The 134703-nt window shown below is 42.0% G+C and overlaps 12 protein-coding genes across 16 annotated transcripts in view; 7 read left to right on the top strand and 5 right to left on the bottom strand.

Annotated features, from left to right (window-relative positions):
- Positions 1-1191, top strand: part of elp5 (elongator acetyltransferase complex subunit 5) — a 2977-nt gene extending 1786 nt beyond the window's left edge. The window contains exons 5-8 of the mRNA XM_030075614.1: positions 1-92; positions 183-278; positions 385-485; positions 582-1191. The exon at positions 1-92 is cut by the window's left edge and continues 84 nt beyond it. Coding sequence (XP_029931474.1) covers positions 1-92; positions 183-278; positions 385-485; positions 582-690 — 398 coding nt within the window. The 3' untranslated portion in view covers positions 691-1191. The remainder of the gene's footprint in view (positions 93-182; positions 279-384; positions 486-581) is intronic.
- A 1816-nt stretch (positions 1192-3007) lies between these two features.
- ctdnep1a (CTD nuclear envelope phosphatase 1a) lies at positions 3008-14102 on the top strand. The gene is made up of 8 exons (XM_030076679.1): positions 3008-3776; positions 6357-6423; positions 9464-9582; positions 9698-9769; positions 9989-10105; positions 10274-10385; positions 12202-12286; positions 12787-14102. The coding sequence occupies exons 1-8, from the start codon at positions 3672-3674 to the stop codon at positions 12845-12847; spliced, it is 738 nt and encodes a 245-aa protein (XP_029932539.1). The 5' UTR covers positions 3008-3671; the 3' UTR covers positions 12848-14102.
- A 3688-nt stretch (positions 14103-17790) lies between these two features.
- Positions 17791-20981, top strand: gabarapa (GABA(A) receptor-associated protein a). Its single transcript, XM_030076291.1, has 4 exons — positions 17791-18029; positions 19430-19508; positions 19631-19749; positions 19904-20981. Exons 1-4 carry the CDS (start codon positions 17940-17942, stop codon positions 19982-19984), a joined length of 369 nt encoding a protein of 122 aa, XP_029932151.1. The 5' UTR covers positions 17791-17939; the 3' UTR covers positions 19985-20981.
- A 753-nt stretch (positions 20982-21734) lies between these two features.
- Positions 21735-28712, top strand: gps2 (G protein pathway suppressor 2). Its single transcript, XM_030075833.1, has 11 exons — positions 21735-21932; positions 23049-23166; positions 23311-23420; positions 24387-24499; positions 24643-24722; positions 25357-25436; positions 25612-25786; positions 26559-26642; positions 26854-26930; positions 27426-27521; positions 27929-28712. The coding sequence occupies exons 2-11, from the start codon at positions 23073-23075 to the stop codon at positions 28019-28021; spliced, it is 1002 nt and encodes a 333-aa protein (XP_029931693.1). The 5' UTR covers positions 21735-21932; positions 23049-23072; the 3' UTR covers positions 28022-28712.
- Positions 28713-28751: 39 nt separating this feature from the next.
- Positions 28752-38368, bottom strand: LOC115376334 (eukaryotic translation initiation factor 5A-1). 3 transcript variants are annotated; one of them, XM_030075837.1, is made up of 6 exons: positions 37936-38368; positions 36098-36270; positions 35420-35524; positions 32725-32856; positions 30856-30928; positions 28752-29728 (listed from the first exon to the last, which is right to left on the bottom strand). In XM_030075837.1, exons 2-5 carry the CDS (start codon positions 36263-36265, stop codon positions 30866-30868), a joined length of 468 nt encoding a protein of 155 aa, XP_029931697.1. In that variant the 5' UTR covers positions 36266-36270; positions 37936-38368; the 3' UTR covers positions 28752-29728; positions 30856-30865. The 3 variants fall into 3 exon arrangements, with proteins under 3 accessions (XP_029931697.1, XP_029931695.1, XP_029931696.1); XM_030075835.1 differs by having other exon boundaries at positions 29084-30928; XM_030075836.1 differs by lacking the exon at positions 37936-38368 and adding an exon at positions 37204-37320 and having other exon boundaries at positions 29084-30928.
- A 4459-nt stretch (positions 38369-42827) lies between these two features.
- LOC115376575 (Y-box-binding protein 2-A) lies at positions 42828-48691 on the top strand. Of its 2 annotated transcripts, none has more exons than XM_030076249.1 (10): positions 42828-43007; positions 44061-44124; positions 44290-44323; positions 44432-44521; positions 44647-44880; positions 45380-45465; positions 45615-45825; positions 47257-47388; positions 47579-47654; positions 48106-48691. In XM_030076249.1, exons 1-9 carry the CDS (start codon positions 42929-42931, stop codon positions 47612-47614), a joined length of 966 nt encoding a protein of 321 aa, XP_029932109.1. In that variant the 5' UTR covers positions 42828-42928; the 3' UTR covers positions 47615-47654; positions 48106-48691. The 2 variants fall into 2 exon arrangements, with proteins under 2 accessions (XP_029932109.1, XP_029932108.1); XM_030076248.1 differs by having other exon boundaries at positions 42830-43007; positions 47576-47654.
- Positions 48692-48871: 180 nt separating this feature from the next.
- On the bottom strand, positions 48872-64213 carry LOC115376573 (solute carrier family 2, facilitated glucose transporter member 4). Its single transcript, XM_030076247.1, has 11 exons — positions 64181-64213; positions 61317-61412; positions 57766-57926; positions 55724-55848; positions 54705-54820; positions 53572-53734; positions 52242-52429; positions 51917-52021; positions 51226-51327; positions 50910-51113; positions 48872-50228 (listed from the first exon to the last, which is right to left on the bottom strand). The coding sequence occupies exons 1-11, from the start codon at positions 64211-64213 to the stop codon at positions 50004-50006; spliced, it is 1518 nt and encodes a 505-aa protein (XP_029932107.1). The 3' UTR covers positions 48872-50003.
- Positions 64214-70007: 5794 nt separating this feature from the next.
- On the top strand, positions 70008-78591 carry tp53 (tumor protein p53). The gene is made up of 11 exons (XM_030076548.1): positions 70008-70165; positions 71079-71234; positions 71346-71415; positions 71527-71712; positions 73438-73612; positions 73762-73874; positions 74358-74467; positions 75042-75166; positions 75252-75343; positions 75460-75536; positions 78130-78591. Exons 2-11 carry the CDS (start codon positions 71134-71136, stop codon positions 78212-78214), a joined length of 1134 nt encoding a protein of 377 aa, XP_029932408.1. The 5' UTR covers positions 70008-70165; positions 71079-71133; the 3' UTR covers positions 78215-78591.
- Positions 78592-79003: 412 nt separating this feature from the next.
- On the top strand, positions 79004-90921 carry LOC115376783 (receptor-type tyrosine-protein phosphatase eta). 2 transcript variants are annotated; one of them, XM_030076547.1, is made up of 12 exons: positions 79004-79137; positions 79236-79333; positions 79866-79954; positions 80588-81137; positions 82008-82253; positions 83688-83942; positions 87176-87299; positions 87450-87589; positions 88892-89146; positions 89270-89533; positions 90260-90357; positions 90584-90921. In XM_030076547.1, exons 2-12 carry the CDS (start codon positions 79288-79290, stop codon positions 90650-90652), a joined length of 2136 nt encoding a protein of 711 aa, XP_029932407.1. In that variant the 5' UTR covers positions 79004-79137; positions 79236-79287; the 3' UTR covers positions 90653-90921. The 2 variants fall into 2 exon arrangements, with proteins under 2 accessions (XP_029932407.1, XP_029932406.1); XM_030076546.1 differs by having other exon boundaries at positions 79233-79333.
- A 2176-nt stretch (positions 90922-93097) lies between these two features.
- Positions 93098-98410, bottom strand: LOC115376243 (E3 ubiquitin-protein ligase TRIM58). Its single transcript, XM_030075735.1, has 9 exons — positions 98368-98410; positions 97800-97942; positions 97614-97712; positions 96182-96301; positions 95902-96027; positions 95152-95280; positions 93989-94067; positions 93835-93861; positions 93098-93653 (listed from the first exon to the last, which is right to left on the bottom strand). The coding sequence occupies exons 1-9, from the start codon at positions 98408-98410 to the stop codon at positions 93121-93123; spliced, it is 1299 nt and encodes a 432-aa protein (XP_029931595.1). The 3' UTR covers positions 93098-93120.
- A 3822-nt stretch (positions 98411-102232) lies between these two features.
- On the bottom strand, positions 102233-114094 carry capgb (capping protein (actin filament), gelsolin-like b). Its single transcript, XM_030075578.1, has 9 exons — positions 113998-114094; positions 108367-108560; positions 106404-106558; positions 105738-105896; positions 105125-105274; positions 104877-104963; positions 104197-104329; positions 103354-103445; positions 102233-103041 (listed from the first exon to the last, which is right to left on the bottom strand). The coding sequence occupies exons 2-9, from the start codon at positions 108557-108559 to the stop codon at positions 102976-102978; spliced, it is 1035 nt and encodes a 344-aa protein (XP_029931438.1). The 5' UTR covers position 108560; positions 113998-114094; the 3' UTR covers positions 102233-102975.
- Positions 114095-118708: 4614 nt separating this feature from the next.
- Positions 118709-134275, bottom strand: polr2a (RNA polymerase II subunit A). Its single transcript, XM_030075558.1, has 29 exons — positions 134189-134275; positions 133286-133418; positions 133042-133178; positions 132727-132900; positions 132275-132556; positions 131976-132137; positions 131517-131737; positions 131264-131396; positions 131040-131164; positions 130339-130549; positions 129941-130150; positions 129029-129197; positions 128582-128676; positions 128241-128444; positions 127879-128101; positions 127565-127748; positions 126944-127115; positions 126711-126816; positions 125923-126128; positions 125510-125773; positions 125211-125418; positions 125024-125124; positions 124803-124907; positions 124267-124449; positions 123865-124068; positions 123367-123553; positions 123122-123235; positions 122896-123045; positions 118709-122788 (listed from the first exon to the last, which is right to left on the bottom strand). The coding sequence occupies exons 1-29, from the start codon at positions 134273-134275 to the stop codon at positions 121638-121640; spliced, it is 5901 nt and encodes a 1966-aa protein (XP_029931418.1). The 3' UTR covers positions 118709-121637.
- Between the last annotated feature and the right edge of the window lie 428 nt (positions 134276-134703).

Below are 134703 nucleotides of genomic sequence, written 5' to 3'. Positions count from 1 at the left end.
CTTCAGTCATCACTGTGAGACCGGGGCTGCGGGGAGACGGAGCAGTGGCAAAGACAACAAAGCGCTCAAAAACGGGGAAGGTTACACAAGATGTAAGAGGTGTTTTGGGTTTGGGATGACTATTCTTTGTTCCTATTTTGGTGTCATACATTATTAACAACTTAATTTGTTTGTGTGCTCAGGAGGAGATTTTCAGTATCAAAGAAGATCTTACAGTCACAGTCCAGGGCAAGCCTAGTCAACCTGGAACCACACAGACTGAGCTTGAAGAACCTGAGGTGCAAGAGCTCACTCAATATCAGCACCACATGCTCAGATTAATAGAAGAAAGGACGGCTTAGACATGGAGGGACTGACCAGTTTGTGTTCATCTTGTTTTCTTAGGCGGACCCAACAGCCAACTTGACCTTCAACCTCCGTTTATCCGACAAAGAGCGTGAAGCCAAAGAAAAACTAGCACTTCCCTTTGTCTTTAGTAAAGAGAAGTGAGCAATATTTTTTTTTAGTCTTTCCTCAGAGATTGGATTTCATATGTCTTAATATTTCTGTCTTTAAAAACTTCTGTCTTTTCTGTCTCACAGGAAAACGGCTCTCCTTCACACAGGCCCAGGTTCAGGCCGGATTTTGTATGAGCCTGATGCCAATGACGATTATGACCAGGAGGATCCTGATGACGACCTCGATGTCTAGACCCAGCGGTGCAGAATCATGGACTTAATGCTGTTTTATTGGACTTTTAGACTCTGAACAAATGCACTACTACGCACTCTGGAAAAGTTTATGAAAGTATGGAGTTTGATTTTGATGATTTCCAGGTTTGGAAAAAGTATGGAAATTTGAGAGAAAAGTGTGGGGAAACAAATGTAATTTTCAGACTATTGTTTCAGTGTACACTTTTTTTAAAAAAAAATACCTAGTTCATAAAATTTCAACAAATAAATCATAATGCATTTTCATTTACAAGAAGCTATGTTTGACATGGAGAGTGCGTGGGAGAGAACAATTCAAATGCCTCCTCTCCACTGTTTCGGGCTCCTGCGCTGCAGCTGGACAGCCTAAACAACCAGAGCAGCGGCTGCTGCAGCCCACCCCCTGTAAATTTATTAACATTGTGAAAATGTATGTGTGTGTGTGTGTGTGTGTGTGTGTGTGTATCATTAACAGCAATGAATTATCAGAAGGTTTTTTGTACTTTATTTTTTTTTATTTTGATTATATTTATTGTAGCAAATGGTCTATCTTAATCTTAACTTACCCAAAAATGACTGACAAATCATTTGGTAGAGCATATTCTTAGAAAGTTATTTGACCCTGATTAGACTTTATTGTTATGTGAAGTTACATAATTCAATTCAGTCTTATTTTAATATTAGATATTTTTTGGTCATTAAATGTAATTATGCAAAATATCAACCACCCCCTCTTATAATATTACACAATGACATCTTTGGGTTTCAGTGACCACCAGTGATTTATCGTAAGTATTTATTTTCACTCCAAAATATTTTTTGTACTTTTTTACAGCATAGCTGGAGATATACAACAGACATGCATGAGTTCAGGTGTTTAATTTTGCCAGTTGTATATTTTCTTTTTTTTTTAATGATTTTTATGATGTTGAGAATTTGAATTCCATAGAGGATCTAAGGAATTGGGATTTGCTCACCTCATTTTTGTAGTCCAAGTCTCGTCAGTTCTACCAAGTGAAACTAAACATCAGCCCAGTATAAACAGCATCACTAAGTTTAACACCAAATATTCATGTGGTGCTAATAGTTCCTTAGTAGACATTTATTGAATTTGTGTGTCAACCTGCCTTCTTGTGGGGACATTAAAATTACCTCCTATCAGAGCCACAAAGCAGGATTAGAGAATTAACCAGGTAACTGGGCCTTTGGAAAAAAATATATTTAATGACTTTTCCTATTTTAATGGGGACAACTGGAAATGGGTAAACATGACATTAACATGATGATATGTGTTCAGTGTCCTGGTCACATTTGGTACACATCAGTTTTTCATTGGGGTCTATTTGACTGCAGGCTTGCTTTTTTAGCTGTATAAAACATAAGTAATATCAACATTTTATACACATTTGCTTTAGTTGTTTTGAATGACACTGAGGAACTATAACCATTTATGATTCTGATGATTCATTTATGATTATGATGATAACCATTTATGATTCATACACATCAAATATCTTTCCTTTGCCTTAGGGCACTTACAGAACATAACCACATCTGTAATAACATAACCACACATGTAGCAGCACAAGAACCACTGATCAGAACTCATATGACATTTGGGAGGGAATAATATGATTCCCACAAAAACTTTGATGTGGTGTGGTGGTGGTGGTGGTGGTGGTGGGGTTACCTGACACATACATGGGTAACAATTTTTGCTGTAGTCATTTTCTGGAGGTTTAAAATGCTTGGGTCAGGGTCATGACAGAATTATTTATGTTTTTATTTATTGGGCAGGAAACAAATAAGTCTGTTATGTGTTAGTCACACCAAGAAATACTAAACATCAGCATATTATAAACAGCATCACTAAGTTTAACACCAAATATTCATGTGGTGCTATTTGTACCTTAGTAGACATTTGTTAAATTGTGTCAGTTTGTGGTGAGGGAGTAGATCCAGTCATTTTCAAGAAATGAACTAGTTACACCCTTCCCTTGAAGACATTAAAAATACTAGATATTTAAATTACTGTCAGCCTATCCACAAAGCAGGATTATGCCTGGTTAAAGTGATTGGAAGACAAAACTTGAATCTTAGGTTCAGAAATATACATATATATATTTTTTAGAGTTTTTTGCTAATCCCGCAGGAATTAATCATATAAACTTGCACTGAAATCATAATCTGGATAGTTTTATTAGTTACCCCACTAAATTCAGCTCTTATTCTCATCCAGCAGCTCTTGCTCCGGATGCTCGTCCACGTCTGTTTATTTTCTTTCCACGTGGACGTGCTGCGCGCAACCATTTGAGCTCCTCACGGAAGTGACGGCAGGGCGGCGATGGCGGCTCGCAGTTTCATTCCGGATTTGCCGTGAACTACAAACTGATTTTACCCCGACCGGTCTGACTTTTGGGAACTTTTCAACCATTTTCTCTGTTCGGACGCCGCGTGGAGTGACGGCGCATTGAAGCGGTGCTGAACAGCGAGCGGCCCGAAAGTTTCTGGGGCATTTTTCTCCAAGGTTCAAGGTGGTCACCCTACCGAGCTAGCGATAGCTTGTGCTGGCTACTAGCTAGTTGCTACACCGCCACTGAGCTAGCTTGTCAACGAGCTGCGTGGTGAGAGCCACACAGCAGCAGCCGTGCACACACACACACACACACACGCTCAGAAAAAAAAACTGTTGACCACGTCCACATTTTTACAAACTGTTTTCTATCCTAGTTGTACCGCGGATGTTTTTTTGCCCGGTGATAAGTTGTGCCACAAGTGTGCAGAGCGAGGTACTCACACGTTTGCTTGGCCTCTACTTTAATTTCCACTGCTTGTTTGGCTGCCGTGGCTAAAGACGGGTTTTAATAGCACCGCCAGACAAGTTTCTTTTTTTGTAAATATCGCTAAATAACTCCGGACGAGCGTGCCATCGAGTACCAATTCAAAGTTTGGCTCCTGTTGGGTCTTTGCGTGCTCATCAACATGCTGAAGACCCGACAGTGTTTACTCGGCATTCGCACTTTCCTCGGAGTTACGTCCAGAATATGGGGCTTCATCTTATACATTCTCAGGAAGCATCTACGAACGGTGAGCATGGGTTGTTGTTGTTATTTTTTAAAGCTACTTACTTTTTCATCCTGTTATATTGTGTATGGTGACAACTAAAAAAAAGTCTCCGATTATTACATCCACCAACATGCAATTTCAGGTGGCCCCCATTCACCTTGTACTCTAGATACTCATTTTCTGGTTATTTGTGCATTAATGTGCAGCTATCCACGTCTTGCATGGTTTTTCCTCATAACGTGAATGGATGTTTGAAAGCCTCTCCCTCCTACTTACAGTCACCAGTGTGATAGTGTTAATGAATGACCCATCCAGCTACAGTGCATCCAAATGTGTCTTGGTGTATGGAGTGTCCAACACAAGCCTGCTGCGGTCACCTTCAGTCGCTCCACCAATGCCTCCACAATAAACATGGCATTTAAGGTGACAGAGGCTGCCTGCTTGTAACTTGGGATAGAAACAGGTGCTTCACAAGCAGCAGGGTTGTTGTTATGGATATGCATATGTAGTGTAATATGAGTGGACTTTGGCTCCAACTCTGTTTCAAGGCTACAAAAGCTGGAGGAGTGCCCTCTGTGTTGTAATAGTCTTTCTGTTGGAGGTTTGTCTGCAGTTTATTGTGCGGCGCACGCACTCACGTGTTGTCAACAGGCCCTGAGAGTGGGTAGTCCAGTCCAGGTTATGGGTAAAGTGAGAGGGATTATGTCAGCACAGAGAGAGCACTGTTCTCTCTCTCTCTCTCTCTCTCTCTCTCTCTAACTCCCTCTCTCGCTCTCTCTCATTCTCACTCACTTTAGCTCAATTGTTTGTTGTTTGCGATGCACTGGCACAATGTCACTGTCAAGTAAGTGCTAATATAGTTGGCAGTGGTAATCAGAGTGTCTTCTGTCAGACTTTTCTAACAGAAAATTATTCCCTCTGGCTATTTTTATTGGCTTGCAAATCAAATAAAATTGAAAACAACTAGTTACAGTGTGCAGAGTGGACAAACTCTCAGAAGTTCGTATCATTAAAAGGTCATTTTGATTATGAATAATATGACCACATGCAACAAGGACGTCGTCTTTTGCATGCTACTGTATGTAAACACCCAACAAGCTGGTTGTTTATTGATCTTATAGACAATAATGCAGCATAATGCCTCTGCATGTAATTTCCTGCATAGCGAGGATGACCAGATCACTGCTGAGTCTGGAGGCGGAGGGTTTAGCCAGTGTCTGCAGGGCTGGAGGCCAGATGGACTCTCTTGGAGGTACAGGGAGCTGAGCCGAGGGTCAGGTCCCCCCATGGTGCCTAGCAGCTGCTGCCACCAATAGGCTTCCCCTGAGCTCGCTGTGCCAGCCAGCAGTGGGAGGGGACACGGAGAGGGGGGAGGCCCTGTCCAAGGGTTAGGTACCAAGCAGTCAAAGTCACCCTGCAAGTCTCCCTTTCTGCCTGTGCCCCATGCTCCACTGACACCCACTGACAGCTGGGGGGGATAAAAATAGCCCTAGTGGAGAAAAGTACAGAGTCCTGGGGCTGGAGCGACACAGGAAAGGATCCTCGCTGCATCTTCCCTCATTTCCTCTACAGGAAGCAAGGAGGCTGCAGAGGTGCAGCCAGGGGATGGACACAACTGGATGCATTTCAGTACTCCAGTGTGGCATCCTCCTCTGCCATGCTACATTTGTAACAGAACAGAGCACCAGTGCTGAAAATTTGTCACCTTAAATATACGTTTTAGGATTTATGCAAAGCCTAAGACTCTTTCAAAATATCAGCATTACTTTTGGTGTACATGCTCTCGCCCTTAAGTCTCAACTGTGATGCTTTAATGGATTATAGATCTGAGAGATAAAGATCAAAACAGAAAGCTACTTCTGAAATGCTCCCAGGTAGGGCTTCTCAGCTGTGGTAAAAATCAAATATTTTGGTCAATATTGAGATCACAGTTATTTAACACGAGTAGTCTTTGACTTTGGAAACATCATGCATTTACTGAACTTTTTTCAGAACAGTGCATTTCCTTGACGTTTCAATATAAGCATGCCACAAATCTGGCTGAGAATGAATTTGGGCTTTAGGGACGGGCAAAATTGCACAGCTGCAAAAGAATTGCAGGATTTACAACACCAGACAAAACGAGAGCATCGTTGAGAAACTGAACGCAGTACAGTTATTGTTTTATCTCGATTATCTTGTTTTTATAACCACCGCAAGACAAAATTGTAATTAAAAAAAAAAAAACTCAGTGAATCACCCAGCCCTACTCCCAAGGGGTGCCAAAACATGATCGAACTCTGTCCTTCTCTGCGAAGTCACACAAAATGCTGTTGCCTTGGAAATGGATACAGACACATTTTACACATTAAACCTATTGGAGAGTCTAAGAATAGGAAATGAGACGATTGGAGACTTCATTGCACTCAGGGTTGACACTGTAGTTTAGTTTAGCATCTTGACATTGAGTTTTTATTAACAATATTTGAAATGTGTCCATGATGGGATTAACGTTGCCTCCTCCAGGCTGTGGGTTATTGTTTCACCAGTGTTCTGTGTCACATGGTCTGCTGAAATGAAGCACCGTCCTGACTGTCACTGTCATTTGCCTTTCATTTGCAGATAATCCAGTATCAGACGGTGCGATATGACACTTTGCCTCTGTCACCCATCTCCAGAAACAGACTGAGTGAGTACATTCCATCATTTGTTAATCCAAATCGTAATGTTGTTGTTGTTTTGTTTTTTTTATGGTATAACCCTTTTGCTTGATAGTCAAGACTCCCGCATAAGTCTGGAGAAGATTAAGAATTGAACAAGTAGTTATTGTTTGTTCTTGTGATGGGTGCTAAAACAATATTGATAAAAAATTTACTTGATTTGAAAACAAGCTTGATTATTGTCAGTAATCCAGAGTAGAGTTCTTCTCATCTGTAAAGCATAATTCCACCTATTCCAGACATATCGTCCTAGTTTTTGCCATTCATGGTGATTAATTTTGTCAAGATTTCACTTATGTCACTGTAGAGCTTGACATGGCTGAACGTAGCTGGAAACACTGCTGTCTATTACACACACAGCAAACACACTCCTCATTCGTTGAACCCAAAAATCAATTAAACCATGACCTCTCATCAAAATAATACGCGCACTGCAATTAAACTTGTTTTTAAATAGTTTGACTCAACAGTCATCACTTCCTTTAAATTTTAAGACCATTTTAGACCTTTTTAGTGTGGCACTCTTCCTCTTTGTTACCCCCTTTGTTTGCTGCATTCAGGTCCTGTTGGAAGAGCTGGAAGAACAGGCTTTTGTTGCTTTGTTTTGTTATTTAAAGATGGCTCGTGTTGAGAAATAAGACTGAAAAATAATTTCCTCCTTGTTGACGGTTGTTTTATTTAGGTTCTACAACTTTACCCTGGGAATAAAGGAACTGTTTTAAATGAAAGTTAATTGTGCAGGATATGCATTGTTTACAAGAGCAAAATTAACACGTTAAAATCATTAAATCCAAATATGAACATTTTAATTTAGCTAACGATTTGCACCATTTTGCCCAGCCGTAGTTTGGTCCCATTATATGCATTAATACACATTGTACGTTAAGACGCTTGCTGCTGTACTTTGCAATATTGCACAGTGAGCAGTGAAGATGAGATGAGAGACACAGGATGTGACACATACTCATGTGATATACATGTGTGATGACGGTTCAACAGAAATGAAGCTGAAAAAAGTCACATACTAGCCACAGTGAGGCTAGTATGTGATTTGTGCCTTAGCCCACTGATCCATAATGCAGAACCAGCTCAGAAAAAGATGCACGTTTCGCAATGACATGTATGTAATGTAGAAATTTAAGGTGAGATTAAATGCCGCAACCAAGGAAGAAATAATTAGGCAGACAGGAAGAGCTGTCTGCAGCGTAACAATGCTGCACACTTCCTCTGACCCTCTGCCGTGACCCCGCTCACCTCGCAGCAAATGAACACCGGCGCAGGTCGATTTGTAGAGACCGTGACAGGAACACTCAGATCTTACACTCACACGGTGCCGTCTCCTTGTGCGTTAACGCGGACAAGCTGTCAGCTGTAACTCTGCTGTCAGGTCTTTTGGTTGTACTTTTAAGTTTTGAGATGTGTTCGATTTCAAGAGCCAAAGCTGTACACCTGTTATGCTATGTTGGCAAGTTTGATAAGTTTCAACACCTCCACCCGTTAGTTTGAATGGCATTTGGCCAAAGCTCTTTTCTCTGTGGAATTATAATGAGTGCCACACCACATCACTGCAGTTACAAGACAAACCAGCAGTAAGAAGTACAAGGGTGAATTTGTTGTCTTGCCAAGTGAAATAAATCAGTTTGTGTGGGTTTTACAAGTTCAGAACCAAATCAATCAACAGCAAATGCAGGAAATGAGTGTTTTCATATGATAATCGAGTGAGAAAACACTTGAGGTCATGGTGTGAACAATGTAAAATGCAAATGTTTGACTTTGAGAGTTACGCTGCTCATCATTTCTGCTTACAAGGAGGTCAGCATACAATGTGCCTCTCAAGACCTACAGCCAGGGTGCTAAATAAAAATGCTGCTATATTTTGCCTGTGTTTGGTTGCCCACTGTGCAAGTTAAACAGCCAGCATCCAGATGTAATGTGCTATTCTAGAAATCATATTCGGCTGGAAAAATTGTGCAGTTAGCTGATAGATGTCTGAATCTGTGTACCATTGTGGTTTATGGACAAAACTGTTAGATTCCTGCCCTGCTTGCAATGGTGACAAGATGTACTTTTGTGAAAAGGAAATGTGATTATTAAAGGCGGCATTCATGCTCGCATGAGCCGCTGTGTATGAGCTGCCTTCTGGTTTGAGGAGAGCTAATTCAAAAGCACATGCTGGAATTAGACAAAGGATTGTATTTCCTCCAATCGAGTGAGTGTAAGAGATCGCTTCATCTCTGATCTGCTCAACCCTCTGAACTCACTCTGCACACCTCAACAGTGACCCCACCTGGAGAGCCGGGTCACCATGTAACCCAGGGCCCGTCTCCCGTGACTGTAGCTGCAGTGGCTCCCGGCAGCTGAAGAATGTAGATCGATGAGACTTTATCATGTAGTCTAATAGCCCGGCGAGACTCAAAAAATGTACGGTACATTTGAAATTACAACACAATTGTCCAAAGATTCAATATGTCGTATTCGAAGGTCAACTCAGGGTCATTTCTAGAAATTGTGAGCTGCGTACAGCCAGACATCTGTACTGTCAGTCCAGCCTGGTTAAAAAGCCAATCATAATTTCATGATAAAAAATAGTTTTATGTGTTCGGTTCAGTCCAGTCATTTATTATCCCACAAGGGGAAATTCAGTCTCCATTAAAGATACTGTAAAAGCAATAGAGGACACAATGACAATAAAACCAGTAGAATAAGCACAGTGGCACATAAAACACTATAATTAAAATTAATACAAATGTATAAAATAGATGTATGATGCAATAAATGTCTACACAATAAGCAGAAATAAATGGTGGCCTAGTTGTTATCAGCCTCGTCGAGATCATCTTTCAGCCAGATTTCTCATGTTGAAGTTCCGTGTAAGCGAGTATCCGCCATGCAGCGAGACACTGATCTCCACCGGCTGTTGGGGCGCTGCGCTGCAGTCGAATCTCCCAACATGCATCTGTCCTGGTATCTCACCTTGTTTCACCTCTGTGTGTGTGTGTGTGTCTCCAGATGCAGTGAAGAGGAAGATCCTGGTCCTGGACCTCGACGAGACTCTGATCCACTCTCACCATGACGGGGTCCTCAGACCCACAGTGAGACCTGGCACGCCGCCAGACTTCATCCTCAAGGTGCGCGCATTTCTTTGTACCAGTGCATGCGCACACACAGACGTGTACATGTCCAAACACCTCCAAGCATTCTGTCTAAACAAAACGGGGCCCTTCTGCTTTCTCTCTCCTCCAGGTCGTCATTGATAAACACCCAGTCAGATTCTTCGTACATAAAAGGCCACATGTCGACTTCTTTTTAGAAGTGGTGAGTGTCATTGGAACAACATGCCGTGATCAGAATTACACACCTGTGCACTTAAAACATGATTGGTTTGAGTCTTCAGGGCTCTCTCAGACCATTTGATACCATAAAAGAATAAATACTTCTTTACCATTACCCTTACTAATTACTAACTGACGTGTTCCTTAAATGACTGTGCCCTGTACTCTGTGTGTGTGCACGTGTGTGTGCGTGCATGTACAGGTGAGCCAGTGGTACGAGCTGGTGGTGTTCACGGCCAGTATGGAGATCTACGGTTCGGCAGTGGCAGACAAGTTGGACAACAACAGGAACATCCTGAAACGCAGATACTACAGACAGGTACCGCTCACAAAACTGATTACATCTGTTGTTGTGTGATTATTGATGAGACTTATTGAGCTCTTTGGTCCTGCTGGGCCTTCAAAGTGCCTTCAGAAACTATTTTTCCTTCTCTACAATCACATTATGATTGTTTTTTTTGGTGTGTGTTTTCTTTTCTCTGTGCAGCACTGTACATTGGATCTAGGTAGTTATATTAAAGACCTGTCCGTAGTACACGATGACCTGTCCAGTATTGTCATTCTGGACAACTCACCTGGCGCTTATCGCAGCCATCCAGGTAAAACTTCACCCTCTCACACTCACACTCACACACACACACACTATGTGTTTTTGTCTTTTACTGTCTAAACCCTCAAGACCTCGGAAAGTAGTACCTCAGTAATCGCTGAATATGTGAAATGCAATATTTCCGTGAATCTCTGTGTCTTACAAATTTATGTATCCTGCAAATTTTTGCACTCAAGTGTATCTGTACAGTTTCTAAAGTTTCAGCAAGATCAGTCTTGTGCACCTTAATCATCTGAAATCTGCAAAATGATGAAGGTCTAAATGGTGGGAAACATTTGGGAGAACAGTTACAGATGGCATCATAGCAGCAGTACACAAATCCAAGGGTTTATTTTTGTTTGTTTGTTTGATGGTTTGTTTTGTTGTTTGCCTTTTCTGTAGTTTCTTTTACTTATCTGTGTTTTTTTTTTTATTAACATTCATGTACATTTATGAATACATCACAATCAAATTAGGTTGTACATGAAGGACACATTCATTGTCATCTGTGTGGTTTTTACCCAGAAATACTAATGCCAAACGACATCACAGAAGCATACAGAAACATAAACATCTTATCCAAATTAACTTTTGTCCCAGTGCTCCTCTACTTGCTTCAGATTTGTCTCTACGTCATATCTCTTTCTCTCACAACGAGCACTAAAAACATCCAGGCACATTACACTCTACACTAACGTTTTTCACAGAACAATTGTAACCTTCCCAAAGTCAGTGTAAACCATCCCAAATTATCAATGTTGTCTATTTACCCAGCTATTCTTATCTATAGTGGTTATTTGCATAAAAACACACTATTTAGATAACTACGAAATATGCCGTTGTGTTTTATTTAAATATTTGCTTGATTAAAAACACGTCTGACGTTAGACATTTTAATTGTGCATCATAAGCTGCTTAGAATTAGTGTTAGGAAATTCAACAGCTGTATTTATTCAAATTTATTGCCAGAAACACATTTTTTACAAGATTACATTTGAACACATTATGATAACATAATAATTTACCTTCACCCAATGCTCATTTTTACTGAATAGAGCTTGAATGCATCATAATGTAACTCGTTGAAACCTCTAACAATAACAAGGAGCGTACAGCAGCTTAGTGAGGCCCGGGTCTCTGTTCCAACTCGCAGCCAATTATGACCTTCAGCCCTGTCCTGGCCTGACTTGCAGGTTGACTCTGGTCACATTGGGCAAAATTTGCAACAATACCACTTACAGTTGATCGCGGAATACCTAGGAGGGACGAAATTTCACAAACTGACTTGTTGCATTGGCGGTATCCTATTACATTACTATTACATTCTTTCACAAATTGTAAGGGCAGACTGTATGGCTACCTGCTTGATTTTATACACCTGTGGCAATGGGACTGAATGAAACACCTGAATTCAGTGACTGAGAGGTGTGTCCCAATACTTTTGTCCATATCGTGTATCAGGACATGAGAACCCACAAGGAAAATTTCTGAAAGCTTTCCGGGTGAAGCTGCATGTGTGAAAGATGGTTTAGTGATGCTGGCAGAGCGAGTCGGCCTCCTCCTCAGCTTGGTAACGGGTGTCTCCCTCTGTGTGTGTATTCAAACGCAGCACACAAACTTAAAACAAGGCCGTGTGTCTGTAGACGGCCGCCTTGTGATGGGACAGGCACAGGGCATCTACGTCAGCTGTTTATTTGCAGCACAAGGCGTGTATTGTAATTGTCGTAACAGCACATTAAATTCTGCAAGTGTTACAACATTCAGTGTCCTTGTTAACAGATCAGCACATAACCATGTCCTATTCTCCCCCTGGTTTTGCCCTCCAGACAATGCAATACCCATCAAGTCCTGGTTCAGCGACCCTAGTGACACAGCACTTCTTAACTTGCTGCCTATGCTGGATGCACTAAGGTAAGAGGCATGATGAAATAATCATAAAAATAGATAATATGAGCACTTTCAGTTCCCCAATGTGGCTTACCCCGTCTGCCATCTCAACAGTGTTTCCTCTGTATTCAGTCAGCAAGGTGATTATCACCACTGTGAGAGAAAATGTGACATTGTAATTTAACCTTACTTTTCTCTGAAATTAAAATACGTTTGGGCCAGATGTCGTAGAGGTAATTATATTATTATTAAAAAGAAACATTAGCATTTGAACCTCATCTTGAACCATTACTTGGAAACAAAAACAGTGACACATACTGGATAAAACTATTATTGCCTGAAGCGTCACAGTTCCATAAAGCTGCAGAGTAAACACCAGTTTTCTATGCCTTTGCCTGTATTCAAATGATTTGTGATATCAGTTAAAATGTTTTAAAATTTTGGTTTTATGTTCACGGCCACGCAGCCCTCTCATCTTCTCCACACAACGTTGATTTTGTCCGTCTCTCCTCCCGTCCTCACAGGTTCACCGCTGATGTCCGCTCCGTCCTCAGTCGAAACCTCCACCAGCACCGGCTCTGGTGATTGGCTGAACCGAGAGGGGCGGGGCTTGTCGACCGGTCCTTCCCTCTCTGCCGGCTTCCGTCCTGCCCTCCGTTCCCACACAGACGACCCGCCAGCCCTCAAGGAGCCTCTCTCAGAAGGGCACTGAGGAGACGAGGGTTGGGGCGACCGCCTAACATGGGATGAACAGTATGGGATCATCAGAGCCCGCAAACTACTGGGGAGGGATGGGGGAGCCAGCTTGTTTTCCTTTTTCTTTTTTTTTTTTTTTCTTCTTGATTGTTTATTTGTATTTTTTTTTTTTCCAAAACAAATGGAGCCTCTCTGCCTTATAGCTCCTGATACTGACTGTGTGCATATGGAGGTGAGTTTGTGTACTTGAGTCGGAGTATGCTTGCTGCGTTCGATAGTCTTTTTAAACTTTTTTGACGACTGGGACTGGGGAAAGAGAAGGATCAGCAAGGCAACAAAGACAGTTCTCCATTATTTCTTCTTCTTCATCACCTCGGACTTTGCACTTCAATAGATGACAGCCCATCATTTTACTGTCTTTACCTCAGAGAGGGACTAGGCAGGGGAAAATACGAAACCGCCCCTTTTAGATCAACCTCGTATCCCAAAAGTGAATTGTTGGGTCTGGTACTTTTTTTTTTTTTTTCTCAGAAGAATGGATAAATGTAACTGGTGTGATGAAGTTTTTTCTTGCAATCTACCATCCACAAAAGTTTTTTTTTTCTGGATAAATAGCCAGACAGCCTGAGATTTTTTTTTTTTAATAATATTATTTTTTTTTTCCAACCACAACCATCACTCATTCCCCAACGCTCCTTATGGGACTCAGTGATAATAGACTGGACTGAAAAGTTGTGAGAAAAAAAGAATGGCTTGTAAAGATATGTGGACTGCTGTGCCGCCTTTCAATATCTGATTGTTTCTCTATTACCATAATGTATGATAAAAATGACTTCTGGATACCATGACATTTCGCTCTCCCCTTTTCGCCATTTGATGCCATCCTAATTTCAAATAATAGGACTTGCACTTATTTTTCTCTCCCTTCTGTTTTTGTTGCAGTTGGTTTTGTATTTGATTCAGAATTTGCAACCTGCCCCATTCGATTTTTACCTGCTCCCCTTAATGTATGGGTTCAACTATTAGACCCTCCGTCTTAAAATGCCTTCTGAACACTGTCGGTCTTGTCAAGGCTCACAACAGCTTCTTATTGGCTCTGTCTCCAGGTCTGTGTTACTAATAAAACACCTGTCAGTATCGACCAGTTCCTATCCAGCTTATTTTTTATGCTCTCTATTCTTTTGCCGTATTTTTCTGATAGACTTCAGGAGTGAAAATTATTACAGCTTGTCACCGGTGGCTTTTTCCTGGAGTGCCCAAGAACTGAGATTGACTTATGACGTTTTTCTGTGGCAAGGTGTCACTTTTCCTTACGATCTGCTGCCATCATGTGGTGTGACAGGAAACTGCACCTGTCCTCTCGCTGACTTGCAGCTGATTTTGGTTCAGTCTTTACCAAAGTCCCCTTTGGACCCAAAACTAGAGATGGAGAATATTCTAACTCTTATGTTTTGTTGTGTCCTTTCTCTTATCGAAGGAAACTGCACAGGTATCAGGAGCTTCTGCTAGCCCCTAAATGTTCAAAAGCAATCGACAACAGCCTATCCTACTTATGATCAGTATATCATCTCATATGGTGTTTTATATAATACCATTTTAAACATAATTTGTCTTGCTCTGTTGAATGGTGTCAGTTCTACTGTAAATTGTAGGCCGGTTACACCTTTCAAGGATGCTGGTACAAATTTAGTAGTTCCTCATATTTGTTATTTCATCATTTATCAGTCACCTTTCTGTTTTTTTTTTTTTTTTCCTCAAATATTCAGCAGTGCAGGTTTAATTAAAGTGTTTGAGTTGGGCAATGTATAGAGAAGAAACAGAAATACCTCTGAGGATGATTCATTTATTTATTTTTAAACTGGTATCCCACAGGATTTTGGTTGTGGCGTCCATAACAAAATTATTGTTAAGATAGTCAGCTTGAGTCTTGTCTATCTGTGATGATGCACTGACCAATCAGCTCTCAGACTGTATCCTTGTTCATGCTTCTCTGTCCTGAACGCTGCTCAGGCCGTGTATGTTTGTGCACTTCCATTTTGCATTTAGAAAAACGCATCATTTACATAAATTTACCCAAGGAAAAAACAGAATCATAGCAGATAATTACACAGTGATGGTTCTGTGTTGAGCTTTTACAAAACCATCAGTGGCTGTATATGAAGTCACGGTACAAATTATCCCTGGTTCTAAATGGCACATTGTTAAAACTTAATACCAAACAAAACAGAGCCACTTCAGAGTGACCTGCATAAAAGTGGAATCCAAGACCGTCCTGCACAAAGTGATCAGACACTTGAACGTCGAGCGTCTTTGTTGAATTGTAATTTAATAGCAGGACTGTGCAGCCATGTGGCATGGAGGGGCGGGCCGAGAGTCTGCAGGTTTTCATTCCAACCAAAGACACCAGCTGATTTCACTGATAAGGAAGAACTATCCCAAAATGTTTTTCTTTTGTTTTTGTTTTTTAACTTTCTTTCCTCTACTCCTCTTCCTCATACCACACCTCTGCCTACAGGAAGTAACGTGGAGGAGAGGAGGCCATCCAGGACAGTTCATGTGGCATGTGCATTATTTTGTTCCACAGGTGAAGATAATCTGCTTGATTATCTTGCACACCAACCAAATGCAAGACGCATCAAAACATTTTCAATCTCCGACTCTTTCTGTATCATAACCCAGAAAAGATCGAAAGACGAAATTCAGTGTGAAAAATGTTCAGAGATTCAAACTGGATCTGCACTTGTCACAGCACCATATATCATATATAACTCAAACAATCCAAAGGCAAGTCTTAAAGGACACCAAACATGCTTTCTTCTGGCCTCAGTTACTTCAAGCTTTCCACTCCTCGGCTGTATCTTTCTGTCAAGATAAAACCGCCGAATCAATGAAACTAAGGCTAACAATAAGGGAACTATATAGTCATGTAAAACTTTTTAGTTGACTGACATATAAAAAGGAAATGTTTGCTGGAGGAAAAACTTGATCTAAACTAGTGCTGAAGGTACTCGGACTAAAAAATAAAACGTGTCATTCAATAAATTTCAGATAGGCCTAAACCAACTAGCAATTCAATGGCACACATTATTCCTAACACTCATGTTAAAACTGACCATTACAAATTTAAATACAAGGTTGGAGCACCATTATAATAGCTGGTTGGTGGAGACAGTGAAATAATACAGCATGGGGACCAAAAACGAAAAGCATCATCTGTCATCATCAGCCAGTACTCTAATTTGAATTTTTAGTTTTCCGAGGTCTGAAGTTTCATTCACAGAAAGCCTCTCTGCCTGTTGGTTTTATGAAAGAGAGGGGAGTGTGCTGTGGAACGAGTGCGGTAGGGACTTTTTCAGATTTATGCGCTCTGGCTGATTGCCTGTGGTTCAGCAGAGTGAACTGTCATGAGAGTATTATGCATACAGAACAGTTGACGTGGGGACATCACATGAGCCGAGCACAGTGTGACTCATCGAACCATGGGCCCTTACGCAAGAGCCAGCTTGCACCTTTTTCTCAGGAGAAAACAAGCATTTGTGGATTTATATTTTATAATGAATCTTTTCCTAAGTTACTGAATAAGGTTTAGACACATGATATTTTTTTTTTTTTTTTTTTTTTTTTTTTTTGCCAGTAACTAATACAGTTGTTGATCACTACTGTAGATGTAATAGAAGTAGCTTTCACTTTCAGTTCTAATAATCACTGAATAGATAGTAGTTTCTATTTATTGTGCTGCATTATGTGAAAACTTTTGTAGGGTACTAATGATATTAACGTGATACTTAACTGTTTTTTTTTTTTTAAACCCCATGAAAGGAGGTCAGAGGTCAGGCTCAGGGGACTCGGCTGAGGCCAGTAGGGATCCAGTGGTTTCAGCAGGGCAGGTGTCTACCAAGATGGGGCTTTTTAACAGGTTATCTGGTTGAAAAGAAAGAGAGCATGGCCTCACCAACCACTAGCTGTTATTGCTTAACAGTCCATACTGTATGTGGGGAGGGTAAAACCTAAATATAGATTAAAAGAGTGCATAAGCGAACACTATTAAACTGGTACTTTAACTATTTAACTGGGCAAAAATATATACCTGTGGGACATGACAACAGCTCAACAGAGCAATATCCCTGTGTATATAGGTTTACGCTTTTACATATGTTTAATTTCTTATTTCTGTATTTTTGTGTTGTACCATATTGTAAGGTTAATGCACACATTTAGGCATAATGCACATACTTTTGTTTTTTACAATTTTTTTCTTACAAATTTCTGGGGCACATTTTTATATTTCTTATTTTTTCTGTTCTTATAATTTAATTCTGCTCTTGAGAATTTGAGCAGCAGGGGCAATTTCTCCCTGGGGATCAATAAAGGCATATCTGATGCTGATTTTGATTAGTCATCGTTGTGCATTCTCATGTTACAGCGACTTCTATGGTTGGAAACGACAGTGAGATGAATGATTTTTTTTTTCCTTCTTTTTTTCTGGGGATCCACTGTTTTGCACAAACAATCTTACAACACCCTTTCGTCTCCTCTCCAGCAGGGATTTTTCGCTGGCAGCTGAAGGCCCTCGGTCATATGACAAGGACGGAGGCCTCTTCACCGCCTCACACAGCCCAGCGCAATGGGTTGATCAAAATAAAATAGTCCCCGTAACAAAATAAAATACTAGAATTTAATCAGCTTCACACGATGACTGTTTCAAAAGACGCGATTTTTCAAATAAACGTTGGTTATCTATTCACGGCTAATGTCGATATAGCCCAAACTGCGTATATTTCATTCTGCGGGGCTGGACTCGCAACGTCATGTTGTTATTGTATCCCTCCGCTGCAGTCGCACTAGGAAAACAGCTGTGGCAAGCTAACGCTAGCTAGCATCGTTTGTTTTTGTCGTGTGGCAACGATTTTGGTCCGTTCCCTGAGCAGACACAATCATACACTTCGGAGTGACCGACTAGCTGTCTGTCATTTCTTCGACGATGAAGTTTCAGTACAAGGAGGAGCACCCCTTTGAGAAGAGACGGTCCGAAGGCGAGAAAATAAGGAAGAAGTATCCGGATAGGGTACCAGTAAGTAGCCAGGGGTTAGCCTGTTAGCATTTTAGCTTGTTCACTGTTGTTAGCAGTGTGGTAGCTAACGAGATAGCCGCCTGGCTAGCCATTGTAGCTAATAGTGTCGTCTTGTCTAATGTAACGTTAGCCGTGTTATGACCACCGCTTACTAGCTAACTGTGACATTCATTACACATTTAAGCTTAAACAATAATAGACGTCGTTGAGTTTCAATATTACCCACATTCACTATCTAAATTTCTCGTCGCTTTATATGCTGCCACGCCGAAGAACAATAATTTAATGTTCACAAACAACCGCAGTTATGGCTCCGCAGAAATGTCACACAGGCCAGCTAACGTTAATGATAACTTGTCTTGGTAATTTAAGCGAGTGTTTGTTTAATTATTCAGCGCCTCAATGACAAAGTGTCAACATAATTCAAATGTTACTGATACGACTAGGGGTGGAAAAAACAGTTGATAAGCCGAATAAGGGTTCGCTATCATCAGCCATAAATGGGAAAGACATAGCAAGGGTATACTGGCTGATAATGGCTTTTAAAGTGTTGATGGCCAGGTGCTTTGGTGTACGCTAAAAACCTTGTTGTAAAACCTGCTTGTTGAAATGGCAACAGCAGTGTACCCTAAAATAGGTGGTGTCAACAAATAGGACACTTGTTTACGTCGCAGTCCCTCTTGTAGATGGATTGTTTACGGTCTTACACCATGCTCTCTAGTCTTATACACCCCGATGGCAACTCAACAACAATGTCCAGCTCAAAACTACCACTGAATGAAGCTGTGTTGTGTGTTAGGCGATGTATGACAGCCTTGTGAAATAGCCTGAGTCTGCCGGAATTGGTTTCATTAGTAATGTCAATATTTGTAGCTGGAAGCACCCATATTTTGTAATAGATCTTGTGTTGATATAGTAATGATTATTGCAGGTTGTATACCCCTTATGTCTAATGAATTTGCTTGTATTTTTAATATCTATTTCTTGGAAAGAACAGAAGAATGCAAATGGTGGTGTTCTTTAAAAGACTTGGTTACACTTTGGCCCTTCCCCCACTCACCTGCTCTGCTTCCTTGGTCTGTTGCCTAATAACATTACAGAAAATCAACCAGTGGATTTCCAAACCACTGATGTAACATTAAGGGGGATCTTTTGAAGCTCTACGCCCAGGTCACTATTTGAATAAAAACCTACCTTGTGTCAAATCTTGTTTTATTTTTGTAATCGCTTGACTGAAAATGTCGTGTTTTCAGATCCCTTTTCTGAGAAAGGTGAAGCAGACCAGAAGTGTTCAGCAGCTATTTATTCCCTCAGTGCGCACTAATGTTTGCTCAGGGGAAAAGATAACTTTGCAGTTCCTTTCTTCAATCGTTTTAGTGTACTTTATTTCTCCCTTTCAGGTAATTGTGGAGAAAGCCCCTAAAGCCAGAATAGGAGATCTGGACAAGAAAAAATACCTTGTCCCATCCGACCTGACAGGTAACTGGAACAGATCAGTATTACAATTAAATGTCAAATGCCTGTGGACGGTATTACAGCAACACTGCTGTCTCATAGTTGCATTTAACATTTCCCACACACTCTCATACTCTCTTTAATAGTGGGCCAGTTTTACTTCCTCATCCGAAAAAGAATCCACTTGCGAGCTGAGGATGCTCTCTTCTTCTTTGTAAACAACGTCATTCCACCCACCTCAGCCACCATGGGCCTGTTGTACCAGGTAGGAGGCTGAACTAATTTTCCCAATCAATGGCATGCTCGCAGACTAAGATGCTGTCAGATTATCATGTTAATTTTGTTTGTATTGGTGGTGAAGTCATATGCATTGATATATTCACGTCATAACACTGTGTCTTCCTAACTTGCTTTCCCAGGAGCATCATGAAGAGGACTTTTTCCTCTACATTGCCTACAGTGATGAGAGCGTGTATGGGGATAGCCAAAGGGAAATCTGATCCCACTACCATCTCCCCCACTCCCCCACCCCCCACCTATACAACTCTCCAAGACCTCCACTATTCATTAAAATATTAAATCCAGCTCAGCAGCCTAGAGTTCCCAGAGTAAATATGTCAAATGCACTTTCATCACCCCCCCTCCCATCCATTATGTTTTTATTATTCCTCTGCAGTCTGAATTGTATTTTCCTCCAGTTTATTTCTCTTTTCAATAGTGACTTATGTTATTAAGCGGTCTTATGGCCAGTTTTTTTTTTTTTTTTCTTTTCCCTAAGTGTACTGATCACGCTTTACTTACAAAACTGAGAACGAATAGGTGCCACTTTGAAATTGGTGTTAAAACTATGCCGTGATTATAGTTATTTCAGAGGTAAGGGAAGAAAGGCGTAGTATGTGAATAAGTTAAAATCAGCTATTATAGTCATTGGTGCTCCAGTCTTGATAAGTTGTCTGAGGATGTAATGAATTTGAGCAGGGTGGGAAATTTGCATGGCAGGTTTATCTGGCAGGTAAATGTGTCTGTTCTATCAGGTATTTTGACAGCTAACCAATAGTTATACTGCATTTAAAATAAGATAAGATATTCCTTTATTAGTCCCACAGTGGGGAAATTTCTTTTCCCTAAAACTAAAGTGGCCAGTTCATTTTTTTTTTTTTTAAATGAGGATCTTAGTTTCTTATCCTGCGTCTGACCTTTGCAAGGAGTACAATAGAATTCAGACTAAACAATCATCCTCCCTCTGTCTCTGCTTTCAGTGGTAAGGTCATTACTTTGATTGCTATTATAATTATCGTTGTTATTATTGTTCTTAATTTTAGATGGCTTAATTTCTAAAGGTATTGTAAAGCTGAGTGCAATTTTTTTTTCTTTTTTAAGTTTTGTTTCCTTTTTTTAAAAAACAACAAAAAAAATATTGAACTCTGTATACAGCTGCATTACTGGCTCTTTCTGTCCACTCATGACCATACATGATAAAATGTGATAAAAACCTAACTGGCTTTCTTGTCTTTATTAAATGAAGGGGGTGAACACATGCAAACTTGTATTTTTATGTTACACCATATTTTTCCCTCGGTCATTAAATTCTGCCAACTACAGCATCGGGAACTGCTTTACTTGTGAGCAATCGCTTTGACCACGTCACTTGTGTGAAGTGTAAATCACAAAGAAAATGAGCCATCTTGAGCCAAGATGGAGGTGTGCTGAGAAAGTGTTTTGCTTAATAACATGATAAGATACTCTCTGAATATGTAGTACCGCACAGGCTAACATCTTAAAAAAGTGTATACATATGTAGACAGACACATAACAGTGACACTGTTCTGAAGTAAAACTCAAGGCATATAATTCAACATTTCTTTGTGAGACACTTGACTAACAATGTGAGGTTGTGGAAGGGTGGAGTTCAGTGCATGATTTCATTTCTCTGTCCACTGGATTTTCATGATGATTTAGTTCACACACTTCATAGCTTTGCTTTTCTGCGGCTGTGCCTTATCGTATCAGAGAGTGTGTGCACAGTGTGTGTTTGTACTAGTTGTGCAAGGCCATGGCTGCTGTTCACACCCGGTGTCAAAGAGGCTTTTTAACCTCACTTTCAGTCCCGGCCTCGATCCGCAACATTTCATTCATTTCCATGCCTTCATGTCGCTATGTCTGCTTGTGGCTTTGGGGATTGCGTGGCCGAAATACAAGAGAACTACAACTCCCGGAATGCATTTCGATCGCAAAGCGGACGTCGTCTTTGACACCGGAAGCACAATAATAAAACATTAACTCAGGCCAAAAAAAAAAAAAAAAATTCTAGCTAGCCTCCGTCGTTATGTTTATGTTTTCGGGGAAAGTTTGACCCATATTTCGTTGAGTTTCCGCAGCACTTCGGCAGCACAGGTCCGAGCCGTGAGCCGGTCAGGTTCTCACTGAGCGGCGAACCAAGCAACGAAAGTAAGAGCTCCGCTTTCCGCTTCAGCTCTGCGGCTCGGCTGGCGTTAGCCGCGGAGCTGGCTAATGCTAGCTCATGTGTAGAGAGTAAAACTGTCTGTTTTTAACCCTAACCCTCTATAGACCCGGGTTTCATACACATTCTTATGTGTGTATGTACGTATACCGTGTATATAAATCACCAACAACTAACAACTTGTCTCCAATACACAGTAGCTACATTGGATTAGCACTGTTAGCCCAATGGTAAAGTAGGCCAACTCCCGTTACCAACGAGGCCAACGTAAGCTAACGTTACTGCATGAAATACTATTTCGTTGTTGGCTATTCCTCCTGTTGAATTTTCTACAGAGTTATCCTACGGCTTTGACCTCTTGTTAACTTCATATCTAAGCGCTGTTGCCCACATTCAAGATACTGTTAATACTTCTGTTTAAATTGTTCATATTTCTATCTTTTTATAATCCTTGTTTATAGTGTTTATATTGCTTACTGCTATTTATCATGTGTATACTGTATATTTCTTCTAAATTTGCACATTGACCTACCTCTATGCACATTTTATACACCCATGCACACGTTTTTTTCTGTTTTTTTTTTTTTTTTTTTTTTTTTTTTTTTTTGCACATTGCTTTTTGCACACTGGGTTGTACTTAGGTTATTCTGTTGTACTTAGATCTTATTCTTTATTTTTATTTTTTTTATTTACTTAATCTGTAATCTGTGGATACTGCTGAAAAAATGTGAATTTCCTGCGGGATGAATAAAGTATCTATCTATCTATCTATCTATCTATCTATCTATCTATCTATCTATCTAGCTTTACGATATGTAAGATACACCCTAAACTATTTAAAAGGTGAAGAGGATGCACATCCTAAATTTTCAAGCCAGTTAGGACAATAAACTCATGTTTCACCTGTTGAGTTGGCTCAAATCACATCAGTAATGTGAGTATTTTGTCCTCCTTGACGTGAAAATTTGGGATGTGCTACCTTTTCACATGTGTTGCACATGCCCTTTTGGTGTTTTGGTTTAGCTCTCCACTGAGAAAAACATTGTTGAGGTGCAGTCTTCCCTCCCAGCACAGTGTTGTAAAGTATATTTTCACCCACCCAGCTGGCACCTCCACTGCCTGTCACCATGCCCGCTCTGCTGGAGAGACCCAAGCTGTCCAACGCGATGGCCAGAGCCCTCCATAAACACATCATGAGGGAGAGGGAGCGCAAGAGGCAAGGTGAGCTGCTCCAGTCTGTGTGTTTGTGTGTGTGTGTGTGTGTGTGTGTGTGTGTGTGTGTGTGTGTGTTTGCTTGCATATATAACATACAGTGAAATATCTCTGTTCCAAGTGTGTAATGCTGTAACGACTGTCAATTGTCAGAGGAGGAAGAAGTTGACAAAATGATGGAGCAGAAGATGAAGGAGGAGGAGGAGAGGAAGAGAACAAAAGAAATCGAGGAGAGGATGTCTTTGGAGGAAACCAAAGAACAGGTTGGGAAGTGATAAGACAAATATTCTCACCACAGAAGACTGTAGCATCATATGAAAGGGTTTTTGGGAAATATGCTCTCTGTTATTCTCTGCAGCATATAAGACAGAAACATGTTGCAAACATGTCCAAAGTGTGGCGAGCCATCTCACCACACTCTTAGCTGAAGAATTAATGAACATACTGAAAATATTTGTAAGTTTGATTTAAATAGCCTAAGTAGACTTTTGCCTTTGAAAGAATATTTGTTGATTCCATATGGTATCCCAGATCTCTGAATGAAAAAAGTTATTTTAGCAAATAAGACAACATATGGAAAATATTGGAAATTGTAGTGTTTTGTTTTGTTTTTTCCGCCCTGATGTACAAAACAAACCGAACCAAAACCGTGACCCAGAAACCGCAAAATAAACCGAAACGTGCGTTTATTGAACCATCACGCCCCTAGTCTGCAGTAGCTCATCATATTTAAAACACAGGTGGAAATTCCAGTCTAGGCTAGTATTTCATCTAGATACTAGATTGTTGGGGCTGATGAGGATGATTGGATTAGTATTGGATTGGATTAGTTATGTTAATGTCAGCTGACATGTTTTTACATAATACACATTTGTAAGAAGGAAGCATCCAATTTGATAATGGATTAGTTGTGATAAAGATGTGTGTTAGGCTTGATATGGCTGCTATATGAAGTATTGTAAACAGTGGAGTCTGCTGGACAGACTATTTAATGATAACACTGTTTGTAAATTATAAATGTTATTTATTGTGGTGTGCTTTTTTTTTCATATTTGCCAACTACTACTCCTGTATCAAAATATCTGTGATGAGCCAGAATCGACCAGCCAATATATAGGTCGGGCTCTGAAATTGCTGCTTAATCCTCTTGTGTCTGCAGATTAGTGCTTATTTAGCTCGTTTAGCGTTAATATTTCCAACTCAGTGTGGCTTTGTCATCCCAACTTCAGGTAATGAAGATGGGAGAGAAACTTCAGGGGCTCCAAGAGGAGAAACACCAGTTGTTCTTACAGCTCAAGAAAGTTCTCCATGAAGAGGAGAAGAGGCGCAGAAAGGAGCAGAGGTAGTTCAGTCTTCACTGATTTTGTTTTTAAACTAGTATGTGAAGTTTTTTGACCATATTTGGAGGGTGCTGCTGTTAACAATGCTTATTTAGCCCCCATCATTTAATTGAAGTCAACCTGGTGTCCACTTGTTCTTCTCCAGTGATATCACAACACTGACGTCGGCCAGCTACCAGCCCAGTCTGCCCATGCACGCTGGACAGCACCTGCTGAGCATTCCAGGTAAAGCACTTATCGCACTTACCGCACGCGTATCACCTCAACTATAAGTGAATGTTTTGTTTATAAAGGCTGGTATTTTGTTATTTCAGAACAAACCCATGACAGATTATCCCTCAACATGCACATATTCTTTATATTCCCATTGCATAGTCATGGCCTTTCAACCAGCTAATTAAAACTATTTCAAAACACGCTATAAAAGTGTAAACATTACTCATAATGTATGTCAGACAGGGCTCTAAATTGTGACCAAACAGTCCCATCTGCTGGTATCAGAACAGTATACACCCAAAAAACTATGTGGGAGATTTTTCCTCAGATGTTGATATAACTAGTACAAGACACAGCAGACACAACTTCTTTCTGAACATGTGTAGAGGATTTGCCTGGGGTTTATTTGGAAATTGATGGCTAAGATGTGAATTTTGCTCTGAAGGTTACATTTTGCTCACTTTTAAGCAGATTGTGGTCAGTAAAGAAGATTATTTGTGCAAAATTAGTGAGGAGTGAAGTGTCTCACCCTTACTGACCAGAATTTGGCTCTTAATGCCTGCTGCAGAGAAAGCAGAGAAAAATGTCATTGTCTTTATTATATTATTACCAGTCTGCTGATCCTCTTCTTTTCCTCTCTTAGGCAGTCCGGTCAGCCACAGTCGACCCGGTGCGCTGCTAGGAGAACGCAGCAAACAGTTATTCCCAACTCCTGTGATACCAGTAAGTGAAAGAGCAAATTAACCCTCTCTCTCTCTCTCCACCAAACGTCACAGTTGTGCTCTACATCGCTGCACATTTTCCCCCAATAATTTAACTTGTTCATTGTGTCTCAAAAGAGAGAATACAGATATTAGGACTTAAGTAATTTGGATCAAGCCGTCTCCCTCTTCCGCAGGGCCGTCACTATCAGACGCAGCCGGGCTTCAGTGCAGGCTCGGCAGAACATGGCCAGTTCAGTGGAGGCCAGGGGGTCCATGAGCCCTATGGGGTGGCCCAGGCTCAGCACCCCTCCACCTACGCCCCAGGACCCTCTGTACCTGTCAGCTTTGCCAGCAGTTCTCAGATCAGAGGTACAGGATCACATTTAAAACTCTTAATTGTGTTGTTGTTGCAAACTGAGGGCTCAACTACACAAGGATCCCATCGCTCAGATGTCCTGGCTGATTCACTGAATGTGTTTATCATGAAAACATCACAGAGAGCCTGAAAAAATAGGGCACATTGCAGTATGCCAATGTGTCTGTAATATATTGTTTTACAGTTTGTTTGTTTTTTTAAAGATCAGTAGGTATGGTCACAATTTAAAGCCCTGATTCAAATGAATAATGTTTACAGTTTTACAGTGCATTTTGAAATGGTTTTAACTAGCTGAATGCAAAACCAGTGGAACAGTACAGAATCTGTGCATATTGAAGATAAAGATTTGACAGGTTTGTTTTGTTGTTGTAAGCAAATCATTCACTTGTACTTTATATGATGACATGTTTACACATGAACTATCAACATGTAAGTGTAAAGTTCAACTTGTAAGTAGGATAACGTTAACACATGCGACATCAGCGTCTCAACCCACTGAACTTGCAACAGAAAAAAATGCGGCGGTGTCTGATTCTCCACAGCTGAAGTTCTGTTGGAAAGTAAGTGTCATGTCAGCCTACGAGAGAAAAAAAAATCAGTTTCCGAATATCAGACTCAGTTTTTTGTCATTTACCTCAGTATTACTAAGCCTTTTGCACTTGTTGTGGCTTCAGACCGACTTAGAGAGTTTACGTATTTGACTTGCCATGTCACAGTGGGATTTAGTGATTGTAATGAAAGCCTTGTGCTTCCTCCCTGCCTCAGGTGCATCCGCATTTCAGGCCATGCAGTACCTCCCCCACCAGCAGCCTGGCTACCCCGTCCACAGCCACTTCACCTCCCAGCCTGGTCAGCTCCTCCGCCTGCTTCCCGAGCCCCTTCACTCCCTCTGCAGATTCAGTTCTCTTGCTAGACACCTCTCATAACCGGTGGTGATAGTGAACCACCAGCTAAGATAAATGGCAGAGTCACTGTAACATTAACCTCACTGGCACTCCTGTAGATGCTGTACATAATAGTTTGGTTTTTGTTTGGTGTCTGTTTGCTGTCTCTTCTGCAGGATTTATCCCTGGGGCAGGAATCCCCCTCCAGAAGCAGCTGGAACACGCCAACCAGCAGTCAGGCTTCACTGATGCGGTAAGGAAGATGAAGTCTAGTCTCGCTGACACCCCATAAAAATACACTGAAACACAAAAGAGCACCTGGAAAACAGAATATTTATCTTTAAGTCACGTCTGCTACAAAATTTCCTGATTTTTCCATAGTTTTCCATGACTAAAATGTTGGATTTCCATGACTTTTTTTTAAAACTTACTTCAGATTCAGAGGTTGTATTTAAATTTTTTAAACTGAGGCTGACACAGTATTCCATGACTTCTCCCAAGAATGTATTAAATTCCCTGACTTTTCCATCTTTAATACACTTTTCCAGAGAATCTATGATTTGAGGAGACCCTTTTATGATTTGCAGACACTTACAAGCACATTCAGACTTTTGATTGAGTCAAGTCAAGTCCTGCCATCCAAATACTTTGGAAGCTCACTGTTCATGAACCTCACCGCTGGGTTAGTTTGAGAGCGCTCTGACTTTACCTGCCTTGCACTTCATGTTGTCAAAAAACCTTGTTCCAGGGCGCTTTGAGGCCCATGCACCCCCAGGCCCTACACCCCTCAGCTGCAGGCCTGCTGCCCACACCTTCAATGCAGGTCCAGATTCCTACGGCAAAGGTAAGACGCCAAAGCACAAATCCCAGACACTCCCACTCTATTGTTCACAACAGCTAAATTATACCACTGCATAAAGGACTGTTCATAAAGGACTGTTGGAGATTTTCCAGGGAAGGTGGGTAGTCAAACCAGACACCGTGTGTCTATTGGGCCCACGGCCAAAGTGTGCATTTGGTTTTCAATTAATTGAAGAAATTATTTGCCATTTAACAGAGTTGTCTGAGAACTTTTCCTTTGGCCTATAAGCTCTAGATAACCCCATGACACAGTTCGCTTCTGTGTTCTTACTCTTTTTGTATCCCAAAACTGTAAAACCGAGAAGATTTTTGTTTCAAAAGGTCCACATGTACACTCTGTATTTTGTTTTTATCACCATACCAATGTTGCGTGATGCCTCCGTTTCCCAGGCTCCGTTCCAGAGCTCTCCCCAAGCCGCTCCCCGCCACGCCTTCCTGCCTCATGCCCAGAGTGGACAGAGGTTCTATCACCATGGCAAGTAAACACAGCCGCGCCCTGGCACCGCCGCCCAACCTCGCTAAGGCTGTCACTGTCACCGAGATTTCATGGCTTCACCAGAGGTCCTGCAGAATCTGTCAAACGGACAACGGAGCAGCTTCTTCAGAGCTTGCTTGATGATGGCTGATTGTAAACGCCTCCCTGGATTAGGCCATAATGCATTGTGTGTCATTTGTTGTATAGTATTTTATTTTGCCATCAGGCTTTGTTTTTGCTCTTTTCATTTCTTTGATCAATGTTTAGCAACCCACAGGCATAATGTCCTCTTTAGTGTTTGTTGACATCCAGCTTTGATTTACACAACTTCAAATAGTTTAGCACTTAAACTACACAGTAAAGGCATTGTGTTTAGTGCTACCGAGCACAGCAGTATTCACAATATCTTCTATAGACTGTTCGAAGAAAAGCCTCTTCTTTGAGTACTAGCAGTCATAATCACGAAGTGTCATAGGTGAGTTAAAGCTAAAGCCAGATTCTCTTAGGCCCCATAAATGTCTGCAGAACCAGGGTTTCTTACCATTAATGTAGACATGATCATTACTCCTCCAAAACATGAATATTGGAGGATTTTCTGTTTTCCCCCAGTCCTCTTAAGTAGACTTTACAACATCAGTTTTATGCTGTTTTGAAGCTTTATGCTGTTGAAATAAAAGAAAAAGCACACACCACATCTAACAATTTGTGTCATCTTTAATTTTAGGGAGACATTCTGCAGTTCAGACTTGCTGTATGAACACAAAAATGTAAGGATAGCAAAATGCCACAACTTGTCTGCCTACTGAGTCCTAGCACAGTCATATATACCAGATTATACTTGGTGCCTGTGTGTGTGTGTGTGTAATCCAGTCATTTCTCCAACCTGCTCTGTCTGCAGGGTCTTTGCAAAGGGATTTAAGGGCTGAATGAAGTTAAGAGAAGTTTCTCACAAGGATGTGGAGATATCAGTGTGTTCGCCAGATACCCAAGCAAGGCTCGAAGCTGAGTTTAGTTTCTCCTTGACACTTAAAAAAAATCTCTCGAGGAAAAAAAGAAACTGAACCTTGGTGTGCCATCTTGATAACTTTTGTTTAATAGACAGGTTTCAGGTGATATATGTTCCATGAAATATTAAACAACAGAAGGAGGGGCTTGTCCAGAGAATCACAATTAGAAAAGTGCCACACATTATTGGCAAACACTCTTGCCAACCCTGTGTGGTACACTTCTATGCCAACATTTTGAACATGGCACACCCACTGAACAAGCCAGAACAGAATAAACAATGTCAATCTAGAGTTGAAGCCCTTGATAAATCAGGGGAACACGTTTATTTAAAAAAACACAGTTGTGACATCATCACCACCTCTCCCCTGACAGCAGGTAGCTACTGAGTGTGTGCTGACCTACTCAATCACTGGCAACCGTTTGTGAGAGAAGACCTTTCTCTATTCTACCCTTCTCTCCTTTTATTCAGCCTCTTGAATCAGATGTGGTATTATGTGTGCATGTACATAGAGAATGTTTTTACAGTTTGCCATTTCCAATTATTTATTAAATTTCTTCTCTAACTGAACCCAAAGGATGGTCAGAAAGTATAGAGTGAGAGAGAGAGTATGAAAAACAAAGACAAAAGAAAAGAAAAAGAGGGAGAATAGCATTGGCGAGGCAATATCCCCTTCCTTTTCCCCAGGTCCAGTGCATCTTGTTTGCCCCTGAAACACAATTACAAGGGGATGGAGAGAGGAGACAGAGGAAAGAGGAGTCAGAAACCAGAGAGAGAAGAGGAAAGGCATTTTCAGGAAAGAAAAGACGCGTGGGTAATATGTTTTAATGTGTCATTACTACACAGATTCATTAGTATTAAAACTAACTAATCAACCTCTCCAGAATAAACACGGCACAACAACTTGAACACATTTTGTGAGCACTTGATTCTACAGCCTGCAGTTTGCAAGTAATAAAGTGCACAATAATGTCTGATCCAATGGTTTGATCAACTACCATAATGCAGAAATCACTTTCTCTGAGTTTATCAACTAAAAAAATCAGCAACTGTGTTGCCAGGCAGGTACTGTATATTGTTGCTATATGGATCAGGCTGTAAAATGAAGTGCTACCCACAACTTCTCTGCACAGAAAAATACAACATTGCTCAGCAATACAATAGGAATCATAAGCTTTCATTTATATTTGAGGCCTCTAAGTAAATACGGTACACATGCTCATAATGTTAACATTAAACAAAAAGTGCAGAAGGGGTAGGCAAATCCATGGTGGCATACTGCTCAGAGACCATCGATACAAATGTGACATTTTCAATACATTACCAATTTCCTCTCAAGTTTTCTTTTATTTTTACAAACATAAAACTTAACATCTCGGGTGACAACAAATATGTCCAGTTCAAACAAATACACACATGGCAAAAAAAAAAGCTTAAAGACTTGTATGCAACAACGTGGAAAATCATTACGACTTCTTCTATAGTGAATATGCACTGTTGAAATGTGCAGAACATTTAATAAGGGCAATATTTTTGTAACAGTAAATCCAAAAACTAAATATTGGTAACACTCTTGTTGACTGGAGTTGCCTTCCCCTTGGTCCACTGATGAACAATACACTGTACATGTACATGACATCACACACGCTGCACTGGGCATGGCACATGCTTTTTGTCTTGTGGTGTAACACACACACACACATACACATACACATACACACACACACACGCACACACGCACATACGCTCATACACACACACTCCTCTTCAGGCAGGCTTGAGTCAGGCGGTAGTTGTGGTGAGAGGACAGCTGGGTGTCGGTACAGCTGTATTTACCTGCAGTGCCTTATTTAGCCATGGCTTTGATGGCAATTGCAGCCTCCTCCTCCATTGCATGTAGAACAGTAATCTGGAAAAACACAAGGGAGTCAAAGTCACAGTGGGTCTGTTAATCTGAGTGTGTCTGCCAAATGTATGACCTGCTGTTTCTATTAGACTGCCATATGTTTTATAGTGGCACTGACGTGAAAATCTTGGGATGCTAGTTTTGGTGCCATTTCTTTTTTTTCTTTCTTTTTTGCTTTAAGTGAGTTCAAACAGCGTTTGATGTCGCTCCATCACAACTTAAAATATAACGTACAGTGGTAAAATAAGCATTCATCATGAATGTGGGGACAAAAATAAAAGATTCCTATTTGGCTCAACATGATTTCTATTCAACAGCAACTCTGATAAAATGCATCATGTAGCTCACAGGGATCACATTTGGTTATGTTTCATCCAAAAATCATTTGCAAGTAGTCACAATCAAATCCAAATGAAGAAACAAACAATGTTGCTGTCTTAACATTAATCTCATCAACAGGCACTTGAGCTGCCTGATGTCTCTTCATAATCACCATGATACAGTGAACACAGGCCGAAACATGGTAATGAGGTCATTAATTAAGAAAATTAATCCATTAATTAGCAAGCATTTCTGTCATCATACTTGTCTTCACTGAACACATGGGTGGTATTAATGTGGACTCCTATTTTTCTACCTTTGGGAGCCCAAATGACCAATAGGGACACATTCTTTTCTAAACTGTTCCATTACTGAGCAAGAACGCTTCAGCCAGCAGCCAAGAAAACAGGCTGTAGTGTAATCGAATGGGGCAAGTTCGCCAGTCAAATTACGTCCACATTTTGCCACTGACAACGTCAGATTGTTATTATCAGTGTCTGATAACATTATGGAAAGGATCCCTATAGAGCTGCAGACATTCTTCTTTGCGCCTAATAACACTGCAGGTCTCTTGCTATTGGAACAGAATTTTTCTTTAGGTAGAAGTGCTTTGGTGTAGGATTTCTTCTCTTTGGCTGGATATTGTAATCTCAGTCAGGGTGGTACCTGCAGACAAGGTGCAGTATATGGACAGAAGTGTCCATACACTCCTGACGCATACCTAGCCACATACCTAGCCACAACTTCTGTGTGTCACTATACTCTGCTGAATGAAGTGTGGCGCATCACTTTGTTGCCAGAGTTCAAATTTTTTAAGGTAACAAAAACTCCAACACAACTCACTCTTCTGGTGACTTCTCTCTCAAGCTCTCATGTTCCACTGTTGTCTTCCTACAACAACTCCCCTCACGCAAGGTTTCTGAGCGAGACTTCTCCTTGAGTGAGACCTCTGTTAAGGTGATACATGTCTAGCTCTGCATGATCCTTTCCATAAAGTTATCAGACAATTATGATAACAATCTGAGCCTGTCAATGGCAAAAACAAACACTTTAAGTGGATGTAATTTGACAGGCATACTCGCTCTGTGAGATAAAATTGCAGACCGTTTCACGGTTGCTGGCTGAAGCTCAATACTGCCACAATTCCAAAAATATATTTTATTTTTAAATACCACTCATTTGGATGCCAAATGTGGAGGAAATAGGACCCAAATTGAAAAATACTGTAATTATCCTTTAACATGTAAATGTATCCATAAAGTTGCAGCAAAATCTAACAAGATCATCTGTTCTATAGGGGGAACTTGTGTTTTATATATAAAGTTTCTAGCATATGTTGTTCTAAAGTTACTGCGCTGCCAATTGTACACACAAACACACACACACCCACACACACCCAGTACGGTAAGGGCATGTACCAAGCTGTCGGGACACAAAAATGCAGCTGAACAAGTGCACGATGGGGTAATACTACTTACCAGAATCTCCTCCCCAGCTTCATACTTGCTCGTGATCTCTTTGCCCAGATCTCCCTCAGGCACCCTCAGGTCCTCTCTCACCTCCCCGCTGTCCTGGAGCAGGGACAGGTAGCCATCTTGGATGCCAATCAGCTGCAACCACACGGAGTGGGGGGGACGGGGGACAGAGGAGGGAGGAAGAGGAGGATTAAGCAAACAGCTTCGCTAATTAATTAGTCAGGATGTGATGTGTGGAAACTTTAGCATTTTCCACTTTCTGTTCCCTTGATTTGTTTTTTTCCCCTCTTTCCCTCCGCTTGTATCACGGTTCTGGTTTCAGCTCACATGCTGGGCAGAAAGGCAGAACCTCACTGATCCAGACAGTGGTTAAGGCAGTGGTTCTCAATATTTTTGATGTCAAGGATCCCCAAATTGATACACATCAGGCTGCAGACCCATATTTGATGAGAAGTAGTCTCAGGGGTCTGCACATCTGGTAAGATTTAGTTATTCCATGCCTCATATTTTGAAAACACTTTTATGGAGCATGCAATGTATAAATTTGAGTTTAAATTATTTCCATTCTACAGATTATTTAAGTGAATGTGCTATTAAGACCAAGAGCTATTTCCACCATTATTCCTGACAAATGTTTGGCTACAGTATATTGTTAGCTCCTTATTATATGGCACTGATGTAAAATAAATACCATTTTGTCATATATTAACACAGATGGGCAAAAATACATCAAATATATTTTACATATTATAAACACACTAAAAATCATAAGTTACATGCCAACTTATAAGAATATGACAGGAAAGAGGAGTGAGATCAGTGTTATTACTCCATATGTTTTCATCTGACAGGCTCCAGATATGAGCACGGTGACGTAAGGCTATGTGAGCAGTGGGACTGCATGTACAGTAGAGAGTAGATGATTTCACTTCAACAGGATATCCTGCACCATCTGCCTTTTCAGTTTGGCAAGCAGTACACATTCCACTGCACTTAACAGGGATCTTATTCTTACCAGTTTGATTAGCTGCCTGGTTTTTACCACTAAACAGTCTCTGCTGCCTACTAGCAAAGTGTCAATTTCTTTAAGCCACGCTACAAGGACAAATGCTGCCTCATCAAGAATCAGTATTTTTACAAGTGCCTTGCTACAAACTACAAACAGCAGATTTCTGTGTTTCCACTACAGCCATACTTGTAAAACCATCCATAACAATGACCACAACTACATTTAGGTCTCAGAGAGTTTTGTGGATGCAGAGACAATGATCAAACAACTTCAACCAATCTGATTTAAGTATTATGACAGAATGAAGAGGGAGAGTTCAGTAAATCACTGAAGTAATGCTTATGTTCTTGACGAACTTATGGCATTAGGAACGCTTGAGCAACCATGTTTTGTTATAGTTCATATTTGTTGTTGACAATGTGAATGTGCCTTTAAGTTGCATTTTCTAAATAAACTGAGCTGGCTTTGTTGCAGTGGTAAATGTACTGAAAAGCTGGTGAGGCCTCGAGGATGATGGACACAATGTCTGGCATTGAACCGCTGACTTTTTGGTTTTTAGGATGAGCCACTCTTCCTCCATGAGAAACAGTAAACAACTCTCACCTAAAACTAGAGACCAGATGACCAAAATTCTCAACAGCATTGACTGAATTTGAAAGCCACAAGGAAATGTTATTTTAATGGTGCCTTCTTTCCAAATTTCTACTGGTGTAATGATTTAGTCATTTCATCAATACATTGATTATAATTTCTACTGATTAAATCAAGTCCATGTTTAATTAGGGCACCAAATCATTGTTTGCAGGGCCAATGGGCTTTACAGGCCCAGTTAGTTTAAAACAAAAAAAATAGGGTGAGACCCCCTGAGTTGAACCCTCATAATGGACAACTCCCCCAAAAAACCCATGGGTAATTGGGAAAAAGGAAGGGAAAATTCAAGGAGCAGCCCCATCCTGGCCAGGAGATGATTTGCTGAAATAAAACTGAATAGAATGAATCGTTCTCACTGTGAGAGATCATCAGTGTGAGAGCTTTGAATCGAACCAGTCAAGTTATAAAATGTTGGCTAAATCAACTGAATTGGTTGAATCAAACCAGTGACTTGAAACGTGATTTACATACTCAAAAGCAAACTGAATTGCTGCAAAACAGAAAAGTCAAACTGCCAAATAATGAAATCACCAGTCAAACTGAAGCTCTGTTAAGGCAAAGATACACACCATTCAAATCTCAGTTTGCAACAGAGGTGTGTTGTGTGTGTGTGTGTATGTGTGAGTAAGAGCATGAGAGAGAGAGAGAGAGAGAGAGAGAGAGAGAGAGAGAGAGAGAGAGAGAGAGACAGAGAGACAGAGAGAGAGAGAGAGAGGCAGCTGAACCCTATTGCACCTTCAGTGTAGCAAACCACTATAAAAAGCTATGAAAAGAGGGACTGTTCAAAAATCTGACTGTATTATTGACAGTAATTACTATATACATCTACTGGTATGCCATAAACTCACCACTAAAATGCCAATTCTGTTACATTTATTGTTAAATAGGGGCAAGATCTGATGTGCATAATTAACTAACGAGGTGAAAAAGTGATTTTTCATTTCATTGTGACTTTAAATTTTAATTTCCCCTTTTTAATTACACCTCTCTCTGTCCTCCAGCTCTCTCTGCCGCACTCCTCCTGCCCCCCCAATTCACCTGGTAATCATTTCTCCTGATGTTGGGGACGTCCATGTTGTGGGTGGAGGGACAGATATCTTCATACTTCTTACCAGAGAAGATGTCGATACCAACCAAGTGGACCTACACAAGGACACGGCATGTACAGGACAAGATGAGTAATCAGTTTTCCCATCCAAAATGCTAGAGCCAAATCTTAAGCTGCTTGTCAGTCAATATCTCTAAAATATTGATGAACCAGAGTAAAGTGTAAAGGTTTCTAAAGCGTGTTTGGTTTCATTTTTTATCAATCATTTTGCAAGTGTGGGTATAACATTTTCAATTGGTAAATATCTCAACATTCAATCGGCCCTATGGTACATTAATGCTCATTTATATACTGAAAAACTGAGTAATGTGCATTGCATTAATATTAACAAGGGTGTTTGTTTTTGTTGCTCAGATAAATGGATTGATAGAGCATAGTGATGCTTCAGTGGCATTCCCTCTTGACCCATATTCCCCCTGAAGGGTGAAATAGAGGCAAGAGAGGGTCCAATGAAGCCAGAATTAGACCTGCCTGGATGATTTGCAGTGTTTCCAGAGCAAAGGCCATGCTATAATACTGGCAAACGAAAGCCTATACTGAAAAATAACCAAAATTTTTTTAAAAAGTTGTGACAACCTGGTTGTGCTCTAGGTTTTTGAACTGCTGACCTTAGCGTGGCCATGCTTGCCAGTCTTGGAGGTGGACATCTCGACAATCTTGCAGGGTCGGCCTTTCAGCAGGACAAAGCCATTTTTGCGCAGGGCCGAGCACTGCATGGGGAAGGTGGAGGATGCCCCAGCATCGCCTGTCTGGAAGTCCAGCTCTGCATCTGCCATGCCTGCTGTGGAGGCCAAAACACACAGTAAGGATGCATCACTACAGGTTAATGACAGGTTAATGACACAGCTGCAGGTGTCTGGGTCAGGTCAGGTGTAGCCTCACTAACTTTACTATGGCACTTAATGCACATACACTAAACACTTGGCACTCAGTTTGAAGAGGACTGATTAGCAGTCAGTGTTAACTAGCGGATATCAGTGTCACTCACAGCTATCACCCTCACAGAAGGAGACACGAATCTGAGAGTTTGCTGATGGGAAGAACAAAAACTGTGTGTGACAGGGAAACCGGCAAATTTAATCGTTTATTACATGCTGTCGAGCAAATTCACAGACAGGGGAGAGGACAGGACTACACCGGGCTAAATTAAGCAACAGAAATACGGCACCTGTTAACTAAACGAAGCCCAGACAGAGCGTTACACACCGAATGTAGGAAGAAACAAAACACAAAATGGGTCACAAATTACTCGCCATGTCAACAGAAGAATAACTGTTATGTTTTCAATGAAAAAGCCGCAGCGGTTTGACGAAATGTGCGGCGAGGCTCTGGATAACGTTAACTGACATTTGCTAACTTTTAAATAGCGGCGGAGTCCGTGTTGTAACTGCCACGCGTACATTTGACGTTCTGTACGTTTAACACCCAACGGACACATTATAAACACACACATACATATACATACATATATAAACATATATCTACAGAGACGACACGGCAATTGCAAAAGTTATAAACTATGCTTCTACAAGCTAGCTAAATGTATAGGCTATTTCCACTGATGTACATTTTCGACTGGCAGGCCGACGGTAAAACAGGCCGTTAGTTGCGGCTAATCCGCGCTAATGACATAAATCAAAATTCAAGCAGCTGCTAGTATGGCTGGGACATTCACACGGCAGCAGCGGTGTGAAAACTTCACACAAAACCTTACCTAAGCTGAATTGCTACGGTACAGCCAGGCGTTGTGGGTGATATCCGCAGTGTTGGACAGGGGCAGACTGCGGCCTAGTGCGTACAAAACGTGCCCGGCCCGCCGGTAACGTTAACGGTGTGTCCCCGCATCCATGCGCACTGCACCCGGCCCGCTTATAAGGCCCTTTCTGACAGCAAGCACGGGCCAAAGGGCACAAAACTGCCTTTAGCCTTTTAGACAAGTTGTATTTTTTAATGTAAACCTCCATAACAATGGCCAAGCCCAACGGCGCCCGTTGATAAATCCACATTTATAGCGATTTAATGCCTGTTGGCCCGCTGCTTGAACAGTAATGACTAAGGCTAATACACGTGATGGCTACGGCGTGCACCAGCGCGATGAGACACTTAAAACTTATGCTGTAGATAACAACTACAGCTGGTGCGTTCACAGTAACCACCTCGTTGTGAACTGAATACTAATAATAAAGTCGCATATGATGCAAAAAAAACTTCCAAACAACGAGAGAGAGGTTTCATTTTCATGTCTGAATCAAAGCCAAGGGTGCTAGGATAGAATATCACGCCTTTGGTGGTTTTCTGTTAAAGCAGCAGGCCGTAATTATTATTTAACTGGATGCTTAGAGGGAATATTACACATTAGCAAACACAGAGCGACGTGCATAAGGATAACCTATCTGCTCAGGCGCAAACACGCCCCGTCTGGTGGATGTTTTGATAAGGAACTTACCCCTGGTGATAATGCGTTTCCTCTTTTGTGCTACTTCGAGCGCTTTTTATCAGCCGTTCTCCCTTTAATTCCTCCTCCTTTTTTCCTCCCTCCCTGGCTGTGTCCGTGCTCCTGGTCGTCTGCTCTCCTCCGCGGTGCCTCCTCTCTGGCTGGTGATGTCGTGGCTTTTTTTTCCTTTCCTCCTTTATCCGCGAGCGCTCTCTCCTTTTTTATTCCTCTTTCATTCCAGTCGTTTCCCCTCTTTCTCTCTCTCTCTCACACACTCTCTCTCTCCTCTCTCTCCCCTGTTTTGTCCGATTGCAGTAGGTCTCGTACTGAGGCTCAAGCTTTTAGGTCAGCTGTCAGCCCGAAAAGAATCAGATCCCTAAACCCCACACTGTATGTACTGTTGCCTACACTCCACCTCTCTCTCTCTCCCTCATCCAGCCGCTCGCCTCGGTCAAGTCAGGCGCAATGGAGAGCAGAAATTCCGGTCGAAAGTTTCAAAACAAGTCCCTTTAAACTTCACACTCCATTTGGAACCATGTTCTATAGCATACATATTGTGTTTGGCAGATATCATGTATGTCCACCTTATGTATATGCTGGCATACACAATATAGGCCAATGTTCAGTGTTTGGACATCGTCATAGGTCTTTTTAATATTTATATTATAGCCTTGGTTGAAAATGCAGTGATCATCAGGAAGCAAACTGAACACGAATACTTCAGATTAGTGAAACCGTCAGGTAGACTGGGTTGGTATAGAATAAGAAAACTCACTTACACTACATTAAAGGCAGACTTGTCTTTACCTAGTTGTGATGTGGTAAAGAATTGACACCCAATTCTCAAAATAACATAACTTAAAAATGCTTCTGCGGTTCAGGACAACTCAATAAGTGTTACATTAACTCTGTGGGTTTATACCTATATAGTATTCCAACCCAAATCTTGTTTGGGACATTTTTATAAGTAATGTTCTGGCAATTAAAAGACATCCTGGTGCTTAAGGATAGGAAGATCTACACTCTGGCCTTCAGTTGTTATTATCATAAAGTAAAAACACAATGTTTGCTGAGTGTTAAGTATATTTTCAGAAAGAAAGTATTTATATATTTTTATGTATTTTTAATTACCCCATTCACCAGTAATGTACTTCAGTCTGAATAACATCTTATGATGAATTCTATAAATGTACCCTGTAAAAATGTATATCAGCCTGTAAAGGTGTGTAAACTGAGTTCAAGTGAGTTTATGCTCCACTGTATCTGTGATCTCTGACCTGCCTGTCTTTCACATGTTGCGTTTCCCCTCTCAGTTGCAATGTTCAGCCAACAAGACTCTGGGACAGGCCACTGACATCATAGACTTGAGGCTGATGAACATGTTGCAGTATATTTTTCAAGTAATGCAGTGCTAAAGTCTTCAAATAGGGTACTGAATGGGCTGTCTTTGGAGAGAAACATAGCATAAATTAAATATAATTGCTATTTATCTACTCATAATATCCTTTTCATGCATGCATAGGTATTCAAGCTCATGCATGTTGTTGTACATGGCTGCCAAAATTACAAAAATTACCAAACAAAGTTGATGTCACTGCACAGAGAAGGTAATTGGAGGGATTGTTACCAGCTTTAAAAAGTTACTTTTAACTTCTGGCGGTAGCACAATTGCTCTTGAAGGCTATATAATATTGTTTCCAGCTCCTAATGTCTAGCTGGCCAGACTACACATTAGGCTTGAGCTTTGTATTTTATAGACTACTATTTGTGTTGTTGTGTACATCCAAATGCTTGCTTTCTTTTTATTTTTCAAAAGCGACACAATTGAAACTTTTATTTTTTAAGGCAAAATCAACTGTTTCCGGTATTCTCCTTGCAAACTCTTGCTGTCTTGACGATGGATGTATACAGAGAGCGGTCTTGATGCGTCTTTCATCCCCATGAAACGAACCCCGTCGGTCCCCGCACTGCGCATGCGCCATCACCCTTCATTCTGGAGCCGTGTGGACCTGGGACGCGCCGAGAGGAGGAGAGCGGCTCACATCTTCCTCTGCCCCCATTTGTATGTCCTGCCACTCTACAGGCTGCCCTTTGTAAACAGGAACACCACGGTAAACATGACTGAGGCCTGTCACTCGCCTGACACATTTATCCGCGCATCTTCAGACATTTTTCCAGATGTAACTATTTCCAATTTTTAAAAAATGCAGCGATGACCGTTTAATTCAATGGCAGATAGGCTGGGAGAGAGAGAGAGAGAGAGAGAGAGAGAGAGAGAGAGAGAGAAAAAGACAGGTAAACTCTGATTTGTGGGTGGGGATCACCATGGGGCATTATAATTACCAATATTAATCAAAAACACAATTATGGTCTATGTTGCGGCTTTACTAGAAAACAAGTATAATTTTGCTATTAAAAGACGCACCGCTCATTCGTGTATTTACATTCATTCTCATAGCACTTACAATAGTGCAGTATTCAGTGATTCTACATCAAGATTTATCACAGGCAAAGGGTAGCCAGACTCAGAGTAAGGTGCGTTGAGCTGGGTTTACCCTCCACTACATCCCTAAATATGGTGTTTGTGTATGGCCAATGCTGCTCGGATCACTTCACTTGTCGTTTCTTATCCTACTTATCATGTAAAAAAAAAAAAAAAAAAAAAAAAAAGTTAACCCTCATCAGGATGCAATGGCCTGAGAGACGGGTGGCATGCCAAACAGGATCCAAGTTGTCTGATTCTGCTCGGGATTCTTAGAAAACTTTCTTAATCCACAGAGAAAGGGAGGGCTGTCATCCCGGGCGGGTGCCCTTCTGTTACTGATGGTCACACTCGTAATTAGTGTCTTCTCTGCGCAGAGAACCGGGGCTTCTGTTCTGTTCACAGCGAATGGATTCGTTGAACTTGGCAGCTCCCGGAGCGACTGGGTTAAATTTAGCTCTGTGAAACTGGAGTCCTATGACCTATGTGCTAAGGGCTACAGTGGGCGAGTTAAAGGAGTAGTTCACTCCAAAATTAAAATCCAGTCACTCCCTACATGAAGCCGAGCGTGAGCAGACACTCAGCTGAGGTGGACTGGAGCACCAAACACCTGTAAAGGTGTAATGTTTCAGAGACTCAGGTGCAGAGAAACACTCAGGGCACAAATATGGGGCTCTCTCTCTCTCTCTCTCTCTCTCTCTCTCTCTCTCTCTCTCTCTCTCTCTCTCTCTGTGTGTGTGTGTGTGTGTGTGTGTGTGTAATTGGAAACAGGTGTGGGTGATCAATACAGCAGGAGACACACGAGGGCAGGAACTGAAAGGACAACACAGGTGAGTTCTTCAAAATAAAACAGGAAACACAACAGGCAATTATTAACGTGATGTTGCAAAAAGCTCCCATCATTATTGCCATTTTTATAGCTCCAAATACAAGGTCCATCCTCATGCATCATAACAATCTCGAGAGTTTTCCGGCAATATTATACTGTAGATGTAAACGTCCAATGTCTAGTTTTTGTTTTGGGGTGAACTATTCCTTTAATGATGGGTAGAGGTGTGTGGCAATGGGGGCAGCAGAGTCAGAGCAGGCTCGGGGCGATCACTGATCAATTAAGTCTGGTGCTGATAATATGTCACAGTAATCTGATTACTTTTAAGTAATGACTTTCTATTTTCCCGCTATTTCCTCATTTATTTATTTATTTATTTATTTTAATCTCCAATTTAAAACGACCCAATCCCAGATTAGCTCTTATCAAAATTAGTCATCGTCTTTATGAGACAAACTAGAAAAAAAATCCAGCGGTGTGTCTAAGTAATATGACTAATTGTATCTAGTAGGAGAAGTAAGAGCTAGCCTACATCAACACGATCATTCATAGAGAGGGAGGGATAAAACGGAGGTATCGCGATGTTTGAATGTGTGAGCGGCTGTTTGAGCTCATGCAGGTAACTGAGCTGTCTGCTCCCAGCAGGGAATATCAGATTGTAGTGTAAAATCCCTATGTGCAAAAGATGCATGAGGTTTGCATGAAACACTAAAAATAAAGTCCGTTCTACATAGAGCTTTAATGGCTCTCTAGTTTTATTACATGTAAAGTAATGTACATAAATTGACTTATAGAATAAAAATGTATAATGTATAAGTAGCCTACACACCGATACGAGGAGGATACAAAGCGACAGCTCACTTGCGTTCACTGTGACATTCCTCTGAAATGATTAAGGAGTGGCTTAGCAGTGCTTGTGAGAAACGGGCTGATCAACATGGCAGCTCTTGTTTGTGTTGGCTGATCTGCGGCCCGGCAGACCACTAATTTATCACCGGCGGCTGCGGGGGCTGAAACATGCGCCACAGTGACAGGTGCACCCCAGGGCCCATGCGCAGTGTAGGGCGCTGGTATTTTCACTAAGGGACAGGCATCACAGCGTGTCAGCCCCACGCATATGGGCATTTCGTTCATTTTAATGAGGGTGTAATTATATTTCTTGTATTATGTCTATACTAGCCTGAGTCAGCCTGGTAAACTTAAGACCTTGCAGTAATCATCCATGATTCTGAACAGTGTAGCTTTATACAAAAGGTCAAAGGGCTTATAGTAGATGTTTTTTAAAGGGCAATCACAAACTATCTCAACCAGGCACTGTTTAACATTTGATAGTAAATAAAAACATGCGAAAATATGTGTACTGACTTTTAAGAGGGGTTTTCTCCCCTTTAAAATACGCCTAGCCTACTTCATATAAGTCGTCTGAATTCAACCTGTCTAACTTAGTGCCAGTCTAAATAGGTGGGCGAACAGGTCTACCTGTTCTCCACCTGTCAATTTTACCCTCACAATTGCCAACCAGGCTCAGCCAATTAGACTCCTGGACGGGCTCTTGTGAAACCAATGAGGGCGCAGCTTCCGTCCGGCAGCCTGTGGGGATGTCGGGATAAAATCTTAGCTGTGGCGGAGAGCAAAGGTTTTGGAGAGAGCAGGAGGGAGGGGACACAGGAGTGAAAGTGTATCCGAGAGCGAGCATGACCGACGCCGAGGCGCAGAGCGCTCCACCATCGGCACCGGTGGAAGAGAAGCCCCAGCCGGAGAGGAAAGTCATAGGTAGGGCGTGACTCCGATCCAAGCCCAAAGTTTCGTCTGAGGTTTTCCAAACATGTTGAAACAACCAAGTAAAACCTGAATGTGTTCTTATTTGTACATCGGGAGAAATGAGGTTGGACCCACAGTGTAGGCTACGTCGTCGCAGGGGTAGCTGATTTCGACTGTTCGCTCTCAAATTGAGAGAGCAAAGTTTACTCGAGTTTGAAAGTGGCTTAATCAAAATGGTCTTTACAAGCCACCTCCGAAGTTGTACAGACAGTGACAATCAAGCAGCTCTTGCTTTGACACCGTGGAGTGTTTCTTTTTTAGTAGCAACACGTGTTCTGCGTCTTTACACACTTGGGTGCAACCACTGTAAAGAATGGCACAAGTCCCCAAACATGAAATTAAACCAAAAATCCAAAGTCATTAATCCAGCTGTAAAACACATTGTTTAGTTTATATTTCTTGAAATGTTCACTTGACATTTTCTTTGAATGACACTCCTCCCCCTTCGCTTGCGCTCATATTTTATTAATCGGCTGCCTTCAGATGATCAGTCCGATCTATAATAATAAAAGCGAATAAAGTCAGAATGTTGTTTGAGTTTGAATCTGGGTTAGCGGTGCGAACGCATGACCTAAATTTCCCCCTTTGTCGGCGGTCACGCGCTCAGGGTGACAGGTGCGCGCACTCACAGGTGTAAGTCATTTTGTTGGAAATTACAGTGATTCTAGGCACAATTGGTATGCTCCAGATGTTAAAGTCAGAATGAGAGTGCGGCTGAAGTTTGCTGCTTGTTTGTGGAGCTTCAGAGAGTCCGTATCAGCCATTCTGACCTGAGAAAGATAAATGTGGGCCTGTTGTGTTGGAGCCTCCCCTCTTGACCTAGTGGGAGACAAAGTGCTACTGTTAATGATTGACAAGCAGAGCTCCCATTTGTTGTAGCAAGCAAGTCTGCCATGCTTGCCACAGCTGCAATCAGACCTCAGATTCTCTTAATTTCTATACAACTGTGTCTCTTGTGTGAATGATCTACAAATTATTAATGTACTGCTGCCCCTGTCATTTTAGCCACTTTGGTCCAAGGCACAGTGAAATGGTTCAATGTGCGAAATGGATATGGCTTCATAAACAGGTACAATGTTCCCTTTTTAATTACCCTGCAATGCAACCTCAGAGCAGTGTGTCTATATTACCTACATTACTGCAACCCAGTGCACTATCAGGCGCTTCAGCAGTCTAATGAAATGTCTTCCTGTGAGAAAAGTTTGCCAATGTAACTGGGTTTTAATTGTTGCAGGAATGACACCAAAGAGGATGTGTTTGTGCATCAGGTAAGGCAAGGGGAAACTTGTGCCTTTATGACTTATTAAAGTGGGTATTCATGTTCTTTGTTGATTGGTGCCACTTTTTTTTTTTTTAATACATTGCTGTCTCCTCAGACGGCTATCAAAAAGAACAATCCTAGGAAATTCCTCCGCAGTGTGGGAGATGGGGAGGTTGTGGAGTTTGACGTGATTGAAGCAGCAAAGGTAGGAATCATGGAGGCCTTTTGGTATTCATGGTATTTGGTATGCATCACAACACATTTTCTGTGCATTTTCTATTTGCAGATCTTGATTTCTCCGCTCTGCCCCCCTTCCTTGGTATCCCACAGGGTTCAGAAGCAGCCAATGTGACTGGCCCAGGCGGCGTTCCGGTCAAAGGCAGCCGCTATGCACCCAACAAACGCCGCTTCCGCCGACGATTCTACCCCCGCAGCCCTCGGCCGGGCAACCAGGGTCAACCAGGTGATGGTGAGGGGTCCGCGGCTGAGAATGACGCAGTGGCGGAGAATGGGGCTGCGAGGCTCGAACAGCGGCGCCGCAGGCCCCGCCGACCACGGCAGGAGGTATGAGACAGACTCCTGTGGAGCTTTTAATGAGGTTAAATTGGGGTTGTTGCTACGTGGAGCGGTGTCAGTTTTCATGACGGCATTTATTTCCAATTCTGTTTCAACCTTGGCTTTTTTTTTTTCTTGTTATTTCAATCAGAACAGATTGAAAGGATTCTAAAGAAAATTGGGTGTTTATATGTATCTCTTGAAACAGATGGTTTGAGAGAAGTGAATGCTGCAACATTTGTGCTGAAATTCTAAACCAAAGATGAATCTAAATGTAGATGAAAAGACTGTTGGTTCCTACAGTCCACCTTAATTTGAACCTAAAATGCTTCAAATGGCATGAATGTAGTGCTCTCTTTTCTGCTCACTATCACTACTCAGAAGATGAAAAAGTTTTCAGTGCATAGGGGATGGGAAGGTCTATTCAAGGTAGTGGCATTACGTGTGTTTATTAAAGCTGTGTAGACTTGCCTTGTTGCCCAGGCTGAAGTTTGATCTGCTCTCTCAGGGGGAGGCAGGAGAGCAGAAGGAGGAGGCAGAAGAGGGCGACCAGCAGAGGGCGCCCCGCCGCAGATTCCGGCGCCCATTCCGCAGGTGACATGACATCATCGCCTGTATTTCCTGTGAAAACACACTTGAGCGGTCCCCGTTTACTGATGCGGGAAAATAGAACTGATCAACACAAATAACTCGCCTGGTGATTCAAGACCTTCTGATGAATATACCAACACATCTTCCCGTAGGCCATTCCGTCCCCGTCCCTCTGCCGAGCAGCCTGCAGAGGGCCAGCAGGCAGCTGCTCCAGGGGAGGCCCCAGCACAGGGGGAGGGCAAGCAGCCGGATGCCTCTGGAGACCAGCAGAGCAATGGAGTAGCAGCTGAGGGCCAAGGACAGAAACCACGCCGCCAGTTTAGTCGCCGCAGGCAAAGAAACTCTGAGTCGTCTGTGTCTAAAGTGAGCATGGCCGCTGCATGTGGGACTTTAATCTGTGCCAGTTGGACATTCCAAGAGAAACTAGTGTAAACATTTGACCAAAAAGCACTATCATACGCAGGAGGATAGTTAACCCAATGAATCTTGTGGGTTTTTCATGCTGCCTTTGTTTCAGCCTTTTAAGTGGACTCAGATTTTAACTCAATTTTTTGTGCATATGTGAACACAATGTATGAACTCAGACCCAACAAAAACAGACCACAGCGAGACCACAAAGTGGCAGTATTATGTTACACCTTTTTTTTCAATAGTTTTTATGCTTTATTTCCCTTTATTCCATTATACAAATAAGTCAGAATACATAGCAGTAATACAGTTCAGAGAATGCATATTTCCTCATGTTGCCTATGTCTTAGGTGGTTATTTTATTGACACAAATACATAAAATTCTGCTCCAAACAATATACATATGCAAAAATATATAAAATAATACAGAAAAGTATAAAAATCATCATTTCTAATGTAAAAATCATTAATTAAACCAGTATTTAAAGGTTAATGCATTTTTTCATTCATACACTTTGTGTTCAAATGTGATTTACGAGATTCTCATCAGTTTTCCTAATTCTTTTGGCAAAAAAAAAAATCATGATTTCACAAGAAAATGGACAAAGCAGGTACACCTGCCTTTGTCCATCTGAAAACTACCCATAGTGCCAAGCAACACGGGTCTGAGTTCAGAGTGCAAGTGTACCTCTAACACCAATTATGCATAGTGCACCTTTTTAATATGAAGTATTGACTTATCCAAAATGCTTTACAGTCGGAGTGTGATCCACATCTTTTGTAAACCTGGCTTGCGCTGTAATCAGATGTCAGTCAGATGTAAAAGCACAGGCTGATGCCACCTGTGTGTTTAGAAATGTCACGACTCGCGCGGCTTCACCAAAGGACTTGAGTGCGTCGCTGCTCCCGCCGGTTGTCGCTCCCTTCCCTCATCCCACAGTGCAGGAGTCACTGTGGCAGCTGCAGAGATGACTCATCACTGTTTCTGATGGGATGACATGAGCTCATCAGTGCAGATAATGGATGCATGCAAATACAGGTGTAAATCCAGATGTGTAACTGGGGTGCCGGTGGAATTTTAATGCTGGATGTAAATAGGACCTTCTTTGCTCAGCGTGGTTAGAGAAATAATGTGCCGTTAGATTTGAACAGACTAACCCATAGCAGGTGGGGAGAGCGGTTGCCTTGCTAGAGACAGTATTTGACATTCAAACTGGAATATCAGTTTTAATAGTGAAGCGGAACGTGACTAGAAAAGTAGAAGTGTCCTGGAACGCATGCGCACATGTAGTCAGTGACTCTTCGAATTTATTTAATGTTTCATACTGCAGTGTCTGTTTTTTAGGGATAAATGGCTTCTAATTTATTTTTTGTTGTTTACTGCAGAACGGTACAGAGAAGTCGACATCAGAGCCCAGCACCCCGCCTCAGACCTCAAAGCCAGCCGACCTCAAAGCCGCGTCGAAGTCACCGAAGGGCTCCCCCAAAGTGTCTCCTAAAACACCAAAATCACCAGAGGTAATGTTGCTGTTTTCTTTGCATTATGCTCACAAACCTCAGAATTCAAACTGCATGCTCTACCTTAGCTGGTATTAATTTAGATTATGATACACTGGGATTGTTCTTTTTTTTTTTTTTTCTACAAGTGGCACGTATCCATCATGAATATTACTTTAAATTAACCCGAGCTTCTTTTCCCTTGCAGCAGGCACCTGCCACAACAGCTCCAGCTCCAAAAGAGTGACACTAGTGAGAGGACAGTGTCACGTGACCCTTGGCACGAGGTGGGACCCCGCGCAAAAGTGGCGCAACCCTGGGTCAGGTGGGGTGGGCAAGATGAGGGTGTAGCGTTACGCCTCTCATGCTGTAGGTGCCACATCAGCTATTTTTTTTTCCAGAGGGCAAGGTCAAGGTTTAACTGGCTATTTAGTTAATTTTTTTTTTTCCTGTAAGTGGATTTATCTTGCAGTGCTACCGGTAAAGGGATGGGAAGGAGGTTTACATCCCTTTAAGTCTTAAGGGCCTCCTCTTACAGTTTTCTGTTGAGAGCAGGAATCATTTAGATTTTTTTTTTTCCCCAAGTAAAGGCTCGATCTCTGGGAACCTGGATTTCAGATTGAATTTGTCCTTATATTTCAGTGTTAGAAGTGTATCTTTCTTAATTTTGCTGTCTGTCCCCCTTATCAACCCCATGTCTCCCTTGTTTTTTGCCCCTCCCCCCCTTTGTATTTTTAGGTCCAAGGGTTGGTAAACTGGGGGACTGGATCTATTTTGCAACACGTGCACTGCTTCCCCTCCCCCATCCTCCAGCCCACCCCACCTTGCTGCTCTCCCGCCAATATCTGGTTTGGTTTTGCCCCGTCTAGACACTGACGTTTGGAGAGGGGGAGGTAGGGGAGCGGGACATAAATGTGGAAAATGGGTGTTTATTTAGAAATTGAAGGTACATCTTTAAAAGGAAAATGAAAAGAGGGAAAATCTGTGTGATAGCCCAGTTTGTCCATAACCCCCCCAAGCTATTTTTTCTTTGACTAAGATGGGGCACAACAACCAGTGACTAGAGGAACCGGCCTTGATTTTGATTTTATTTTAAGTTTCGGAGGAGAAAACGAGCAGGTGTGTGGTGCATTCTGGGAGTTTTAGTTCTGTTACCACCCCACTCTAAAACATACCACCCCCAATTTCCTCAGTTTTGAGGATGGATTGATTAAAAGAAAACTTTTGTTTTACTTTTCTTATTTTATATGTTTTTCTTTGGAGGGGATTATGTGCAATGTTAGTAACTAAAATGCTAATTAATAAATCATGTTTGCAAAGATCAGGATTTTGTCCTTATTTCTCAGACTGTGGTGCATTATGGCTTGGAGCAAAAAGCTTGGAAATGTGTCACTGCCGCATGTTGGAAGTAGAAGACTTGAGATTATTGATACAATTATCCAAACCTGTTTTTTTTTTGTTTGTTTTTTTGTTTGTTTTGTTTGTTTTTTAAAAAGACAATAAATAAAGGGGCCATGACAGGCTTTGGCTGTATTTCAATAACAGTATTCCGTCACATCACGACCACTTCATTTGCATTCACTCTTTATACAAATTACAGGTCCTCTTTGACAAATCTCAGTACAAATCCTCAGAAGGCAATGATATACACTACTGAAGAATGGACAGCAAACGGCACACACACATGAGACAGATGCCAGAAAAATACACAAATGAGAGGCTTGGAAAATACAAAAATGATCTACAAGAAGCTCTACTCTTGACAGATAAGCTCTTGATATTGCAGATCTTGTTTGAGTACACTGGGCATGTGAAGAAGTGAAACTTTTTAACCCTCATACCCTTGTATTTTCAAACCAGCACACTATATACATTACATAGTAAAATATATGATTTCCCTTCATCAAAGTAGCATTTCTGCAGGCTGTGCAATGAGTTTTTCATGAACATGATCAGAAAAATACTTGATAGTACTCACCTAGCTTACTAAATAAGCATAGTCACCCTGACCCCCACGCCCTCCCCCACCCCCACCCGCATGGCTGTTTTCCTGTCTTACCCCCGTTAATAAAACTTTGGATGTCTTTGTAGATAAAGTGCATGGATTCCAAAGTCTCTCCACCTCCATCTGTCAATGTTGCATTTTATTTATCACCACACAATAAAACTATTCCACATGTACATCCTGGCATTTAATGCCTCGATAGTCCAGACACCTCTTTCTTATTCAAGTTTATCGGTGCAAAGCTTGTGCAGCCGCACGCAGCATACGCCTTGAAACTATACCCCCCGACTCTCACTCCAAAAATGCTTTGTCACGGCTTAATTCATAACTCATTTCTGTCTTGTTGCCATGGTACCAGTAAAGACCTGATTCCAAAACAATCCTCCATCCAAATATTTGTGCTCTCTAAAACCCTGCTCTGGGACCCCCATCTGTGTGAATATAACAGCTGACCTCAATATACATGTCACAGAAAATAAAAACAGCAGTTTGGAATCAGGATCAAATATGCAGTTCACCCCAAGCCTGGATCCAGTTCCTTTCCTCTCTCTCTCTCTCTCTCTCTCTCTCTCTCTCTCTCTCTGCCTCTCTCCCTCTCTCTCCCAGCCTTCTCTCCCTCAGGCCGGGACCCTCAGTTGATGCTTTCCTCCCCCAGGTAGTCCAGCTCAGTGCTAGGCTTGCCCAGGTCCAGGTCCATGTCCATGTCCATCATCCCCCCTGCCGAGTGCTGGTGGAAGTTGGCCGCGATCTGGTCAAAGGTCTTGCCCCGTGTCTCTGGCACCCTGAAGAATGTGAAGATGAGGAAGAAGAGGAGGAGTGCTGCGAAGATCAGGAAGACGTAAGGCCCGCAGAGGTCCTGCGGAATGATGGGAAGAAGGATCGAATAATACGCATGAAAAGGGGCAGTCGATGGATGTTGTCAGAAATGGCTAGAGCTAAATGCCTGATGGGAAGCAGTGACAGAATTATCCACGCAATCACTGGGCAGTGAAAGGATTCATGAAATATCTGCAGCATGTCAACACAGTAGAAGCTGAATAAATGACAGCCAACATGTTTGGCCACCAGCTTTCATCAGGATAATCAAACCAGAGAGCAGTGGAGTACTTTAACTGCAGCTCTGGGCAATACTGACAAAACAAATATCACAATATCCTCGACTGAATACCACAATATCAGTATTGTGATGATATTGTAGGAATGACTATTGGTGCTTTCATAAGATATTTACATGTAAGAGAATAACTATCAGTAATATTGTAGATATGATGACCAAGCAAACTATAATTCAACCATTAAAACCAGGACAAGACAATACTTTCACCATATCACAACATTGTGATATCCAAAATACCAGATAATCTAGTTTCATATCATAATATTGATAAAATATTGATGCACTGCTCAGCCCTATGTCACTGAAGTGTTGACTCTTGGTCCCACTTTGGGGTAGAGTGTGAGTCAAGTGCTGCTACTTCACAGGACATGCACAACATTGAAATATGCCTCATCTGTGGAAGGTAAATAAAATACTCACAGCAACATATTGGAAGCCCATGCCTATGATGAAGTTGGCGGTCCAGTTGGAGAAGCCGGCCACAGCCATGGCGGCCGGCCTTGGACCCTGAGAGAACAGCTCAGCCACAAAGAACCAGGGGATGGGGCCTGGGCCCACCTCGAAGAAGGCCACGAAGCCAAAGATGGCCAGCATGCTGAGGTAGCTCATCGAAGGAACACTTTCCTGCCATGTGGGAGAAGACGGGGAGAGGGAATCAGTCTCAGTGGCATGAGAAGGAAGAGACAAAAAGAAAAAATCCATGACAATACAGGAAGTTTGAGCTAGGAAGACAGACCAGTGTGGCGAGAGCTACTGTCATGACGATGGCACAGATGGACATCCCTCCCAGACCCAGCATGTGGAGCGTCCGCCGACCCATCCTCTCCACCAGGAACAGCTGTTGATTGGACCACAACAGGGTTACAGGTCAGTCAGCAATCACAGTGTCTAGTGGGTGCTCCGAAATACAGTATGCAACCTATTTCTGTCTCTGGGAATGTACACATCCGTTGATGCAGCACCTTTACAAAGTGAATATATTGTTCTGTGTGGTTTGGAGTTTATTTTGCATTTATTTTAAGTTATTAAAAGCCCAGGTGAGCGTACTGACATGTAAGTGGTAAAGAGCGATCTCCCCCAGCGTTGTTGATAAATCCACAGGTCACCCCTTCAGGTGACATTGAAATATCTCGACCTGGTAGACCAAACTTGACCCATTTAGATGCAGGGGAATTTGAGAGGCGGGGGCGATGAGGAAAGGGTGCCCAGTCTGCCCTGTTATCTTGTTTGCTCTTTGATAGCCGTGTTAAACAGTAATAGAGGCAGATGTGGGCATGCACCAGTACTGTAAACTGCACCAGCAGACAATACTCGAAATACTGAACACTTTTCAGGAATTAAGTTCTTGTCATATAGTTTTCCAGGCACATTTAAGAAAACTCCTCAGGCCAGATTCAGATGTGATGGTGGCTGACTTGTTTACTGACCGAGACCACAGTGAAGGCACAGTTTACTACGCCGGCTCCTATGGTGGCATAGACTGGACTCTGGACTCCCGCCTTTATGAAGATACTGGTGGAGTAGTAGAATATCTGGTCAGAGGAATGAAAGTGGATTAGTGTCATGTAAACATTGCATCGCACTGATTCCCATTTTTGGGAGATTTCCCGCTCATGAGTAATAATAAACAGAAAAACCTTTGAAAACCTCAGGTTTTGATGATGAATTTTCATTGTATTTTTTTTTTCTCATTGTGGGGGTTTTTATTTTCCAGCTGTGTGAGAGGTTACCATAACTAAATGAGTGACTCACAGCGTTGATCCCGGACAGCTGCTGGGAGAGCTGCAGCAGGATGGCGATGATTATGGGCTGTCTGTAGAGCGGCGAGCGGAAGAGCTCCGCGATGGAAACCTTTCTCTCCATGTCCATCCTCCTCTTCTCCTCCTTCATCTCTGCCAGCATGTCGCCCACCTCCTGCCTGCCCGTCAGCCGCCTCAGGCCTGGAAGTGTTGGAAGGAGAGAGGATTTCTGTGTCATTTGTGAGGACGTTTTTATCGGCACTCACCCCTTGTGGGGGTCTGAAGGTTAAAGGAGTAGTTCCCACTAAAATGAAAAGTCAGGTATTGTTCCCTAAGTCAGCTGAAATTCCATGAAAGGTTTTAGGACCACCAAAGACACGAGTTACCCCAATAGCCTAGTCTCAGCCTTCTACCAAACTATTGAATTGAATGGGGCCAGGCATCATTTTAAAAATCAAAAAAAGCTCCAAAAATATCCATAGAATCAGCTTGAGCAGCGTGCTTGTACAACAGAAGCACTGTAAACAAAATATAGAAAATTATGAGGTAAACATTGGACTTTTCGATCCACAAAACAATCAGATTATGCATGAGCTGCCTGATGAATTTGATGAACATTAATGCTTTCTTTGAGCCGTAAAAAGATGAGCCTGTTGATTTAAAAAAAAAAAACTGGGAGAATGATTCAAACTGCATTCTTTTAAAGGTGCATTCTGCAAATATGCTGAGGGATGATTGAAGTGAGGACCCTGTAGACTCAGCGGACAAATGTGGAGGAAGCACGAAATATGATGGTTGACTCAACATGGTTCTCATCACCAAGACAGTTCACTGATATTATTCCCATTTTTCCAACACGTATTCTACATTTTTGCCCGCTGAGTCTAAATGATCCTCACTTCCATCAGTCATCTGCAGTTTTTCATCATGCAGCTTTTATCGTGAAATTTGGAAATGACAAAACCAACAAAGTAGAAACAGATTTTGCTTCTCATCTTTGCTGACGGATAAAATGCTCCAAAATCTGTCATCAATCATTTGTTCGTTGTAATGGATCTGATTTAAAATGTAGTGAAGTACAGTACTCAAGGAAAAATGTATAAATAAAACTAAAGTTACTGAAAAATACTCAGAAAAGTACAAGTACTCAAAAAAGCTACTCAGTTACTATAACTTGAGGAAATGTAATTAGTAACTTCCACCTCTTGGTACATGGGAATAATAATTCTACACTTATATATTTGACTGGTCCTGAATGAAAATGTTGAGCCACTGTTGTCCAAGACAGAGTCAAGACTGAGGTAAAACTGAGGAAACGAGGTCTTGAGACCAGAGCCACGCACCGCTCTTGGCGTGGTGCTCCTGGCAGCGGATGATGTAGAGGAATCGCGGGCTCTCGGGGCAGAAGGGCAGCAGCGCCATCTGAAGCACGGTGGGCAAGACGGTTACCCCCAGCAGGACGGGCCACAGCTCCTCACTGCCCAGTAAGGACTCCAGACCCAGGACCTGCACAGTGACACAGACAGATACAACAAAGATGAAACTGATCAGTATCACCAGTCCTTGATGATGTAGGGACAACTAGAGATGGATGAAAAAAGAAGAGGCGTAAACAGATAACTAGTTTGTTGGTATGACTTCACTGTGCAGTCTTTTGGAATAACACTATTAGACACAAGCTGACTGTCTCCAGCTGGACAGACCACTTAAAGTTATTTTTTTACATCATGACTTTCATGGCTCAAGGACAGACGAGAGAAAAGACTGTGAAAAAGGTCAAGAAGACCTGAGAGAGAATGAGAAAATTAGGGTTGAGAAATAAAAGTTTATTTTGGTTGTGTTGGCTTAACATTAGGAAAATATATTACGATTCTCATGTCATTTTGATTTTGTCTCATTTTGATTTTTTTTTTTTTTTTTTGCCCATACTATCACAAAATGCCACAAACAACAATGGTTTGACTGTTAAAGTTTTGAGTCGTCTCATGACCTCTGCTTAAAAATGTGCTGTATTTTTCAGGCTGGAATTCCATGTATCAACATTTTTCCAAAGTGTTTATATCGTGCTTTGGAATGAAATCACTCACGCTTTATCTCAATCTTTTGGTCGACTAGCAAACAGTGGGGGGAAGAATATGAGCTTGGAAAGGTTGGAAAATACAGCAGTGCAAAGGCTGGATTTTTTTTTTAACGGTTTGGATGCTGCCTGAGGAAGAGGAGCACTTATCGCTTATTCTGTAGGCAGTGAAGAAGATTAACATTGTGTTCTGTGATTGTTCTTTATGCACGTGTCTGTTTTGTGCACCACCAAGCAGGTCATACATTTTCCCCAATACATTTTCCAGAGTCAATCAATCAGTCAAAATCTTCACCTTTTCTACTGAAGTGGCTTCCAAACCTTTTCATTTTATGCCCAAGTCTTGCATAAAGCATGCTGAACATGAATGCTTTATGAATTCGATATGTGCCATCATACCTGTGCCAAGAGTATGCCGGTGACTATGGCCAGCTGGTGCAGGGTGCCCAGCGCACCTCGCAGACTGGTGGGAGCAATCTCACCCACATACATGGGTGTCAGGCCCGATGCCAGCCCTGGAGAAACGACAGGTTCAGGTCAGGTGAGGACAGACTCTGAGCGACGGACTGAAACGGGCCGTAGTCGTTGTCAAACATTAGCTGCAAGTAATTTTCAGCCTTCATTTTAAGCTACATGGAGAAGCAAATGAGGAGAACTATGCTAAAGTGACTAAGAAGGATCAAACAAAACAAAAGAACTATTTAAAAGCACTAGTCCTGGTCTGGTTTTTGTATTAAGAATTAAATTATATGGAAAATGTGATACATGAGTTTACTGTTTATGATGCAGCCATTATGTTGTGCTTATGGTGCAAAAATTACATTGTATTGCATTGCATCATTTTATATTACAATCAGTCAGAAATGCATTAACCAATCGTCAGGACATTTCATGGGGAGAATAAACATATAAAAAAAATACATTATTAGAAGTTCTTCATAAGTAATGGACTCTCGCTTAACAATTAATAAATATTCTGAATCATAATGACATTAGAAATAAGTTATGAACGATAAATTGCTACTTAAGATCGCACACACACACACACACACACACACACACACACACACATACATACACCAAGAATCCACTTAACAAGAGAATTAAAGATTAAATAGACTAGCTGGTGTAACCTTTTTGTTCCTTGCTCTAGGATATGTGTTTATAAATGATGCATTTTAGAATAATGTGCCATAAAAGTTTAACTTTTATGGCACATTAACTAACTAATCTGACTTTGTCATCTTGTGCTCAGTTCCTGTCTTTAACTTGCATGAGCTAAAAGAGACAAGTAGCACAAAGAAAACAAGGAACCTTTTCCTGATTATCCTTTTTTCTTCTTGTGTCAACATGAGGTATTTTTTAGGAAGAAAGAGAGAAAGAAAGAAAGGAAGAAAGAGAGACAGTGGGCTGCTCACCACAGTAGGCACCGATGACGAAGCGTCCCAGGATCAGCATTTCGAAGGACCGGCTGATCTTGGACATTCCCATCAGACCTCCACCGATAAAGGCGAGCAAGTTGTTGATGAGCATGGCTTTCCTCCTGCAAAACACACAACATGAAAAGAAAATCCTTTAGAGACTGCTGGTAATTTAACAGACAACACAGTGCACATCATTCACTACTCAAAAAGTTCTTCATAGTTTTATGTTTCAGCCTCTAGAGGGCAGTGTCACACAAAAACAGTGGAGACCTCAGTCAGCTGCTGGGTTCTTAGGTGTGATCAGTAGACATAGACACAGGTAAGTCACCTGCTCATAGTAACACTCAGGTAAACCTAAAGATGACAGATCCATGTTGTCCTCACTTTGCCAGACTGATCACATCTCACAAGGCTGAGAAATGAGACTTGAGATGTATTTTTTGACCTCCAGCACTACCAGTCATGCCAAAAAGTTCTTGTCAGAAATGTTACTTTCCATGCCAAGGTGTTGGCAACAATGCCAATCATGCAAGGCCACTCCTGCCCCGTGAAAAAATAAAAAGCAGCCAATACTTACTTTTTTTCCCATCTCACAATTGTAACTTAATAACTCAGAATTGTAAGATTTTCGCTCACAATTGTCTTTTATCTCTTGCAATTGTGACAATGATATACGAAAAAACCCCTCAAAACTCTCTGTTAAGTTACAATCATGAAAAAATGTCACAAATGCATTGCAATTGAGAGAGAGAGAGAGAGAGAGAGAGAGAGAGAGAGAGAGAGAGAGAAAACCCATTCAGGCCATTTAAAAAAAAAAATCTTTGTTTTATGTGGCAGGAATGAGCTTCCATGGCTGCACTTCTGCTCTCGCATTAAGTCAAAATGTAAATCTGCAGGTTTTTCCTGAAGCTCATTTCAAGCACACACACTTCCTCACAAGCAGCACTGATGACCTCTGTCGCACGGTGGCCACCTTGTAGCACTGCACCCTCCCACCCCACCCCACCCCCTCACGCCCCCCTCTCCACCCCTTGACCCAGTGCAGCTCCGGCCGTCTCCCCGCTCGGCCGCTGGGAGCCGTGGGCTGCCGAGCGGTTTGCATCCCAGCTCAGGTTACAGCAGGAAACTGGGTCGAGGAACATCCAGGCCTGAGCTCCTCCTGAGTGACTGAGTGTGGAAACAGGCAGCCATTTTGGATCCTGGCAGAGGTAGACAGTGGCCGCTGATGTGACTGAAGTGTGTGTGTGTGTGTCTGTGTGAATGAATCAGGCCATGCATGTGCAGCTGTGCCCGTGTCGTGTCTGATATGACTTGATATGACAGTGTATTGTGTATGTTTGATATCTATAATCTATTGGCAATCAGGCTGTCAATACAAACCCTGGAGTTTATTAAAAATGTTCTATTTTAGCCTTGCTTTTACTTAGTGACAGCGTTCTACTGATGCTTTTCATTTTTATACTCTATAATGGTTTCTTTAATTTCCTTTTTTCATCTTTTTTCTAAATAAATTACAATTTTAATTCTAATTTATTTCTTTCATTTCTCTTACTCAAACCCATAATCTTTTTTTCTGTTTTCATGACTTACTCTGATATAAAGCATGTTAAATGGGATTTTATTACAAACATACAACATAAATTTGACTGATTGCCTGATTGAGTAGTTGTTGCTTACTTGGCTGCTGTTAGATAAAAATATATGTATGTATTTAAGTTTGGAGAGGAGAAAATCTTATATGCAATTCTGTGCAATTTGATGCTATGCGATATTTTTAAGACTTGTACTGTTTTGCTGTACTGGTCATATGACTTGTACAACCTGATAGGAAATGGTAAGAAAGAGATTTAAAATGTGAAATGTGCCAATTTACATTTGAATGTGTTATTTCATAAGTACAATATGTAGCTCAGCTGAAGCCTGGCGAAGTCTCATCTCACACAAAAGGATTTCACAAGTTTAGTTTCATGCAACAGGATTTCAACAGCACACCAACACTCTAAACTGGAGTGTGTGTCTGTGTGTGGTTTTCCCACCTGCCCAGCCACTCGGAGATGAAGCCCACGCAGAAGGAGGAGAGCATGCCTCCGATGGAGAAGATGGCCACAGACAGCGACCACAGGGAGGTGAGCGTCCCCGCTGGGATCTCCTTTCCATAACGGTGAATCCATGTGGCGTTGTAGTCCTGCTCTATGATCTGCACCAGAGAGGAGAGAGGACAGAGGACAGAGACAGCTATGAATGTCTCGCAACTTCCCAGGACATGTTTGGATTATATTTCCTGATCGAGTCGAGGAGACCTGGTTAGCGATCCCAAACCAACACTTTCATACTTACAGGCCTTGTGTTGATGGCAAACTGAATTTAAAATGGAGCTTTACCAATGAAAACTGTATGAGAATAGTCAAAATGTAATGCAGAAAAGCAACTTTGCTCATCTCAGGGAGGTTTATAAGTTAATAAATATAAATGGAGGAATATTGATAAAAGCAGGGAAAGCAGCCACTTATATATTTCAGGGGTTAAAGCTGCAATCAAGTGTTTTTACTGTCCTGTAATATCATCAGTGGTGGAAATAGTGGAAAGAGTTATAAAAGGAAGAACATACATGGTTCAATCTACATACTTTTAAAGGTGCATTGCGCAAAGTTTCCAAGGGTTGATGGAAGTGAGGTGAGGTCCACTCACTGATATTATCTCCTTTTTACTTTTTCCACATTTTTTTTTTTTTTTTTTTTTTTTTTGCCAGCTAAATGGTCCTCGCTTCCATCAACCATCTGCAGTTTTTCATCAAGCAGCTTTTATTTTGAAATTTGGAAATGCCAAAAAGTAGAACCAACAAAGCATAAGCAGATTCCTCTTCTCATCTTTGCTGACCTAGCGTTCATTGTGAAAGGTTCCACAAGCTGTCACTGATCATTTGAAATACTCAAAAAAAAAAAAAAAACCTCAAAAATGTACTTAAGTAAAAGTAAAATTAGTGTCCTTAAAAACTATTCAAAAAAGTACAAGTGCACAAAAAGCTACCTAATTACAGTAATATGAGTAAATGTAATTAGTAACTTCCACTTCCGAGTATCATATCCAGGAACTGGATCAGGTTGTCAATCAATATCAATGACTCAGCAATTACTTTGCCACAAACTGAGACTTCTGCCTTTTTAAACTCACTGTCTCTGTGTTTTACATCATGTCCATTCCTGCTCCTACCCACATTTTCAGAGATGACAAGACATTTCACTCTCAGACCAAAACAAGCTAATGAAAATGCCACGTTATTGTTATTATTATTGCAATATTTTGCTTTTTTTTTTTTTTTAATTAATTCTCACCATACTAATGGATCTCTGCTGATGTTGAGTGGACTGCCCATTGACCGTTGGGGAATGCAGACTGCATAAATGAAACTTAATGCAATGGACACTGGATCTAAATTCTCAGTGTCTCTCTGGCGATTGTGCTTTCAACAAACAAAGCGCTCCTCAAAATATCACACGGCCGGGTTGCCTTACAGGCGGCAGAGCTGCATCACATCATGTCTATTCTGGTTTTAGAGTCTCCGTTGGTGAAAAATATGGCAGCAGAGTCATGCCTCTGGCAGCATGAGTAGTAAAAGGGTCAAGGCGAGACAGACTCAGCACCAGAGGTCAAAATTCTCATAACAGCTCACGCGACTCGACTGTAGTGCCCGAACGTCACTGGATTTCTGGGGCTAATGCCAAAACCGATAGTTAATATTCAATATATTGGCTGATATATACATGAATACACATTTTCTTGCAACGATCCCTGATTTGTGCTTATCAAACACTTGTGACAAAGATAGTTTGCAGTTTAACAATACACTTTACTGTCCAAAGTGATGTCAAGGCACTGATGTCAAATAAACTTCACCTTGAATTTAACAAATATGATTGACTATAAGTAAAAAAAATACACACATAAATGTTTTCATATCTGACATCTCTTTCATATTTTGATATCTGACAATATATCTGTACCCATATATTGGTCAGGGTGTGCGTGCTTCCATCTTGTGTCTGACTGTGCATGCATGACAATATGATAGACTTGGCAGGGCATGTTTCACAGGAAATATTTCATCAATGGGAGCATTATGGGTGAAAACAATATGAACACATTTCCTAGAAGTGAAAATATTTTGTTTCTCATTGTGTGGTTATGCAAAAAGAGACTGTGTATTCATACAATCATTGACTGATTTTCACTTCTCAGTCCAGTTCCCTCATCCAGTCCTGATAAATAAAGTTTATCTATTCATAACTTATATTTGATACATGTGCATAAACAATAGCTGATCATACCACAGCTCTATGAGGAACGACATGTTTTATAAGCGAGGCAGAGATTTGTAGGCCTCTGTTTGTATATACAGTGCTGGCATTTTTATTTATGGCACTTTTGGGATGCAACAGACACCCCTCCCTGCCAAATAAAAAAAAGACAAAAATAGCTCCTCTATTACACCACAAACAGAAGTGTTGTAAACCTCCCTGACCTATAAGCTGTGGCTGCTGCCTGAAGTGGGGAAGCAGGGTGAGGAGGAGGAGGAGGAGGAGGGTGGGAGTATTTTGGCAATGCCGTGTTTCTGTAAAGAGCGCGGTGTTTTGCACACACTCCCTTGTGTTGACATAACCAATAGGCTCCCCGAGCGGTATTTCATGAAAACCAAAAGCTGACTGCTCTGTGATGGAGGGGTGTGTATCTTTCGCTTCATATCGATTTGATTCATGATTCTCTGGTCGGGCTCTAGAATCTCTATAAAAAATAGTAAACATGCGATAAAGTAAGATCACCCCCCTTTTCTTCTGAAATGGGGAACAAATCAGACAACACAATTACTTGAACGTTTTTTATTCTTTAAAAAATGATATAACGTTAGAATTTCTAGTATTTTGTTTGATCACCATAATTTTAGTTTTTTTTTTCAAGAGTCATGAATGAATTGAATTAAAGTTTTTCATGTCCATTCAAGACAAACTCGGATTGATTCATTCCATTTCTTTCTTTTAGCAGATCAGTGCAGTTGAATTTACATTCAGTGCATCAATGAATCAATGCAGTGAATGAACTTATCTGTGCCTTGTTGCTCTCTGTGCATTTACGCTTTTTTGACCATCTGGTTTTTCTTATTGCACATTGAATAGTTTGGTGAAGCCGTGAGCATTTTGTTTTACCTCTTTGCTGTTTCCCTAAAACTGCTCTTCACTCCTCAGCGCCTGTTGCATCACTTGACAGCATCACATGCACAGATACTGTTGTGGTGACACACACACACACACACATATGCCTTGTAAAATAACCAACCAGTGAGAGGGAGCTTAGCTGACTGGAATCAAACACACCTCTGGTTAAATGTCACCACATCATCCACCTGCATCCTCCATCAGCACCTCCATCAACATGCAAACATGCAAACATGCATGTTCATTTAGGGCTGTTGGCTTTTATTTTTTCATCTGCATTGGATGGTAATGGCTGATTTTGAATATCTAAAACACTCTGATTGGTGATCGCTGGTTCCTCTCAGCACGGTGAAACGCTGCATCAGGATGGGCTGCCTTACCTTTTGAGGAGCGTTGATGACACCGATGTTGTAGCCAAACTCCAGAGATCCCAGCACAGCAGTGAAGACCGAGAGAGCAAGGGTTCCAGTCACTGTCTGGGGTCAACACACACACACACACACACACACACACAAATTAATACATGTGAAGAGACAAACAGCACACCATATAAACATATTACGCTGACAATACTGGTTCCTGCTGAGAACTGTCTTTCTAAAGATAAGGACAAATCAATGGTTTATGTGGAAACCTATAAAAACACACAGATTATGACACATGTATCTTCACACACACACACACACACACACACACACACACACACACACACACACACACACACAGAGCACAAATGCATTAATACTTTCACTGTATGACTGCAGTCCTAATGAGAGACTGACTGTTCATTCACTGCTGCCCACAACTTGAAAGTCTATTTTGTCACTGAACCCTGAACTTTAGCTTCCCTCCAGTTTCCCATCAGGCCCCAGGCCACCTGTCTCCACGGTGACTGACAAGAGGACTTTGGAGAGATTAAGTCCACTCTACTTTACATCCTATAGAAGCATTCCTGTACCTCAGCTGTACCCGGCTGCTAGCCCAGGAGGCGGCACAAGACACAAGTCAGAGCCACTAGTTGTGAGGATTTGGTCAGATTAGTTTCTAATAAACAAGGCGCTGACAGCTGCTACTGAAAATCTGATTTCTGCAAGGATCAGACAGGACCTGTAGCTTTTTATGGCACCGCCATTTAATTAATAAACAAATACCTATAATGGCAGAACGAGGAGGGAGGAGAAACCTTATGGCCTTAGGAATATGACAGCTCTACAGGTCATCAAGCTGAAAACAGTTTTTTTTTTTGCGTTCAAAAAGCAGCAAATCAGAAAATAAGAAAAACAAGACACTTCATCTCTTTTGCACAAATTCATTTTTGGGTCCAAAAACACTGATACTTTTGGTATCATATCTTCATTACAGCATCATAACAAAGAAAACCAAAGGTGACATTGGTGCAAAGGAGGTGATATGTCTAGTTTTTTGTTATTTTCTGATGTGCTGCTTTGTTTCTCTCCTTCTGAATGTTAAAATTTCAATGTCTAGCACTCAGTCACACTGTAGCCCTTGGCGGTGATGTGCACCTGCATCCACTCCTACCAAGGCTAGAAGTTTGGAAATGAAACATTTTCAGCTGATAAACATGGATTTTGATACAATTTGAAATGGTAGAGGGAAGCATAGGCCTTGGTTTCCGTTAAAGTTTAGTTTACGCTGCTCTGCTGATATCACAACTCCTTTCCCCCCTGTGTATTTTCATTTTTGTATCTATTCCATTCTATTCCTCCAGTGGCACAGAAGATAGACTTTGAGTATCCCACACAGTCTACAGGATCTGTTCAGTGTGTCTGCAACTCTGTGACTCGACCTTGCCTTGTTGAGTCTCCTGATAAGCACTGTTTAGCATTCATCAACCAAAACAAAAGGGCAAGTGTTTGTATGTATGTGTGTGTGTGTGTGTGTGTGTGTGTGTGTGTGTGTGTGTGTATTGTAAATCCATGGTTGTGCAAGTGTGTGTGTGTGTATATGTGTATGATTTGTCTGTGTACATGTCCTTGCTACAGAACACCACAGGCAGCCAGTTATGCTCTATTACACATTACTGTACTATTTAATTTAAAAACAGTCACACGCTCAGCTGTTTTTGCAGTGATGATGTTGTTGTGCATCTACTTTGACCCTGAGAAGCTTAAAATAACAATTAAATCACATTTCTCTTATCATCATGTACACTTGGATCAATATTTGTGAAAGCAAAGAATTTGACATGGCGCTGATCCTTGGATACTGAACGGGAGTGCTGTTGTGAGAAGTGTTTGTTTTTTGCCCTGTTTGAGTTTCCACACTAATGGGACTACTTTTCCAGTGGCACTAACTCTTCTGTACCAGTAAATGTACCCATATCCCTGCAATATTACAGCATCCGCAGAGTCTCCTGCTTCTTGTCGGAGGAGCAGCTTCAGGGCTTTTATTTTGATGGTGTCAGTGATAAGAGTCTGGTGTCTCTTGTTTCAAGCTGTGGGAGAGACTTCATCATAGGAATAGTGTGAATTCTGTTTCTTGCTGGATCTTACAGGCTGCCCACCTGTCAAACTCACACTCACATCAAACAGGGCAGGTACACGGGGCCTCAAAATGATAATGAATCCCCAAACAGGGCTTGAGGGAGGGCACAAGAAAGGTATTGTTCATGTGAGTGGTGGAGCGAGACCAGTCAAACTAGACAACCTTAATGAACTCCTGCTTCAGCTCTGACCTGTAGGCTCATATTTTTGCCTGGTCAAGGTCACTGACCAGGATAAATAAGGGCCAAAGCACCTTCAAATCAGGGCTAACTCCCATACTTTCTACAGGAACTTACACATCTACTGTAGCTTTTGGTTGTACACAGCTACTTTCTCAAGGGTTTAGATGGGTTATTGATGAGCAAAGCTGTTCAAAACACTTTTAGAGATGGGAAAATCTATGTTTTTTTTTTTTTTTTTTAAATTAAGAGAATAATTAAACTTGATATTTTCACCAAGAATTGTTTGTAGCCTAGTTTTTTTTTTTTTTAATTATTATTTTATTTTCCTATTTGTCCTCCTTTTTGTCTGGCAGATCAATCAATGAACCTGTATGCTTTTGCGTTTCAGGACAACAAAAGGTTTAACTTCTCTTACGACCGAGATAAAGTCGTGCGTAAAATTCAATGGCACAAATGGAATTACGCACGGTGGAAGGTAAGCATAGCAATATTTTTTTAGGGAAGCAAAATAAAGCACAGCCGGGTTAATAATATCCTAAAAGCTTTTTTTGAAATTACCTCCCCTCCGAGTTGCTGAAACCCGGCCGGCATGACTGCCACAGCGCCAGACACCCAGTAGTCGCAGTCGGTGACAGATGCGTCTTGTCCCAAATGGAGACCACGTGAAACTCTCCCCCAGAAAACAAAATAACCCCGAGACCTTTGGCACCTCTGAGAAAAAAAATCGTTATAGAAAAGTAGAATCCTCGTCAAAACAAAACAAAAAAAGAGAGACTGAGATTAATCTCGCTCGTCCTCTGCAGTGAGATCTCCCTCTTTGAAGTTTGTGTTATGTCCGTTCAGCTGGGATAGAGTGACATCCGCAGCACACCCACACGCGCGTCTCTCTTCTATCCAAAAGGGGAGGAGGGGATAAATGGAGGGAGGAGGAGGGGGGTGATCTTGAGGCCCGCGGCAGAGGTCATCTTTTGTGGCTAGAGACGCAAGTAGGAAGCCGTCTTGACCTTAACTACCATTGGCTGGAGGGAGGAGGACACTGTTCTCTGTGCGCAGGAAGACCAACACAAGATTGGGGTGATCTCAATCAAAACGTCCATCCTTTGTATGGGTTGATGAAGCATATCAGGATGATGAAAAAATGAACTGATAAAAAAAAATCATCTCAGTATCACAGTTCAAACAGCAGATTCTATCAAACAGTACATCTTATCACTCTTTAGAGCTCTTTAATAATGTGTGATAGAAAATGGTGCTCAAGGCTGAATGTGGTTTCCAGGGTCTGCCTTTGCAGCCCTGTTGCATAATGTCCTCTGGTCTTTTTAAAAGCAAGATAACTCAGTGGAGATGCAAAAAAAAAAAAAAAAAAAAACAGAGAGAGAGAGAGAGAGAGAGAGAGGCAAATGTGTAAAACACAGACAAGTATGGGGTGTTTAAACCTCACGGGGCACATGATGGGAATGTGCAGCGGAAGAGACACATTTTAGACCCACGGCCTCTCTGAGATGCATCAGCTGAAGGAGGTGCCGGGGGCGACGTTATGGGTCAGTGTGTGGCGTTGCACAACAGCTGGACCTCAGACGAACCCAAGTCAGAGTCCAGTGCTGCTGCCCTGGTACCATGACTCATCACTTCTCATGGGCAGAATGAAGGGGCTCGTCTTTGCCACCCAAGCTGCCATTGTCTGTCTTTCCAGCCGCCATAAATCCCCTTCTATTTCAGAGCACATGCCAAAGGGGTCATGCACTATAGCTGTATGCCACAAGCTCACCCCCTTCCGCAAACCCCTTCCCCTATTACACATGAAAAAATTAATCCCTCTCAAGGCAACAGGTGGGCCCTAAATTTGGGGCGTACCACTTGAGTCAGCGGTGCAGGGGTGGCCGGGGAAACTGGGGACAGAGAGCTGGTGCGTTGGAGGCGGAGATTAAGGGGGTGTGGTGGGGGTGTGAGGCTCGCTCTGGGCGGGCAAAGTCAGGACCTGCTAAGAACTCAATGGAAAAATTCCTGCTCTATATCTCCCGATAAACTCCTCCCTGCACACACACCTGCCCACCCCTTGCAGACACACCCCCATCTCACGCCATTCTTTTGGCACCAGAACTCCCCTCCTTTTGCTTTTCCCTCCCTCCATGCTTTGAGCTGGGACACTGGTTGGGAAAGAGGGGACGAACCTGACACCCCTATCCAAAGCCAGGGCCCCAAGCACAGTCATGTGTGTGACTCCAACCAAATGTAGAGAAACCTTACACCATTAGAACAGTGGCTTAGAGCCCCCACATAGTTTAGGGGCTCATGTAGGCAATATGGTGCAGACAATAATAGCTTTCAAATTGACTAAAAAGACCAAAAATGACAAGAAAACCACAAATAATAAGCCTTTTACATGTACGAACTTAATAAAAAATATAAATGATCTGATTAAGTCCTTGCACAAAGATGCACCTAGCCACGGGGATGGGTTTTTAAACAACAAAGCAAGCGTTCAGCATTATTTCACAATACAAATGTCACTTGTGTTGTCCCAAACCTGGGAATGCCAATCACAGCGTGCCTCTGTTATCTGAAACAAAAGTCACGCCACCTCAGGGACACAAATGCCATGTGACTGCCCGTTAGTGACCCAGAGAGGCTGGCGATGTAAATACCGTTCCTCCTTGTCAAGACACGATCGTGTGTGTGTGTGTGTGTGTGTGTGTGTGTGTGTGTGTGTGTGTGTGTGTGTGTGTGTGTGTGTGAGTGGGTCAGCTGGTTCATAATTATGTTACAGTAAAGTGAGTCATGTGATGGTAGGGCAGGTGCTGCACTGTTGATGTGTGTCACTCAACAACATTTGCATTAAATAGTCGAGGGAGCTCAACCCACAAACCAGTTGTTTGTGTGGAAAAAACTTCGAGTTCATGAGGCAAAACACCCAGAAACAAAAATCAGATGGATGTTTGGAAAGGGATGTAGTTTAGTGTTGCAATGTACAAATTTTAAGTGTTGTATAAGTGAATATTTTTTGCCCTCTGTGGTCAGTATTTGAGCCTTTCACCTAGTTACCCCAGAAATGAGGCAAAGTTAGCTGTGAAAGGCTAGTTTATATCTGCAATACATTTCATACAATTCATCTTGGACTGTATTCCTGTGCTGTGGTGTAACCCCTGGACAGGATTCAAAATACATTCCCTTGCAGCCATGCCTGTCCCGTCACATGACATGTGCACGATGAAAAAAAGATCACGTTACGTCTTGCGTTGGATTAATTCAGCTACACCACTGTGCTACAGCCTCGTAAAACTTAAATCAAACATGCAAACTCAAAAAGTATCACTTTTCCCTCTCTGCAGCAGACTTATATAACCTCACTAATACCATTTATTGTATCTATATACAGTGTTGGTGGGATCAAATTCATGGTGGGCCAGTTGGCACCATCAGCACATTCACTCAAAGGTCAGACAGCTACCTTGCCCCAAAGTGGCACCAATAAAAAGCTATGCGCTTGCAGACATGGCCAGGAACCAAAATTCAATGCGTTCCCTTTGGCTTTGACTTTGCCAGTTTATTTAGGGTAAGACACCACTAGCATGGCACAAGTGCCCCAAAGCAGCTGCTGCCCATTGGAGCCGCTGCCCCGAGTTTCTCTGCAGCTATAATCCTCACAGGTGCAGCATTTATCTTATCGGCGAGGGGTCATTTGAAGGGTGATGAGAGGCAATGTCATCCAGCTCGTTGGAGCAGGTTATAAAAGGTGTGCCAAGAAAAGCATTGTTCAGTGTAAAATCATGATGATGTCAACTTCAAGGGAAAAGTCTAAAACACACGTCTGTGCACAGTGCAAAGGCAGAAAGGAGGACGAGCAGTTGCACAGATCGTCCTTCAGCCGGAAGAGTCGGGGTCAGCGTCCCGGCTGGTAACCGTCCCTGATTGTAGTTGAGCAAGACGCTGAATCGCTGCCAACTCCAAGCTTGGCGATCAGAAGTTGACAGTCACTGACCTCTGACCTCTCTGATGGGAGGCGAGCGAGAGAATTTCTCATGTGTCAGAGACAGCTTCTGTCCCCAAAAGAATACTTGTCACAAACATAACCTGAGAGGTATGTTGTTAGAAATTAAGATGCCAATTGTATAATGGTATCTTGTTGCCAGGCCACCTGAGCAGGGCCGAGAATACTGAAAGTCTGTCCATCAGCATTGTGCTACTGTTTAAACATGTTAAACTGTTTTGGCTGGCTGCTAACCAGACACTCAAGAGATAAGTTATAATTTCATCTGTCATTTAGTGTGCTAGTTTGTTTGTATGCACCTATGATTAGGTTGTATTCAGTTACGGATGACAGACTTTGCAGCTTATTTAACAGCAGTATTTACCACAATCTTGTTTCTATTGTTTTTTTTTTTTTGTTTTGTTTTTTTTTGTTTGTTTGTTTGTTTGTTTGTTTGTTTTTGTATGTTTGCTTTTGGGCATTTATTTATTTATTATTTGCTTTATTTGATTGTGGAGATACAGACATTTCCTATTGCAAAAGTGACACATTTGCGTATGTATATTCATAGGTACAAACCCCAGCAACAAGCCCTTGTACCCTTTGGGGTGCATTCCTGTACCTTGTTTTTTGAGAGTGTGTGTCAATAAAGTATCACATTATTATAATCACAATGGTCTTGATGAGTCTGGAATTGAAATTTAGACCTTTAATGGTTGTTTTTTTGGCATTCAGTTTTAGTGTTTGTATTTCTATCAGTTGATCACATATATCTGTACATATAGCATTTTTAGGATATTAATTAATTTTTTTTTTAAATTCTTCTTATAATTAGTCGATTTTTATCATCATTTAGATAAATAGGTGATATTTTGCAGATTATACATTATCTTAACTTCGTAGTCATCATGGAAATTGCATCCCATTGAATTTCTAAGGGTAGTGACGAACAGAATGTCACTCCTGTGCTGCCTTTAGGTGCTCCTTATCAGCTCCTACTTCTGAGTTGTCAAAACATAAATACGATCTAAATACAAAAAGCTACATTGTGCATCACCAGCAGCAGCAGCAGGATAAAGAGACCAAAAAAATGTGAATAAGGTGTGCATGTGTGACAGCTGAAGTAAATTTGATAAAGTAGTCAAAACCATATTGTGTCCAAGTCAAACTCAAAACTCAAAACTGTGTTCTCTTCAGTACAAACACCAAAACAGGTACTTAACCATTAAGGACCATCAACAGAAATGATGGTCTGTGTACTTTACTGTTCAACATCCAGATAATTTATGACATACTGTACTTTAAAGAGATTCGCACAGTGGAGAAAAAAATTAACTTTGAAAAATTTAGTTGTTGAGTCGTCAATACTATGATAATAATGATAATTCTTATGATTTATTTACGATTAAATACTCAGAGAATTACAATAATAAGTACAGATAGTGTGTAATCCCACGACACATTTGTGATGCAGTTTTCTCTGACTATTAATACAGTGAGTATAGGACTATGTGAAAATCCCTGCAACAATCTCACCATTAAAGTTTATTTTTTACTTCCTTGGGTTAACTATGCACTTCTCAGAAGAGAACAGACATAATTTGTGGACACAGCTCTGTAAAGTGCCGTAAACTCTGATGAACTTTTCCCGTGCACAGACTCAGAGGAGGGGAATGTTTCCTTCACAGCTGACTGCAGTTTCCCCTCTGGCTGAGCACAACTCCCTCCCCTGGTGGCACTGCCTTGGAAATGAATAACCCCCCTTTTAACATCAGCTGTTGACATGGTTTCTACACAACATGCCCTCTGAAAGTTATATTTAAGGGTTTTCAGAAATCAGAGCATTTGTTATATACACAGCTCCATATTTACCTTTTTGTACATGTACTGCAAAGGGTACACAAGATTTTTAAAACAATGTCAATTTAAATAAATGTAAAATAATCAGCTTATGCCGTCATAAGTTCAGTAAAGAATGGAAATGTGAGTTTTTATGTTTATGTGTGTGTTTCTCGTTTAAATCGAGGACATTGATTCACTATGACCAGGACAAAAATCAAGAAAATTAAATCAAATTGTGGTGGATACACTTGAAAACAAGGAGAAAGACATGAAAAAGAAAATACAAAGAGAGTCCAAACATCTTCAGTATCTGGTTGGTGTTTCAGATGCTGATGGAGCTGTATTGTACCTCTCTGAATAGGATTTTTTTCTACCATTTTTATTTTCACCTGTCAGGGGGAATTTGACTGAAAAAAAAAAAATCAAAGTGGTTACATTATTGAAAAAAACTTTGAGGAAAAACACTGGTTCATGTGCAGCTCAACTTGTAATTGCAATAGTTCCGACAGCACCTGAAGGCAGCACAGTTCCCCGCGCTTCCATTTAAACGGCGCAGGAGCGCGACGGGCTCTGTGATTGGTCGACGCTCTCAATGAATTAGCCTCGCCCCTCCATGTTTTTCGGGAATCCCCAACAACGTGCTCGCCGCCTCAAAATATTTGGCTTTTCGATCCCCAGCCGCAGCTCGACAGTGACTCAGAGTTTATCTCGGGAAACCTGCAGCAGGACCCAAGGTAGCTGTTCGATCTCACCATTGTCATCCGTTCAAATCGATATCAGACATCGATTTATTCGACGAGGAAAAGTTTTACGGCGCGTTAGTCGGTCGAATTCCACGACGTGAAGTAAACGTAGCCAGCTAAGCTAACACCAACTTTCACAAATTAATTAGCCAGCTCGCTCGCTAAAAATTACAAGCGGGTGTCCTACACAGCAGTTAGTAATGTTATGAAATATATTTTCACAGTTAAAATTACTTTGTTGTCAAGTTAATCGTGATTAAAATACCGAGTTGGTAGACAAATGTCGCAACATTTCATTCAGTTCACGTCGGCCTGCGCAAAAGAAAATGGACGGTGCCTAGCATGCACAGTTAGCATGGGTGATTGTTTCAGGCTGTTTGTTTTGGTTTGCAGCCCAGGCTATAGGTCATAATCGATGTCAAACTATTGAGGTATGGGGCCAAGCACTATGAACCGGAGTTTGGGCATTGTATGTGATTATTAGTATTTATTTTAGTAATCGTTTTCTACGCCAAAGTTATCCAGCAGGCTAATAGGGCCGATGGCCTACTTTTTTCCCTCAACTTTGTGATTGTGAATTTCCTGTGTAGCTGGAATCAGTGTCATTGAAAGTCGTTTAACTTCACTGGTCTAGTCAGTGTTTGCCGGACTCACTGCTACACCATACCATACCCCTCTCACGATAAATATACAATTTATCGTAATTTTTTTTTATTATTATTTTCATTCTTTTGTGTGTGAGCCCTTTGCATGTGCCTTAGTTCCTCTTTTTTTTTTTTTTTTTTTTTTTTAACTAAGATGATTCTGCTACACTGTCAGCCCATTTTACACACTTTTCAGGAGTTGATTTGTCACGCACATCAGTCTAACCAGAGATTCACTTCCTCATAAATCCTCACAACAGTCCTGCGTCTTGCTGGTTTTGCTGTTACTGCCTCCCTCCTCCTCCTGCTGTGAAGATGGATGAGGGCTACGCTCAGAGTGAGGACCCTGCGCTGTACAGTCTTCCTCTGAGCCTCCCACTCAGTCAGGACTCGTTCAAGGAACTTTGGGAGAGTGTGTAAGTTGGATTTAAAAAAAAAAAAAAAAATTCCTGGGCAGTCATTTTCTGTATTTTGGCGGTGAAAACCTCACGTTTGCTCATTCGCCTGTCTGTATTTTTGTTTTGCAGAACAACACCTTCCATCTCCACCATCACCACTGTGTCGTGTGACAACTGGCCGTTTGAACCGGATGTTAATGTAAGATAGTCTTTACACAGCCTTTTTGATTATCGTTGGAGAGAGCTTTCAAATAGTAATTGTTTGAGATAAAATTACTTTCCCACTGACACTGTCACTTGGCCCTCCCAGCACTTTTTGGACCAGACCCTCCCTGAAGGTTTACAGGAGCCTTTCGGTTTGCCGCCAGAGGTCCCTCCAGAGGCCAGTGTGACTCCTCCGGCCCCCACGGTTCCGACCACCACCGACTATGCAGGGGAGTACGACTTCCGTATACGGTTCCAGAAGTCTGGCACGGCCAAATCCGTAACCTCCACTGTGAGTAATCCTGGCTGGACTGGAGGCATTGTGATTGTTGAATTGATGGGGTCAGATGGTTATCAATCAGTAGCACTTAATTTTAACTAACGTTGCTTTTTTGTTCATTTGTTTATCACTCGTATTTTGAAAGCAGACTAATATCTGCATTTGCCGCAGTCACTGATAGCAGATATTGTGTCGGCCGAGCGCCTCATGTCCTGTTTTGTGTCCATTCTGATCACAGTGAGACAAATTACTTTTAATTTAAGTTGATTGTGGCTCTATTCCGTTGAATCTTGGGTCACTCTGCGCAACAGATCATGCTCACTCTGAATATTTCCTGTTGCACAAAGTATTATAAAATCTAGGTCAGGGGTTTTCAGATTTTTTTTTTTTCCATGCCCTGTGCCCCCCAGTGTGACTTTCACTAAATTACAGATGCAGTGACTTCTCCCTCGGGACCTGCTGGGAAAAGAGATTTTGGTTTGATTAAATTGTTGATGCTGAACCAGAGGTCTTTATAACATAATGTAATAAAATCACTCATAACTTTTTGCCCTTTTGTTAAAATTAATAGGAAATTAAATCATGGTGAAAACTGATTATCCCTCATTTTGATGAGGACTCCTGGGAGCCCATCAGGGACTCCTGGGACTCTCCGGACGACACTTTGAAAACCACTGGTCTAGATATCGAGTGGTTACAACTCATCCTTTAAGCAAACGCGGCGACGAGTCAGCAGTTTAAACCCTCAGACTGAAACAAAAGGAGTTCCTGCCTTTTCTCAGCCTTGAAGTGGCGTTCACTCCTCAACTCCATTACTCCCACACTGTCCTCCTTGCATGTGCAGACTGTGCCTTTTGAGTTATATTGTAATTCTTGCAGTTGAAAAAGAAATTTACAGTATAAAAAATAGTTTTAATTGTAATTGATTAAATCTTTTTAGTCAATTCCACCAATCATTCAAGATTTTATCTCCCACAAAGTGATTTGAAGTTGGTGAGAGATTTAAAAAAAAAGAAACGCTTTAAAATCATAGTAAATGAAATTATCTTACCTTGGCGTTAAAAATCCTTTCTTTTGTATCACCCGTGATGGCATTCATGTGGAATCTTGTTCATTGTGGCGATTCGCTAAAATTCAGGGTTTAGGTCCCAGTCGCTATGTTTTAACAGCCAATAATGTGAAGATTTCCTCGCTGACTCAGACGTCAGCGTGCAGCCATTGGTCAGGTTAGTTTGAGGTTTGGGTGTCATGCCTCTCTCCTCCCGCCCTCTGCGCCTCGCTCAGTGGTGTTGGGCTGTCGGCTGCTTGCAGAGTGCAGCTCTGACATGACGGGGCATGTTCCTCTTCACTCTTCGTCCAGCACAGATGGGGTTAAAAAATGGATGAACGTGAGGTATAGAAACGGCTTTTGGAATTGAATTTGTGCCTAAATTGTGATTTGAAATTTGGAGTTTGGGTTAGTTATTGTGTGGCTTTTTACTCTGTGTTTTTAAAAAAAAAAAAAAAAAAAAAAACACAAAGAGTAAAAAGTAAACTGAGGTATTTGAACACATTGAGCATCACAGATTTGAGTTTGCATTTTTCAGGCGGCATGGCAGTGTGTTTTTTTTTTTTTTTTTTTTTTTTTTTTTTTTTTCTCTAGGCTAGATCAGTCTCATCACTGTTATTATTTAAGCCGGCAGCTTTTTGCTTGTGCACAGATACAAAGTTCATCTTTTCCTCTTTGTTCTCTTCCAGTATTCCCAGCAGCTCAACAAGCTGTACTGCCAGCTGGCGAGAACCTGCCCAGTGGAGGTGCTGGTCACTAAAGATCCTCCTCAAGGAGCCGTCCTGAGGGCCACCGCCGTCTATAAGAAGACGGAGCACGTGGCCGATGTGGTTCGCCGTTGCCCTCATCACCAGAACGAGGACTGTAAGAAAAGAAAAGAGTGCCCTTGTTTGTGGAAGAGTGAATCTAAATTGTAAATGTTTGTAGTGGCATACGGGCGGACACAACAGGAACTGAGTAACTTTTTAAAAAAAAATTTAATTCTCCATTTCCCTCTTTTTGTTCCTCTGTAGCTGTGGAGCATCGCAGCCACCTGATCCGTGTGGAGGGCAGCCAGTTGGCCCAGTACGTGGAGGATCAGCACACCAAGAGGCAGAGCGTGATTGTGCCTTATGAGCCCCCACAGGTACATTAACATTTTTTTTTTTTTTTTTTTTAACCACAGTCATGTTAATTGCTATTTTCAATTCTTAAGGTTTGTGCACTTGAAGCAAAATGCCAGTTTGCTTGAACATCTGTATGATTTTGGCTATTAGTTTTGTACACATTCTCTTTGTTGTCCATAGTTGCATATTTACAATAACAAAGTGTACACACACAAGTTATAGCAGTTGAAATTATCTTTGGGATCTCCAGAAAAAGTATGTTGCTAACATTTGTGTACCCTCAGCATGATATTAGGGCTAATAGACCAACTAGAGATGTCTAAAATGTTTAGAAAACTACATCGTTTTACTGTAATGCAACCTTAAAACCAGGAGAAGGCAACATTTGTGCCAAGGGGGTCTGCTTTCTTATTCCAGGTTTTATTCCCGGTTTCCTCAGTCGTTTGATATGCGCCCTCTGCTAGCAGCATGGTTAAATTAAACCTGTGCGTTTGATGTTTCAGCTCGGCTCTGAGTGTACCACTGTGCTGCTGAGCTACATGTGCAACAGTTCCTGCATGGGAGGCATGAACCGCAGGCCCATCCTCACCATCCTCACCCTGGAGACACCCGAGTAAGTCTCTTCTCTGCTTGCAGACGCGCTGCAAATGACCGAAGAGGGAAAATTTCTGAAGCAAAAAGATAATTTTCCTTGGCCGCACAATTATAACAAAAATAATGAGCCTGTGTATTTTACTAAATATCGTCACAATTATTACTTGTGATTATTTCTCTGTCAGGAAACAAAACTAATTGATTTAACTGTTGCACTGTTCCGTATATTTACCCTTTGTCATGTTTACGCCAGAATTTCATTTTCAGTAGTGTGGAAAAGCATCTGAAATAATATTCATAACAGGACATCAACACTTTCCATTCAATTTTTTTATGCTACTATTACTGCCACTAATAACAGTGATCGCAACTTAGTATCACCTTAAAAATTGGTAGTGTGGTGGTCCTGTTTTTCATACATTTAAATCCACTTGAAGGAACTAAAGTAATATTTTGGTGTTCAGATTTGGGAAAAGGAATTTCCTCTGATTCTTCTCTGTAGTGCCTGTTATGTTTTCCCAAAGTTGGTGTGTGTAAGATTAATCGAGCCCTGGGAGTTGGTCTGGACCTAACCTCTCTCCGCTCCTTCCTAGGGGTCAGGTTCTGGGTCGGAGGTGCTTTGAGGTGCGTGTGTGCGCCTGCCCTGGGAGGGACAGGAAAACTGAAGAGGCGAATGCGGACAAGACGCAGAATGAGACCAAATCCACCAAGAAAAGAAGTACGTCTTTTGCTGTGGTCCTCATTGAACAGCTTCCTGCCTTGTGTTCCGTTCCCCAGCTAACCCTGTCCTCCTGTTCCTGCAGAGAGCCATCCTTCTCCAGACTCCACTGGAGTCAAAAAAGCCAAGGCCGTCTCCAGCGCTGAAGAGGACGACAGAGAGGTTTTCACACTACAGGTGAGTAAAGGCAGGAGTGGTAACGTGAAGATGAAGTTAGGTGTGCGTCCATGTCACTGTTGGTGTTGAGATTTCTATTCAGCTTGATGGGCTTAGCTTTAATTTATCTCTTGCAGATCCGAGGCAGGGAGCGCTATGAGATGCTGAAAAAAATCAATGACGGTTTGGAGATGCTGGAAAAGGACAAAGACAAGTGAGCCAGAAAGTTGTCTTTTTTTTTGTTTGTTTGTTTTGTTTTGTTTTTTTTGTTTTGTATGTGTATTGACCAGAAATAAAGCTTTAGTGTGTTTTTTTTTTTTTTTAAGGTCCATGTAGGGCATGTAGTTTATACAGTGTTTGTATTGTTTATCATGCCAGTTTTCTTATTTGCATGGAAGAGGACATTCAGAAAACGGTGTAAAGGGTTTCTCCAGAAGAAATCAAGCTGCTTTACACAGATTTCCTTCCTGTAGCCCAGTTGTGCAAACTGGTTTTCTTACTTGGTTACATGGCACAACTTAAATCCTCTTTTATATGCACTGTTTCATTGGAAGACGATTGTAGATAATTTCATCTTTGTTAGCTAATCTCACACACCACCTGTTGGATTTTGAGTAACAACTGAATCATCTCACTGTCCACTGAAGCATTTTTAAAATTACATTAAATGGCCAAAGGGAGGCACTGTAGTTACAGGTCAAAATAAAGTAGCTTGGCTGCCACTGCATCATTCCTGTTGGGGTGAGATGTTGAGTGTTGCCTTTTTATTTATCAGTGCTTAACCAAGACCTGACGTGACTTGAAGAAAATCAATTTTAGAAAGCATTCATGAATGGACGAGTCAAATGTCTTCTGCCTAAATGATCTAAGCTTGGTACTTGGCTTTTGGCGGGACTGCCCCATGCTTTCACATGTTGAACCTGGGACACATAGATTTTTTTTTTTTTTAGGTTGACGGAATACTGACATCTAAGGATAGTCTAAGGATCAACTGTTCTCTCTGACAGCAGGAGAAAAGAGATAACAAAACATATTGTTGTACACATCCCAATTCTCAAATTCAATAATTATTCCAGCAAAGGTAATTTAAATACAAACATAATTACAGTGTAAACCTTGGAATGAAGAAATAACTTAACCACTGCCGAAATTTAAACAGTACAGCAATGAATCACAAACTGCTAAAGCTGCTGTGAATGCATCTTCAACCACAGGAGGCTGATACATCACACACACACACACACACACACACACACACACACACGTCACACAGACAGGTCACACTGTTGGAGGGATGAGGCCAGTCGCCTTTTTTCCCTGCGTTTCATTAGTTGTTTCGTTTCCCCTCGTCGACTTCCCCTCAGCCCTCGGTGATGCGCTACAGACGTCACGCAGAAGCCACTTGGAGATGAGAGGGGAAGGGGACGGGAGAGGATTGGGGTGTTTCAGTGTGACGAAATCGCCGTTGTCGGCAGTCAGCGACATTTTGTTGCTTGTTACAGGAAGAAAACGCCTACTGACTCAAGGAGGCCACGCCGTTACGTTTTCTACAGATGATTGATACGTCAGCATTAGTCAGTTTGTCCTGTGCTGATTCATGCCTTTACTCATCATTAGTCTAATATTAGTATATATATATTTTATTAATGTTTTAAGACAAGGTATATAACAGTCAGTAATGTGACTGCTTGGTTAAATTTCTATAGGATTATTGTAATTACATGAATGTGTTTTTTTTTTTTTTTTTTTTTTTTTTACTGACATTATTTGTGCGAATTGACGTTGCATCAGAAATAGCTGATTAGTGCAATACGTTACGGTTAACATTAACCTCTGGGGTGACCGTGGTTGTCGGCTCGCTCCCTCTAAGGGTCGATCTCGCCGAGTTCACTTCAGTTTTTCAGATAAATGCAGTGAGACCTGTGATGTGGCGGGGAGTCCTCCCAGGGTCAGTGCTGATGAGGGCGAGTTGAAGTGAAGGATACGCCGTCTTTGTTCTCAAAAGGGTTTGCCACAGGTGAACTGGCTACCTGTATTTATTGTGAGGCTCCGCCCACACAGGAAGCACTGAGGCAGGTAGAGAGAGGCTAGAGGGGAAGGGCATTTTCCACACAACCCTGATTTTTAAACCCACAGTTTTACCTCCATGTGAATAATTACTTTGTCTTTAGCTATAGCAGCTGTTGTAAATTAAATGTTTGTTGACTGAAACTCTTGATTAAAATGCGACCTCTGTGATGCCCGTTTTTTATAAACATGTCAATTTTGAATCCTTGAGTTTCACCAAGATGAGCCCTTCACTTATTGAATAGGGTGTCCAAATGAGAGTGGGAACCCCAAATTTTATATTTTAAAATCTTTTCCCTGGTTAATATTTTGCTCAGTGCTGCAGTCTTTGAGCTTTCAGGGCAAAATGATCACTGTATTGTTTTCATTACAATCTACCACAGTAGAGTTCATCAGTAAACAAAATGTTTGAGTGGTTATTTTAACATTGTGCCTGAAGCCCACCACTGAATCTGTTATTTTAAACAATTAAATTCTTTACTCAAACCAAAATTTCTTATCAGGGTCACAAGGGCAGACTCCCTTCAAACGATATTTGTAGCTGAGTGAAAGTCAACTTTGCTCACCACTCATTGCATCGTATGGAAGGGACTTTTAAGGCAATAATAACTAACAAAAGGCTTCTGTTTTTAAGTTTTGTTTTACCCACTGCCTGTTCAGGTCACATGGTCTCTCTTTACCTGTGAATGTACACGGCTGCTCTTAACCTCTCTGTTTTTTTGTCTGTTTTGCCTTCACAGCAAGAAAAAAGTGAAGCAGGAGGTTCCTGTGCCCTCGAGCGGCAAGCGGCTCCTGCAGAGAGGAGAGAGGAGCGACAGCGACTAGAGAGAAGACAGATCGCTGGAAATCATGTGTATTTCAGGGTTTATTTCTTGTTTTTCTTAGTCATTGAAAATCATTGAAAATCCAGATGAATTTGTCCTGCCGCTGGCTGCTGACACTGTAAAACGAACCGCACTGTGCTTCTGCATGCAGCCTGGTCCTCCGGCGGTCCCCCTCAGCAGCACTTCATGTTTTTAAAAATCACACATCCAGCCAGTATTTGAGTAAATCCATTCCTTTTTATTGTTTATTTGACACTGCCATAATCGTTTATTTTTTTATTTTTGTCTTTTATTACTGTATCGTGATAGATTATTTTGGTGACTTTAGTTTTGTATAAGCTGTTTCTTGATTCTGAATAATGTTTCACTATTTTTTCATGTTTTTTTTTTCTCCATATTTTGTACTTTCCTATGTTGAGAGCTATCTTCATTAAACCAAAAAAAATAAATTCTTTATGAAAGCAGGTTTGTTCTCTTATTTAATCAATGGTGTTTGTTTTGCAAATGAATTGTAAAGTGTGTAATTTTCATAGTCCAGGTTGCCTCCTTGTGTGATGGTGGTTGCGAGGAACAGTTGAGCACAATGCGAGTATTGATGGGGGAAAAAATGAGATCGGTTTCAGTGAAGCTGGTGGTTGTTTATTTCAGGTTTGCATTTCTGGTGCCTCTGTCTTCATACTTCCCTCTTAGTGCTTTGCATGCGACTGTGGATGCAAAGCCACGGAGCATTGAAACCGTAGCTCATCCACCCAAATTAGGTAGATCTTTGTGTCAAGAGAAATGTGCTGTTTATTACCCGTCTTTTCCATGTCGGTGCAACAGGGGTGTTTTGTTTAAACAAATACAGCTCACATCAAGGGATGATTTTACACCTTATTAGAGAAGTCAACAGGCTTCAGGGCAGAGGATGCATCCACAGTGTTGGTAAGTAGTTTGAGAGAATCAGACCGCTAATTTTACCACGGTTAAACTGCGTTGGACATGTCAGCTCTCTTAAAAATGTATGTCTTTTGTTTCAGTAGTGGTTGGTGAAATTTCATAAAACCTAGAGTCTAATACCCACTGGAAACCAATATGAAGCCGACTATCAAGAACGCGATCTTTATTTTAGTATTTTGGGGTAAGTCATTGCAGTGGCAGTTAAGACTGTTATAAGTTTTAAGTTTTTTTTTTTAGAGGGAACCACGTAATGGGAGAAATGTCTTCAAAGGAAATAAAATTGATTTGAGAATTTCAAAAAGCCATTTTAAGAAAGGCAAGCCTGCTGAAATGATAGTTATGTTTCATTTTTGATTGAACTGTTTATTTAAGATAAACTGTACTGTTTTATCTAAAATAATAGAATCTAAAATCTAATCTAAAATAATAGAACATCAAAGTGCCTCTGGAGGTCAGTACAGCTCTTTTACCCCATCATAACTCAAAAAATAAGAGCATTTCACTCAGTGCTTATGTTTTTGTGAACATTTGACATCAAAACATTCGACTGAAGACAGAAATCGAGAGGTTTTCCACTGATTCTATGGGTTGTTAGTTTTGGCATGAACTTGATGGGTTTTGTCCTTCAACAAAGTGGTCAAACTGCAAACTGTCTGCCTTTAAATAAAACTCTTGTTGTCATTTTCTGTCACCTGTACCCTGCCTCCTCTCAGCTCCACTGCTGTTGTGCTGTGCGCCAGAACAGGACTTCTTCCTGCTGTCGGGCGGTGCCACCTGGGAGCAGGCTAGACAACACTGCCAGGTACACTTTTCCACTTTTATATGGTATTAATGCTGCAAGCTTGTCAAAATAACCACATGCAATTACTAGTCAGAGGTCAGAGCCACATTTTTGCTACAGGGTCCTCACCTCCATCAAACTAGTAGATTTTTACAGCAGAACTTCTACTTAAGAAAAATATCAACAAAGTCATGTTACTTGTACATGAGTAGCACTTTCCACCGCTGTCATAAACAAATATGGAAATTGATACATACAGTATTTGACAGCTGTGGTTAGTAGTTACTTTGCAGAGTATGCTTTTACATAAATTCTGATCCATTGAAACTAAGTCAACATTATTGTCTGCAATTAGAGCTACATCATGAAAATATTGTACTTCTTACATCAGTAATGTAAAGAGTAACTAAAAGCAGGACATTTACTTCTACTGGAGTATGTTTCCATTACTGCGCTGTTGCGTTTACTAGAGTAAAAGATTTCTTTTTCCGCCACTGTAAAAAAACAAAAAAAAAAAAGAAAAAAGAAAAAAACAAACAGTAAACACAGTATGAGCTTCAGAGTGCTGGATCAGCTATATGTTGTTCTCGCTGATGTGCTCTGATAGAGTGGATTATCTTTAAACCCCTTCATTAACCCTGTGTGCCCTGTCAGGTCTGTTACCATGAGCTGGTCAGTGTGACCGCACAAAACATCCAGACCATCGTCCGGGTCCTCAACCTCACCTCCGACTCCTGGATCGGCCTCCGCAAGCACCTGAATGCCTCGAGCTCCGGCTCTGCCTTGCCCTGGTCCCGCTGGGCCAATGGGGATCCCCTCACCTTCCAGAACTGGTACCCGGGCTGGCCTAAGGCCAAGCCTGTTAACACAACTCCCGCCTGCAGCTGCTGTTGTCCCAGCGACATAGACACGACAGAACAACCACCAACAACCGATGATCTGATGACAGCTATGAATTCAACTATGGATTCGACCATGGACTGGAGTATCCAAACCCAAACCCTAATCCAAACCCAAACCCAAACCCTAACCCAAACGCTAAACCCAAACCTAACCCATGTCAGTAATACTTCGAGTAATGGTACAAGTGATGAAAATGAGGATGCTGATGGGTACATTGAAGACACTTGTGTAGCCATGCTCAGCTTCGGGGCATGGGTTGAGAAGGACTGCATGAAGCTTCTGCCCTATATTTGTTACGAAGGTACGGCTCAATCGAAGCTATTCCAACATCCTGGATTTTAGACCTCACACAATGCAAACGGCAAAAATCTGGTGCATGTTAGAGCTGAAAATATCACTGAAATATCAAAATCACAATATGGACAAGTGCAATATTCAAAACACAGGAGCTGCAATTTAAAGTGTGTGACAGAATATCATAAATGCAGTATTGTGGTGCCACAGAGAGGCAGCATGTATCACCTGCAATTTGTACTCTCCAGATTTAAGAAAACATTGTTTGGAGCAGACCCCAGCAAAAGTCACATCAGCATCACTTTGCAATAATCACCTCATCAATCACCTCATTAATCCTACAATAATATTACAACAATAAATACAGAAATAAGAAACTGACAATATCTAAAAAGAATACCTATATACACCATATATGCACAGGGTTATTACACTCTTTTGCTGTTTTAAAGTCATAGAGGTATAAAAATTATTGCTCAGTTAAATAGTTAAATAAACAGCTAAATAGTGAAATAGTGATATCACTTGCATTATCCCGTCTGGATGTGTGAGATTCACCTTTTTCATCTGGGATAAGTTTTTTTCAGTGAAAATGAAAATTATAATGCATGAATAAGCATCCCCACTAAAAATGTAAGTCATATCACATTGCATTATTTGCCAAAATAATTGTAATATGATTTATTTTACCATATCATTTACCATTATCATTTTACCATAGCCGCAGTGCATATCTCTATACTGTTTTTTTTTTCCTGTAAATTGACCTAGTAGGAAAAATCATTTCATATGTCAGTTAACACCATTTTGATTATCATTTTGCTTGTCTGTCCCTATTGCATGATTGCTGCCATGTCACTCTTTTTTTCAATCACAGATCGTTTCAAGGGCAGCGCCACGCAGACCAACGTGACCTCCAGCAGCGCCACTCTGACCTGGCAGCCTGGGCCTGGCAACATCAGCCATTACGAGGTAGAGGTCAACGGTGAGAAGCTGCCGGTCCACCTGAGGAATTTGACCTACGACCTCGTCGGCCTGACATCAGGCACCCTGTACTCGGTCAGGGTGTTCGCCGTTAAGTGTAACAGGTCCCTGAACCCGCAGACGGTCCGTTTCTACACCAGTGAGTTCAGATTGAGCTGAGCACGACCGCATGTTTCAGTTCATCCGGTTTGTTCATCTGACGCTGTCGTCCAGTTTAATTACAGCACATTATGTTACGAGCAACAAATAATGACACTTGGAGACTCAGGGCCATAGTGCCTCGACAGTAATTCTGTGACTGTATATTAATCATGTAATAGAGGAGTGGTATGAGAATAATGGAAGAGATCATTAGCAAAAAAAAAAAAAAAAAGGTATTTCCATTTGTATTATTTGCCATAAACCATATTTTTTCAAGCAATACAAATAAAAAAAATCACTGGCAGGCTAATGCATAGGCAATGTGGCTTTTGCGACAACATTTTTGGATTTGGATCCAGAGGTTATATTATGTGAAGAATTACTTACAACTGTCAGTTCCTTTTTTTTCCCCCAGGAATTGCATTTAAATGTTTTTTGCAAATAAACACAAAAAGGCTTAAGGTGAGGGGTAGAGCAGATTGTTATTGGTTTGTTTATTGAAAATCTCATGGACAAAAGCATGTTTTAGCACATTAAGGATCATAACAAAACATCTCTGCACCATTTTTCCCGTCTTTTTCTCCAGGAACATAAACCTAAATTAGGCTGGCGGGATATGAACAAATTGAAATATCACAACATACTTGACTACATAACTCGATGTTGATATTGTAGGGATTAGTATTGGTGCTTCTACAAGATTTAACACACTGTAGAGAATTGCATCCCTTGTGATGCCGTGTTCAAAACTAGGAAAACACAGCACTAATGCCTTATTACCATTTGATGCTATTATTGAAAATCCCAGACAATGTCTAGGCTCATATCACAATCACCAAGCCCCGGCCTACATACTCTTGGTGACTTGTGATAAAATCCTCTCTAAAGGTAGAATGATGCATTCTGGTGTTAAAATCACCTTACACTGTTTTGCCTCATGGGGGCGCTGCAAACGTGATCAAACCAGTGGTGTGCCGATTGGCTCAGGGTCTCCTTCTCTTGTTTTAATCAGGATTAATCAGTAATATTAATGATCAGTGAAGCGATTAATCCAGCAAAAAATTCATGCAATTTTGCTTGTGAACATAAACCCCCAAATTTCTTCTTTTTATCTATATCAAAACTTTTTTTTTTTTTTTTAATTGTTAATTATTTGAGATATGGATTGACATGCATGGAAGATGTCAAAGTACAGTTCTGTTAATCATTAACACAGCAGGTTTTAACACAAGCCATCCTTCCTCTTAGACAGAAATGCATTCATCAGACTGTTTAATTTGTGCATGTGACGCACTCACAGTCCATCATGATGCTGCTTTCTACCATAATAATCCATAATCCACATAATTTAGAAGTTGGAAATTAAGTAAAGTCATGATGATTCAGAAGGATTTGCTCGCCAACCTGATGACATTTCCTTTCTTCCTTTCAGGACCCGGGACGGTGCAAAACCTCAACATTACCATGGTAACAACCACCTCTGTGGCCATGCACTGGACCGTGGACGGAAACGCGAGTCAGTACGAAATCAGAGTGCACGGCACCCAGAACCTGACGAATCTCAGCACCAGCAAGGACACAGAGGTCAGAGGCCTGACGCCCGGAGGCCTGTTCACATTCGAGGTCATGGCGGGGGTCGGGGACAACTCCTTGTGGGGGGAGGCAGCCAGCATCTCCGCCTACACCAGTGAGTCCTCAGATTAATCCCAGTGTTGGTGGAATAATACAACAAACACAACTGTTATATTTAGGCTGGGCAGGCTGCTTGGCACAAATATAACACTTTCTATTACAGGTCTTTATGAGTTTGTTTTTTTTTTTTTTACTTATTTACCCAGTATTCATAATGTAGCATTATTTGTTTAGAATGTTGTTGAGTCGGTTTGAGTGTAGTTTTCTTTTAAAAAATCTACATGTAATAGCCCATAATGACAAGGTGAAAACATGTTCTAAGACATTTTTGTAAATGTATTAAAAATGTAAACATTTAAACATAATAGGTACATAAGTACACCCTTTGCTATGATGCTGAAAATTGAGAGAGTCCACCTGTGGTAAATTCAGTTGATTGAACATGATTTGGAATGGCACACACCTGTCTATACAAGGTCTCACAGTTGACAGTGCATATCAGAGCAGAAACCAAGCAATGAAGTCAAAGGAATTGTCTGTAGACCTCTGAGACTGGATTGGGTCAAGGCACAAATCTGGGGAAGGATACAAAAAAATTTAGGCAGCACTGAAGGTCCGTAGGCACATGGCAACCCGCTTGGAGTTTGCCAAAAAGCACCTTAAGGACTCTCAGACCAGGAGAAACAAAATTCTCTGGTCTGATAAAACCAAAATAGAACTTTTTGGCCTGAACTCCAATCGTCATGTCTGGAGAAAAACAGGCACTGCTCATCGCCTGGCTAACACCATCCCTACTGTGAAGCATAGTGGTGGCAGCATCATGCTGTGGGGATGTTTTTCTGCGTCAGGAACTGGACGACTAGTCCGCATAGAGGGAAAGATGACAGCAGCCAAACACAGAGAGATTCTTCAAAACTTGCTCCAGAGTGCTGTGAAACTCAGACTAGGGTGACGATTCATCTGCTAACACAACAATGACCCAAAGCACACAGCCAACATAACAAAGGAGTGGCTTCAGGAGCAGTCTGTGAATGTCCTTGAGTGGCCCAGCCAGAGCCTGGACTTGAATCCAATTGAACATCTCTGGAAACACCTAAAAGTGGTTGTCTACAGACTCTGCCCATCCAACCTGACTGAGCTTAAGAGGATCTGCAGAGAATGGGAGAAAATGCCCAAAAACAGGTTTGCCAAGTTTGTAGAGACATAACCAAGAAGACGTGAGGCTGTGATTGCTGCAAAAGATGCTTCAACAAAATATCAAGCCATGGGTGTAAATATTTATGTACCTATTATGTTTAAATGTTTACATTTTTAACACATTTACAAAAACGTCTGAAAACATGTTTTCTCTTTGTTTTTATGGGCTATTTTGTGTAGATTTTTTTTTTTTAAAAAAAGAAAACTGTATTCAAATCTAGGGGTGTAACGGTTCACCCAACCCACGGTTCGGTTCAAACTTCGGTTTTTGAATCACAGTTCAGTTCAAACCTTGGTTTTCAAAAACTACTGAAGAAACGTTTTGAACACTTCTAGAAAAAAAAGAACGAGGTTTTTAATTACCCAGTTGTCAGTGATATCATGTCCAACCATGTGTAGTTAATGCAGTGAACTCTGTGCTGCTTCAGTTCTCTAGTAGTTTAGCCTTCACGTCTTCGTAAAGTTCAGCCAACACATTTTGGCTGAAATGTGGTCGACTCGGCACGTCATGTCGCTGTTCCAGGACACTTAGCAAATGCCCGAACGAAGCATTACTGTGATAATGTATGTAATAATACAATTATACAACTATTACCAACAAAATAAAATGTATAATCAAAAATCGATTCACATTGTGGGCATTTCGCTCTCAAAATTTAATTTGTTTTTGCCGGTATTCTCTCCGTTTCAGTGGAAATACAGGAGATGTGACGTTAACTAGTCCTTGTCAGCCAGCCAATTTGGGCTTATCATGTTTTGTAGACATGATAAGCCAAAATCTGCTTAGCTAGCTCAATCATGTTGTAACTAGAATATCCGCTGAAAAAAATATTTTTTTCATGGACTGATAGTTATACTTCTGCCGACTTCTCGGTCATTTTTAAGCTAACAGGTGCCGTGACAGTGACTCACCAGCACCGCTGATATTTATCTACAACCAGCTTATATTAACAGTTATATTTAAATATAGGCTACTGCTTTCCGGTGTCTGCGCCAGAACAAACATCTATCTTTTCATAAACTCACCGGCAGACGTTTCATTTCAGCTGGGGGTGTGTCACTCCAAGTTACTGTTAGCTCCTGTTAATGTGGCTGAGCAGCAGAAGTTTTGTCAACCCGGTGTTTTTCAGGTCGTCTTGTAGACATTCGACGGCCCAAGACGTTGACCGGGCCGTACCGGCTTCATTTCCTGACCTCTCCAGCTAATCCAGCTCTTCACTCGTCACTCTCGCGTATCTCTCCTTTCTCTGACCTGTCTTGTCTTCCTCGTTCAGCCGTTTATCCAAACTTAGGTCGCCAAATAAATCAAAAATCGACAACCAAACGGTCCATTATGCAAGCTAACAAAGTTGACAGCGGCTTTTGATGCAGGTTTCAATGAAACGTTTCTCATTGCCATGGAAACCACACAGACTCGGGCAATAAAATATAAACGGAGTACTATTTTCAGTGATGAGGTTTTTAAGCGTTATTACACGAGAGGGTGTGCTTGACCGTCATTATTGTCACGACGGTGATGAGGATAATGTCCATCCTCACTGATATTAACAATGAAGCCAAAGTGAACCGAGGTTCGGGAAAACGGAATGAGTTTCTAAACCGAAATCCTTTGGACCGAGGTTTTCCGGTTCGGTCCATAACCGTTACACCCCTACTCAAATCGGTTTTAGAATAAGTCTGTAACTTAAAATGTGGAAAAAGTGAAGGGAAGTGAATACTTTCTGATGGCACTGTATGTATTAGCCTGTGTGGTTTTTTATGTATTGTGTATAGAGATGAATGCAGCTGATGTGTGTTTTGGGGTTTCCTAAAAGCCTCTGAGCGCTCCGTCCACTGAGTGCCGAGGCCTTAGAGACACTGTGGGAAGAGGTTGGCTGCTGATGTCTGAACACCAGAACAGGACAGACTTTGCTCAGCTGGCTGTGAGATGAGCTGAGGTTGTTGTTTTTTTTTCCTTTGGCAGGCAGCTTGCCAGCTCATGTAATCTGAAATTCAAATCAGGGGCAAATTAAAGCCACAGGATCCGACTGATGTATCGACGCTTGTGCGGTTGCTCAGTCTGCTTCAGATTTGTGTTGTTCTCTCCTCCAGAGCCTGGCAAAGTGTCCAACCTGACCGTGTCTGAAAACTATCCTCACTCCGTGATGCTCAGCTGGAATCCACCTGAGGGAAACGTCATGGAATACCGGGTGACAGCTCTGAACATCACCAATGTGTAGGTTCACTCACTGACATGCACCCACTCATAAATAAACACCTTTGCCCTCTTTGTGCTGACTATATTTCTTCTCGAAACCAACAGTCCCTTATTATCACTCAGAAAATATCACTGTGTTTCTTATGCGTCTGTTTCTCCTCCTGGCAGCATGCTGTCCAACATTACAGTGAATGCTACGAAGACAACAGTGGAAAACCTGCCGACGGGGACCAAGCTGTGGCTGAGTGTGGTGGCGCTGGTAAACGGCTCCGTGGAGGGAGACAACGTCACCACCACCAGCAGCACTGGTGACTAGACACACACGAAGGCTCGGTTGATCGACTGCTCCACTGTAGGGAAGCCACAAGCGGCGATACTTTGGCGCCACGTCATACCGTAATTTGGAAAACGATGTGTTTTAGTAGTGGTCGTGTACAGCTCCTCGAATTTGAAATGAGCCTTTTGTTGAGGTGTTTTGTTTTCTACTTGAAGGCCACAGGCTGATGTTGCACTTAGAGCTCAAGATGCTCTTGTTCTCATTTTTATTTTTTAAAATTTAGCTTTTATTTAGCCAGGAAGATCACATGGAGATACAAGATCTCTTTCTCCAGGTAGTCCTGGTCCATGTCTAGTCCTGGTTGGAAGCGCCACAGTGGCTCACCTGGTAGAGCGCGTACCACATATCAAGCCTGAGTCTGTACCAGAGTGCGGATCGGGCTGCATATTTTTGTCCCGCACAGGAACCGAGCCCGACCCGAACCCGACAGGCATTCTTGTTTTTGTGTCTGAACCCGACCAGAGCCCGAGATTTTGCTCGTCTTCCATCGCTAAATTACATTTACCGCCTGAAATAACCTACGTGTCACCTTCAGCGTTGTCACATAAACTCCAGGGCTATACAGGAAATTTCCCAGGTCCATAATTTTTCTCTGAAATAATGCCAACATGACCAAACCCAACCCAAATCCGAACATAATTTCTAAATATTTGTCGGGTCAGGTATCTACGCTTTAGTGCGCACTGGAGCGGCCTCGGTTTGAATCCAGACCAAACCCTTTGTTGCATGTAAAAAAAAAAAGAAGAAAAAAATGTATCCTGCCTCTCTTGTCTCTCTGCACTTTTGCTACTGAATCAAGCAGGAATGCCAAAACAAACAAACAAAAAAAAAAAAAACACCATGGGGATTCTGTTAACTTGTTAATGTATGTGGTGTTGATTCAGGTACAGAGAATCGTGGAAATTCTACCAAAAGTATGTGGCATCCTTGCTTGACCTTTTTTTGCACGCTTTTATAAAAAACTATTATATAACTAAAAATATTTTTCTTTTGGCATTGCAGCAAAGGGCTCGTCTCAGAATTAAACTGGGCTGCTGCACCTCAGTTCGTGGTGCACACTCTACCAAGGGATCTTATAATTTATGAGGAACCCTTTACTTGGAAAGCAGAAACAAAAGACGACAAAAAGGAGTTTTGAGATAAAACCCTCCAGCTGTCTCTACTCCAGTACAGTGCTGTGTATTTAGTATTATCATTGCCATATTGTTGTGTCTGTGTGTCACTTCTACAAATCTGACTCTGTGCCCCCCGCCTGGCCCTCCTCTGCCCACAGCTCCTGCATCCGTTTCCAGTTTACGTTTGCTCCCAACATCTAACAGCATCACTGCCAGCTGGGAACTTCTTGAGAGTGGCTATGAATACTTCGACGTCGAGTACCAGCAGAGCGGCTTCAGCAAGAACAATCAGACATCCAAAAACACGACGCTGACTATTAACGGCCTGAAGGCTGCGGCAAACTACACAGTGGCCGTCTACACCGTGAGCGGAGATCTCAGGAGTCCAAAAACGGTCATGTCCAACTTCACCTGTGAGTGATTTTGTCCCATCTCATGTTGGTCCTGACTGCACTGTAGAATTTCAAAATCTCAGGCTTTTGAAATAAACTGGTGAAGAAAAACCTTGACTGCTGGATGAACTGTCTTGTTTCCAGTGCCGGTGAAGCCCGGTGAACCCAGCATCCGGTCATGGAATGCAAGCCGCATCAGCCTGGAGTGGCCTGCCAGTGAAAACACAGAGGCAGCCCGGTACCTGGTCAGCGTCCGCGCTTCCTTCTGGGGCGACCACTGGGATGAGACAGTCAACAAAACCAGCATCACGTTTGATAACCTGCGCTCAGGAACCAAGTATGACTTTGAAGTGCGAACGCTGGCGGGGGATCTGAAAAGCGATCCTGTCTCCATATCAAAGCAGACAGGTGAGATAATCACAGCTGAGACTTCCTTTATCAAACCATTTTTTTTTTTTTGCATTTCTTTTAATTTCTGAGGATCTGATTAGAGCAGTTTTCCATATTGAACAAAATATCAGAAACATTCGACAACTACAGGAAAGTCAGTACAATTATATTTACTTAGGCTAAAACAAACAAAAAACTGGGACTGCAAACGATCAGCAGGGCTGTTGAATTTATAGCTTCAGATCAGAGCAGAATGACTGCAAGGAAAATTAATTACTGAAGTCAATATTATAGTGAGGAAGTAGCCTTTAGTAAGCAAAGTGAGTAAGGAAAGTAAAAGTAAAGGCAGCACCTTCCATGATTTGGGCGTCTACCAGCATGCAAATTTCAACGTAGTGTCAGAAATTCAGTTTTCTTGAGACAACAACAGCAATATAAGAGTAATAATAATAACAGCAACTTTTTTGAATAGTGATTTTCTTTCATCATGTAAAAAGTGTTTCACAGAGCCAAAAGAAATGTCTGTAATTTATTTGTACAAAGACTGAATGCTCTGTAAGCCAAAGAATGACTTGTAAACTTACTCGATTTTCCATTGGCTTCAATGCTTTCCATGAGATAAAAAGTTCACATACTTTTTAAAATAGATTGCACCCATCGATTAAATCCATATTTTGATGATCAATCACAAACGGCTCCCTCTTCACCTTACATGTTTGACTTTTTCCTCTTCGTCTTGCCCAGATCCAGAGGAGGGCAGGATCGTTCTGTCCATGCTGTGCTCCTCAGTGGAGCCTCTCCTCTGCGACCACCAAACCACAAGGGACCACATGTTTGAAAAGGTACATCCATCATCCAAATGCAAATGTTAATTTGTGTTGGTGGGAAATGTTTTTAACTGTGTTCGCTCCAGCTTAACCAAAAGCAAAAATTAAATTGGATTTAATTATTTCAGCTCTTGCAACAGCGGTATGAGAGGCAGTGGCCTAGGCGTCTGCGCTGTGGATACAGGCTGGTGTGATGGCTTGACCGTTTTTGTTCATTTTTGTGTGTTTTTTTTTGCCGCAGTTGCATGACCATTTCAAGGGCCTGATGTCGACGCAGGTCTTCTGGAACCTGACCGTGCTGAAGCCCTGACTTGGACCAAACAGACACACATAGAAAAAATGTGAAGTTGATCTTTTTGTTCTGCTGTTGGGTCTTGGTGGTGGCTTGTTTGGAGAATTATTTTCTGTCTTGAGTTTTCTGTGAATATGAAGATGTAGCTCCCACATCCTGCTATCCCCCTGAAAGTCATTACACTCACCAGTGCAGTAATGAACCTGTTGGCAATGGAAATAAGAAAGCATTGACATAAAGTGGCATCTTAGTATGAGTTGCAGGAATAGATATAGTTGAAATTTTGCATTTTGTTAGTGCGCTGCATAAACTGATGGAAATAAATAACCATAGATGAGTGATTTGTGATTTAAGATAATAGTTGTGTCTGTGTGCCTATTTGAATAAAAACTAATTACAAAAAAAAGTTACCATAGTAAAAGTCCTGATGGCTTTGGTTGACAATAAGAAGATTATTAATAGACACTTAACAGGTAGACCTGGTGAGCAAAGACTTGCTGAAGCGAAATATCTTGATGATGACAATAGTGTTTTTTTTTTTTTTTTTTTTTTTTTTTTACCTGCAACATAACATCAAGGTGGGTCTACAACCATACGTGGTGTGTGTGTTGTAACACACCCTGCCAGCTCGATTTCATTCAAAATGTCACTTTTAATACACCTGAGCTCCTTTGCTGAACAGAGATACTGTAGTAAGAGGAAGGGGTGGAGTGATCACATTCTCCACAACAGAATCAAGTGTAAATGAGGGCGTCTGTGTGTGAATCGGTGAACGCTTCATCCTGAGAATGAAAAAGGAACGGGGGCAGCAGGATGGATTCATCACAGAGGAGGCCACGGGATGATGCCAGCACCTGCAGCTTAATTATAGATACAGCACGTCTCTGTGTGACTTCAGCTGTTTTTGGTCTGAAATGAGAGATCCAGCATTTCAAAGGAGAAACACTTTCTCTTCGAAAATGATTACATAACCCTAATTATAAAACAAAAAGTGAAATAACACATTGCATCCTCTGCAGTTTAGAGAATTTAAGGGTAGAGTGAGTCAGCATCTGAAGTTGGCCCCTTGTCCCTGGCTATACCGTACCACTGACAGTGAGTTTTTGTTTTTACTAGGATAGAGACGGAATGAAACGTGCCTCCATAGCTCCTCAGCTCTGACTGTCGAGTTATTAGAGTCATAAACCTGTAATAAGCCTCGTGTTTTGGGCAGGAGTTTCTTGTACATATACAGGAGCTTTCATCGAGGGTTTAATATCACTGAAAACATTTTCTGCTAATTTCTTGTTAATTTTTATTGTACACATTTTTTGACAATTTTTTAAATTTCAGTTTTTTATTCTTTTTTTAACTACTTTTTTTTTTTTTTCTAATTTGCCCATCATTTTTCACTCCATGTTTTTGGAAGAAATAAACTGAATTTGCTCACGTTTCAGAGGGTTAATAAGACTGAATTTGTTAGTAGTAGCTGGTAGCCGCTAGTTTTTTTGTTTGTTTATTTTTGTTTTATTAAGGATATTTGCCAGCCTTTTCATTAATATGAAGCTACACAACATCCAAAAATCAAAGAAAAATAAGATGCCTGAAAGCGTCTCTCCTATTAACTTAAAGACACCAAGACACATGAATTGAATATTTATTATTTATTTACTTATGTACAAATCATGAAAGGTTGCGTTATAAAGGTGCGTTATAAAGTGAATATATACAATACATAGAAATAGAAACATATACATGTAGATGCTGAGTGCACTTACATTTCAATATTATATATATTTTATATATATTAAATACTATATTTATACATTCTGTCTCACAAATGGTAATAACAATTAAGTGAGATTCACCGACATATTTTGCTGTCCATGCCATATTTATCTTTCTTGAACAGACTGGAGAAGTTGAGACACTCAATACTCTAGCTAGCTTATTCCATTTTCTTCAAAAATGTTTATTAGGCCTATATAAATTTTAAGTTCTGTCTGGCTTCTTCAAGAGCTTATGAACATTTCTCCAGTGGTGCTATTATTTTCTTGAAGCTATTTAGATTTATTTAGAGTGCCATGTTCAGACATATTTACTCCCTGTTTTATGTTTCTGCTATGGTTTAGACCAGAAGGTGTTTGCTGTAGGAAACAACATTGGCACTTTGATTGGTGCAGGTTGTATATTTGGAGTTTGGGTCAGTTCAGAACTGACGGGTGAACTTTTCAGAAATGTTTGGTCCAGTTCTCTGAGAATTAGCTGAATTTGATAATATCAAATTGGAGCACTGGATTTAGGAGCTGCAAAATCCATTGAAATTCAGAGAATTCATGAGATTTTCTTCCTTTCAGAGTCACAAGCTTGGAAGACTAGGGTGACATTTGAACTTCACAAAGCTTCAGTTAAATTTAAACTCCCATTTCCTGCGATCCAAGTTCAGGTGCTTCCAAGACTCCGGTGAGAGGTGTCGTACAGAGACCCTGTATGCAGATGATGCCTCATTAATTCACAGAGATTTTGTGTGGTGGGATGATGGTCATGAGCGTACGCCCATCCATTGGGGCGAACAGTGGGTACAGCTTCCCTCTGAAGGTCCCGGTGAAGGTGTAGATGTGGGACTTGGTGTCGGCGTTGTAGAAGGAGATCTGGCCCTCTTCGTAATCCAAGTAGACGCCGATGCGGCGCGGCACAAGGCCCACGGGCAGCGGGGTCTCCGGCTTAGTGCAGGCGTAAAACTGGTGGGTGCTGCGCCACAGGGCCCAGTAGCCCTGCTGGGGGGTCATGGGGAAGCGGCCATGGCGCTTGGACTCGGCGGTGGTCAGCCCCACGCGCCAGTAGCCATTGTTGGCGATGTCCACCTCCCAGTAGTGGCGGCCGCTGGCGTAACCCTCCCAGCCCAGCACGCAGGGCCAGCTGTTGAACCGCTGGGAGCTGTAAGGCAGATCGGACTCCGAGATCCCCTCCTGAACCTTGCGCTGGTCGTCCGACAGCTGCAGCCAGGGGTGGTTGGTGTTGGGGTCGAGCATCACATCAGCTGGTGGGGCAAAGAGACACTCATGAGCTTATTAAGGTATGCATGGGATGATGAAAATGGGGGTACCAGCCATGTTAATACACACATTTAAGTGTCCTTAAATGTGTCCCTCAATACAAGTTTTTTTTTTCCAAACTGAATGTAATGTGTGCTGTTCATTCCCAGTGTAAGATGGTCTTACCTGCTGCCTTGACAATCCAAGACCACACTGAAAACAGAACAAAAAGAACAAAACAAAACAGATGTTACACTCTGCGCCCTGCACATTGTGCGTGAGTCCAAATGAATGAGGGAGCCGCTTTTGTGGCACGTCATCGACAAAAGTGAACACACACCTGAGTTGGGGATGTAGCGTGGAATTCCTGCCTTCCAGGTCCGCTGTTTGGTCAGTAGCCATAACTGAGGAATCAACCTCTGAAAAAAAACAACAACAACTAATGTCTCATAACGTGTTTGCATAATTCGGCTCGCCTTTGTGGCCTCATGTCCACTCTATTGTTTCCCGGCTGAAGATAATGCTTGGAGGAGAGATCACAGGTTTTATGATGGGAATAATAGGTGACACAAGAGCCACTTCACCACTTTTGAAGTCTCAAAGGTCACAGACAGACATGTATGGACAGTCAGAAACAACTGATCCATTGTGCCAGAGGCAATTTACCGTTAGTGCAAGGTGCTTTGAAAAGTCATTTGAAGTGTTTGTGCCCACACTTAAACAAAGAGACACCGGAGACAAATAACAATATAAGTTTGCTAAGTACGTTTTACTGTCATCTGTGAATGTGAAGATAGTAGATCTGCTGAATCTTCACTGTCATGTTGTTATCAGGGCAACAGCAGATCATGGTCACATAAAATTACTTTATCACAATGTTAATTGATTCATGTCTTGCAGCAAAAGGCCAGAGTTCACTCTGTTTCTGGCTCAGTATACCACAGATTACATAAACGCATTTCATAACCTGGCCACGTTCATTTTTGCAACACATATGTCATGAACACATGCACATGTTTTCTTGTTCAAAGGTGGAAAACCTGATATTGGTAGTAGTTTGATGTTGGCTGCTAAGAGGCGTCACTTTATCTTCTACTCACATAGAGATTGATGGTATAAAGGTGAAGCATATCATGTTAAGTTTAGTTTTTAAAGTCTGCACAAAATAGTTGTTCTGGAGGATCACCAACAATTTTAAAATACTGGATGATTTATTGTTGTTCAAAACAGACAGAACATATTTTAGAGTGTACTTATGACAGGTTTAACCGATATATTAGTTAACTTTGTGATAAATAAACTTTGTAGCTCGGCCTGGAGTCAGCAACAGGGCGGTGCTCCTCAAGGTTGCAGGGGTTCAGTGTCTTGCTCATAGACACTTCAGCGGGGCAAATATTTGCTAAAAAGGAGCATGAACAACTCCCTACTCACTACAACACCCTGCCCCTCTCTGCGTGTGTGTGTGTGTGTGTGTGTGTGTGTGTGTGTGTGTGTGTGGCTCACCGTGCAGTCCTCCCTGAGCAGAGACCAGGTGATGAACTCCAGCAGGGGCAGCAGGTTGACCAGCCTCTTCTTCCTCAGGCCCAGCAGGCGCAGGACCTGGCCGAGCTCCTCGCTCTGCACACCACAACTCTGAACACACACACACACACACACACACACACACACACACACACACACTGCGATTCAGATCAACTGCTTGATCTCACACTATTTCCTTTTCGAGAGTTTCATCACAGAACAACTTCCCCCGCTCTGAAAAACATGACACTTATTCTGAGAAAATGATCGCCATGATGATAATAACACTAGTTGTCCGTGTAGCCATATTTATAGCCTATGTATGCATTTTATTTATACGCATTTGAGCTAATAATACTTACAAGTGGCACCTTTTTCCTGGAATTTTGCTGTCCTGGTAACTCTTTGCCATCCCCTATAGCTTTTTCCACATTTTTTTTTCTAAACATTTATGTGTTTTTTGTTGTTTGGGAACAAAACTCTGCTACAATGAGCTGTGTCCTTAATGATAAATCACCTGAGCACTGAAGGATCATATTTCCCTTACATTTTTAACCATCAGATTTGGATCTGATCCGTATGATTTTCCCTGTGCATTAGCTTTGTCTGTACAAGAGGAATCACTGCCCTAATCGGAGATAACCCTACATGTGCTGTGAGAGGGATTACCTTCACACAGTTTTATGCCAGTTAGAGGGACCCAAACTCTCTAAAAGAAATTGCACTCCTCACCTCTGAGGCCATCTGCAGCTCCTTGGCCCACTCCATGATCCTCATTTGTGAATCCTCTTTGCCGTCCACATCCTGTTTCTCATCATCTTCTTGGCTCTCGGACACCCAGGGTGTTTCTTTCAGCAGCTGAGTACACAGAGGAATGGGCTTATTTTCACCTTCAAATCAGTTTGAGGTGCAGCTGTTGGTTATTTATCATGTTACTGATAAAAAAATAAATAAAAAAAAAAAAAAACAGAGTGTCGGACGCTTGACCACATCTCATATTTTCTGTGCTCACCTTGTCAATGTGGTGCAGCTCGTTGGCCCACTCCAGGATCAGTTTCCTACTCTCTTCCAGGCTGCGCTCGGTGCGCCGGTCAGACATTCGGGCCTCATTTTTACTGGTGCCTTTACCGCCCTGCAACACACACACACACACACACACACAGTGTCACTCAGTGTCACACACTGTTGATAACATAATGGCACTCAAATGGAATTTAACAGTCACCATCATAAGACATGCAAGTAGAAATGATGACAATGTTTTGTTTTGATGCCAAAATTCAGTGTCCTTTACAACAAAAGCGAGTGAGGAGCAAGTCAACTAAAGTATGAATTTTCCCTTTCAGGTTATTTAAGTCATCAAAGAAGGTCTGGAGGGTTAAAAGTAGGGCTAAATATGTCACAAATAAATCAATAATAGTAAAAATAGATGTGACTGAGCTTGATGATTTTCTTTACAGCACCTGGTAGTAACATATTTCAAGGATTCATTCTGGTCAGAAAGTGCACCAGATGTGGCTTGTTTGTGGGTCAAAGCTTCATTAAACAAGGCACTTAGGGATGTTTTTTTTTCTTTCTTTTTTTTTTTTTTTCACACGACATGTCAAAAGGGGTCAAGTCCCTCTGACCTTGACCATTTTTTTTTTTTTGCTGTGTAACTCAGTCAACACCCACCAGATCGGCCCCCACCCTGTGCACTAATAAAACACAGAGGGTAATTTCGCTTGGCTATAAAAGTATCACCAGCATGCATCCTATCAGCATCCAGCCGCTCAATTAACCTATTTATAACTCTGTGGGCGATCAGCCACGTAATCGTTTCCCATAGCAACGCTTATCCTACCTCGACGGTATCTTCAAGCTGTGCTAAATTGTTATTTACCCCAACCTTTTTGGACTTTTTACCTGTTACACAAGGATTTTATATGGCCGAGGAAGAGCACCTAACCATGTTTACAGCTATTTAAGTGAAAATGAATTCAACTGTAAGCTTTATCTGCACTTGTGAACTTGGTGGTGGTATGATCAGCTAAAACGAGTTAGACCACTTTGTTTTACATCTTGGTTATTGAATCTCTTATCTATACTCTGATCCAGAGTGTTTTTGTTGACTTGGTTCCTTAAGTGACTCACATCCTATGACAGCATCATTATTAAAGGAAATTGGGGGTTTTAGGAAAATGGGTCAAACCCTTATCAATATCTTCATTTTTTTTGTTTTTTTTTTTTGTACCTTGTGCCTCATGTTTATATTTCACATGATATCGCCTATTAGCCCGACTTAAGCATGCACATATTTATGTAGTCTATTATCTTAATCTTTGTCCTCACATATCATTGATAACGCAGCATAATCTTGTTTTGAAAGAGCATTGAGATTAGACCTTGATCTCGATTAGAACTTGGTTTCCTTCTCTTTCTTTCTCTTTTTCTTTCTCCCTTACCTTGCACACTTGGTCTACTTGTTCCTTCCAGTGTTTGATGAACTGGACACACTCCTGAAGGCTGCGCAGATCCTTCAGGCCACTCTGACGAGTTTGTTTCTGCAGGACACATAAAGGGTTACATTGAGGTCGATTCATCATGGATACTCAAGGGTTTTTGACTGTGTGTATGTGTGTGTGGTGTACCTGCGACTGTGTGCCGGGGCTGCTGGCATTGTTGTTTCTGCTGGGGGCTGAGCTGTGAGCTGTGACCCTTTCCTCCGGCAGGTTCCAGCGCACCGCCCCGATGCTGCTGCTCAGGGTGGTGCCCTCCACATCTGAGAAGTGCTCTGGGAGGGCAGGGGAACATTTAGCTATACAACTCACTGTTAATGTCACACACACACACCTGACTGTCCCCCTCAACAGAGAAATGACTTAACTTTTCCTTTACGTGAGACACAGGAGGAAAGTCTAAGTTGGATTATGTAATTTAATTTAATATCATTCTCTCAGAGGGGGTCTTAATTCTTGAAGTGCCATTAAGATTATACAGCTGCAATTGAAGCGATCGTTAACCAGGAGTTGAAAGGCACGATATCGCCTTGGATTTAATCCATGAATGATATGAGCATCACTGAAGCAGCTTGTCAGGACGTTCTCCATCAAACCAGGCACCAAACCAGTTTGGTCTGAGCAAAGGTTGCAGTTTATCACTGGCCACTAGTGTTGCAACATGGTAGGGACAATGACTGAATTGAAGCAAATCACTTACTGGTTTTATGTTTCAGAATGCCTTTCATCTCAAAATGTTGCATTCCTTACTCCTGTGGAAAAGGGAAAACAAAGGTTGGAAAAGATTCTTGAAACTGAAGTGTGGTGGCTGAACATCACTTTCTGTGACTTTCTGTGACAAGGTTTTCAAAACCGTTATGAGTAGAAAATGATAGAAACTTAAAGTGCAAAATATTTATGAGGCATAAATGTGCAAAGCAGCTATTCTTTGAACAGTATTGACGTTAAACGTAGCTGAAGTGTCAGTCGACCTGTTTGATTCACCTGCAGCGAACCATCAGAAACCTTCAGTTTATTGCCAGCATTACCAGTAGTACCAATAGTAGTAATTGTAATACCAGTACCAATACTAATACCAATATCAATACCTATACCAATACTAATATTAATATTAATACAATGCTAATACTAATATTGATGCTAATGCTAATAGCAATACTAACAATACTCGTACCAATACTAATACTAATATGAATACTCATACTAATACTAATACCAATACTAATATTAATACAAATACCAATAATACTAATACCAGTACTAATACTAATACTAATACTAATATCAATACCATTACTAAGACTAATGTTAATACCAATACTAATACAATACTAATACTAATACCAATAATACTAATACCAGTACTAATATTAATACTAATACCAATACCATTACTAACACTAATGTTAATACCAATACTAATACAATACTAATACTAATACCAATAATACTAATACTAATACTAACAAGTACTAATACTAATACTAACAACAGTACCATTACTAATACTAATACTAATGTTAACACCAATAGTAATACTAATAATAGTATGAATACTAATAGCAATACCACTGCTAATACTATTACTAATAGTAATATCAATACTAATGCTAACACCAATACTAATACTAACACCAATACTAATAGTAATACTAATACCAATTAATACAAATACTAATAACATAGTATATGAAAGCTGACTTGCAATGTCAATCATGTCAGTGCAAAAAAAAAAAAAAAAAAAAAAAAAATCAATCGAGTTAGCTTTGTGGACATTCACGTTTCACCTTTCAGAATTGTCATAATAGGCTAGAATAGAAAAATAAATCTATGAAACGAAGCATAAATAAAAATAAGAAATAAGACATAAAACGTGTCAGTAAGTTAGTGTCAGACCCACAGATGACCCAATCATATTGCCAGAGTTGATGAGGATGGTGATCGTACCTTCGGCGTGAGAGTGAGTTCAGGTCTGCTGGTGGAGGAGACTGGACGTGCGACGCAGCCGGTCGACACTATTTGTTCCTCTCTGCCTCCGCCTGATCTTTGGACTTTTTATGGCCTCTGTGAGCCAGCCAGGCAGCAGAAGCTTATAAAATCCTTAGGCTATAGCTTCCCAGCAGTCACAGGCAGAATGAAATTTATAACAGTGATAAAAGTGAGGCTGGACTCTGAGTCTGATTTGATCTGAGTGACGCAGACACTCAGATTTCAAAATGACACAGCATGATACTGTTAAAGAAATATAAATTGTTGAAATAAAATGATATTAAAGAGTGGGAGCTGAAATAGAATTGGCTGTGGTCTTAGATGGTGTTAGACACAGATAAAAAATGATCATCTTTCTTCCATAGCACTTTTTTGTAAAACAAGTGTTACAAAAGTGTACAAAAGCGAAACTGATAAATTTAACAGCAAGTGCAATGAAAGAAGGGTCACAAATATAAAAGCAAGCAGGATGGAATGACAAACCATGAGAGGGAGGTCAAAAAAATATAAAAGCAAGACTAAAATACAATTTAAAACATGAAGAAACTAATTTATGACTGACTTAGTGGTTTTGGGGTGGACCATCATGTGTGAGCCTGTGCAATATTTGCCGCATAGTTTGACCAAAAGTAAACCTATAAAAGAGCATTTTATGATAGAAAAATGATTCCCAGTAAACATCCAGCGCCAGTCACGAACATAACATGATCCTGTTCACTCTGCCTTTGGGGGAGACAGGCTGCACGAAAAGAAAACATCTGCCTCCTCAAGATCCAGATATCAATCAGATCTTAACTGCATGTTGCCTTGACACCCTTAATATCAGTGACATAAGTGATAGCTGCTTGTCGTAATTTACTGGATCAAGTCATATCTTTTACCGCCTACCAGCCATAATTATATTTATTTGGCCTGCCGTCCATTTATGGGCCTTTGCTTGGCCCTCACGTTGATATCACACTGAAGTGAAACAGCCAGAGCACCTTCAGTCATGAGCTGCACCCATCTATCGGGGTGAAGGATACTGTAAAATTCACTGGGTGAAATGGCAGAAAAACCCGAGGAAAGTGTGAAAACAGGTCAGCTGAGCAATAAAAAACCAGGAATTAAGGCCAAGATGTTGTGTGTTAAAACTCATTTACTCAGCTCCTAATCAGGTCCGAGTCCTGTTCAGTAATTTTGGGGTATTTTAGGACACTTTTAGGTACTTTTGAGTGTTTGAGTGTTTTTGAGGGCCCATTTACTCCCTCGGCAGCTCCAAGATGAAAACATGCAGGGATTGATGCATGAAAAGGCTGCTCCCCAGGAGTGTTGTGTAATGTGGACATGACCTGACACCGCAGTGAACGGCCACACCAGCTTCTCACACCTGACATGCTGACAGGTCGTAAAGGGGTAAGACGGTGGCTGTCCTCTGTCCTCTGGGTGAATCTGCCCGGGGAAAACTTTTGTTTTGCTTATATGTTGGATTCTGAATTTTTTTTTGCTGGATTTTATATTTAGACTTTTATTCAAAGCCTTGTTTCCTTATCTTGCTGCTACTTTTACTTTTGATTATTTTTTGTGTTTTTCCTATTGGATTCTATTAATATTGGATTTCCAAAAAATTTTTGCTGCAGTATATGTACTGAGAATATCCATCTAAACATCTCCCCCGACTTTCCTGTCTGTATTACATAAAGCAGAAATGGAAAAAAGAAGCTGTGAATGAGTTATTTCGTTTCATTTTCAGTGTTAAAATCTTGTTTTTCTTCAAACAAGTGACAAAGGCTGATCCGCCTTATTCTGCCTTGTCTCAACATATTCATACTTACTACCAGAACAATTCCTGAAACAAGTGAAACTGCTTCGCAAACCAGACCATCAAATAAGATTTTGATTCACTTGTTTGAAGAAAAAAACATAGATTTAAACAGTAAGCAGTCCCTTTAGCAGTAAGGTGGAATTTTTACTATTTATTTATTTATTTATTTATTTATTTACTGCAGTGTATTAGTAAAAGTATTAAGGACATATAACCAGCCGTGGTGACTGTATGGAACAAACTGCAGACATTTTTGGACCAATAAAGTGTATAAGGTGTTTAACAGGGTTCTCCAAAGCAGCTGAAAAAATACAAGATGTTCACAGTGGTAGAATTTGGTAAAAACCTTGATAGGAGTTTGGTTCTGATTAATTCATGCCTCATTAAAAAGTGGAGTAGGAGTTACTGAACTGTTCCTGAACACACTCATTTTTAAAGTGATTTTTTTTCTTTTCTTTTCTTTTTTTTTGACACAAGTCTCAGTTCAGAGTGTGTGACCCTGACTGTGATGTGTTGTTATGTTGGCTATCAGGGTTAGTAACATTTACATTGTCATGGCAGCAGAGATGACACAGGATGACACAGTCTTAATCAGGGTTACATAAATAGCATGTAACACTGGTGATACCATCGGCTACTGGTCTGGGTGGAGGCAGAGCCGAGTCTGTCTGCAGGTAATCCAGAGCAGAGGTGAAACCAGCAGGAAACACGTTTATTGCATATTCAGGATTGTTAAACCATCACTGTCAGCAAAGAAGTTCAAACTGCTTTCTGTACAAGTAGACTCAGTTTTGGATTTATTTTCATATTCTCAAATGCAGGAAAATACACGACTGATACTGTTAAACAAATGTAACAAAAAAAAAAAAAAAAAAAAAAAATCCATACTGATTTATTGTAGGCTCTTCTTGGCTTTAAAAACAACAGTTAAAGACCATGTAGAAGATTTAACAGTACTGGGTGTTTTTCTCTTTATGATGCATCCTTTTATTTATTTATTTTTTTAAGAAAAGTTCTATAAAAGCAAGACACAGGCCTCTGTTTTCCCTCTATGCTGTTAAGCTGGGTGTCACGAAAAAAAAAAAAAAATCCCTAAACTGAGCTAAATCGTTTACAGGAAGACTCTGGGATGTGAGGCGTTGTGAAGCAGTGAAGCTGCCAGAGATCACTCAAAAACAAAGATAATCGACTTTTCCAGTCACAAAAAAAAAGACCTCTGTAGCAGCGGATGACATTTGAAAAATAATATCTGGAATGAAATGAGATGACACTTCAACACTTCTCTGTAGGGAAACGGGATTTGTTAAGTTAAAACATTTTTCTAAGTATAAAACTGGCATTACATTAATCTCTGATTCTACCTAAAGTCTCAACCAGGCAATGCTCTGTTAGTACCTTACAAATATGTACATACAAGTAAAAAATGATTGTCGACATGGAACGGGTGCTGTCATTATTATTTTTTTTTTTTTGACAGAGACTGAGATAAAGACTACCAGGTTCAAGGTGAGGGCTTTAATTCCAGTTATTGAAAAACTGCTTGAAGATGATAGTCTCCCTTCCCTGTGGCAGAATCTCCACCTTAAGAGGGAATCAGAGAGGAAATCATGAGGTATAGTTTATATACACTTCAGCTGTAAAACTGTGCACACATAAAGCCTTTATAGCACAGCAGATGTTTTCATTTACTGCAGATGATATTTCCAGAGCTGTAAATGATTTACCATGATTTATATGCAACATCATAACAAGCCGGCAGCCTGGGCCGTATACAGCCCTTAATGCACTTAGCATATATGATAAGTGCATTGAGAGATTATGGCTAGGGCAATGTTTACAGTGGGTAATGAGGGCGCACCACAATATTGTTTCATTTCTGGATACAAGCCATACCTGTGTTTTCATCCGGGGGTAGTTCATCTGCTGGATGAAGTTATCTGCCATTTTTAGGGCCTCCTTCTTCTCCTCAGCGTTAGCTCCGCTGCCTATCAGTCATCAGAGAGAAAGATTTGTACTGGCAGGTGAAGAGGAGCAAATTAGCGCACTTCAAAAAAACAAGAAACAGTACCTTTAGAGGACATTTAGTCTAATTTTAAGAGTTAAAATCAGGTTTTTCTTCAAACAAGGTGGGAAAATCTGCCAGTCAGATGAGATATTCCCACTTGTTTCCCGTGCTAATCAGGGTATTTCCAGAATTTTCTTGAATCATGACTTTGTTTTCTTGATCCTAGTGCCTTATTCTGCCTTGTTTCAACAGATTTACACTTGCGCACAGAAAACATCCTGAAACAAGTGAAACTGCTTTGGCAGCAGGTAGGATTATTATCAGGGATTATTAATGTGAGCTGTCTACGGCCTGGAATCAACAGGGGTTCATTTCAAGCTAAGTTCAAACCACAAATCCTAATAAATGAAACATTGTGTTGTAAATTAAAAAAACAAAAAACAAAACAGGTACATGTAGGATACTGCACAATGAGCGGGGAAATGTAAACTCGGCATAGAGAATAATTAATAAACTGTAACTGCAGATGACACCAGTATTCTGTTATTAATGGTTGAACCCACGTTTCACCTCTCCATGAAAATGCCACTCAAAAAATTTTCACACAGCTCATTAACATTTCATTCAATTAGATACTGAATTTCACTTTGGGCTCGGACAACTATCGCCGTCCTCTGGTATGCATTTCAGAAGGGAGACGTTAACTGGTTAGGGGTCAAGTATTTCCTCACCTTTCCAGACAAAGATCTTTCCGTTGGCCCCGTTGTCCAGAATGAAGCAGTCGTCACGGAGCAGCAGCTCCTTGGCGAAGGGACTCTTCCCCGACACTTTGGTCATCGTCATCGAACCTGTTGCATCCGACACCTGTGGAGCACATGGACACCGTTTTTCACTTTTGTTTGATTAAAAATGTGCACGTTTATGATGTGCAAAAAGAGATGTAAAGAGGTCATTTTAGGCGCTTTTCCACTGCACAACAAGAAACAAGAACTGGCCCAAATGGGAACAAAGCGGAACAAACAGTAGATGCAGTTCTTCAGGACTTTGGGAAAAATAGTACCCATTTTTCTCCATCTGGCTTCTTCAAACGCTCAGCAGCTAACAATAAACTGTGTCTACTTCTGCACAAATTCAAACATGGCAGGTATCTCTTACAAAATTTGTACCGTGGTCCCAGTTCCTGTTGGTTCCTGTGAGTTCTGCATGAGACCAAAATAATTAACTGGAACTTGAACTGGACCCCTCGGTGCATGCAAAATCCAAGGTCCCCAAAGATTTTTTGTGCCAAAGAAGAACTAAAAGGTTTGGTACAGCTGCAGTGGAAAAGGTCCCTTTATGTTTTCAGACACACAGAGATACTAAATAGTTTGTCGTGCTCTTGCTTTATTCAGTGTTGCGCAAAAGAAATTACTTTGTAGAGGGAGGCCGAGTTGGAGACGTCTGCTTTGCTGTCCTCCTCTGGAGTGCTCTCTGCAAGCGCTGGCATTTTTCCAAGCACCTGCTCATCAAGAGGAGGAAGAGTAGAAGAAAGTATGAGTGAGGTCATTATTACCTAAGGGAAGATTTTCAGGTGACCAGCAACCTTTTATCTAGTCTTAACTAAAACCTTTTGAATAACATCAAATGTTTGAAAATGCTGTTCCTCTTGACAGCATTTACCTTGAGCATCTCTGGTGGCTCCTCCCCCTCCACGATGTCTACGATGCGGGCTTTACCGTGTCTGTCCGTGTCACGGATCAGCGAGGCGATCTCGCGCACTTTCTGCTTCTCGAAGATGTTGGCCTGGGAGCCGATCCACGACACGATCGTCTGCGAGACAAAGAGGTGGCATGAGTCCGGCACCACTCTGAGAGTCTCTGAGGGTCCGTCCATGTCTCTATCATGCAGTTTGCAGTTTGAAGTGCCTTTTAAGTCACCAATACACTTAAGGTTGACACACTTTTGTCAGTCAACATGTTGATACAGGACAGGGCCATTTTATTTGGCACCTGATTTCTGAGATCACATTGACAAGATCAGACTTGATGACTGTATCTGTCCCTGCAGCATTTCTCGCCATTATTCCTCCCCTTACACTGCTTGTACGCCCAGTGTTGCAGGATTAAATTCAAATGTGAAGTAGTAAATCTAATCACAATGTAAGTCTAACCACTTCCATATCTGATTTTGAAGATTTTATGTCACTTAGCACAATCTGGGAGGGTTGAATGAGAAAACATTGCACTGAAACAACATGTAGCCACAGATCTGGATTCAAAGTGTTTTCCTTCACCTCGCCAAGGTCCAAGATGAAGCAGTCTCCCTTGTTGAAGCTCTCCCAGGACAGCTCCACCTCCTTGGCACGAATGTTACGCTTCCCTTTGATCTGGTACAACCTGTGCACCGTCCCAGAGCCCTGGGCCCTCCTGAAGCCGGACTCCACACCCCCCTCCTGCGAGGGAAGCGGGATGCTCAGTTAAAGACATTGTAAACAAGGAAATATAATTTTTTTTCTCAGTTACTGGTTACCAAAGTGCTTGGCCTAATTTTACATTTGGTAGCTATCCAGGAACTATCTAACATTTAAGATTTGCTGTTTTGTTTTAACGAGGCTAACTTTGTAGCCATGGAAACCAAGTGTACAGGAATGCCCTTTGGCACAAAGAAGTCACAAGATCATGGATATCGAAAGAAACAAAAACATAATCCAATATGAAAGATACATATGCTCAAAATCAGCTTTAATGCCAGTTGCTGATTTTGTATTTTAAACCCCAGACAATTTCAGAATGAAATATCAAACAGTATGAAGTGTTTCAATAATTTAGTTGAGGTTCTTCATGGAATCTAAACATTTGAGGGAAGAAAAGCAGCTTAAGGCTAACATAATTTAAAACATGGACAACACCAGGTTTTCACATGACAACAGCAACATTCTCAACATGAAATTTACACCCACCTTATAGCTGACCCCCCTGGGGAAGAGGGTCATGAACTCCGGGGACTCGTAGCCCTGGACCTGCCGGTGCTGAATGGGGTCACCGCCCAAGAAGTTGTCCAGCTGCGTGGCCAACATGGCACAGGCCACCTGCTCATCCCGGGACGACTTCTCACCTGCAAAGAGAGAGAAAATCTTAAGAAAAACTATCCTTCCCAAGGGCTGAGGAATAGGTCAGGTATCTGTGGCATTGCTGCTGCAAAGAGTTGTTGCTGCTGAGTTTTTCATCTGTAAACACAATCCTATTTGATGGTTTGAGCTCCACAAACAAATTCCCATCCAGCCCCATTTGTATTTGAGTGACAAAAATCAGGGAACAACCAGCAAATTGGAAACCTCAGCAAATGACACAGAAACTATCTGCACTCGGTGTGCAGTGGGAATTTAGTTTTTTTTGTATTTTGGGTGAACTGGCTCTTTAAAAATATGAGCACATAATGGGGATGTCTTCAACTTCATCCAGACCACACTGGATGGCAGCGACCAGCTTCATGATATAGGTGACGGACGGAGAGAGAGACAGCAGAGAAAGACGAAGAGGAGAGAGAGGGAATAAAAACAAAGAGCGAGAGAGATGGGAGAGAAGGTGAGGGAACAGGTGGGGCCACAGAGGTTGAGATGTCAGAAAAAGGGCCCCGGTGAGGGAACAAAGAGACACTGACAGAGGTGATGGAGGTGCTGACAGGGGCAAAAGATACGAGAACAAAACAGCGCGCCGCTCCGTGTCGGCCAACAAACGCACAATGACAACACAGGGGTCATGGGTTGTAAACGAGCGGGAGGAGGGAGGCTTTGGAGAAACGCACGCTTGAGCAGGAAGAGAGCCCTCTCCGCGCCGCGACAATCAGCCTAGTGTTACCTAAGCACCGGATACATGCTGGAAACAACGGCCACATTTGAGTACTGTAACAGCCCTCGTGAATTTTTAATGTTCCCCGCTCAAAACCTGACCAACCCCTTTTTTCCCAGGGGAGTTCTTCCTCCTCCCTTTTGTGCCTCTCTCCTTATCCTCGCGTTCCGCTCCGTCCAGCCTCTGTCCTCGCACAATAATGCAGCAGGTCAGCGTTGTGTCCCGTGTGTCATCACCATTAACGTTATTTCTTTTTCCAGCAGAGGTGCACAGTGCACTGCTTTTTAAATATTTTTTTTATTAATGATTTAGTTAAGGTTTTAAGGGCTACCACTTTGGGCTGACTGAGTAGAACTGGAGGAAAACAGTGGAGCATCGTTTGTCTCCGAGTTGGCAGAATCAGTGTGAAGGTCCTGACTCTGTACCCTCTTGGCTCCCCGGGGATGGAAAGATGTCCCACTCGGGCCAGAAACGCAGAGTCAGAGGCTGAAACGTCACTCCCCTGCAACATCACTGAGTGATGTTTCAGCAAGTGAGGGTCAGGGGGTGGCGTCCTGTTTGCTGTAAACAGGCATGTAAAGTCCTTTGAGACTGTAAATAGTGATATTGGGCTTTAAGTAAACTTGAACTTCAATTTTAAGCCCTTAATTTAGAAAACAGGAACATTCTCAAGAAGCAAAATTGCAGGATACCGGTCGTTTTTTTTTTTTGTTTGTTTGTTTGTTTGTTTTTTGGAAAGGTATTGAATTTTGAACCGGAAAGTCTACTAAAGTCATGGAATATCATCAAATTTCAGCCTCAATTTTAATCAGAATCAGTGACTAGTTTTTCACCTGATGTAATATTTATTTTTCATTGTGTTCACATTGTTTGCTTCCCCTGCAAAAGTAAACAGAATAACATCCTTTAACCCTTTGAATTTTCCCAGGAAATCCCCCTTATGTAGCATCAAAGTTAGGTAAACATTTTTTTTCTATATTATATGACAGTTGTAGATGCATCCTCTGCAGCATTTTGCAGTGACACCCCACACGTGGACAATAAATCACTTAGATGTGGCCTCTCGTCTCTCACCTATCCACATGTGCAGGTCAGCTCCCAGCACGCCGCGGTTCTCCAGCACCAAGTAGGAGTCTCCGTTGAAGAAGGCTCCCACCTCCGAGGGATCCAGCAGCACCGCCTTCATCTTCTCCACCCGCCACACCCTGAGGCCCGGCTCCCGGATCTCTGGCCCAAACTGCCCTGGTGCTGGCTGGAACGGGAGCATCCTGCACGGGGAGCAGAGGAGGAGGAGGAGGTTGGTGAGGCCAAAGGGAAAAAAGGATAGAGGTTGTCGAGAGAGTGAGGGAGGAAATTTTTCAGCACTTATTTAGACATGTTTCAGCTCCTTGTCCCTCATCAGGGGGCAGGAAAGGCATTGGTCAGCTACCAGGTTTTTAAATGATGCCTAGTCTTGTAATAATAAAGCCCTTTTTCAACGAAACAGTGTGACTTGGATGTTTGCCGTCCATATTCTACACAGTATGTTTTTCATTTGTTTTTTCATTGATCTACCCCTCTCCAAAGAGCTGATTCTCATTGGCCTGATTGAGGACCCACGTCGTGCACCTTTGCTATTTTATGTGCCAAATTGTTGTTTTTACAATGGAAAAAAGTGAAACAGCTCTTAGACCAATGGCTGGTTTCCTAACAAAGTGGCTGGTAGGTAGTTGATAAATTTACCCTGCAGATGCTTCCTCTTAAAAGACATGAAGTAGACCGAAATATAGGAAGTTTGAGTAATGTTGTAGATGTTTCTGTTTGGGAAACAATGCATGGTTTTGGGTGAAGTAAGGAGAAGCAAAAGCAGACTCCGTGTCGCCCACCAAGCCCTGACGTGGCTGGCCTGTCACAACAAGAAGGCGGCTGCTCTTTTCCTTGACTTCCCCATTGAAACCTGTACTGAAGTCGAGTTAGAGGGTGGCAGCTGGGTCAAAATCAACCCAAAAAAAGAAGAACATGTCTATAGTTGTGCCCACTGCCTCAAAAATGTAACTTCCGAGCGTAACCTAAAGGAGGATCATTTTTGAGGTGCAACGGCAAAGTCCAGAATCCGTGTCAAACCACAAGAAACCACAACCCCCCTAAAGAACAACAGACAGACGGATGTGGTTAATGTGATGAGTGCTAGAGGAGAAGATGCAAAACGAGGGGTTGTGTTGCGGGTTAAAGACGATGGGCTACGTTACATGACTTTTATGCAACACAACACCGGGCAGGCATACCAGCACCACGCTATTGTTACTGCACAGAACAGGGCGTGCCTATACGCAAGCTGGATCATGTCACATATATGAGACTGAGCCAGGTATGGACTCTCTCTCTCTCTCTCTCTCTCTCTCTCTCTCTCTCTCTCTCTCTCTCTCTCACTCTCTCGCTCTCTCTCTCTTTCTCTTTCTTTTACTCTTAGAAGAGAGAGAAACAGGGGGTGTATAGTCCTACGTGTACGTGTGTCACGCCTCCCTCCTCCTATCCTCTTTCGCCTTGTCACGCAACGTTATGTTTGCCGGCAGCACACAGATGAGTCACTCGGCTACACACTGCTCTCTTCCTCTCTGCCCTCGTCCTGTCTTACTTTGGCTTCCTCGTCCTCGCTGCCAGAATGGAAATGCACACGCCTCTTACTTTCTTGCCGCCCTGTTTATCAAATGTGCTTAATAGGCAAATGATAAGAATCATATCTTCAGAGTTACACATTTACCATCATCATGATCTGCACCCTCTCACGACTCTCAGATCCACAGGAACAAACAACACAGTTTTGATACTATTGGACTTGTATCGCTTTATCGGAGCAGCTACACCCAAGAGCATAAGCTCGAAAATAAACTCACAACACAATCAAATGCAACTTAACATCTGTCATACAATGCACTGCTTAATGTTTAGATTTTTGATGTGCAATCTCATGCTTCTGTAGGTATTCAGAAAGTTTTTTTCTTGGATGATAAAGCACAAATAAATGAAAACTTACACTACCCACAGTTAGGGCTGCAAAAGTAATTATGATTTAAATATCAGAAGATATTACTCAAAAGGTAAAATGAGTGACAATATGCCATTACAACTGAAGTATTGTGGTGCTGCAGAGATGCACTGGGCTAATTATTATACTCACCAGATGTAAGAACACATGTCTATTTGGTACAAACCCCAATGCAAAACCACACCACCATCATAATCATCATCATCATCATCATCATCATCATCATCATTTTAATAGATGTTTCAGTGAAAATGAAAAAAAAAAAAAAAACAAGAGAAAAATGTATGATGCAAAAATAACATTCCCACTGAAACTGAGAATCAATTTGCAGTTGCAATCCCTGTAAGAAAAACTGCAATAGATTTTTTTTTTCATTCAGCCCGACTCAAAGCACTGATATTCAGAACAGCAGCTCTACAGGCTTCAATCTGTCAAAAACGACTGTCAAACAACAATAAAAACGCCCTGAGCAGCGCAGAGGTTGTGATATCTCATTATCGCTTCTGCTACAATATGAATATTGCAGTCTCAAAACAAATAAACAGGGAAGATGCACGCGGCCGATGAGTGATATGGGTGGAAAATTAACCACATCTTCCAGGATAAGTATTATTATTACCCAGCAGTTTAGGTTTCAATTTAGCTGCTAGACAGGCGCCAGGCAGCAAATTACTGATAAAGAAGGAATGGAGCGGAATAAATGTGGCTCAGTGTAAATAACCTCCGTTGGGATGATTATAGTGATTAGAGTTTAGTGAGGACATTATAATCACGGACACTAATCCACCATATCTGATGCTTCCTCCAGCTCTCGTGTGTGTGCATGTGTGTGTGTCTGTGCTTGTGTGCCTGATGGGAAAGACTGAAAACTGCAAAATAACCACTGAAAAAAATAAATAAATAAATAAAATTCAATGCAAACTCTGATGCTGAATCTTGATTTAAAGATGATTTGCATTTTGGGTTGACAAGTTTGTAATGACAGCAGGTGAAATGGAAGTTTTTAGAGCCGAGTGTGAACTTTGTGGTGCAGATCACAGGACAGAGTCGCACCACACAGGATGTCAGCATTAGCTCCACCCTTTCCTGTTGTCACTCGCGGTTTTCACGCCACGCACAATTTTAGTTTAGAGGCTAACTGTCGTGGCAGCCCTCTCTCTCCCGATGCCTCATATCAAAAGCGACGTAGCTGATCACCTTCATTGTGTCAAACTGTGGTGAGCGAGGAGGAGCTGCACTCGAAAGCATCAAAACAAATTAGTAAAAGTGACTGTCGGCGAAACAGAGACAGATAAAGATACTGACAGTGCAGGAGAGTAAATATTTGAAGACATAAAACGGTAAGTAGGTAGGTAGGTAGGTAGGTAAGAGAGGCAGGAGAGAGCGAGGGAAAGGGGCCTGAAGCACCGCATGCGTCTGCCCCGGGACGGTTAGGGTTACAAAGCTTGGCCCGCCGCTTCAAGAGTAAGTAAAGAGGGAAGAGGAAAAAGCCCTGATCCACTTAACTGTATGACCTCCTCCGGTGCCTCCGCCATGCTGTCTGACTCCGGCTCCATTCTGCGTGTCCACTGGAGTGTGTGTGAGTGTGTGAACGTGTGTGTACGGGTGTGAGGGATCGAGAGGTCCGGCCAGGAGGAGTATTTGCGCTCACCTGGCCTGGTTAGCTTATATGTGGGAGGTAACTGGAGCCGGGGTGATGATACCTGCGGCCCGTGGATAGGACAACGTGTGTGGGGGGGAGTCGGGTTCCTGGTTCCTGGCTAAAGCTAAACGCCAAGCTGATAATTACTGGGACAGCGAGCTCCTGGCTCCTCCGTCTTTCCCGTACTGCCTCTCCTCTCACTCCCTTTGGCTCGCCCTCCCGCTCCCCCTCCTTTGCCTCATCCCGGCCTTTTGCGCCACTCTGCCCTCTCCACCTGTCCACCCTGCTATCCATGCAAAAACAAAAAACTTGGGAGATGGGACCTTCTCTCTCTCTCTCTCTCTCTCTCTTATTCTTTTTCCTTTCCAAGCATTCACTTGCTCTGCGATCCCATGCTTTCTTTCTTTTTGGTCACTCTTGACTGCTAAAAAAAAAAAAAAGGGACTCCTTTCATGAGCAAATCACTTTCTATGTGAGATGCCGGCATGAAGCTGATTAGATCTCTGCAAAGGGATCACGACTCAGCGCCACTTGTTGTCTCTCTCCATTAATCTCTTTAAAAGCATTGATTTCAAATGATGGTTTAGCCACCGCTGGGGGCATTAATCCAATCGAATGAGTTTCAGTGTGGAACAAAGAAAGGAAGGACGAGGGAAATAAAGACAAAAGGGCAGCATTTCTTGTTTTGAGATGCGGCCAAAAAAAGAAAAGGCAGATGGAAAGGCTGCAGGATAGAGACTGGCCCTTTGGCCTTAGCCGCTGGAGTAATTAGTGGTGTCTGGTTTGATGATGGAGAGAGAAAGAGAGAGAAAGAGAGAGAGAGAGAGAGAGGACAGAAGGGTAGAGATGGAGACACAAGGTCAGAGATAGGGTACAGGGGTCACTGAACTAATCAGTCATTCATGCGTTGTTAACCAGACAGAAATATGAGAGCAGACAATATGCGGGCAGAGTAGCGGGCAGGCGCAGAGAGAACTGAGAGCAATGTGACGATTGACGCTGAGTGTGTGTGTGTTTGTGTGTGTGTGTGTGTGTGCATGGTTGTTTGTGTGTGTTGGTACGGCTGGGTTGCCCTGTATGGTTTTTTGAGATTGAGAGACTGAAATCAAGACAGTCCGATAAAGACATGGGGAAAATTTGAGAAGGCCAGAGGACAAAGAGGAATGAGAAATTAAATATAGTGCAATATGAATCATAGAGGCACCAATGTGGGTACAAAAGAAAGTAATACCACGGAGTCTGTGCTGTGCAGTCAGTGTGGTTTTGTTTTCCTGTTCCATAGGACTGCACTAACAGATAGTTTGTCTGTTGTCCTGTATAAATAGTGACGGACTCTCTTGAACTGTAAGGTAGAAGGCCGAAAGCTCGGGAAACACTGGAGAACTTACCCTCAAATTTTCAATCTTTGCCTTGCCTAGTCAGGAACACACTCATGTTATACTTAATAACTGCAGTTTCCTGGATCTTGTCTTGTTCTCCGTCCTGGAGGGTGTCACATTTGACAAGTAGGGAAGTAGGGGACACCAATCTACAGTACATAACTCATAACTTCTCCTTGTATTTAAACACCTACCCCGCCCCTATAAGGCCTAAGACAACATTAAACATCTTTGATTTTGTCTAATAGCAAGTCCCAGGAGCACCACAGGACGGTTTTTCTTGTGAGCTCCTTAGAAAGCGTTATGGTCATGCAAATGAAGGCAAACATCACCACTTCAAGATGTAAGAGGCTGTGGAATATTTTAAAGAGAAGCATGGAGACAGAGACAAAATGTGGAGGCTGAAGCTGGAGGTTTGTGAGCTCAGTCACTCGAGTCAAACTAAAGATTCATTGTCACGCCCTGAGATTCCTTTGCCGGCTTCAGGAAGGAATGTCAGATGCACAGATTTGGAGTCTTTGTTAGGGGACAAAATGAAGGAAAACTATTTTTTCCAGGGGGAAAAAACAGGAAAACAAGGGGAAAAAAGACAAGAGGGTGAAACTGACTCAGGGATTGTATAAGAACATGCATTCCTAAAGTTTTGTGTTGAGGCTTACCTTGCAAAGTGGAGTGACGGTAGGAGACTTGCACGTCGGAGCAGAGAGGGGGGAGAAATGCAGTCAGGCAAGGAGCAACACGTCCTAAACACACAAACTCTGTCTGTCACACACTCTCACAAAACCCATGGTCCCATTTCCTGCCTCTGTCTCTCTCAGTCTTAGCCCGGCCCCCTGACTCACCACAAAGGCAGCAGAAAGTGCGGAAACCTAAAGTTAAAAATGAGGTCTGAGCAGAATTTACTTGAACCAGCGGTGGAATTTGAGTTCAAATGAGACGACAAACTCTTCATTCTAACTTGGAGGAATAATTCATTTTGTATCTGATTGATCTTCAACTCTAAGTCGCCCCTTCCCTCGGCCTCTGAAGGCAGAAGATTTGCAGCAATGCCCACGCAAAGCCATTTCTGCCCTTTAACACAATTGAACACACTTCACAATCCAAAACCTTGGCAGGGTTTACTAGAAATAGTAATAGAAATGGGCCTCGGTTCCATTCATTTGCACATATTTCTTCAGATTCCTAGTGAGTAACTTCTGCTTTTACAGCCCCAGTAATCAACAGATATGCTTCTTACAACCAGGAACCATTCCTCAGGGATTCCCCCCTCAAGACCACTACACTTTCAGGTTGCTATAATAAACATAACAGCCAGCCAGGGACACGCCTGTAAACATGAATCATCAGGACTCTCCCAGCAGACGCTCCTGTGCAGGTAAGAGCTGTGGAGACGCCCTGCAGAGTCATAGTGAAGCCTCTGACTCAGTATTTCCACAGGATGACATAATGTGGCCTTCAGGGTCCTAAAGAGGAATGACCACCAGGTGTGTATCCACAGGGGTGTGAAAGGACAGAAGCTGTACTTCTACATGATCTACACAAAGGAATCAGAGTTACAGCTGCCGGTTACAGCAGGCATGGAAAGATTTTTGGAGAACCAAACACACAAAAAGGGGAAGTCCAGTCTTTTCTTTTTTCAGACGGAGAGACTCACAGTCAGATGGTGACTGGTGAAGTGTTTTCCAGATGTGCCGCCCCGGTATAGCAACAAATGTCACAGAAAAGACGAAGTGAGTCTCAATTCACATCCCTCCATAAACAGTGAAACCCTGTTCTTGTTCTTCCTGACTGTTAGCATCTATTACTTTTGTAAACAGAGATCAGAAAAAACACTTGCTCCCATAAAAAAAAAGCTGTAGCTGTAATCAGAGATTCACATCCAGCGGCTGCCTAGTTTACTGCATAATTTCTTTATCGTCCACGTGCATCATGGGAGTGCATCGGGCACAAAACTACATCAGTGTGGTCCAAGATTCTTTCTTTGTGTATATAATACAACAAATGAAAATAAAACAAAAATAATAAATGCATTATGACAATAAATAAATGCACAGGTGGTATGAGTGTCAGGCTATATAGGCTAGAAATATGCGATATGTATAATTAGACGACACAGCAAACAAGATGATAGGCATCCCACAAGCAAACAAATATATATATATATGTATATTTTGTGTATTGCTTTAATGCAAGAAACTTTTTTCCAGTCTAGAGCAGGTTTTGCATTATGATATCGCGACAGAGACTTGGAGTTATTAAGAGTAACACCATGTGACATTGTCCAAATTTAGTAGTTTAGATAGCTGTTGTCGCATCATTCTGTGGTTTGCCTCTTAGCCTTGGTTAGCATCGTGATTTCTTGATGCAGCTGTCAAAGCATTGTCAAAGGCTTTTGAAGGATTTTAGGATTCTTATAACAAAGCTTTTTATATTAGTGCAGAAAAAAATGAGCAGTTTTGCAAATGCATGATGACATTTTTCAGGCAAATTTCCTAAAGATATGAATGAGAGTGTCCTTAACGGTTTCTATTAAAGTGATCTGTTTTCTGTACAAGGTTTTTTTTATAAGATAAACTATCAGATATTAAGATTTAATTTTGGTCCCCAGGGCCTATATCCTCCTTACATAAGGTAGCTGTTTGTGCTGGTGTTTTATTGATAATCTGAAGTCATGCAGTGTTGGTGTGACTTGTTTATTTCCTTAACATCCCCATAAACAGATCAGCAGATGGTTTATCTCCAGCTTTGGTTGGACAGAGTTCAGGGAGTCCAGGAAGTTCAAATGCAACATGACAGGGAGCTGGGCGGCAAATCCTTCAATGCACTTTACATATTTACCATAAACGCAGATTTTTAGAACACAAAAGCACACGAAGATGGTGGTTGCTTACCTGCTCTCGGACTTGCGTGAGTGCCGGCCTCTGAATTAACTTGACTGATTGAGGGACCCTCTACAATGGTAATAAGCAGGTCGGTTCACAGCAGAGTGAGAGCGCCCCCAAGAGGAAGCTGCGTTGATATCAATCTTCATTCAATGACTGTGAGTGTGGCCTCCAGCAATTTGCTTTTTTTGTTTCTTAGTTTTAATGCCAGGAGACGTTGAAGCCAACAGAGGAAACTCTTGCAGCTTTGGGAAACCAGTCCTTGTTAGTTTTGAATTTTCTAAATCTCATTTTGAGTTTAAATTGTCCTCAGGTTTCAAGCTTCACAGCAGCTGAAGCTTGAACCTTTCTACAGCATGTGTTGCATAGCTATGCTGTAACTGAAATGCACGGCCAGTGATGAAGTCAGTGTCACTGTATTTGACAGCCGTGTATAATGTAAAAATATTGACACTGCTGACGTGCGCTGCATCCTCTTTAGCCTCGCACAGCAAGGTGACTCCCAGCAGACGGCCGCATGGAAGCAGGCAGGAGTCAGCTTTAACTTTGCTGATGCAGACGGCTGAACCCCTCTACATGTTGTACATTTATGAAGCACAAAATGTGCAGTTTGGAATGAGGAAAATGCATAATTGAGTGAACTACCATACCCGAGCTCAGTCTCTTTGTGCTGTGAAAAATGTTTTTTATCGCCCAAGTGCTTGTGTCAATCCTGAAATTCCAGCCATTGTGCACAATCACTTGCACATTTGCCCGGGTGTTTAAGTTACATAAATGGTTAATTGGTGGCAGGGATAAGAGCACCACCTCTTGTTGGTGGAGGATAGCTGTGCCTTGATAAGGACAGGTACAGGCGATCAGAGTCTCCTGGTGAATGCAGGCGAGGAAGACCTCCTTGTTTGTCCAGGCAACGGAGATTCAGACACAAGATTTGTTGTTGCGTTGTGTATCTAACTGATTTCCTTACATGAAGAACTGTAGTGCGGCTGTACTGAATGACCCGTTTTTGACATAATTTTGCTCAGTGGTGAAGAGGAAGGTGCAGACTTTACATTTAACTCCCTAATGTCGCCATCACTGATGTATGTTCAATCTAATCCTCAGATTTTGCCAGTTTGAGCTGGAGTAGAGAGCCAGTCAGCTTTCCGGTGCTGATTTAAGCAGGGCTCATAATCCTGACCCTTACTTAAACTGGTACGGTAATGTAGGATGGCTGCTGTTGGGTAACAGAGTGGAGCTGCTGTTTCCAAGTGGACACTTTAGCAGGGGATGTTTTTAAGCCCACCCTTAATTTTTAGCATTCTCTCTGAAGTCTGTTTTCAACTTGTTTTATTGCACTTACCCGGCATGCATGCAGCTTAAACACTGTGGGAAGTTCTGCATGTGGTGCTGTTAAGTCCCCTGCCTTTCCTCTTTTTCTTACTCCTAACCAGTTTTTTTTATTATTATTATTTATCTTAATAAGTTACCAACCATTTTAGTTCTGCAAAATAAAGTTTTTTTGCTGACCAGATATTTTTGTCCTTCCTCTCCACACATAATTATTTGACTATTTGATAACAATAAGCCTCTTTTGATGTGAACTGAATGCATGTCTATCCAGGAAGTCGAGGCCTATTAAGGTCAACGGGCCTGTTACAGTAATAAACACAACATCTCACTTCCTGTAACCTGTGTCTGGGTCACATAAAGAAACAAACAACAGATACTGACAATTAACTCACGATGCCATGATTTTGAATCAGGCTCGTGACCCCTGTGGCATGACAAGCCGCTATTTTATATTTACCTTTTTTTGATAATAATTCCCTATTCATAGTTGGATTGTTTATGCCATGATTAAGTCAATATATCTTCAATTTTTTTAAATACAGCACTGTAAATACAGCATAACAATGTAGAATGAAAATGGTTTAATTATTAAATAACATTGATCTTATTGCTCATAAATATGGTTTGTATTAACAACATTAATGTAAGGATAAAACAACAAATTATAAATGAAGCCGTCTGATATAGTGACAAAAGGTTTGGGGCAGTGAAATTGTCATTGATAAATTTAGGAAATTGCCGATTGGCTGTTGTTTTATTATTTTCTGCTTTCATTTTTTATTTTTTGACGAGTTTGTTGGGGTTCGGGGTGGTACATGCACAAAGATCAAAACCTAACCACCACTGATGTTGACTGAAGGGGAGTCGCAGCAGCATCAAAGGCATGTCTAGTTATTTGTCAAACCTCTTCAAATCAACAGGCCGTATGCTACATCTGGAAAAAAAAAATTGCTTTGATATGCTTCTGTCGCAGTTAAATTATTCTTGTTTGACTTGAAAATCAGCACCTTTCCTTTCTAGATGTCAGTCATGGCTGTCCCAAAGTTCAGATGCATTACTTTTCAACAAATGCACTACAAAACTGACATCATGAAAGTAAATGTCTCACAAAGTGCATCCAGAGCTGCGTTTGAGTGACATCGGCCACAGACAGACATGTAGTAAAACTTTTATTCATTTTTTCAAGTCAAAAACAAACAGAACAAAGATACAGAGAATGAGATATTGGATTGATTTCTATACAGTGGCAATTCTTTAATTTAAACCTTACTTTCCCCAGAAATGTGAAGTCTTCTCCAACTTGAAACCCTGTCTCGCCCTTTCACACACACGCACACAGAATCACTCACACACACAGGCATTCATACAGCTGGGAGTCCTGACATCCTGAATTGAGTGGAAGGCAAAAAGACAGGAGGACTGGATGCAAGGATATTGGACAAATTCACAATGTCTTGGGCTTCCGGGAAAGCCCCAAAGTCCACCAGCAGATTTACTCAAGTGCAATGCCCAAACCTGTGCATATCTCAAAAGGCCAGAAGATGCAGTCCCTTCAATTCAAGGCGATTTTGCAAGAAATACTTGGTTGAACCATTTTCAGAGTATAATCCAAATTTCTGGATGTAATCTGTGAGGAGATGAAAAACCTCCTGAGGACTCCCAGTCAGATCCAGTACTAGATCTCCCCCCCCCCCGCCCGCCCTTCCTCCCACCCCGAGATTTCCCCAGTCACAGGTACATACACTGGTAGAAAAAAAGAACAAACACTGATTTCAGAAACGATCAGGATCACTTGTGGATGAAGAGGGGAGAGGGAGGAGACCCAGCTAGTCCAATAAATTCAGGAATCGTGTGAAGATGTGTTACACCGATTGAATGGAACGAGGAGGGGAAGGGTGGCAGGGGAAAAAAAAAAGCGTTCCACTGTCAACCGGGCATATCTGACACCTTTCCCTAAAACAAACTAGGCCTAGTCTCTTGTAAAAGCACCTTGAAAGTAAATGTCATATTCAAAAGTTCACACTAATGTAGTGGGTAGGGGTTTATTATAGAGAGGCCAAAAGTGCTGTTTCTTTGGACAATCTCTTTAAGAAAAAAAAAAGAAAAGAAAAAAAAAAAGAATGAAACAGTTTCACTCCACCTTGAGGAAAGGCTAAGAACTGGCCAACAGGACAAATGTTGCCCTCTGGTGTCCCAACTGAGCACTGAACCTTTGCACTTCTACCTAGACTGAAGAAAAGTCAACCCTGGTGACACTTTTTACAGCGCGAGCCTTCAAGAATGACAGCATGCAACGTTTTGTACAACTGTTGGTGAATAGAGCGGTCAGTCTTGCTTTTAAGAGAGCCGTCATGGCAAAACTAGGACTGTTGGGGGGGAAGAATGGGGGGGGGGCACTGTGAGGTGTGGAGCAAAAACATCGTGTACTCCCCTCCGTCCCCAGCCCCTTCATCCACAGTGTCTGAACATGAGCCTCCTGCAAACAGGTTTACAAAGTCACCAAAAGCAAACAAAGAGAAAAGCAAAAAATTAAAATCCTTAATTTTCCTCTATTCGTATTCACACAGAATAGTAGTTAACTTTCTCTTTTTTTTCCTTAAATAAACTGAATAGTGCGTCCAAATAAAGTGAAAACGCATGTACACATCAGCTATCAGAAATGGGACAAGGATTATTAAGAGTAGGAGGGATTCAAAGTTTTAACCTAAAGCTTGATTAAAATGTATTAACATGTGCTACTCATGCAAACAATGACAAAAGCAGCAACGCCAAACTAGTATCCCTCATCCACTTTTTTTTTTGTTGCCCCATTTCCTCCTAGAATCAAAATTAAAGACAGAATTATCATTCTGACAGTATTATGTTTTCATTATGTTTTCATATAAACCTTTAAATTCCCATTGTCAAGGGAAGAATATTTTCTGGAAAAGTTTTTTTTTTTTTTTTTTTTTTGCTTTTGTTGAACAAGTCTCCAAATGGTAAAGGACAAAAGGATGCTGGTGGGTGTTTTATGACATCTTTCAGGTTTGTCTTTGGGGTGCAAGGGGAGAGGAGGGGAGGGCAACGGGTCAGTTTAGGTAAGCGGCAAGATGTTCTGAGTGGTAACAAAAAACATCAGCATGGGGATTTACGGTAAGCATTTGATTTCCCTGCTTATCAGTTTCTCTCTCGCTCCATCTTTGATTTCTGTCCATCAACATCTCGACCCTCCTCTTGCACTATAGTGCAGCATACGTTACGCTGTGTGACAGAGCTGTTAGTTTGCTGCTGCCGGTTTTGTTCACCAAGTTGTAAAAATCATTTCTCTTCAGTTGTGACCCAGTCGTTTTGACATATCAAAAATCTAAACTCCATCTTCTTCCTCCTCACCCCCTCCATACACACACCCAAAGTTGGCAGCAACTGTATTTTTTACAAAAACAGCAACATTTCTACAAGATACATCCCAGTAAAATATGCAGTAAAGACAGTCTAAACCCTACCTTCTTGATTCTGTTAAGCTTATGTTTGAGGTGATAAATACAATCGGCTTGTTAGCTTCTCAAAGGCATTTGGCAATACTTAAGCTTTCCAAAACAGCTATACATCCAACACTGAAATACAGAGTGAGAGAGAGACTGGATGCAGTGAAATGTAGGATGGAAAAAGGAAGATTTTCTTCCTTTGTGAGTTCACCTCATTTTCCTCCACCTCTTTCCTCTCAGTTTTATATACTTTGCAATTCTGTACCCCATGTAGAAATTAAAAACAAGACTATGGTAAATTTCAAAAGGCAGCCATTTTTTCTCCTTCTGACTAAACAGTTCAGGTTTATCAGATACGATAGTAGTATTTTTTTGGGGGGGTGGGGGCCCGCTCCCTAAGATGGTCAAGACAGGGCTAGAAAAAAGGTCCCCAAGTTGGGGTTTCCTTTAAAAAATAAATTCACAATTGTAACCCCTGTGGCTTTGCGTAGCCGCGACCAGGAGCACCACCACCTCCAGCTGGTTAAAGATCCCTCAGTTGTCCGCCATGAGGTGAGGGGGGATGCTTGCAGGGCAGTAGGGGGCGTCCTCCGTCCTCAGCTGCCTCCCCGTCTTCGTAGCTCAGTTGTTCTCCTCATCGCTGTCATCGGGACTGATGGCTGGGCTGTAGGTGGGCGAGGTGGGGCTGTATCCTGGGGAGGTGGGGCTGTAAGTGGAGCCTTTCGGACTAGTTGGCGAGTAGGTAGGGGAGGTGGGGGAGTATTTGGGCGAAGTCGGGGAGTAAGTGGGCGAAGTGGGTGAGTATTTGGGGCTGGTCGGGGTGTAGGTAGGGGAGGTGGGAGAGTATGTGGGCGAAGTGGGGCTGTACTTGGGGGTCGTCGGGGAATAGGTTGGTGAGGTGGGTGAATACTTGGGTGAGGTTGGGGAGTACTTGGGCGAGGTGGGTGAGTACTTGGGTGAGGTGGGGGTGTACTCCGGGGAGCTCGGGCTGTAAGAGGGTGAAGTGGGAGTGTATTTGGGAGAGGTGGGCGAGTATGAGGGCGAGCTGGGGCTGTATGAGGGCGAGCTGGGGGTGTAGGTGGGCGACTGTGGAGTGTAGCGGGGACTGGAGGGAGAGTAAGATGGGGAGGTGGGGGAGTAAGAAGGAGAGGTGGGGGAGTAGTTGGGGCTAGTAGGGGTGTAGTTGGGTGAGGTCGGGGAGTAGGAGGGCGATGTGGGAGAGTAGGAGGGAGATGTAGGGGAGTAACTGGGCGAGGTGGGCGTGTAGTTAGGAGAAGTAGGGCTGTAGCTTGGGCTGGTCGGTGAGTAGGATGGGGACGTAGGGGAATAGGACGGGGAGGTGGGCGAGTAGGACGGGGAGGTGGGAGAGTACGAGGGAGAGGTGGGCGAGTACGAGGGAGAGGTGGGCGAGTAGCTGGGTGATGTTGGGCTGTAACTCGGTGACGTAGGGCTGTAGCTCGGCGAGGTGGGAGAGTAGGAGGGGGAAGTAGGGGAGTAAGACGGAGAAGTTGGGGAGTAGGATGGAGAGGTCGGGGAGTAAGACGGGGATGTGGGCGAATAGGAGGGTGAGGTCGGGGAGTAACTGGGTGAGGTGGGAGAATAGGAGGGAGATGTCGGGCTGTAGTTTGGGCTGGTGGGCGAGTAAGAGGGAGAGGTGGGGGAGTAGGAGGGCGACGTTGGGGAATAGCCTGGGCTCTGAGGGGTGTAGCCCCCAGGGGATCGAGGCTCGTAGGCCGGAGAGGTGGGCGAGTAGTTGGGTGACATAGCTCCGCCTAAAAACCAAACAGAAAAATGTTAGAAAACAAACAAGCAAAAAACAGAACCTCCAACACTCTAGAACAAACCACTGGACCCGTAACATTTTAACAAGTTGACTCACCAGGAGAGGGGATGTAGGGGCTGGCCGGGCCTGGAGACCCCGGAGAACCAGGAGTGGGCGACCAGGCCGGGGAGTAGCCCGGAGAGAAGCCGCTTGCATCGGATGCTGCACTGGGAGAGAAACCTGCAGCACCGGGGGTCATGCCGCTTCCTGGAATCAAAATAGCAAGAGTCAGCGACTGAAACCCAACAGGAGAGGAGACACGGAAACCTGGGCATGCACTCACCAACGCTGGGGGACCACGCGCCGTAGGCTGGGGTAGCTCCGGTGTTCCACGGGGTCATGGCGGGCGACATGCCGCTCATCGGGCTTGGAGCCGAGCCGAAGAACATTCCCGTTGCTGCAAACAGGATAGATAAAGAATAACACTGAATTTGTACGACAACACGCTGATTCCGCCACACTGGTTGTGACAAATACATTTCAGAAGGAAGCAAACTTTGCACAGTGCACAACAATAACTTCACTTACGTCCAGCCACGCTGATGCCAGGTATGTTTGTAGGGATCTCCATGCCGTATTTACACTTCTCAGCGTCCAGCAGTAGGTCAAAACACCCTGTTCCAGCCGGGGCGAGCTGGCCAAGCATGATGTTCTCCGACACACCCTTCATGGGGTCATTTTCACCGTGGGACGATGCCTCCATCAACACATCCACCTGAGAGTTAAAACAAGATAGAGAGGAATGTCAATGTGGGAAAGTGGTTAAAAAAAAAAAATCTTCTACTTGGATAAACAGTAGAGTAAGATTCAAAACCGCCTTTTAAAGTGACTACATGACCTTATTAAGGATGTTAAAGTAGTAGCATGCAGTGCCATGTGGGCCCCAAATAGGATTTTACAACCTTATAATTTGTTTTAAAGATAGAACTTGAGACGAGGGGTGCATAAAAAGTAGATATAAATGATTAGAGGCACTATTCGCTGATTTATACTGTTGCTATTCTATTAACTGAGTAATCCTCTCACCGTCTCCTCAAAGGAGCATTTCATGAGGGGTCCCGTGTCCTGGCGGTTGATGCCGTGACGTGTGATGGCCATCAGATGGCCACGGCATGTCATGGTGTCACAGAGCAGGGCCAAGTGACGGTAGTTGACATAGGAACCGTCAAAGGAGATGACGTGGTACAACTCCCGCTCCAGAGCCTTTCGCACAGCCTCAATCCCCAGCACCTACACAAAGGAGAGCAGCAAGAATAAGGTAGGGGAAAACCTCATAACGAAAACCTTTCGTGTTTTTTCTTTTTAGTGGGGCTTATCAAGTGCCAGCTGCTGTTGATCGTAGGGAACCATACGCAAAATCAAACAATATGACGGCCACCAGAAACATTTTAGCGTGTTTGAGTGTCTCTGCATGTGTGCGTTATATACCGTGAAGATCTCCACAATGTCGTTGGAGGTGGTCCTGACGGGGTCGACATCCTTCTCGCTGAGGACTCTCATGAGACCCACGCCGTCTGTCTCAAGGATCCACTCCTGCAAGGCCTTGAACTCACCGTCCTCCGTGATGATGATCTTCTTCTTATTGTCCGTCTGGGGCAAGTGCATGTACACCTACAGGAGAAGAAATTGACCAATGACTTGTAGCTATGAATAGGTAGTCATTATCACTGCTGATCAATTTCAGCACTCCAATTATAACTCCAATTTTGGTGATTTTCATGTTTCATGTCAACTTCATTTAAGGATTTCCTACTCTTCTATTGGTTGACAAAAATTCTATAGCAACTGAAATTTATAAAACCTTAAAAAAAATCGTTTTTTTTGCTTCTGAAAAGTTGATATTTTGGAGATATGAGTTTTTTTTTTTTTTTTTTTTTTTAAAACTTACATAGATCACCAATCATCCATGTAAGGATACAACTGTGGGTGAATATTTGATTTCATCGTTGAGTTCACTCAGTTACCTTGCTGATCTGCTCAATGCCTTGTAAAGTCATGTCTGTGAGCATGTTGGACTCGATGCATCTCAAGAAGACATCGTCGTCCATTTTGTCCACCACTTCCTCATCCTGCAAAATAAAATGTAAAATTACATGTGATGGCATGAGAATTGCATTTAATACTGTTGTAGTAGTGTTTGATTATATTGTTATATTTATATTGATTATACGATATTGTTGCTCACCTCTTGGAACTTGTTCTCATCACTGTTCATAATCCTGATTCGCAGAACCAGCTTCTCAGCATTGTCGTCATTGAAGATACAGTTCAAGTCATCTCCAAAACCTGGGCGACAGGGGAACAGTGCCACATGAGGGAAAAGTACATAGTTTCTGTCAGAGCATTATTTAAAATGTGTGTAAGCAACCCACCTGCATTGATCTTCTCAGCAATCTGCTCCATGGTCAACTTGCGATCGGTCATGTGCTTGCGGTCGAGCTCGATGCGCAGCAGCCAGGGTGAAATGCGAGTCACGTCAAAGTCAGGCATCTCATAGTAGACGTTCACCCATTCCTGGTCCTCCGCCACTACTGTGCTCTGAGGGTTGGGGTCGTAGTAGATGGCAGTGTTGGCTGTCACCTAGAATTGAAGAAGGCTTGTTGTTAGTCATTGTTCTTTAATTAGCAGACAATGCTTTTGTCAGCTTACCTCAAGCTCCTCTTGCCCTCACCTTGCGAAGGGTTGTGTGCTCCAGTCGACACAGGATGTCCTTGGCCCTCTCAGCGTCACGCGCTGCCTGGCCCAGCAGGAAAACAGTCAGCGAGGGTGTCTTGGGCCTCTTGGAGATGTTGATCAACTCCTTAAGACGTGGCACACCCAGCGTTACATTCTTGGCCGACACACCGGCGTAGTGGAAGGTGTTCAGGGTCATCTGGGTGGCTGGCTCTCCCAGTGACTGAGCAGCCAGAGCCCCAACCATCTCACCTGGGTGGGTCTAGGAACGGAGACAGACACATAGGATGAATAGAAAGTGTGTGGTTCTGGTCAGTCTTACAACCAAGGACATAAGCATCATGACAAAAAGTTTGCTTAATGTTACATCACACATTGCTTAAACTACAAACATTAATGCACTAAACTTACGATGGACTGATTGAATCTGGTCTCAATCTCTCCAAGTAGCCAGTCGAAGGCCTCAGTGGAAAGGCGAAACTCCTCAGTCATACGTCTGGAGCAGAGAGTGGAGCGCAGGTGGATGTTGAAGAGCAGCGTGGCATTCTGCTGGGCCTGCCTGCTCAGGGGGTCGTCGCCGTTCACAATCACAAGCTTCTTGCTAAGGTCACCGACACCTGGTGACAAAACAAACAATCAAGATTCATACCGCATATTTCATGGAAATCTCTGCCAACTATTGACGTGAATTAGGCTGTTTGATATAGTTTCAACTATGTTTAAAAAACTGTCCATTATGGAAAATGAACACAGTAAAAAGCTCAGTGGAAAAAAAACAAACAATTATTGATCTGTTCATCCTAATTATTCTACTTATCATCATTACATTATTATAATACGATAATCATTTGCCTCCATGACAATGCAGGCATACTTTGTACTCTTTTTCAAAACTTTTCAACTACAATGTATACAATATAGCTGTTGAGTAATCCTTCGCTCTCTCTGTGTGTTCAGCTCTTTACATAACAGATGTGGCCAGGCCAGGCGGCTTTATATAGCTATAAGCGGTGCTTGAGGCGAGGCCGCCACCTCACAGCTATAATCCCACAGGCAGTCATTTGTCCACAGGGCACACAAAATCATGGGACTAACAAGGTGTAAAAACGGCGGGAGTGGCAACATTTCCATGCGTGTTGACAATTTTAGATGTAAGGCAATGGCTGATGACAAATTGCTCTTTGGTTAAAAAGACCTACCCTCAACCACTCGTAGTGGATTGAGATCTGTGGGGGTTCGAGTGTTGATGCGGAAGATCTTCTGGGCATTCCAAATCATTCTGGCCAGGTTGCATGGCAGCACCACCTATAGGGGAGGAGGAACATTACATAGTTACACCTAACAGGTCATTTTATTAATACCAGTACCATATTTATTTATTTTTTATTTTTTTGCAACCAAGAGACTGTTTTAAGAGTATGTGAGCACACACCTTGCTGTCACCAGTAGGGAAAATGGCCCTGAGGATCTCCCTGTCATCCCGCATCTTTTCAAATTCCCTCTCCAAGGCACTCTGCACATGGGCGTTGGTCATCACATCTTTAACCACATCTTCCTGCAGCACGCGCCTCAGCGCCCGCTCGTTGGTGCAGTCAAACTTAAACCTAGACAGAATAGTCAAGGTTTAAGACAGGGTTAAGCCATGTAATATGGACAGTGAACCACTATTAACACAGATTTGCACCACGAAAGTGTCTCAGTTTACAAGAAGGGACTCCCAGTTAGAACCCAAAGTGTGTCATAAGCCACTAATGATGAGGTCTGGAAAAGTCAACTTTAATCCCATGTTTGACATCCATGGTAGGCACCACCAATAATAACAAACACTGATTTTGAAATCAAATTAGCTCAATAAAAAGAAAGTGAGTTTCACAGACCCAACAGTTCAACATCATTAAGCTCACATCTTCCCCTGTAACACTTCAATCTAAAATGGCGAGTTATGTGCAGTTGTTCTTAACCCGTGCTGTCCAAGGGCTGTTGCAAGACTGAATATTCTAATCATCCTACATCCCTGTGTGTGTGTGTGTGTGTGTGTTTGTGCGTCTCTCACTTCTTTTCGAAGGCTTTGTTGGAGGGTTTCAGAGTCGCCATGTTCTGGAACTCCACAGCCTCTCCGGCCAGGCCGTCCTCGCCGTAGCGCAGCTGCACCACCTGGTTGATGGAGTTCCTCACCGTGGCATCGTACTTCACCATCACAGACTCCATAGACTTGATCAGACGACGCTGGATGTATCCTAGTCGGGAAGAACAATTTTCCAATGATTAAACCGATTGCCTTCTTTAATTCGCTTCCTTTATTTGCCAATAACCCTCACAAATTTACATGTTCTTCAACGGTTTTCCTACCCAGCCACACGGACTCACCAGTCTCAGCAGTTTTGACAGCTGTGTCGATAAGTCCCTCTCTGCCTCCCATGGCGTGGAAGAAGAACTCTGTTGGTGTCAGGCCAGCCAGGTAGGAGTTCTCCACAAAGCCTCTACTCTCGGGGCCGTAGTCATCCTTGATGAAGTGAGGCAGTGTGCGGTGTTTGAAGCCGAAGGGGATCCGTTTACCCTCCACATTCTGCTGCCCCACCACAGCAATAACCTGAGGGAGGGAGGATGGGTGACGGTGACATTATTTTAAGTTAAACATAATTTTGGAATATGTGACTAGGTTGCTTTCTGTGGAAGTGTAAAAATGTGACAGCTTAAGGAGAATGCCATATCCCAAATATATATCTTACCTGTGAGATGTTAATCTTTGAACCCTTTGATCCAGCCACCACCATGGACTTGAAGTTGTTGTACTCTGACAGGGACTTCTGAGCAGAGGATCCTGTTTTGTCACGGGCATCGTTGAGGATACGGTTGACCTGGTTTTCAAAGGTCTGTCGTAGTGTGTTACCAGGGGTCGGCTCCAGCTCGTTGTTGTGGGCCTTCTCAATGACCTGGCAGAGGACACAACCAAAAGCGAAGGAAGAATTTAACATAGTTCAACAATGATCTCAAAAAAATACTAACTCATTTATCTTGTGAGTTTTCAAGATCTTGATTATCAGTGATCGTAAGTACACGATATTCTTACCTCTATCACATCCTGTTTGGCTTTCTTGATGGTATTCTGGATGTCAAGGTATGTCTTGGCATCAGCAATGGAGTCACCAATACCGATGGAGTGACCTGGGAAAAAAATGACAATTGTAATGAGAAACCAAAAGTAAACAAAGAGTTCATCGCAAAACCGCTGTATATCGATTTTTCAAAGAGAAATTGCAACCTTAAGTTAAACAAATTACAGTTTTATCTTCTCTGTTTAAGTGATACTGATTAATAGATTTGGCAATGGTGGACTTAAGTTTGCTACGACCCTTTAAAAAGCACTCCAACTTGTTTCATGTTTGCACTATTAATCATTTAAGAATGTCAATATCAATGTACAATTCTTATATGCATGCAGTTCAGACGCTGTGGAGTGGCCACGATGGTAAACCACTGTGGCTGTTACCATTCCTTATTTCCACTGATTCCTTACCCTCAATGAGCAGCCAGTTGTTGACCACAGTCTGGATGTTGGAGTAGAAGAGTCTGGTGATATCGTGTCCCATCTCTAGGTAGGAGATGTGGACGAGGGAGCCAGCTGATGTCCCGAGAGATTTCTTACACAGGATGCCCATGATCAGCTCGCCGTTCTCCACAATCACCTACGACAAAGAATTTAATATTATTAGGCTACTCATCTTCATTGGCGTAATATCTAGTGCTGACAATATATTCTAATGACAGAGTGAGCCTTGTGATAAAAAAAATGGTCATCATGGGCATTCGTATCAAAAGGAGAGAAAAAGGTTCCCAGGGTAGCAAAATAACTGAATACGTGAGAATACTACCTCTGATACGGCAATGAAATTATTCAGGCTAAAAAAATGTGTACATAGGCCATAGAACAACTAAACCATTGCATAATTCCCATGCACACATTAGGCAATGCATTTCAAGTGGATGCACTCTTCCTCGGGCAGCAATAATCTACTTGACTCTAATGAAGGGTCTAGTGGGCCTAAAACAGCTGGGTGACCAAATAAACACTGATACTGAGCAAAAAGAAATTGTGTGCAAACTCTATAGTTTTATTCAGCAATTGTCCACATGAAACAGAAAACTGCACGTATTGTCTTGTTATATCCACATTTCTTAAGTGTCTCTCAATACAGCTGAACGAAAGCAATAACACCGCAGTTTATCTGCATGATTGCATTTCATATTTTTTGTGCTACCGGTTGAACAATGAACTTGAATTCTAAAAAATATCTTTTTGGCCACTGCACAGTCAGGGCCAAGTACAGTTAAATTCTAGCACAAGATGAACCCAACAGGCACTTTCATTACAGTGAAGTTGTATTGTTCCCATTTAAAATCTCACAGTATATCAACAGGGCCTTCATACCTTGGTGTCCCCAGGTGAGATGTGTTTGTAGGGCCCGCTGTCCTCCTCATCAGGGTGGGTGCTGTGTGTGCGGATGACATTGATGTGTCCTGGAATGATGAGGCTGAAAATCTGCTTGCCGGTCCACAGGGGCCGGGGTTTGAGAATGGCCGGTTGAGGCACTTTCCCATCCCACGTCGAGAGGAACATGAGCAGGTTCATCACCTCGCCCTGTGGTGAGAGTTGCAGGGTGAATGGAAAAGGGCTGTGTGAGTGTGAGAGACTGTGTGTGTGTGTATACAGATAGTTGAGCTGGACTCAGGAATCATCCTTTTTTTATAAGGTAGCAATACTGGACACACTGTAGCCTATGTTCATGAGAGCTTAAATCCAAAATATCCAACTTTAGTCCTCCTTACCCTCTCTAAGAAAACATCCCTTTTGGTGAACTTGCGCACAGCTGTGAGGGTGTCCTGCACAATTCCCATGACAGGCCTGTTGGACTGGGGTGTGACAATCATACGTGGCACCATGGCCAACTCCTGGATCTCTGCCTTCGTCTCAAGGGACTGAGGCAAGTGGAGGTTCATCTCATCCCCATCAAAGTCAGCATTGTATGGAGTTGTCACACTAGAGGGAGACCAGGAGAGGGGATATTAACACCTACAATAACTCTACATATCCAGAATGACAGATGTTTTGTTTCCGCAGTTCTTACAGTACAATTACACTGTATGGTACTCACTACTACACAAGATTATACAGTAATTTCAGCTTATCAGTCAAATTGGTCAAACACATATTCCAACTGTGCTGGCAATTGAGAAATTATGACAGCATTTAGTGGCTGCTGCACTAAATGTTGTTTAGTAAGTAGATGTAATTATTTCTCCTGTTCTTTTTTCTTTTTTTTCTTGTTTACACCATTTAAAAAGGCGTGACACATTTGTTATATAATGGCCATATTACCCTTGAGGACATTATTTACCATTATTATAGACTCAGGGTTAAGACATTGAAAAGAATGACCTCTTCATTATGATTACTGTATTAAAAATGGCACAGAACAGTGTGTTTTAAACAAATAAGTAGCAAGTGAGTGCTGATCTTTTTTCGGCACCTGAGGTTGAGCCTGAAAGTGGACCAGGGCAGGATCCGAACCCTGTGCCCCATCATGGACATTTTATGTAGTGTAGGCTGTCGATTGAAGATGATGATGTCACCATCGCACATGTGTCTTTCCACCTGCAGGGAGAAAGAATATTTACTTTAAGAAAAAAATGTAATGTGATATTCATTGTGATACAGCATGACTCTAGGACCAATTATCATGTGTGATCTTGCCTTGTAGCCAATCTGAAGATGAAGGTCACTTGGTTTGGGGTGGAACCGCAGGTCAATTCTGTCTCCGTTGTCACGGATGATATATTTGGCTCCTGGGTATTGACTGTTGCCTCTTCGCACAAGCTCTTGTAGTCTGAAGGTCACCAGAATGTAACAGATGATTATTACATGTGATCAACATGTTTATGGCATTCTTGAGACAGCCCACAGCAAATTAAATGCTTAACTGGCCACAGAAAGACATCAATAGTACCTGTCAATATTAAAGGGTGTGACAATTTCTGGGAAGGTCATGTTGGCTGCGATGGACCGGGGTACGCCCACTTGGTCAATCTGCAAGTTGGGGTCTGGGGTGATGACAGTTCGGGCGGAGAAGTCCACACGCTTCCCCATGAGATTACCTCGGACTCGTCCCTCTTTCCCCTTTAGACGCTGTTTAATGGATTTCAGGGGACGGCCAGACTTTTGCATTGCCTGGGAAAAGTAAAGAATATGAGTATTTAACTGTTCCCTACAGAAAACTATGAAAAAAACTATGACATGATCCACATTAATACATGATTATAGGAGATATTTCAAATCATGTCATGTTGACTCTTAATCATTAAGTCCAAGTTAGAGGCAACAATCTAACCAGCCAACATAGGTGGTGCGCACAACAAATTTCTGCTTTTATTAATTTTACTCTTATGAACATGGAATTCATATGTACCCTGGGCAGGCCTGGCAGTTCGTTGTCCACCATGGTGGCCACATGAAACTGAAGTAGCTTGACATCCTCAGCAATGACGTGAGCTGCCGCCCCACTCTGCTCATTTCTTCTCAACTGGTTGTTGATTTTGACGATGTCAGCCAGTTTGTGTGTCAAGTCATCCTTTGGAACAAAATAAACTGATCATTGTTTGTACTGACTTGATTTACTTAAGTACACAAGCTTTTTTTTTTTTTTTTACACAACTTGGAGTAATCCTACAAGGTAATAAAATTCAGTCTGGAATCATGGCGCCTTACCTGGTTGCGAGCTGAGCCCTGCATTACTACAGCGGGCCTGACAGCCAGGGGAGGCACAGGCAACACAGTGACAATCATCCATTCGGGCCGGGCGTACTTGGGGTCCATGCCCAAGATAATGTCTTCCTCATCAGAGATGCGCTTAAAGATCTCGTGCACACGCTCAGGACTCAGCAGGATCTTCTTCTCCTGGGAGTCCTCGTTAACGTGTTTCCACTCAGCATACAACTCCAAGCCAGAGCGTCTGATACGAGGCTGGTAGCGCCCACAACCACCATGGCCCTGGGCGAGCCAAAGTGGAACACGAGAGAAAAGAGTGAAGAGGGTTTGAGAGGACAAAGAAACATTGTGAGAAGAGGCACATCCTGAAAATACTGAATAAAGGCTGAGGCAGTGTCATGAGCTGAATTGCCCAAAGTAAAAATGGCATATCGCTAATTCTGCCCAAATACCTTCTCCTTGGAAATGTCCTCCTCTGTCTCCTGCTGCTCCACTCCAAATTTGTTGTCCATCTCCTCCCCTCCTTCACAGATATTTTTGCCTTTGCACAGCTCATATACGTGTGTCAGACGCTTTCTGGGCTGTCCTTTAGATTTAGACAGGATGTCTTTGATCTTGGGATTATTCTAGAAGTAAAAGTAATTAGAGTAACTTCAGCATCATATCTTCAAGGTTTCTGAACAGCACAACTTATACTTCAAAAGTATGAATATCAAAAAGTTTTCACTATGGTCTTTGTGTGAGAGGAAGGTTTTGAATGTACTAACCGAATCCACTAACAGCTTGGAGCAAAAAAAGCAGACGCATCGAAGAACCTTCATAATCTTAGTTATGAAGCCGACATGGAAAACTGGCTTTGCCAGCTCTATGTGCCCAAAGTGGCCTGGGCATTCTGTCATGTTACCTGTAGAAAGAAAACCCTTGTTAACATTAGGTTATGACTTGTATAAAGACAGAGTGGTCCATTAATTAACATAATTTAGCAGGAAATGTGATTATAACACCTTGTACCTGCACATGTCTGACACCTTCCAGATCGCTCTATGACCCCTTGTCTCGGGTCCATAAGGCCACCCAGTTTAGGACGGCCTCCTTCTGTGGTTTCAGGGTATTTGATTCCCCCCTCTGTGACAGACATCCGTTTCTAAAGAGACAGCCACCATATATATAAATTAAATAATAGTCCATCAATCTCACCACCAATGACAGAAAAATCAATTTCCACAAATCACTTAAGTTTTTGAAGAATGTGTTCACATGGCTTTTTAAAAAAAAAAAAAAAAATAATAATAATAATAATAATAATTATGAGCAGTATTTGAATTCTGACAATCAGCCCTGAAGAAATTTACTTAACAGTGATGTGCTTTGTAAAACATAATACACTTAACTTTCTAGCAACTAAACTCTGATTTAAAAAAAAAAAAAAAGCAAAACAAAACATGCATAGCACTGACTTTATTGAAATTACCTTTTATTATGATTGATTTATTGTATAATGAGAAAACAGACCAGTGTGTGTGAATATACAAGCTGAGGAAAATCAATAGCAGACCTAAGAAGCTATGTCCACGGTATATAAAAAGTAGCCAATAGTTGCTTTTTTGTAGGTCCATAAGTTATATTTGCCACATAAAAAGGGGGTTTAATTCATGTGACAGTCCGGATTACTTTTGTAACAGAGTGTGCTTAAAGTTTTGTCCAACTTCCTGCAACATGCCCTTGCTAGTTAGCTCAAGCTCCACCAGCTTCACATAGCTAGGCTAGGCTAACTGCAAGCATTTTCCCTTTTGTAAACAGAACCATGTCTTTGCCATCAATGTTAATCTACAAGATCATTCGTGAAAGAGTAAGATTAATGTGTGAACGTTTAGAGAATGAATAAATCCCCCAGTCCCCCAAAAGAAAACCTACAAGCTCATCTGGGCTGATGATGCCGAATTGCACTCTCTTGATGAGGCGCAATGGGCATGCGCTGTCGCCGGAGGGCGGTCCGTGCATCCTGTCTATTCAAAGAGACGCGTCCTCCCTCGGCACGCCGCTTTGTGAGAAGGAACAGCCTTAAATTGTCACCAGGGCTCTGGCCAGGCCGCCAACGGTGACCGGAATGTCTCCGGAGGCGATATCCCAAGGACCTTTGTTGTTTGTTGCCCTAGGTACCTATTTATTTTCGTTTTGGTCCTAACTGTTCTAACCACTGGCTGCCCCCCTCCCTTTTCCTGATCTACTCTCCGGTGCGCTCTAAGCGCTTCTGAGAGAGACGCTGCCCAACACTTGTTTATATAGACTGACTGCCTGCTACAGGGTCACACACTCCAAAAGGCAGGGACTGGCTGCTCGGGAGGTGGGACATGGATCTGTATAGTAAAACGCTGGTTGGCTATACAAGCCAGCGGTATGAATAATTAATGTTGTCACACGTAGAGCCA

Source organism: Myripristis murdjan, chromosome 18 (genome assembly GCF_902150065.1).
Source record: "Myripristis murdjan chromosome 18, fMyrMur1.1, whole genome shotgun sequence".
NCBI classification, from domain to species: Eukaryota; Metazoa; Chordata; class Actinopteri; order Holocentriformes; family Holocentridae; genus Myripristis; species Myripristis murdjan.
This window is presented reverse-complemented; position numbering and strand designations above follow the sequence as displayed.

Bases quoted from the DNA above. Each gene is read 5' to 3' on its own strand.
- gabarapa (XM_030076291.1), top strand. From the start codon at position 17,940: ATGAAGTTTCAGTACAAGGAGGAGCACCCCTTTGAGAAGAGACGGTCC. The intron at 18,030-19,429 runs GTAAGTAGCCAG...TCTCCCTTTCAG, and splicing joins AGTATCCGGATAGGGTACCA to GTAATTGTGGAGAAAGCCCC. The intron at 19,509-19,630 runs GTAACTGGAACA...TCTCTTTAATAG, and splicing joins TGTCCCATCCGACCTGACAG to TGGGCCAGTTTTACTTCCTC.
- capgb (XM_030075578.1), bottom strand. From the start codon at position 108,559: ATGCTCCCGTTCCAGCCAGCACCAGGGCAGTTTGGGCCAGAGATCCGG. The intron at 105,897-106,403 runs GTGGGTGTAAAT...CTTCCCTCGCAG, and splicing joins CCAGGGGGGTCAGCTATAAG to GAGGGGGGTGTGGAGTCCGG. The intron at 103,446-104,196 runs GTGAGGAAATAC...GATGACTGATAG, and splicing joins AAAGATCTTTGTCTGGAAAG to GCAGCGGAGCTAACGCTGAG.
- LOC115376243 (XM_030075735.1), bottom strand. From the start codon at position 98,410: ATGCAACATTTTGAGATGAAAGGCATTCTGAAACATAAAACCA. The intron at 95,281-95,901 runs GTGAGGAGTGCA...GTGTGTGTTCAG, and splicing joins AGCTGCAGATGGCCTCAGAG to AGTTGTGGTGTGCAGAGCGA. The intron at 94,068-95,151 runs GTGAGCCACACA...GTTTTTTTTCAG, and splicing joins TGCTCAGGGAGGACTGCACG to AGGTTGATTCCTCAGTTATG.
- LOC115376334 (XM_030075837.1), bottom strand. From the start codon at position 36,265: ATGGCAGATGCAGAGCTGGACTTCCAGACAGGCGATGCTGGGGCATCC. The intron at 35,525-36,097 runs GTCAGCAGTTCA...GTCCTTGTGTAG, and splicing joins GCAAGCATGGCCACGCTAAG to GTCCACTTGGTTGGTATCGA. The intron at 32,857-35,419 runs GTGAATTGGGGG...GTGTGGTTGCAG, and splicing joins TCAGGAGAAATGATTACCAG to CTGATTGGCATCCAAGATGG.
- LOC115376783 (XM_030076547.1), top strand. From the start codon at position 79,288: ATGAAGCCGACTATCAAGAACGCGATCTTTATTTTAGTATTTTGGG. The intron at 79,955-80,587 runs GTACACTTTTCC...GTGCCCTGTCAG, and splicing joins AGGCTAGACAACACTGCCAG to GTCTGTTACCATGAGCTGGT. The intron at 81,138-82,007 runs GTACGGCTCAAT...TTTCAATCACAG, and splicing joins GCCCTATATTTGTTACGAAG to ATCGTTTCAAGGGCAGCGCC.
- tp53 (XM_030076548.1), top strand. From the start codon at position 71,134: ATGGATGAGGGCTACGCTCAGAGTGAGGACCCTGCGCTGTACAGTCTT. The intron at 73,875-74,357 runs GTACATTAACAT...TTGATGTTTCAG, and splicing joins TGCCTTATGAGCCCCCACAG to CTCGGCTCTGAGTGTACCAC. The intron at 75,167-75,251 runs GTACGTCTTTTG...CTGTTCCTGCAG, and splicing joins CAAATCCACCAAGAAAAGAA to AGAGCCATCCTTCTCCAGAC.
- gps2 (XM_030075833.1), top strand. From the start codon at position 23,073: ATGCCCGCTCTGCTGGAGAGACCCAAGCTGTCCAACGCGATGGCCAGA. The intron at 25,437-25,611 runs GTAAGTGAAAGA...CCTCTTCCGCAG, and splicing joins TCCCAACTCCTGTGATACCA to GGCCGTCACTATCAGACGCA. The intron at 26,931-27,425 runs GTAAGGAAGATG...ACCTTGTTCCAG, and splicing joins AGTCAGGCTTCACTGATGCG to GGCGCTTTGAGGCCCATGCA.
- LOC115376573 (XM_030076247.1), bottom strand. From the start codon at position 64,213: ATGCCGGCCGGGTTTCAGCAACTCGGAGGGGAG. The intron at 61,413-64,180 runs GTAATTTCAAAA...TGTTGACCCCAG, and splicing joins TTCAGCAACTCGGAGGGGAG to ACAGTGACTGGAACCCTTGC. The intron at 55,849-57,765 runs GTGGGAAAACCA...TGTGTTTTGCAG, and splicing joins ATCTCCGAGTGGCTGGGCAG to GAGGAAAGCCATGCTCATCA.
- polr2a (XM_030075558.1), bottom strand. From the start codon at position 134,275: ATGCACGGACCGCCCTCCGGCGACAGCGCATGCCCATTGCGCCTCATC. The intron at 133,419-134,188 runs GTAGGTTTTCTT...CTGTCTCTTTAG, and splicing joins TCATCAGCCCAGATGAGCTT to AAACGGATGTCTGTCACAGA. The intron at 127,116-127,564 runs GTGAGAGACGCA...TATTCTGTCTAG, and splicing joins AACAAAGCCTTCGAAAAGAA to GTTTAAGTTTGACTGCACCA.
- LOC115376575 (XM_030076248.1), top strand. From the start codon at position 42,929: ATGACCGACGCCGAGGCGCAGAGCGCTCCACCATCGGCACCGGTGGAA. The intron at 44,324-44,431 runs GTAAGGCAAGGG...CTGTCTCCTCAG, and splicing joins AGGATGTGTTTGTGCATCAG to ACGGCTATCAAAAAGAACAA. The intron at 45,826-47,256 runs GTGAGCATGGCC...TGTTTACTGCAG, and splicing joins CTGAGTCGTCTGTGTCTAAA to AACGGTACAGAGAAGTCGAC.
- ctdnep1a (XM_030076679.1), top strand. From the start codon at position 3,672: ATGCTGAAGACCCGACAGTGTTTACTCGGCATTCGCACTTTCCTCGGA. The intron at 9,583-9,697 runs GTGCGCGCATTT...TCTCTCCTCCAG, and splicing joins CGCCAGACTTCATCCTCAAG to GTCGTCATTGATAAACACCC. The intron at 9,770-9,988 runs GTGAGTGTCATT...GTGCATGTACAG, and splicing joins TCGACTTCTTTTTAGAAGTG to GTGAGCCAGTGGTACGAGCT.